Source organism: Adiantum capillus-veneris, chromosome 13 (genome assembly GCF_014529385.1).
Source record: "Adiantum capillus-veneris isolate H3 chromosome 13, ASM1452938v2, whole genome shotgun sequence".
Taxonomy (NCBI): Eukaryota; Viridiplantae; Streptophyta; class Polypodiopsida; order Polypodiales; family Pteridaceae; genus Adiantum; species Adiantum capillus-veneris.
The window spans coordinates 25,815,713-25,940,670 of NC_140943.1; the positions used below are offsets into that span (position 1 = coordinate 25,815,713).

At 39.8% G+C, this 124,958-nt stretch overlaps 1 protein-coding gene across 3 annotated transcripts; it reads right to left on the minus strand.

The window, feature by feature from the left end:
• Positions 1–34,072: 34,072 nt before the first annotated feature.
• Positions 34,073–116,322, minus strand: LOC147443723 (uncharacterized). 3 transcript variants are annotated; one of them, XM_086526531.1, is made up of 6 exons: positions 116,066–116,322; positions 114,765–115,593; positions 114,389–114,505; positions 114,162–114,297; positions 73,072–73,385; positions 34,073–34,665 (listed from the first exon to the last, which is right to left on the minus strand). In XM_086526531.1, exons 2-6 carry the CDS (start codon positions 115,485–115,487, stop codon positions 34,387–34,389), a joined length of 1,569 nt encoding a protein of 522 aa, XP_086382657.1. In that variant the 5' UTR covers positions 115,488–115,593; positions 116,066–116,322; the 3' UTR covers positions 34,073–34,386. The 3 variants fall into 3 exon arrangements, with proteins under 3 accessions (XP_086382657.1, XP_086382658.1, XP_086382656.1); XM_086526532.1 differs by lacking the exon at positions 116,066–116,322 and adding an exon at positions 115,945–116,058; XM_086526530.1 differs by lacking the exon at positions 116,066–116,322 and adding an exon at positions 115,730–115,909.
• Positions 116,323–124,958: the final 8,636 nt, after the last annotated feature.

A 124,958-nucleotide genomic window follows, 5' to 3' on the forward strand; every position in this document is an offset into this window, starting at 1 on the left:
TCTTGCCTTGTCCATGGTCACTTTGTGATGTGACTCCTTTTTTACTCTTACCTTTTCTATGCCCGCGCTTAATGCCATTTTCTTCCATGTTCAACTCATTTGAATTTGTTACCTCTACCACATGCACATTTGGGTCTTTGACAAAGGTGGAACTCCTTTTTCTCCTCATGGAGGTGGTCTTGCTCCATTTGGTCTTGGCAAAAACATTGATTACTGAGACGTAGTTCCTTCACTTGCATTCATCACTGGATAATTCAAGTTAGGCCTCCCTGGCTCCCCACGAGGCCAAGGAAAATTATACATCCCATGCCCAGAATCCACACAATTCCAACACTATAATACTGATGTGGGTCGTGGCTCTTGTTCCTCAGCTTCCTTTCTTTGTCCCTTTGGACCTACAGCTTGTGCAAGGTGAATTGGCAGGTTGCTCAAAAGTTTGTTGGACTTTTCAATTATCTTGATTGTTACCTCGGATGTTTGTTTAGTCATTGATGCTTGTGTTGTCTCCTTAGGTCTAGGACCTTCTACGGGAAGCTCTACCTAAATGCACTTCAATTTCTTGTACTTCAAGGAAACCCTAGTTTCAACGGCATCAAAGGTAGCAAGTGCACCTACCTCAACTTTCACCTTGAGTGTGGGAAAAAATCCCTCTATGAATCTATCCTTCTTTAGAAATTATACGCCATCCTTGGGGTTATCAATGTTCCTTACCCATAAAGGCCAAATACATAAAAACTTGTGCTTGTAGGTGTAGTAATCATCTAGGTCTTTTTGCTTGTGGGAAACAATGTCTTACCATAGTTTTTGAGTGTTTTGGGGTTTGAAAAAATAATCTTTAAGTGATCCAATACCTCCCCATATCTCTCTCTAGCTTCCTCAAACAGAGAGGAAAACCAAGTGCTAGCATCTTTCCTCATAACTACCTCAAACATTTCTAAGCATTCCTCATCTCCTATGACTCTTTTTATGTTGAAAGCCATTTTGAAATTTGCTAGAAATAACTTGGCATCCTCGCAAAAAGAGAGGATATCTTGACATTTGGCGTTGGGCCTCCATTGAAAAAAAATCAAAGTGACAACATGTTTCTTTCTTTTCTGTTCTTAAAAGATTTACACAACAATGTTTGCTAAATTGCAATCTATTTCTTCACAAAAAAAATGCACATCAAATGATCTATGATAGTCAACAAGAGACAAGATGATAGGGTTTGGTGATGCGAGAATTTCTCCTACTCTTTGAGCACCAAACATGAACACCATACGTTGTTAAAAATAGATCTTTCTGCTAATTGCAATGTTTATTCTATTGTGTGGAGTGAAATGGAAGGGAAAAACCTCTATTTTTGGGCCATTATCCATGGTCTATGCATGATCTGATGCTTAAAATAGAACAAAAATCTATACATCCAAACTAAGGTCGTACCTAATGAGGGGCAAAATAAAAGGATTTACTGAAGACTTATTTTGGCCAACCTGAGAGAGTCCAAAATTCTATGAATTACTCGTTGGAATTGTAATTTAGTGCTAACAATAATATGCACATTTTGCCTTGCAGTGGGAACAAATGGGTCATAGAAGTTTTAGTGATTCATGCAATCTACTTGATTATGCTAAAAGCTAAGCATTCACACAATATGCAACAACAATAGACACCAAGCCCTCCTTAGTGGGGGCACCAAAATTGAGGCGGTTTGGGACGGGCAAAAAGAAAGGCGACCTCTAAACACCCCTCAAGGCTCATGTGCTGCTCAATTGGGACTGGCACAACCACAAGCAAGAAAAAAAACAACAAACCCATAGACAAACAAGTGAAGGGGCACCACCTAGTTATGGATACGAACTAGGATGAAAGTGATATCTCCTTGTAACCAAGCACGCAGAGAGAGGGACAACCTTATACGTCAATCAAGTAGCACACACCCAACACAACCACAAGGGAGAGAAGAGAGAGAGAGAGAGAGAGAGAGAGAGAGAGAACAAATCAAGCTTGAACAAGTCGGGCTTGAACCTCACCAACTATCATAGAAGTAAAGACACAGAAAGAGCTTGGGGAAGAATAAGAGAGACATAAATACTGACTTTGTTGCCACTATGCACATTGTCTTAGGGTTGCAAGAGTCCTCTCATCGTACCACCCTCTTCCAATGGGTTCCTAGGCAATAACCAATACAAGCCCTCAACAAAAACACCAAGCAAAAAACAAAAACTTCAAGGATACAATTCACCTTAATGCAACCAACTTTCCAAGACCAATTTGATATGATTTGAAGCCCTTTGTACAAAATTGATCTCCAATCTAGAAATCTTATTGATGAAGAAGCGTAGGCTACAACCTTGATGGAGAGATAGAGTACACTCAAATCCTCTCATAACTTGCTTTGACCAACTATATGCACCAATGAGTATAGTCTGTAGAGCGTCTACAATGATCACAATCATTAGGAAAAGTTTGGACTAAAAAATGGGCCTTGTAAGAATTGTTGATGTGGCATAGCTTTCAAAAAGTGGGGATCGGTAATTTTTTTGCAAATAAGATCCAAAATTTTCGGAGGTTGGATATTTAGAATCTACTCTTCAAATGCTATCTATTGATATATAGCATGCATGTATTGGACATTGCCTTCATGTAGATCTAGAAAAAGGTAATTTTAGATTACCGTAATGGTAACAAAACCTGGCTGATTGAAAAAAAATGGCGTAACTTTCATAGAAGTCATCCAAACTTTTCGGACCTTGGCTCTTTAGAATCCATTTTTCAAGAACTTTCCAGTGATAGGTCATATCATGGGGTTCTAACCAATATTTAGAGGGGTCTACCGGGTTGCTTTCTTTTGTACAACTTTGATGATGTGGCACTCTTAAAAGGCCCAAAAATGAGTTCAAAATTTTTCTAATGCTCCTTACAACTAGGGTGGAAAATGGGTGTATCATGTGTGGAATGGTGTTCTTTTACAAAGAAGAGAGGGGGCTCTATTTATAGCTTTGCCCCCAATTAGCATTAAGCCTCATCAACTTTATTATGGAAAATCATGGATTATGATTTTTTTTATTTTCAAATGGGAGTGGGTATCTTTTATCCTTGAATCACATGGATGTGGGCTCAAGGGGAGAGCATTATTAATTGGAGGTGAAAGAGAGAGTGGTGTAAAGTGAATAACTTTGGTGGTACCTACTCAAAAATGACGGTATAGTGGGTGCATATTTATAAACGGTTAGTGGTTAATGTTCTCAATCACTAATGTATCATTTACAATGCCATTCAACCAAGGGTGAAATGAATGATAAGAATGATAGAGAAGAGGATTGAAGATGATAGTGTTGGAGAAGTCAAAGGCTCACTTATCTACGTCGATAGAAGAACGGTTGTAACATGACGAAATTGTCATTTTTGATGAAATCTCACTTGTAGAGGTCAATTTTGAGTTATTTTTATTGTTTTTTTGGGTTTTCAAAAGGATGAAGAGGAAATGGTGATATTCTTATATATGTGGAGAGATAGGGGAGTGCATAGGAGTGTAGAATTGGAGGATGAAAGCTATGAAGGTGAGCGCAAAGGGGCAATGATGAAGAGAGTAAGGAACGACATAGGAGTTGTAGGTTTGAGTGAGGGATGGAGAGGGAAGAGTGTGTGTGAGTGTGTACGCAAATGTGCAAGGGAGTGAGAAGGAACTTGGATGATTTTTTTTGTGGAAAAGTGGGTAGGATTGGGGTCAGCCAAAATTTTTATACTAAATCAGTATGAACTCCAAAAATCACGAAACGTTTTGAGCATATTGTGAAGATCATGAGACAACTTTTTCATTTCAGCAACTTTTCAAGATTTAGTGTGGAAGAAACCGCTAAAAATTCCACAAAAACATCTAGTTTCTCTCCCTACAAAGTCTTTGACATGGGTCCCATTTGCTAGAATTTTCTTATGTATCGAAGAGTGAGGCCCCTCATACATCATGGATTTATATAGGAAGCTGAGGTGGACTCGAACACTTGCATGGAGGAGGATTTTTCATGAACAAAAGATATACACATGATGGAAGAAATTGTCCACCTAGTCATAGGATATTATCTCATGGGCAAATAAAATATGCAAAAAGTCATACATATGAGAAAATAAAATTAGGAGAATCATGAGAAAGAGGTCCCTCAAATTGTGAGGCTTGGTAGGGAGTGCAATCAAAGAAGCTCCTCTCTCTCTCTCTCTCTCTCTCTCTCTCTCTCTCTCTCTCTCTCTCTCTCTCTCTCTCTCTCTCTCTCGCTCTCTCGTTTACGAGCAGCAGTTCTTAGGTTGTCCTCCCCTGGGTGAAGGGCGGCCCTGTGGGAGGGCGTCAGGCTCTAGCCCTGCCCTTCCCTACCCTAGGCAAAGCACGCCCCGTGTCTGCTGTCATCCTCAGCTCACGACCCCCGCATCCTGGCCAGCTCAGCTCTCTGTTGCATTGCCTTCCCGACCTCCTCAGCGTCGACTACCGTGGCCCTAGCCAAGCGGCCTACTGGTCATCCACATACCAAGCCCAGTCTCCCCTATTCGGCCCCAGCTCCCTTGTCCAAGCCAGCCTGCTCGTCGGCTCTGTCGACCCTCCAAGCTATTTCGTCTGTCGATAGCTATAACCAAAGGTTCTTATACTACAAGTTACAAAACCCTATAAATAGGGGTTCTCACACAGGCCACAACTCTCTCATCCCCAAGCCCACAGTAAACCTAATCTAAACAGGGGTTCTCACAAAGAACTTCGGTCTTTAGTGGACACTCAACAAGCATAAGTTTACCATCAGAAGCATGGCGGGCAAAGCAAACACTCCGAAGAGCATTACAAAAACACGATCGAGTTTTGTTACCATCTTAGCAGCCCCGAGCAAAGCCAATCGAATTGAACGTCTTCAAGCAGACCTCGATCGGGTCATGGAAGAGAATCGCGGCCTCAAAGCTCGCCTAAGCAAGCTTGAGGAATGATTTGATTCTATGTTCGATCTTGCCACCAACAAAGTGAAAGAAGTCGAAGCCAAGGTCATCAAAACCCACTCAACAACCCTTGCGAAGATGAAGACATGTGTGACAGTAGAGCTTGAAGAACAACGACTCCAAGAAGAAAATACCCCCAAGATCCACATTGGTGGGCTACATCAAGCATGGGAAATGACCAAGAACGACTTCTCGGAACGCACCAATTTCCTCAACAAAACTCTTAAACCGGTCAAGCTCGACTACAACGCAATCGATTGTATCACCTCGAGAGGCCTTGACAAGCCTATACCAAGTGGGCATGCCATCCTTGAACTTGGAAGTAAAGAAGGTCGGCTCAAGCTTCTCCAACAATCATGTCTTCTCAAAGACACCAAGTTTTGAATTGCAGAAGAACTCACTCCGCTACAACTCAAACGTAAAAGTGAAGTGCTCAAGAAGGTACATGAAGCCCGCAAACAAGGCAAATGGGCAGTCTACCGAGGTAAAGCTATCATAGAGGAGTTTCAAAATCCCAAACCAGCTCTCCCCACAGCTGACCACTCTTAGTTTTTTTTTTGTCTTCCCCCGTTTTCTCTTTCATCTTCCCAATGGACCCTCAGTCCTTAACTGATATGTATCAATGCAATTTGCTATAAACTATGACCTCCGTGGATGATAATTCAACCTATCTATCTCTTTATCTCTCTCTCCCTCTCTCTCTCTCTCTCTCTCTCTCTCTCTCTTACACACACACATAGAAATAACATAAAAGAGAAAATCAAAACAACAAAAGGATGAAAACATCAAGGGTTTGGTTGCCAAATGCAAAAGCCTTTCCATGTTCGGAAAGAATTTATTTAAAGCATATTCTTTCAACCTTGCCAACCTATCCTTGCAACCTATCTTCAACTCCTTCAAAGAATCCTGCGTAAACTTTGTGCCCAATCCTACTCAGGTCTCAAAGACTAGGTTGCAAAGAAGCTTTTTAAATCTTATCCTTGTAGTCTTTTGGTAGAGGTAATGCCACTGGTTTCACTTTCTTTGCCATAGACTTATACTTTGTCTCCACTCGTACTTCAACACCTTGAGCATTTTCAAGATGCTCAACTTTTCTTTTCAATATATATGTTAGTCTCATTTTTTAAAAGTCATTTGAGCTGCTTGGACCCCTTTATAACAGACACAAGCGAGGGAATTATAACGCAGAAAGCTAGAGAATGGAGGTCCAGTCACATGCCAAATGGGCTTAGAGCTCTCCACAACACATCAAGGAACACGTGGGGAAACAAAAGAAGACTACTACGAGCAGATCTGAAGAGCAAGAAGGAAGGAAGAAAGAGAGCAAGCACGTGGGGAATCCCAAGCTCTCAGTGCATGCTTCTCAAAAGAAAAGAGTTGCATCTTATTCTTCTTCTTTTTTGGACTGTGACACACATAGGGAGAAGAAGAGAAGGACAAACCCTCCACATGAAACACCCGTTGTAAAGGAGAGGCAAGTGCATCGTTCTCGATCAAAACAAGATGATGAAACCCCCGCTTCTCCTGCACCAATGTCTAAATGGTGAAACACTTGTTGTAAAGGAGAGGCAAATGCATTGTTCTTGATCAAAACAAGATGATGAAACCCCCGTTTCTCCTGCACCAATGTCTAAATGGTAGCCTTCTCATGTAAATTTTGATAGGATGAGCCAGTTTTGCATGAAAAAAGTAGAGTCCCATGAGATGTACAACCTCAATTGTGCTGGTCAAGATCCTAGGCTCCTCAGATGAAGAGGATTTTTTAGATGAAGAATGTCTAAAAATATTTACTAAGGTTCCAAATAAAGGCAACAAGGTGAAATGTAAGTTTGTGAAGAAGGAATTATGGAGAAAATTTTAGTATATGTTTACTTATATGTACCAAGAGCCTCCTGAGAACTGTGGCATGGAGGTCAAGAAGGCATTTTTCAAGGGTTTTCTCTATGAACATTTAAGGGGGTCTATGAAGTGGGCAAATTTACTGAGAGCATTGCTGCTAACATGGAGTTTGGCAAGTTGTAGCTAAAGAAACAAAGACGGGTAGTGTTCCACTCCACAAGTGCACCACAAAGCTTGTGGCGCATGACCATGGTTATGAATGTAGATGATGAGGATGCCAGTAGGGGATCTGTATTGCACAATGTGGCCAAGATTTCAAGGATTGTCAATTTGTCGCTATGTGAAATTCATGAACTTGGAATGACTGTGACACTCAGTCAAGCAAAGGCATTAGCGCCATGAAGCATGTAGAAAACGAGATGCCATGCAGGCAAATGTGCATCAAAATGAGGGGGTGATGTCAATTATACAGAGTGTGACGATGCAGATTTCTCAAGCCAAAAATGGATTGGGGGGTTTGCAATCATGTGCAGCAGATAATGATGATGTGGAAAGGGAGATGACATGGGTCTTCAAGCTTGAAATGATGCTTGAGACCTTGCAAGCTGAGGTGGGGGATGATGAATGCAGTGCGGAGTTACTTGAGATCATTACGGAGATTAAAATCTCCCCATAATGAAGGCTTGTGTGGATTTTGTAAACGCCATGCAATGTAGAAAATGCCTAGTTCATTTGTAGGTTCCACCCCCCAAATTGCCACCACCTACTGTAGAGATAGCAGGTGCCTGATAGCTGTAGTGCATGTGGCCTGCTCATGTACGACAAAGAGGCATTGGGGATATTCATACTCCCCTGCATACATGCTTACCATATATATTGCTTTGCCAACCTTGCTGGTAGAGAGAAAAAATGTTTGACTGCAAGTTGTGATCGTCTCCTCCCAGATAATATCAAGGAATTAATCTTTGTAGATAGGAGGGGAGATACATCTTTTGGATGCTTAAAGCTTGGTAGGCAAAAAATTTTGCTCCTTTACATATGGTATCTGAGAATGTGCATTGTTTACCATCTTCCTAGGTAACATATGGGTGGGCACCTAAGTGACCTAACAAAGAGGTAGTTATGTTTGTGGTAGAACTAATCTACTACCAGTGCAACTTCAAGCTTATGCAAGCTTGTAGGTATAAAATTGGTGATCATCTCAAAGGTGCCTACTTGTAACTGCATCTCCACAAGTACTAGCTTCCAAAGTGGGGCAGGCATCTAATAGTGTGACAAGAGACATAAGCAAATTTGTACTACCTATAAAGGTGGAACCTTTATTAGTTAGCTATCAAACAAGTACTCCTAGGTCTATTCTGCTTTCTTGCGGGTTCAAGTGTGCATATAAGGGTATCCACCACGTTAGCAAATAGCTACGGTAGCTACCAATTACCTATTTCTCAATGGGTGGCAATGTCCCACCCGATGAACTATGGTACCTCTTACACGTGGTAGCAATGCGTTTGTCTAGGTGGTACCCCATATAGGTGGTCAAGACTAGGTAGTAGGTAGGTAGGTATGTAGGTCTGAGCTATCTAGGTGGTTGTTGGAAAGGGGAGAATCAGTTGGGTAGTAGGTTTCTAGCTAAGCTGACTAGCCACCACAAGCTACTCAATACTAGCTAGTGACTAGCAAGTGTTGACTTGCTAGCTGGCTGGTGGGTAGTTAGTGACTTATGTGGTAACTATTCCGAAGATGGTAGCTATGGTAGGTGGTGGTCCACCCCACCCAAGTAGGGACTACCAAGTCACAAGTGTTGACATGCTAGTTGGCTCGGTAGTAGGTAGCTAGTGACTTATGTGGTAACTCCAAAGGTGGTATTTAAGGTAAGGTGTGGATACCACTTTATTGCCATGATTATATGTGTCTTAAATTCAATATAAAATCCTAGTGTTAACGTGTACATGGTAGCTACCACTTCAGGTAGCACATTTGTAGCTACCACAAAGGTGGTAGCTATCACTTCACTCTATTTTTACATGTCTTGTAAGACATAAGATGCACATCCTAGGGGGAAAAAAATGGTGGTTACCAAATGGATCTAGTTGGTAGAAATGATGTGCTACGTGCTATCACAGTAAATTGCAATGTGATGCTAGATACATTTGTTATGGAAGGTACCGATGTACTAGCTAAATTCATGCTACTATGATTTGAGCCAACTAGCACTATGATGTCACCCAATAGTATTGTGGTAGCTACCAGTTTGGGGATATCTACCTTTTTCTATGTAGTGGTATCTAGTATTGTGGGATTGGGTACCACTTTGTCCATCATTGTGGACAAAACATTATATTCATTCATGAATGGCTTGCCACAACCTAAATTGTTTAATTCTTGTGCAGAGTCTACTTCCAAGAGGAAAAGTGAGGCGCATGTCCTTTCAACAAAATCAGATGATAGTTTTGGTAACCCTCTCCTTAGGGACATTTGTATGGTTGTGTCAATAAATGTTTCCTAAGCTTCCAATCTATTGATCATATGTGCAAAAGGGGGATCTAAACACATAGGTGGTCTCCACATTAGGGCCAATATGGATAAAAAAAGGGTTGTGTAAGGATATAAAAAGGGGAAACCTAAAAAAGACCATGAAGATCTTACAAAAACTATTCAACATGGGTACTCATTGGATAGAGCTCATCAAGCGACACCCATGGACCATTTGAGCATTACATTTGGAGTTCATATGCAAAAGTTATGGCTAAAATAGTGCAAAATATTCCAAAATCAAGTGAAGGAGATCTTGACACGTGTACAAAAGTGCCATGCTTTTGGAATTGTGTCTCCTCCTTGACCCTTAGATCAAGAATAGAGAAACCCTAAACAACCCTTCTTTCATCCAAATTGGCCCTAATGAAAGAGATTAAAGTGGGGGCTACAACCAATGTTCTTTCCGATAAGGAAGAGACATATGTACATGATATAGAAGAACCATAATTAATTGATGATGATGTGCCACCCATTGCGCATGAAGTACTTGCAAAATTGCAACGTTTGAGTGAAGAAGCGGAGCTCTTTAAGAGCCACTATCCTAGAAATCCTTTGACATCTATACTAGTGAACCAAGAGAAATCTCCCCCAAAAAGCACTAATATTGCAGAGGCTTTTGCATCAGCAAGAAGTGCAAAAAAATGCAAACCAAAGTAGGTATAATGAGGTAGCTTTCAACAATGTTTGCAAGTGTATGGCTAGATGTTTTTGTTTAATTGGTTATTGCTCATGTAGGAGAAGCAAGGGAGACCATCATGAAAGGTTGGATGCAGTCAATGGGTTAGAGAGTGCTAAAGAGAAGGATTTTGTGGTTGTGGCTAGGGACACCAGTGCATCAAGTGCAACACCCTTCAAAAAAGGTGCTGCAAACACACGGGCAAAAAGTTGCCTGGTTTAGAATCTACCAAGTGTCCATGAGTGATGCTTTTTAGCCAAGCCTATTATGAGCCTTTTTTGTTGTACCACAATCCTTTTGTATCAGAGTACTATCATTTTTTGTACCATAATCCTTTTGTAATGTAATGATAGATTATTTGCATCAACCTGGAGTTCCTCTTTCATTGTCAAAGTGGCTAAGAATGTGTCTTGTGATGCTGTCCATGTGTCTTTTGATGCCTTGTTCATTGAGTTGAGATCCATGTTCTCTAGAACAATTTAAAATTTTGCAAGTTTCTAACTCTTCTATTTTTTTAGAGGAACATGAACACTTGGGGTACAACAGGTGGCTATGGGTAATGCCCCTAGGATTGAAAGGGGTTTTGAAGATTGTGTCTAATTTATGATGCACCTTTTTTGCCAACAAAGCATTGACAACAAAGGAGTTCCTTTTGGTGATATGATCATTGGCTATTTTCCTTGGTGTGCAAAGTGATGAGTATGTCTATCCGAGAGTTGTGCATCAAGAAAGTTGTGTTGGTTTGGGAGGTAATAATGGCACATGTGAGAAGTCTTGACAAGGGAGTAGGCTTGATATAGGATATCCATGATGCAGCAGGACAAGAAAACCCAGGCAAAGTGAATCCTAACATGAAGAGTGTTAGCGTGTCTAGGGTGGAAAAACATGTTACTACTGACAAGGCATCCAACTATGTGAAGCGAGAGAGCTCTCCACACTTCATCCTTGTTGATGATGCTAAACAAGATTCCCCTCTTGGTGAATTGAAGACTAGTAATGTTCAACCATAGTCTTCTCTTGGCCAAGATGTGTTGCCAAAGCCTCCAAGTGATGTGCATTAGCCAAAAGTGCAAAAAAATGTTAGTTTTGATGTGATCCGGTGGAAAGATGTTCTAATGCCATTCCCACTTAGCCGTATGGATCCTCCGTTGATGAGAGGTACACTGCCCTTAACCCATGTTACTCAAAAAGACCTGGTATTAGACATGAATGGGTTCTCTTGAGAAGATACCCCCATCCAAAGATGCCTCCAAGTGCTAAATATGCACCTTTTGCATCATCATGCTTGATGTATGTGACTTTGTTTGTGTATGCACTGCCATCCTTGAATTCTTTGTTTGTCTTTGGAAAGGGTTTATCTCTAAGAGTGTCAAAGTTCCTTTCATGGTCTACAAAAATCGTAAGAAATTGGAACACACGCTTCTTTCCATGCCTGTAGCTTATCCTAGCATAAGTTGATCCATCATCCATCACCTTTGTTTCCACGCGAGTAGCAATGATGTATGGTTGCCCAAGGAAACGAGGGTATGTAGACATCTCCTAGACAAAGAAGTTTTGGTCATCCTTTACATCCCCTATAGTCAATTTTACATTTGGACAAGCTCCATATAGCTCCATTGATGAGTTATTTGCTGCACGAATCATCCATCCATGATCTATCGGCCATTTTCCTTTTTGATATAGACCCTTAGACATGAGGTTTATCTCTGACCCATGATGTATCAATGCAATGTATGGTTCTTCTAAGTCTTCCATTGGGAGTAATAAAACTTGTGAGTTGTCTCTACTTCATCTTCATCATCCAAGATGGGAACCTATTTTACTCCTCTAGACTTGTAGCATCCAACAATGGTTCATTGCCTTGCTCACCATAAATCTGTACTCCTTGTGCATTCAAAGTTTCTCCTTCACCATGTACATGGATGGCTTCAATAAGAGACTGCTACTTTCTCTTGATATTGTCAATGATTCCTTTTTCGAACTCTCACTTTGCTATGCCAAGGACCTCAACCAAGGCAAATTTATCCAGTTTTGCATGACAAAAGTAGAGGCCCATGAGGTGTACAACCTCAGTTGTGTTGTTCAAGATCCTAGCCTCCTCAATGAAGAGGATTTTTGAGATGAAGACTGACTACAAGTATTTACTAAGGTTTCAAGAGAGGAACCAAGATGAAATGCAAGTTTGTGAAGAAGGAATTTTTGAGCAAATTTTACTCCATGTTTACTTCTGTGTACTAGGAGCCTCATGGGAACTATGGCGTGGAGGTCACGAAGGCATTTGCTAAGGGTTTTCTCTATGAACATTTGAGGGAGAGTGTGAATTGGGCAACTTTGCTGAGAGCATTGTTGCCAAAATGGAATCTAGCAAGCTGCAGCTGAAGAAACAAAGATGGGCACTCCACAAGTGCACTGTAGAGCTTGTGGCACATGACCATGGTTACAAATGTAGATGATGAGGATGCCAACAGGGGGTCTCACTTGAATAGTGCGACCAAAATTTTAAGGCTTGGCAATTTGTCTCTATGTAAACTTGATGATGTTGGAATGGTTGTGGCACTGAGTTAAGAAAAGGCATCAATGTAGTATCATGAAGCGTGTAAAAAACAAGAAGCCATGTAGGCAAATGTGCATTAAAGTGAGGGAGCAATGTCAATTATATAGAGAGTGACAATGCAGCTTTCTCAAGCCAAACATCAATTGGGGGAGCTGCAATCATCTATGGTAGACAGTGATGATGTGGAAAGGGAGAAGGCACGGGTCTTAAAGCTCGAAACGATGCTTGATACCTTGCAAGCTGAGGTGGGGGATGATGACTGTAGTGTGGAGTTACTTGAGATTATTAGGGAGATTACGATGAAGGAAGAAAATCTCCCCATAATGAAGGCTTGTGTCCATTTTGTAAACGCAATGCAATGCAGGAAAAGCCCACTTCATTTGCAGGTTCCACCCACTAAAGTGCCACCACCTACTACAGAGATACCTGATAGCTGCAGTTCACGTGGCCTACTCATGTACGACAAAGAGATGTTGGGGATATTCATACTCCCCTGCAGACATGCTTCCCACATATATTTTTTTTCAAACGTTGCTGGTAGAGAGGAAAAATGCTTGACTACAAGTTGTGGTCATCTCATCCTAGATAATGTCAAGGAATTAATCTTTATAGACTGCATGGGAGATACATCTTTTAAATGCTTAAAGTTTGGTAAGCAAAACGTTTTGCTCCTTTACATATGGTATTTGAGAATGTGCATTGTTATTACCATCTTCCTAGGTAACATATGGGTAGGCACCTAAGTGACCTAACAAAGAGGTGGTTGTGTTTGTGGTAGAACTAGTCTACTACCGGTACAACTCTAAGCCTATGCAAACTTGTAGGTATAAATGGTGATCATCTCAAAGGTGGCTACCTATAACTGCATTTCCACAAGTAATAGCTTCCAATGTGGGGCTTATTGATAGGCATATAATAGTGTGAAAAGAGACATAAGCATCTTTGTACTACCTATAAGGGTGGAACATTTATTAGGTAGCTTACAACACCAAGAGGTGGCTTCCTTCCCACCAGGATCTTTGTGATGTGTGGTAAAGCATGCACGTTGCTCCTCTTGTAATGTATAAGCTCTAGCTATAGCTGTCGCTGTAGCTGTTGGTTAAACAGAAGCAAACTCCTTCTGAGAAAAACCTCTTGTTTGACTACAAACACGCTTTGTGATTGGCTCAAAATGAAGCTTTAGCTGCTAGCCGACTAGAAAAAAATCCTTCTGTGCAAAACCTATGCAAGACCAAAAATACTCTTCTATGCTTGTCTCAAAAAGAAGCTTCTATTCAAAAGCTTTTGCAAGACTACCAACACTATCTTGTGGTTGGCTTCTGGGCATGAAGAGAGAGAGAGAGAGAGAGAGAGAGAGAGAGAGAGGATGAAATTTTGAAAGCGTTGGGGGGAACCATGAAACTGCCAAAGAATGTGTGCTTTTTTAAACTATAAATTTTCATGCTTTAAAACTTTAAAGTTTAATTTCTTTATATTTTTTCCCATGCTCTGATATGAAAGCTACCTTTCCACCACCAATGTCCGGGACATATGTATTTAGTCCACCTAACCATGCATACACCCATACACAAATATGAATCCACTAAAGACTTCAAGTCTTGCATGGTATCCACAAATGAAAACTCATCAAACACTCTTGCAATACTTTCATCATCTTCTAGCAAAACATTGTTTGTTAATTCTTTCTGTAAACTATTTACATGTTGTCGTTCACACAGAGAGAGAGAGAGAGAGAGAGAGAGAGAGAGAGAGAGAGAGAGAGAGAGAGAGAGAGAGAGAGAGAGAGAGAGAGAGAGAGAGAGAGAGAGAGAGAGAGAGAGAGAGAGGATGAAATTTTGAAAGCGTTGGGGGGAACCATGAAACTGCCAAAGAATGTGTGCTTTTTTAAACTATAAATTTTCATGCTTTAAAACTTTAAAGTTTAATTTCTTTATATTTTTTCCCATGCTCTGATATGAAAGCTACCTTTCCACCACCAATGTCTGGGACATATGTATTTAGTCCACCTAACCATGCATACACCCATACACAAATTTGAATCCACTAAAGACTTCAAGTCTTGCATGGTATCCACAAATGAAAACTCATCAAACACTCTTGCAATACTTTCATCATCTTCTAACAAAACATTGTTTGTTAATTCTTTCTGTAAACTATTTACATGTTGTCGTTCACCCTACTTCAAGTCCTCACACTTTGTAAAAGAGATAGATCCAAAGTCTGTTAATGCTACAAAACCTGTAGAAGACATCTCCTTTGCATATACATCATGCGATAGCATTTCCCTCCTTGTATAATTGAAATCCCCCTCTACAATGGTACATGGACAAAACCCCTCATATCCATCTAGTCCTTGAATTCTTTGTTTATCTTTGGAAAGAGTTGGCCTCTAAGAGTGTCACCGTTCCTTTCATGGTCCACACAAACCGTAAGGAATTGGACCACACACTTCTTCCCATCCCTACACATTATCCTAGCAAAAGCTAATCCATTATCCATCACCTTTTTTTGCATATGAGTAGCAGTGATGCAGGGCTGCTCAAGGAAACAAGGATATGTAGTCATCTCCTAGACGAATAAGTTTTGGTCATCCTTCACATCCCCTATGTTCACACCTACATTTGGAAAAGCTCCCTTGATGAGTTATTTGATGCACAAATCATCCATCCATGATCTATAGCAATCGGCCATTTGCCTTTTTTATATAGACCCTTAGACATGAGGTTAATCTCTGACCCATGATGGATCAATGCAGTGTATGGTTCTTCTAAGTCTCCATTGGGAGTAATAAAACTTGTGATTTGTCTCTAATTCATCTTCATCGTCCCAGAAGCGAACCTATTTTACTCCTATAGACTTGTAGCATCCAGCAATGGTTAATTGCCTTGCTCACCATAAATTTTTACTCCTTGTGCATTTGAAGTTTCTCCTTCATCATGTACATGGATGTATTCAATAAGAGACTGCCGCTTTCTCTTGATAATGTCAATGATTTCTTCATGAAGCTCTCGCTTGGCTATGCCAAGGATCTCACCTAAGGAAAAATTCAGGCTTACTACTCAAAATCCTCTCTTCTAAAACCTTTTTGGATTGGAGCTTGTAGGCTTTAACTTTCATTGATTCCTTCTTCTGTTCATCAGAAGCTTCTTGCATAAGCACTTCAGGGATAGGAATCTCTTGTGGAGAAGTTGATCTACGAGGCACTATGTTTTTCTACCTCAACTCCTCATGGCCCTCTTTGAGGGTCCTGTATCCCCATTCTCATGCGTGCATTTCTCTTCAGCAATGGCCTCATTGGCTTCACATTTTGGTGATTTACACATGCACTGACAAAGAATCTATGGGTCATCCCAGCCACTTTATATTCAAATACAATGTCTAAGGCTTATGTAAAAAGGTCTTTAGTCATTTTACCCTTCACAGAAGATTGTATTGCGCATGGCTATAATTCTCCAATATCATTAGATACTTCTTCTTGATCCTTGACTCCCTTTTTACTAATAGACTCTACCTTCAGCTTATAGGTGGTTGCCTCAACCATTCAGATGGCATGGCTAGTAGGCATGTCCTCAACTAGCTTCTTCATCCCTTCTTTGCCAAGATTTGTCCTCAAGGGCTTACTGGTTTCACTTAAGTGAATCCCATGCTCTGTAAAGAAAACAAGATCCTTCATCAAAGCACCTTCAAAGCTTTCACAATACCTCTTTGCATGGTCATAAGTGTCATACCATATGCATCTATGTATAAAGCCTTTTTTGTTTTGAGATATTTTCCCTGTAGATTGACCCGATAGTTGCACCTTTTCTTCTAGTCTTGTAAGCTTTAACCTTAGCTCTTGCATTCCTTAAAAAAATATCATCTAAGATGGTTTTGTTTCTCTTTGGAACTGTAATAACAATGTTTATTGAACTCTCACAAATGCTTGGGGATCAATAAGGGTTGACAATCATCTTATCTCTTCATTGTTACCACTTAGCTAGAAGTGACATTGCATCTTTGACCTCATTCCAATCAGTCTTCAAGACATGTTCAACATCCTTTCCCTCAAGTAGTAATTCCAACTTCACTTGAATCTCTTTCCTTGTAGTTGCAAAAAGAGTTCCATCTTCTTTGAATATAGGGTAGCTTTTCTAGTCCTTGAAAGTTGGCCATAGTGCTAGTTAAATTCCCTTTGAATTTTGATAGGCAAAAGTCCCTCTTTTGGCCAAACTGCCCACTCTAAAAAGGTTCTCTTTGTCACCCTTTCAAATTCCTCCATGAAATAATCTTCCTTCAAGGCTAATTTTAATGCTTTCCAATCTCCCTCATATTTGTTTCTAATTCCCCTTACATGCTCTCTGATATGAGGAACCATAGCTAGCTCAAAACTTTGTACCATCTCTCCTTTGGGCACTCGATGCAGCTCCATCTCCTTTAAATATCCACAAAGATACTTGGTTACATATTTACCATCAAATTGGTCCATTTTCTTCACCACCGTTGATTGAAGGGCTTTTGTTCATGAAATCTCCCTTGTTTCAGCAGCTTGCTTCTACTGCATAAACACAACAAAGGTTTCAAACATTTGCATTGTGACGGGATCAAACTACATCTCCTATTGCTCTTGTGTTGGGGTATAAAGCCCAATGTGGTCGCCTAGGTAAGTGGGCGGGCCGCCAGGTATGTACACATATTCTTTTGTAAAAACCTAATAAGAACTCACTATGCTCTACACATTACAGTAGAGCGAGTTCACCATATCGTCGTGCTCTTCTTCTCGCACTCTCTCTCGCGTCGCACTTCCACTCGTACTCCTTCAACTGGTATCAGAGCTCAGATCGAGGCTCGGGGCAGCACTGCAGGAGGCTAGAGTCACCAGCTCAGATTGGAGTGAAATTCGACAGGCAAAGACACGGCCCCAAATCTTGTGGGAAATCCCGTAGGGCTTGGTGTGCTCAAAATTTCATTATGAGGTCATCTCGGTCACCGTTCGGCTTTGACAAAGTTTTACGCAGGTCATTTTCGACTACGTGGTCTCAGCGGGTGCAGATCCGACTCTGCAAATTTGGGGTTTTCGGCCTACGACTGCAGGTGATGAGGATATCGAAACTCCCAGAGTGTTGATTTGTGGTTGTCTACACATCGAAGGACAGCTCACAGTTCTTGGAGGCGTGTCACATACGACATGGGCGCATCTACACACAGACTGTAGGCGACATCCACTAGTTCATCAGGTAGCTCGTGTTTGCTGCTTGATATTCCAGATTTCATCCTGAAATTGTAGGTACTTCTACATGGGATGTATTGTCAGAGATGATGTATGTCTGTTGAGGGTTTGTTGGCTGTGAGTCACGCAGCAAACAACCGCCGCAGCGGTTACAGCTTACAGTGGGAAATTTGTGGATGTATGACTTTGTGGGAAGTCTATGTACTGTCAGATTTACTGCAGCCTTTGTTGAGGGTCGAGTGAGATTTTATTGAGTTGGGTGATTCTCGAATGTTGAGATCCTTTCAGTGATACAGGGCTTGGAGCGATCCCTCGAGCACCCTTAGATAGGGAGGTAGGATGTATTGACTGTGAGTTAGACAGTTGGGATTGCATCTTTGCTTTACTGCCGTTGAGGCATTGTCGCAGTCTATGCTTACAGGACAATAACAGGACAGTCAGAGACAGTACAGGTGCAGGACAGGTTTACCTAGAGCTTATAGTGTTAGAGAGACAATGGTTTTTTGAGCTGTTTTTTGGTTTGTTTTTAGTACACCAGAGCCATTTTACAAAGGAGACTGCCAAAATTTCTGCAGAATCTCAAGCTTTCTTGGTTCATTTGACAGGTTGATATTGGTTCAGAGGTTAGTTTACAGGGGAAACTGTGCCGAAATTTTCCCAGGAAAGTAAACTACTGTGAAGCGTAGCTATGGCTGGATCACAGGACACTGCTCTTTACAATATCAAGAAGCTGGATGGAACCAATTTCCCATTGTGGAAGAAGCAGATTTGGCACGTGTTGGTACAAAAGAATCAGATAAAACCTATAAAGCTCAAGGGAATAAAACTAGAAGATATGGACGAAAATGAATGGAGCGAAATGGATGAATTGGCACTTTCTACCATTATGCTGACTTTGGCAGAAAGCGTTTACTTCAATGTAGCAGACGAGATGTCGGCTTATCAAGCATGGTTAAAGCTGAGTGATCTTTATGAGAAGCAGAGTGCAGCTTCACAGGTATACTGGCTTAAGAAGCTTGTTGACTTGAAGATGAAAGAAGGGACACCTATGTCTAATCATCTGAATGAATTCAACACAATCTATAGTCAGTTGTCAGCTCAAGGTGTCAAGTTTGATGAACCTGTTAGAGCTATGTTCCTGTTGATCACATTGCTGGAAAGTTGGGACACTTTTCGCACAGCTTTGAGTAATTCTGCACCTCCAGATGATTTGAACATAGCAGGTGTAGAAGAAAGTCTGCTTACTGAAGAAACCAATAGAAAGACAATGGACAAAGGCAAAGGAACAGCCTTAGTTGTCAGGGGAAGGACCAAAGAAAAGTACAAAGGTGGAAAGAGGAATCAGTCTCGTAGCAAGTCCCGCAGTGCTAAAGGCAAGAGTGACATAGAATGCTACCATTGTGGCAAGAAGGGTCACATGAAAAGAGATTGCAGAGAATGGAAAGCAGAAAAAGGAAAAGAGAAAGCTGAAGACCATGGTGAGAAGAACAAGTCCTCAGTGAAGATTCAAGAAATAAATGTGACAAACACTGTTGCAGAGGATGACAGTCTAGTGTCAGGAGACATCTACTTCTTGAAGAATACAATGGACTCAGCTCTTCTTACAGCATCTGATGGAAATGCACTGAGTGACTGGATTATAGACTCAGGGGCATCACTTCATGTGTCTCCAAACAAGGAGTGGTTTACCTCTTATGTGACCACTAAAGATCATGTTCGGCTAGGCAATGGGCAGACATGTGAGATCTTAGGTGTTGGAGATGTTCAATTGAGGTTTCAGAATGGCTCTTCTTTTATGCTGAAGAATGTGAGACATGTTCCCGCAATTACAAAGAGCTTGATCAGCACAGGTTTACTTGATGATGCTGGCTACGTCACCACTTTTGGACAGAACATGTGGAAGATATCCAAGGGTTCTATGACAGTAGCACATGGAGTAAAGTCTGGAGGACTTTACATGATTTATGTATCAAATGTCTCTAAAAATGTAATCAATGTAACCGAGTAGCCGAACATTTCTTTGTGGCATAGCCGGTTAGGACATATGTCCAAGAAGGGAATGGAAATCTTGTCTCGTTCTGGTTATTTGCCTAGCTTTTCATTTAATGATTTTGAATTCTGTGAACATTGTCTGTATGGTAAGCAAACACAGCAGCCACATAAGCATAGAAGCAGTAGAAGAGATACACAGTTGGCACTTGTTCATAGTGATTTGTGTGGACCTATGCCTAACCTATCTCTAGGGGGAGCTTCTTACTTGATGACATTTATAGATGATTACTCGAGGAAAGTATGGGTTTACTTTCTCAAGCACAAGGATGAAGCGTTTAGTGTTTTCAAAATGTTTGTGACACTTGTGGAGAATCAGAGTGGCAAGAAGCTTAAATGCTTACGCACTGACAATGGTGGAGAGTATGTTTCAAAGGCCTTTCAGGTCTTTTGTGAGTCAAAAGGTATAAAACGTGAACTTACTGCTCCTTACAATCCTCCTCAAAATGGTGTTGCTAAGAGGATGAATAGGACCATACAAGAGAAGGTCACAAGTATGTTGTCTAATGCACATCTGCCAAATGGGTTTTGGGATGAAGCTGTATCAACAGGTGTTCATCTTGTAAATAGATCTCCTACCAAGGTTTTCCAGAAGGATTCAGTGCCAGAGATGGTATGGTCAGGCAAAACGCCCTCATAGAAGCATCTCAGAGTCTTTGGCTGTGAGGCATATACTCACGTTCCAAAGGAATTTAGGAACAAACTTGAGCCAAAGAGTAGAAAGTGCATCTTTCTAGGCTATGGTAATTCTGGTGAGATGGGGTACAAACTTTGGGATCCCGAATCTAGAAAGGTTGTCCGCAGCAATGATGTTCACTTTAATGAATCCAAATATCATTCTAAACCAGAGAGGGTTGAGGAGATTAGAAGAGTTGTCTTCCAAGAAGATGGACCTGCACGTGCAAGACAAAATGTCAGGGCTCAAGAGGAGCAAGGACAGGATAGAGTGGAACCACAGGCTGTGGCTGAGCCTGAGCCACCTATTGTGCGTAGATATGGACGTGTCACGCGACCTCCTGATAGGTTTGTTCCATCTATGAACTATGTCATGTTGATTGATTGCAATGAGCCTTCATGTTACAAGGAAGCAGTGCAAATGAAGGACTCCGGGAATCGGCAATTGGCCATGCAGTCAGAGATGACAGCTTTGCATAAAAACAAGACATGGAAGCTAGTTAAATTACCACAGGGCAAAAAGGCTCTACCTTGTAAATGGGTTTACAGGTATAAGATCATCGCTCATGATAGTCAGCCAAAGTACAAAGCAAGGCTTGTTGCCAAGGGCTTTAAGCAAGAACAAGGCATTGAATTTGATGAAGTCTTCTCTCCGGTGGTCAAGATGACTACATTGAGATGCTTTCTTGCATTGGTTGCCATATTAGATTTGGTGTTGCACCAAATGGATGTCAAGACAGCGTTCTTGCATGGTGATTTACATGTGGAAATTTACATGCAGCAGCCAGAAGGGTTTGTTGACAAAGGCAAGGAAGATTGGGTATGCCAGTTGTTAAAGAGTCTTTATGGCTTAAAACAATCACCGAGGGCATGGTACCATAAATTCCATAAGTTTATGCTTTCTCAAGGCTACAAACGTAGTGAGTTCGATCACTGTCTATATACAAAGAAGGCTAAGGATGGTAGTTGGATGATCCTTATTTTGTATGTGGATATTGACATGTTGATTGCTGGCAAGCACTTGGAAGAAATTTCAGCTTTGAAGTCAAAGATGGCAAAATCGTTTGACATGAAAGACATGGGTGAGGCAAGTCATATACTTGGTATGCGCATTGAGAGAGACAGATCAAAGAAGTTGATTTGGTTATCTCAAACAGAGTATATTGACAAGGTTTTGCAACGTTTCAATATGGAGAAGGGAAAGGCACTGAGTGTTCCATTGCCACCATATGTGAAACTTAGCAAACAAGATTTTCTTGTGTCTGAGGAAGAACAGGCTGAAATGGATAAGATTCCATATGCGTCTGCAGTGGGTAGTTTGATGTATGCAATGATTGCTACTCGCCTAGACATTGCATTTGCAGTGGGAGTAGTAAGTCGATACATGTCAAACCCAGGCAAGAAACATTGGGAGGCAGTGAAAGGAATATTGAGATACCTGAAAGCTACAAAGAGTATGCGTATATGCTATGGGAGTCAGGAGCTAAGTGTAAAGGGTTTTACAGACTCAGATTATGCAGGTGACTTAGACAACCGAAGGTCTACGTCAGGGTATGTCTTTACATTGGCTGGTGGAGCAGTATCATGGCGTTCTAGATTACAAGATTGTGTTACTCAGTGTACTACAGAGGCTGAATATGTTGCAGCATCAGAGGCATGCAAAGAATCAATTTGGCTTAATCGACTACTAACAGATTTGGGAATCAAAGAAGAGATGCCTGTGTTATATTGTCATAGTCAAAGTGCTATACAATTGGCTCGCAATCCAGTTTATCACTCAAAGACAAAGCATGTGGATGTGAAGTATCATTTCATCAGGGAAATGCTCGAGGATAAGCAACTTCAGCTTGTCAAAGTTCACACCACAGAAAATCCTGCTGATCTACTTACAAAAGGACTTCCCTCAGAGAGCTTTGCGCATTTTCGCAAGCAGTTAGGTGTAGGGTAGTACATCACTTCTCTACATCTCTTGTATATTAGCTTGTATAGTAGCTTCTCTCACACTTAAAGTACCACATTGGACTTTAAGTGGAAGGTTGTTGGGGTATAAAGCCCAATGTGGTCGCCCAGGTAAGTGGGCGGGCCGCCAGGTATGTACACATATTCTTTTGTAAAAGCCTAATAAGAACTCACTATGCTCTACACATTACAATAGAGCGAGTTCACCATATTGTCGTGCTCTTCTTCTCGCACTCTCTCTCGCGTCGCACTTCCGCTCATACTCCTTCATCTTGTTGATCCATAGATTCAAAGATTTGTATTGAGACCTTCAATGTAGCTTTTGAGCCCTCACCCTAGCCTACTTTGTTTTGGGTTCACAAAAAATGTGTCAAGAAGCGTTGAGCCACCAATCCTCTGATTGTGAGGGTTCGGAGGAGGGTTCGAGCAAAATCAAGTGAGTCACAGAACCTTTGAACCCAAAGACATACTCAAAAAGATTAAACCTCCAGCCATGAAATTAACACTCTAGAAAAAACAAATACCAACTCAAAACTCTTGTGTATGTGATAATTTGGTGTAGCCTTGCTCTTAAATGCACTAATACGATGCTCTTTTGCCTTTATATAAACCCTAAATTCATGCGTCAATTATTTATCACAACCATTTCATGGGAGCTCGAAGAATTCATTAGACAAGCCCAAGTGATTATTTGAAAAGGGGAAACCCGTATTGGTGACCTCACAACCTTGAACATGCAATGAAACAGCACGGGATATCACTAGCACCCTGTCTTGGAACTGTAATATTCCTTTTGTTAGATATCTAAAAGAGATCATTCTTGGATCTTAAACTCAGCCTTATCTTGAGTAAGGATGGCGCCGTGTTTCATGTGGAATTTTGAGCCATTTTATGCTAATCTTGGGCTATTTTTTACCATTTTTAACCCTTTATAACCCAAAAATACCTTTTTGTCCGTTAAAAGTCCAAACAAGTTGGGAAAATTTCCTAAATTTGCGATAAACTCTTGTAATTGAACTTTCTAGACAAAATGAGTGTGCCACTTTGAAACACTTGAAATTTTTACATATTTAAAACAAATTAAGTGTGTTTTAATGTGATTCAACACACATCAAGACACATCTAGGGCCTCGCCTCCGCGGAAAGTCGCTCCCTATTGAAACAGTTCTAGACCTATATAGTAGGGTTTTGTTTGACAGATGTTGTTAGTCACATGGTGTCCAACATGGTTTAGGAACTCATAGAGTTTGGTTTACCAGTGTGTAGAGCAACAAGGTTTATTAAGGTCCCTCTCACTCATGTTGTTGAGTGCCAAAAATAATGGGATATCTAGTAATACTTATTAAGGTTACAAGTACTGCTGAACAACATTAATGAATGGTTGTTTATGCATATAGCGAGGCTATGTTTTTATCATGTTTCATTATTTGTACCTATATGTGATTTATTTTCAGATTCTATTATGGTTCAAACATTTAACAAGAAATTCAAATAAAGATGTTAATGAAATTATTTCTTTATTTAAAACATTTCATTATTTGTACCTACATGTGAGTTATTTTTCACATTCTATTATAGTTCAGATGTTTAGCAAGGATTTCAAATGATTGTAGTGAGAAGTATAAGTTAATTTCTTTTCATTGAACTATTTATGCTCCTCTTCCATGTGCGCTATGAGCATTGGTAACTATAGTTATGAAAATACAGGTTCAGATTAGTTCTTGTTAAATGTACAACACTAGGTGCTATGGGCCCTATTGTTTAGCAAACTTCAAATTTAGGAATCATGGGAAAAATTCACTAAAATGGGACGATTCTTCTTGTCTCTAGTTTTTAGGAGATGTGATCGCGGTCTAGGATGCACATTTTCTTCTCTCTAGCTCCTCTTGAATAAATGTGGTGTTTGGATGATGCACTTGCAAGCGTTATTTGTAGGCACTACTTTATATGCAGACATGAAACAACTCTCAGACATATATTAGAACTACCAGATGATGTACTATTGGATGATGCACTCGCAAGTGTTATTTGTAGCCACCACATTATATGTGGACATGCAACAACTGCCGGTCATATATTACATTTGAAGCTCAAAGTCTTGGTTGCATTTCATTCCCCTAGCTAATCCACTTCTTGTGAGCAACAAGAAAAGGAAGGAACTTGTTTTGATGAGGCTATGATTGAAAGAAGCAAACAAACCTTAAATTTTATGTCCGTGCTTCTCCCAAAACAAAGATTGTAACAAACATCGTCTTGACGGTGAAAATCTAAACTACAACTCCCTGCAAATGCATGAGTTTCAAGCTTTTGGCTATTCTACTTGTTTCAAACATGGAGGCTAGTGTGTTGGGTTGTGGGTTGAGGCTCTTTGCCAATGCTCAAGCCTCCAACTTGAGAAGGCTCTAAAGTCTAGATGAGAATTTCTTGTGTCAAACATGGAGGTTAGAGTGTTCTATTCTGAGTTGAGGCTCTTTGACGATGCATTAAACTTGAGGTGAGACACAAGGAACTAAAGTCCAGAGGAGAACTACTTGCGTCAAACATGAAAGATAGACAGTTGGGTTGTGGTTTGAGGCTCTTTGTCAATGCTCATGGCTCAAACTTGAGGGCGAGGCACAAGGCTCTAAAATGTAGAGGAGCACCACTTCTCTAATGTGACTCAACAAAATTGAAATCACTCTGAATTGTGGTGGTGCGATCGTGCTCCAAACATACAAGTCATGAAATGAATAATGTCAAAAGTAACAGGGAAGGTTGACCAAGCTCCCTTCAAGTTTCACTTTAATTTGAATTAGGAGCGGCTTCAAGCTGACAACCGTCAGGAGACCTGACGCCTGAAGACGAGCGTCTGACAAGTTCAAGCTACAAGGGGAGGAACGTGCCTCTGTGAAGGGGTTGTTGCAGGTGCTCACTTGAGATTGCGCAGGGTGTGAGCCCTGAGGCGGAGGTGAGGTCACGCAGGTTGTGAGCTTGCAAGAGCGGCAAGACACCAGCTCTTCACCTGATGCTCCTCCGGATCAGAAGCTCGATTCGACCTGATGCTACTTTCGAATCTTCAACCCGCTTCCAACTTCGTTGACAAGGGCGCCATCATCTCTTTACCTGATGGTGCTTCAAGATCATTAGCCTGCTTCCACGAGGAGTATTTCCGGTTTGCAAACACACCAGCTGAGATGAGCCGACTGAGATTAGTTGAGAAAGCCTCAGCCATGGCCTCAAGATGGATGTGTGAGGCTTGGGCTACCTCCTCCACACGTGCGCTCTCCTAGACCTTCCCCCTAACCTCCACGATCTGTACCTCCATTTTCAACGGACCTTGATCCAAACTTGCGCCAGTTGAAATCCGCCCTATCTCTTTATTACCACCACCACCAACTTCTCGTCTCTACCCTCTGGTCCAGCTGCAATCCACCCTATCTCTTCATTACCACCATCACCAGCTTGTAAAATGTAACTTGCTATCACTCATCCCATATAACCATCATCAGAACTCAGGCCTTGCTGTATTGCTAAACTCAAATTTTTTTGAAGTTTTGATAAAGGACTGGGCCTTGTGAGATGTCTTGTGTAGAAGCTCCTTTGAGTTGTGACAGCTTGGTCAAGTGCGTAGCATGTCTAGTCATGATCGCTAGGTCTAGTCTAGTGTGTAGCAGGTCATTTTACCTTGCACTAAGTGTTGCTAGCTATGCACCTTATGGGGATCACTACTGTCAAGTGCTTGATATCCTAGATTAACAACACATCTTCTCTCAACACCAATCAACTGAGTGCCATCACCAGAACACCATTTTAGTTCAGTGTCATGGTCTTCTAATAACGACAATAAAACCTTTGTGACACCAAGAATAGGTATTGGGTCAAGAAGGAACTAGAGAAGAGCACCTCCACATCCTCTCTACCCTTTGCTAATATGTTTTGAGCCAGCATCACTCTGTGAGGGTGGTTGCCAAGCTTATAATATCTTTTGGTATTGGTACCTATTAGCAAGCATGGAGGCTCAAACTTAAGTTTGAGCCTCCATGCTTGTTCAATCTCATTGTGTATGTAAATAAGGGGGAAGCATAGAGGCTTGTGGGATCTGTACATATTAGCAGGCATGGAGGCTCGAACATAAGTTCGAGCCTCCACGCTTGTGTATGCTCATTATGTATGTAAATGAGCGGAAAGCATGGATCATCCATGCGTGTTCATGCTCATTATATATGTAAATGAGGGGGATTTGTGCCTATTAGAAAGAATGGAGGCTCGAACTTAAGTTTGAGCCTCATGCTCATTATGTATGTAATGAGAGGGAAGCTTGCCGCATGCCCATCACATACTTGAATGAGGGAGAGGCTTTCTCTTAGGGCTTCAAATAATAAGTATCATCTGAAAATTTATAGTATTAAGCCTCAAAATTTATACATTTTGCAAGAAAATGCAGCTCCTTTGCAAACTTCTAAAATTTAAGAGCTTGCATTTTCTATAGTGTGGCCTCTAAAACATGAGAATGATATCTTCCAAAAGACCCCTTACTTGTGAGTAGTCAAACTTTAGCATGTCAAGTTTTGACTGAATTGGAGCTATTTTTCCATGTAATGAACAATATTAGCAAAATGATTCCAAAATGTACTAAAAGATTCTTTGTATACATATAAAGAGGATAAATCGTTACACTAACTAGAGGATCCTATTACACGGTTGGCTCTTGTATATTGCCAAAATACATCCAATTAGATGAACCATTTCAAAAAATGGGACTTGAATTTTTCCCATTATTCCTAAATTGGTCTTTAAAGGCAAATTTGGAGCAATATGCAGATTCATAAATTGATAACTTATGAAGTATTTTGTACCAAAGACGCAATATCTCCATGGAAGTTATTGAGGGTCTATCAAACACCATACAATGTCATGGCTCGGTATGGGTGCTTGTAGATAAGGTAACTAGCTTTAATAAAGTTTATTTTGTTCGTTATTTACGCTCTCAAGTTAACCAAATTGGCTGTTCATAATCTATATTGATTATATATATTATTCATCAATGTTGAGAATAATTATGACCCATGTTTACCAGTCATTTTTGGACGACTATCTCTAAAATTTTTGAAAGGAACAACTTAATATTAGTACTATCACTCATCCAGATACGGATAGGCAACTTGCATGTATTAATCTAGTGCTAGAGGATACGCTAAGACCACACGTTTGAAGTGTTGCTTATTTTGATGCAAAGCATGCTGCAACTAGGATTAGTACTTGCATGTTCATGTCAAGTTTTCAACTTTGATCACCAGTTATGGTGGGGCTGCCCACTCACTACAAGAGGCTATTCATATTAGCGACGCTCACACAGCGACGCTCAAAAAAAATAATCCCGGCGTCGCATGCCGACTGGGCTATAAAAAAAAGAGAGAGCGCCCAAAAACTCAGATCTCAGATCTGAGTTTTTTGGCGCCCTCAAGCAAGGAGCAGGTAACGCTCTCCCTCTCTCCCTCTCTCTCTCTCTCTCTCTTTCTTCTCCACACACACACACACACACACACACACACAGAGGAAACTATCCTAAAAGACGTTAAAGATTAGGTTAGATGTAGGCTTACGTTAAATTAGATTTAGGTTCTGAGTTTTTTGGCGCCCTCAAGCAAGGAGCAGGTAACGCTCTCCCTCTCTCCCTCTCTCTCTCTCTCTCTCTCTCTTCTCCACACACACACACACACACACACACACGCAGGAAACTATCCTAAAAGACGTTAAAGATTAAGTTAGATGTAGACTTACGTTAAATTAGATTTAGGTTTATTTAAGTTAAATTAGATTAGATTTAGGTTTATTTTTAATTAGATTTGCTCACATTACTAGATCTCTCAAAGACATTTTATATCCAATGTGATGCTTGTGGTAATTGCCCTGGAGCTATTTTGCTTCAAGAAGAGCATGCCATAGCATATGAGAGTCAAAGACTCAACTTCGAAAGTGAGTATTGGGCAAATACAAAAAAGAGCTACTAGCTATTCTATATGCCCTAAACACATGGAAACACTATCTCTTGGGGACTCCTTTCATCCTACGAATGGATCACAAAGCCTCGAGAACTTCATGACGCAAACCAAGCTCTCCGACAAACAAATGAGGTGGGAAAATTTTCTTTGCAATTTAAATTTCATATTACTCACATTGTTGGTAAGCACAATCAAGTGGTCGATGCACTTTCACAACGACCAAGGGTAAATGTGGTGTCCATAGCAACTCACAATGATCTATCTTTTATGATAGATGAGTATGCTACTGGCCAAGACTTTAAGTATGTAATTACAGCCTTTGCATTAGGGAAGAAAAAAGAAACATTCACCTTGAAGGATGGTTATCTTCCAAACGGCAATAGGCTATGTGTTACTCACCCATACAATTAGGAAGTCATGTATGAATCCTACTCTTCAAGGAGTAGAAATGTATTCCTGTTGGTCTACCATGAAAAGTAAACATACAAGAGTATGTTTCAAAATGCGTGGTATACCAAAAGTTGAAATTTGATCGAGCGAAGCAACTTGGATTGTTTCAGTCGTCGACAGGCCTAACAAGAAAACACACTCTATGCCTGTCAAAAAGACTATTAAGGCACATCAAATGGCAACCCTCTTCAAATCTCAAATTTTCAAACATCATGGCTTTCCAACACCCATAGTGTCGGACAAAGATCCTAAAATGACCAGTAATTTCTAGAAGGGTCTCTTTGAGAATCTATAAAGTAGATTAAATTTCTCTTTCGGCCTATCATCTACAAACGGATGACCAAAGTGAAATAACTAATTTAACAATTCTTGATATACTAAAAGCCTATGTCATGGAAGTAGATCAATGTTCTCAATGATATGTACATACTTCTATGGGAAAAGTACCCTTTGAGGTTAAAGAAGGAAGATCTAAAAGTCCCTTACTACTTAAAGTACATGGGAAGATCTTCGTTGCTGATGAATATACATGAGACCTACAAGAATCTTTTCCAAAGATTAAAGGGGTTATATCCATCTCACAGGAAAGGCAGAAAGGATTGCTGCTAATAATCACAAAAGAGACTTAGCTAGATGGATGCAAAGAACCTAGCTTAAGGATAATATGAACCTTGTCAATGCTTACAATGTTGCACTAGAGTAAGCATATGAAAATGCGTTTTAAATGAAAAATATTTTTATCTTATATGAGTAGTTCTCTTTTTATTGTGCACAAATTTAATAAGTATGCATGCTTAAAATCATGTTTATGATGACGATGTCTCCCAAACACCAAGTAGAACTTGTCACTCTACTTTGGAAGTATGATATGGACTAAAGATTAGATATGCTTGCGACAACTACGTCTCTCAAGCACCAAATGGATTAGTCATCCATCTTCGAATGATGTCGAGGGGTAAAAAGGGATCCTCTACCCACTAAGTAACATGGACTAATGACTAAGCTTTACCTTCTCTACCTCATAGTCGAGGACGACTATATTGATTTCAAAAGAGAGGTAATGTCATAAAATATAATATCTGACTTTACCAAATGATTTTCTCATATTAAACTGATCATTTAATGTGGGAGAAGAAACGGAAACAAGAGTTAGAATTGAGGCATGTGCTTCTAGACCTATCTCAACAGTGGACCAAAAAGAGAGATGGTTGCATCTCAATACGAGTCCAAAAGGAGATGGTCTACCAAAGAGCAATGTGCAATAAGTGCTTATAGACTTATCTCAACAGAGGACCAAGAGGAGAGATGGTTACATCTCAATACGGGTCCAAAAGGAGGTAGTCTATCAAAGAGCAACATGCAACTAATGGAACTTAAAAGACCTTAGGGTTAACTTCATTAAAGACCTCCAATGGTTAGTGTTCAAAGTCCTTTGACCTTAGGCAAGCTAGGGCTGAGCTTGAGGTAGGAACCCGACCTAAACTCACCTTTGACCTTAGGCAAGCTAGGGCTCAGCTTGAGCTTCTTATGCATGCGGAGTAAGGTGCTTGAGTCAAAAAGAGACCCTACAAACTTAATGAGGAAGCTGCTTGAGAAGCTTCCTATACATGGGGGGGGTAAGGTGCTTGAGTAAAAAAGAGACCCTACAAACTTAATATGGAAGTTGCTTGAGAAGCTTCCTATACATGGGGGGTAAGGTGCTTGAGTCAAAAAGAGACCCTTAAACTTAATGAGGAAGTTGCTTGAGAAGCTTCCTATGCATGAAAGTCCCAAAGTTAGGGAAATTTTTGACATAACCTTCCACTCACCCAAAGGGCACCCCTTTTCTAAAAAGGACACATGGGACACATGTTAAGACTCTCACTAAGCTTAACCACATGGTGTGCTTGAATGATATCGGTTGGGCTAAAGAGGGGTCCAATGAGCTTCTAGTTCCATCTAACAAATATCTAGATATTTTCAAGCTCTCTCTCTCTCTAAAGGGTAAGGAGGACACTTGTCAAAAGACTACCCATGTACTTGACTGCATGCTGCATGTGATTGGCTAAGGGGAGAAGGATCCAATGAGCTTGCAGCATGTGGAAAAGTTGCAACTTGCCCCAAGCAAGCAAGGGGGGTGCTGGGGAGATCTACACCACACACACACACTCATTTTGTGGATTCATTCTCACTTGGTGAAAGTTGAGGAACACCACCTCCTTCTCCAAGCTTGTGAGAAGTGAGAGCCTACATCAACACTCTTGGCTATGGAATGCAAATCCAACCAAGAGCCATGCTTCAATGCTTAAACTTGTCATCTTCTCCATCTCCATTACTATGCTATTATGTATGCTAGCAAGAAGAGTAATGATAAGTGAGGAACTATTTCTTTCTCCTATGGAATGTTTCTTCTTCCTCTTTCCTACCCTCATTGCCCGCTAGCTCTCTCCACCTTTGAAGGTGTTTGAGGCCTTGGGACCGAGGCTTGGGATAGTTAATGCTTCCTACAAGTTTATGTTATGCTTGTGATGCATGAAGCTTTCCATCTTCATTGCATCACGTAGGTCACAAGGAACACAAAGATTGTGTTGTACCAAGTCTGAGAACCTATAATACAAATGCCTATTGAAGGGGGTACCGGCTCCATATGAATCTGGTCCTCAACGATTGTCATGTTCTTTAAACTCTCTCTCTTGCAAAAGTATTGTTCATGCCAAGTTAACTAAGTACCATGTTTATGCTGCTACCATCAATTAAGTTCACCCGCTATGCTCACAAAGTAATCTCTCAAAAGTGCTTCACCCAATTTCCTAATTCCCCTACTCTCAAAGTTCATAGGCCATTTCCATTACATCTAGTGTGAGCAGTATCAACTGTGCTCCTTAGAAATAGTTAGGAGCCTCTGGTCTAGTTCTGCCCCCGTTGTCTTGATCTCTAGGAGGTCTATAACCTCAACCGGGTAGTTGCTAAGCCATGCCTTGATTTTCTTGGCTTTGTTAGGGTCAGACAACCCCTTTATGTTCCCAGACAGAGCTTTCATCTATTATTACGACGATCTTTGTGATTTTTGCTCTGGGTCTGCAGTGATGCCTGCATCATAGAGTTGTGCGTGCTCTTGTTGTCCTTTTGTACCTCCATGGAGGAGGGGCCTGTATCAAAGGTCCCTTTTTGTTTAGGGACCACATTTTCTTTGTTGTGAGGGATAGGAGAGGCCTTATTGAGGTCAATTATAGTCTCTCTGTCTGCCTTATTTACTTATGTCTCTAACCTAGACGACGACGACTCCTCACCCGAGTCATGATCGATTGAGTCAACAACTCCGAGTCTTCCCACTCAGGTAGAGAAGCCTGAATAGAAAAAACATTCGGAGCTATAAGCTTATTTCTCTCATTGGAATGTTTCTCAGCCTGAGGACTGTCCACCTTAGCTGGTTGGGGAGGGGTTGTCGATGGGCTTGTAGACCTTTGCTTGTTGTCTGTTTCTACTGGGCGGTTGGTTTCTAAGTTGGTTTGGGGTTCTTGATGGGATAGTCGCGGACGAAGTGCCCCTTAATGCCACAATGGAAGCAGGCATTTGGCAGATATTTGTATGAGAGTGGCAGAACGAAGTATTCTCCATTGTCCAACGGTCCATTGATGTATCCATCTCTATGAGAGCCTACATATGCCAAGCAGGGATGTAGTCGGCCCTAGGTCGGCCCCCTAGCACCTTTCTGAGTTGAGCCCCTATCACCCGAAGGTGATTATGGAAGTGCAAAGGGAGGTTAGGGAACTCCACCCAGAGGGGGAAGTTTGAAAGAGCATCATGGTCTGCGTTGTAGTCCTTGTGACACTTGAAGAGGGAAAGAGGAGAGGTTCGAAGCAATCATTGGCCAAAGCTAAGGACACAGAATGCCATCTCAGAATTTCTGAAACCAAATACACATTGAATTATTGGAAGGCCCCAGTGGTTCCTGATCCACCCTCTCAAAACGTGAACAGGAGAGCGGGGACCAACCAAAAGACCTATTAGAGCTCTGTTCTCTAGGTCTGCTTGAGTTTTACGAACCACAAGGAAACCACTTTAAAAAAGAACTTCGCTCTTCACTTGTACCTCCTGTGTGAGACATCTCAAACAGATAAATTTTCCCAAACTGAGATTTGAGAACCTAGCTATATGCTATTTCAGGTCACTTAAGGTTGCATTTTAGAACGACTTATCCCTGCTGTCATTTTTTGTAGTACTTATTTGGTATAAGATGCTCTGGATAGTTATCCAAGTATCATTTTCCATCATGTCACAAATTGAAATGCTCCACAAAGCCCACCCAACAAAAGGAAACTTGTTGCTCGATCATAGCATGCGATCAGCAAACTTGCAGATAATATTCCTGTAAGAAGGAATTTTGAATGTTTAGTTTTTTTCTGTCGCAGCAAGCCAGCTGCACTAACGTTAATGGTTTGAAGGCAGTAGCGCCGAGGTACCAATACCCATTGCTGCAGCTTCCACCTTGGGTTTCAAAATCAGTGCCAGCTAGAGTGCTATAATAATCAAGCCAAGGTTTTGACATTTTCCTATGCGAGAATCGAGCTCGTTTCTCTTGGTTTTTCACTAATAGGGCTCAACAACATGAGCTACCACACTTGGGGAAGAGCGCATGCCTGGATTGGTGCGGTCGGGGGCAGCGGAGTGCGGGCTCCAAGTTACCAACCTAGCTAGGCATGCTCTCCATAGCTCATGTGATGATGTCGTAGTCTCACAATGTGGGAATTACAATAATGTCATCTACATGAGCTACCGCTTGGGAGAGGGCATACCTAGATTGGTGCGGTTGGGAGCAGCGTAATGCCAGCTCGAGGTACTGCACCTAGCTAGGCATGCTCTCCACAGCTCATGTGATGATGTAGTAGTCCACAATATGTGGGAATTGTAGTGAGAATTTGTCTAAAACTACCTCCACGAATTGTTGGGCACCTTGTCTATTAGCAGTCATAACCTTAATCGTGGCAAGCATGCACACAATATTAAATCCCCAGCATGCATTCCTGGTCCAACCGTGGAGTTGCAGACATTTACTCCATATTTATCAAAGCCCAGGATTCACAAATTTGATTGAAGCTACTGCTTATATCATAAGATGATGTCATGAGATGGCGTCCGACAACAGCACAATTCAAAACCCACACTTAACTGGTAGCTGAAGTTTCATTGTCAACACATTTGCTAATGAAAAGCAGCTATGCACAATAGTAGCCTTAAATTGATTAGAGAACCGATTAAATAGAAGCGGGGCACCATGGACGAGTTAACTGGCCAACTTGCACGCCCATGCTCCACATTAATACAAAGCTCATTAATTTACAAATTGCACAGATTTGCGTTGCCATTGCCAATGAGCCTCAAAATGTATAGGAGAGCATGCTTCAAAATAGAAGAAACATCCAATGCAGAATTTACTCTAATACAGCACAAAGCGGGACGTAGAGAGGTACTAAAGCAGCGAGACAGAACCCTGGCTTTTGGGCATGCAACATTAATCCCGGTGCTGTGATCCTCATTGTAGTGCTGGCATAATGGTTGCGGCTGCTGCTGCTGCGGCGGCATCCATTGTCTCAACAACGCCATAGGAGGACAGGGGGTGAGCAGCAAGATGTGCATGGGGATGTGTATGCACATGATGATGGTGGTGGTGGTGCGCTGTAGGGCTGTCCACCATGACATATTGCATGTCTTCCGACGGTTTCCAGTGCCGCTTGCGCTGATTTATGAACCAATTGTTTATCTGCTTCTGGTCCAGACCTGTCGACTCTGCTAATGCTGCCTTCTCTGTCTCCTGCACCTCACCGCACACTTTACTTAGAAAACCATCTCCATGCTTTTCTCATCCTCAACCAAATTAGAACTAATTAAGAGGGTTTACTTCAAAATGTAATGCACAGAATCATCAAATACAAGAAACTGCACAAAGGTGTAAGATTGTTACCAAAAGTGTCCTTGTGATGGATGTATGTGCGCACAAAGACACACACACATCCTATTTGTGAAAGTCAAATTCACACTTTTCAGTACTCAATATGGCATCATAAGCACAAAAAATAAGCAACTCACAGAGGTCAAATTAAGTTCAACCATCTATAGATATTCTACCACATCACCTTTTGCAACCAGCATCAGAGAAGTTTTGGACAAATTCTCACAATAATTCTTACATTGTGACTTACCTCAACGTCATGAGCTTCTGTGAGCGAGGCACCGCATACCTAGCTAGGTACGATTGGGGGTAGGTGACCGCCGGTCCGGTGGGAGGGCCGGTGGTCCTCTGCCCCCAATCGTACCTAGCTAGGTATGCGGTGCCTCTCGAGCAGAGGCTCATGACGTTATGCATTGTATCAAAAACACTGAAAAAGAGAAAATTTCTAAATCGTCTTGTGGATCATCAGAAATGTGACACAGGCAACAAGATCCGGGAAATTCCGGTATCCCTGGACTTCATTTTTCCAATAATACATAATCAAGAACCCACCTGATTAAATTCCAGTACACAGATCTTACCGATTAATCATCGTCAGGTCAGCATTCTAGAAAGGATTTTCTAGTGCTCACAAGGCGGATAGGGCACCTAGATTTTTCCATACATAGATGTATGAAATATCATGACAGTGGTCTACCCAAAGACCCCTTTGTACACAAAAATCATGGACTGTGTGGAGGTGCTCCTGTAACCCTCCTAGTCACTCATGGATCAATATAATGTCATCAACATATAACATAGTGTACATGATGGATCGTTCCTTGATGCGCTATAAATCCAACCATCTAGTCCACATATAGTGCGAAGACTTGAAAAAGATAGTAGGTAGAGCCATGCTTCACACCAAGGGTGCTAGCAATGCTCTTTAACGTCCCTCCTAGACCACAAACTTTGCCAAGTACCAATTTGTATAGTGCATAAATTGTTGAAGTTTATGCATCTCAAGAGAATGCCCAATTTGGCGCCATTATTTATTATGGCTTTTAGGTATTTATTTTGCTTATTTGCCCCATTGTGCATCAAGTGATGGCAGAGGGGTTGGGGAACCGACCTAGACAAGAGTTGTAGGAAACATGAATAAAACTTTGTACAAATAGTAGTGGTTTCTTGTGTGTTTGCTCAAAGTGTTCTCTAGTTTTGCAGTTTTCAAGTTCAATAAGCATCTCTTGTGGTCGAACATAAATGTTCCTAGGGAGGTTGGACAAAGATGGTACAATCAAAGTGAGTCCATGCTAGGAAGGGCAAGAAGCAAGACATGGGTATCTATAGGTGCATGCCAAGGTGGTAAAGCATGTATGAAGGCCAAGGGCATACAAGTGGATCTAGGTGTGCATGATTGTTGGGGTTATTCAAGCCAAGATGCTCTGCTACAGAGCCTTTCAAAGATGGTTCTTCAAAGGGTTCAAAGTGCAAAATTAGATGTAAAGGAGGTGGCTTTCAAAGTGCTCTACATGCTTGTTCAAACCATAGTTACCCGGAACGCGGAACGGGAACGGCAACGGGATTCCCGCGGAACGGGGGAACGGCTAGGGGTACGGAACGGGAACGTCGCGGAACGGGAGGTATAAAAAACACCCAAATAGTGCAATTTTTAGCTCCTTGTGTTTAAATACAAGGAGTATTAGAGTGCTTTGACTCTAATACTCACAAAAAACTCGTTTTGAAGACCATTCAACCTTGCTATGAATAGATGATGAGAGAGAGAGAGAGAGAGAGAGAGAGAGAGAGAGATTTGAGAGAGTGGGAGAGAGCTTGAAGGCTTGAAGCCTTGAGCCTTGAGAGAGTGAGTCTTGAGAGGGAGAGATCTTGAGAGTGGGAGGGAGAGAGCTTGAGCCTTGAGGATTAGCTTGTGAAGAGAAAGGGGGAGGGGGGTGCATTTTATGAGTCCTTGAGGCCTTGCACGCTTTCAAAAGAAGCCCAAACATTTACTTCAATTTTTTCAATTTTTGCCAAATTTGTTTGTAACCGTTGGCCGTTCCAGGGGCTTCCAAAACGGTTCAGGGGCGTTTCGAAACGTTCCGGAACGGCCGTTCCGGTTTGCATTGGCAACCCGGAACGTCAGACATTCCGGGACGTTCCGGAACGTTCGGGAAGGGAACTGCCTCCCGGAACGGGGGCTAGGGGGCGTTCCCCGGTAACTATGGTTCAAACGGCCTATCAATCGGAGCTGTATAGCTCAAGTTATGGCAGTTTTAAGAAAAAGGCTCTTTAAAGATTCTTGCCGGATTTGATGGGTACAACGGCATGCTCAGAGCGTGGATGAGATGATAGATCTAAAGTGCTCAATTTATGGACTGTGTCGCTCTTTTCAAATCGAAAATCGGAGTCTAGATGGCTAAGATATGGGCAGTTGAAGTTTTGTCGAGGGCTAGTTCTACCCCATTTTGGTCGCCTCGAAAAGCATATAATTCATGGTTTTCCCAAGCTCAACAGGGAGAGATTATATGAAGCATGGGGAGCAAGCTAGAAGTGATAGAGCATCAATCAGGATCGTGAGCATGAAGCTATGGCCATTTTAAGTCTGTGGATGACAATGGTAGTGGATGATTAGATTTTTTTTGGCATTGTTGGGGCTCTTGATTCGAGGTCACATGGAAGTCGAAATGCTAAGCAAATGTTGGGAGTCAAAACCAGGAACACAAGTTTCTGGTCGGCTTTTACAAAGTATCAATCTGGCAATCGAGCAAGAAATGGGAAGCTTCCAAAGCGGTGCCAAAAAAAACGTGTTTGTAAGCAAAGGTGCGTGTTTTTTTTCAAACCACCAAGGGGTGCAAGGACCTAAAAGTGCCATGTGGAATGGAGATGAAACCCACATGTGGAAGGGCGAGCAAGTCTCAATGGAGAGAGAGGCACGAGCGTGTTAGTACGAGCGACGTTGCCACTTCATCATCAACGGGCTATGGTGGTGCGCTGCCAACACCACCGGTGACAGTTATAGGTTGGTTGGCGGTGCAATTAGGGCTTATTTCTGCGAGGGCCATACGGCTTCCGCTTTTGTTCAAGCAAAGAGGGACCCCTCCCCCATTAGCACTACACTAATGCTAGGGAGTGGGGAGACTTCCCACGAGTAGAGAAAGAGTGTGAAGGATCGGCCAAGGGCACTGCCTTGCAAAGATAGAATTCCCATGCATATAGTGCTAAAGTGATCTCAAACACATGTGCATCTACCATGCGTCCACATAGGTCTGACTTTTAGGATGCATCCATGTCCTCATCTGTACCTCTTACTTTGTGATAGTCCTCAAAGCATGTTGTGTACAAAGGCATACTTTTATAGTTCCTCACTCATCATCATACCATTTTCATTAAGGCATTGTTCGTATCTAGTTGATTGATTTGTAGTTGTGGTGGAAGAGGTGCCCATGGTGGTTGTGTGCGTATACTCTAAGCAAACCAATGGCTACTCTTGCACGATATGAGAGGAAGTTCTTTGTATGTCTCAATCATGGAATGCATCCATCCTTCTTGTAGGATCGTGGATCTGTGAGTGCAAGAGAGGGAAGGAGATAAGGGGGGAAGGGGATGAAGCAGACACAACAAAGTTTGGGTTAGTGGAGTAGGAAGTAAAAGTTCAAGTCAACCTTCACTTTCCCTCCCTATATTCATTATAGCGAAATCAAGCTAGGGGTGATTCCCATGGCCCCCTATCCTACACCCCAACAACCTCCCGCTTGAAGGTTAGGGTGGCCAATAATGACGTCAATATAGTTAGTCTATACAAAGTCAATGAAGCATCATTAGGCTTCATCTTACACCCATAAGCTCTTTGCAATGTGTAAACCGCTCCGAGGCTAGGTTCTTTGTGAGAGAATTTGTGGGGTTGTCGTCAGTGTGAACCTTGACAGGCTCAATGCGCTTGCCAGCCAATACATCTCGTATGACATGGTATTTGACCTCTATGTGTTTCGACCTTGAGTGAAACACCTGATTCTTTGCCAAAGCAATGTAACTCTGACTATCGCAATGCAATACTGGAACCTCGTGAATGCCCAAATATCCCACTTGACGAGCTACCCATATGGCTTCCTTGCTGGTGTCAAATGTAGCAACATACTCTGCTCAGTGGTAGATGAAGACGTACAGTTTCGGAGACACAATCTCCAAGAGATAGCCGCTCCAACACATAGCCAGATGTGGTCTTCTAGTATCCACATAACCATATAGTGTACATCTGTGTAACCCACAATAGATGCATCCCTGTTCCCGAAGCGTAAACACTTGCTAACTATACCCTTAAGGTATTTGAGAATTTTCTTCACTGCTTCCCAATGCTTCTTGCCAAGGTTTGACATGTACCTACTAACCACTCCCACTGCATGTGCAATGTCTAGTCTTGTGGCTACCATAGCGCACATCAAATGGCCAATTGCTGAAGAAAATGGTACTTTTGTCATTTCCTCTTTCTCAGTATCTGTCTTGGGAGAATCTTCCTTGTTAGATTTTAAGTATGCTTGCGTTGGGGTACTCAATGACTTTTCCCCCTTGCATACTAAAACGTTGCAAGACCTTGTGGATGCACTTTTCTTGATACAATTCAAGAATTCCACGTTGTCTGTCTCTCTTGATGCACATTTCCCAAGTATTTCATGGAGAACTAAGTGCTTAGCATTTCTTTCAAGTGATTCATCTCATCAATTTATTTCCCTACAATGAGCATATCATCTACATATGATTAAACAACCATCAATCAAATTTCTTGTGTATGATAGTTTTGACTCCTTATGTAACCTTGAGACTGCATGAATTTGTTGAATTTTTGGTACCACTGCCTTGAACCTTGCTTGAGACCATAGAGTGCCTTTTTAAGTGTACAAACCAATACTGTCCTCGTTGGATTTTGATTTTTACATACGAAACCCTTAGGTTGTTTCATGTAGACATCTTCATCTAAATCTCTATGAAAAAATATTGTTTTCACGTCCATTTGGACAAGTTCCATGTCCTAGATAGCAAACCAAACCAAGCATGGTGCGAAGTGACTACTGGAGATAAAATCTCGTCAAAATCCACACCTTTTTTCTCCTTAAAACCCTTGGCAACTAGACAAGCCTTGTACCTAGGCTTGAGATCTTTCTCTGTACACTTCTTCTTGTATACCCACTTGCAAGGTAAAACATGTCTTCCATGTGTTAGATCAACCAAATCCCATGTCTCATTAGTCATAATCAAATTATATTTTGATTGCATAGCCAGCTCCCACTTAACGCTATCATCCATCTATATAGCTTCTTTGTAGTACGTTGGATCTCCAATGTCAGTGACCAAAATGTAGTGTATACCCGATTGAAACCGCTCGGGCGTACGTGATACTCTCTCTGAGGGTCTCAATGCCTAACTGTTGGACTCTGCTCTCTCTGGAGAAATATTAGTATCTTACACTTGAAGATTAAGTGCATCACTACTAAACTGAGTTGGTTCGGAGGCTACATCCTCAAATCGACCGCGTCTGTACTTAATTTCTCTAATGGGCTTTTTGTGCATCTTTGATTCATTAACTTACGGGATTTTAGGTGCCAAAGATGATAGTGCATCTGTCCATTTGCACCATAGCCAATAAAAATGCATTTGTGTGACCTAGTATCTAACTTGCAATGAAGTTCTTTGGACACGAGCATATGCCTCATATCCAAACACACGTAAGTGCTCATAGCTTGGTGTTTTCCTAGTCCATAACTCCTCTAGAATCTTGAAATTCAAAGGAGAACTAGGTGACCTATTGATAATGTGCTTTGTTGTCAGAACAACTTCAACCCAAAACTCTAGAGTAAGCTTCACCATAGAAATCATAGAGATAACTCGCTTTTGAATCCTGCAATTTATTCTCTCAGCTATCCCATTCTAAGCAGGTGTGTACAAAGCAGTAAACTTCCTACGAATACCTCTTTGATTGCAAAAATCCTTGAACTCTATGTAGACATATTCTCCACCATTTTTCATGCGAAAAGCTTTGAGATTTTTCCATGATTGGTTCTCAACTATAGCGACGAATTTCTAGAATGTAGAAAAGACTTCTTTCTTACGCTTAAGGAGATACACCCACACCTTTCTGGTAGAATTATCTATGAATGTGAGAAAGTAGTTTGCCCCCCTAGAGTCTTATGTGGCATTGGACCACACAAATCACTGTGCACTAAGTCTAGGGTTTCGCCTAGTTTTTTGTTCAATGGTGAAGATGTCAACCTACTCTGGTTGCCGTATAGACAATGCTCACACAATGGAAAATCCGTGTAATCTAACACATGTAAGTAGCCAAAATCTTGAAGTGTTTTCAATCCCTTTTGGTTAATATGCCCTAGCCAGCTATGCCACAACTCATTAGACGACACTTCGGCAACATAGATAGTGTTCGTCGACACTCGATACAAACATAGAGTATATGGATCTGTTTTTACGACCTTTCATAATGACAAGGTTGTTCTTACGGATAAGCCAAGAACGATTACCAAATACTGTAGTAACCAAGGTCATCCAATTGCCCTATAGAAAGCAAACTCTTTGTAAGCTTGAGCACATGTCTGACATTTTGCAACAAAAAAGTAGTACCGTTATGCATCTGAAGCTTCACATCACCAATGTCAATAATGTCAAGCTCATAGAAATCACCAAGCTTGTCTATGCCCTGCATGGACGCGTAAGAGAAAAACCAATCTCTATGCGGTGTGACATGAAAACTTGCACCAGAATCGAAAATCCAATTTTGTGCATAACCCTTGTCCTATACAACCAATGCATCTGGAGTAAGATTTGAAGTGAAGATGAGAACATCTGAGGCATCTGTTGTCAACTTTACATGAATCTCTTTTGGCATAATGTTCATCACTAGAGGAGAAGCATCCTCTACTGCAGTGATAGGCATGGGAGACTCAACCATGTGGATCGCCTCAATCTTTACCGTACTTTTGTCTTTGTCAGACTTATCTTTTTGCATATTTTTCTCGTCTCTTAAGAAACTACGACAATACTTTTTGTAATGAACCATTTTATGACAATAATAACGCTCGACATTTTTGACAGTGCGCTCTCTACTAGAGTTCATAGTTCTGCTTGGACTACAAGGATTTTGCTCTCTATTTTTTCTTTTGTTCTTGTTATTGTCACAACTTCTTTGCTTCGTTGAATTGCCAACCAAATATACATCTCTCTGACTAGCACCTTCAAAAGATTTACGTCGAATCTCTTTAGTGAGCAACACATTTGTGACATCATTGAGAACTAACTTGCCATTCGGAGCTGAATTGCTAATGGCCGTGAAAAATATGTCCCATGAACTAGGTAGAGTGCATAACAAGAATATAGACTTGAGTTCGTCGTCAAACTCACTAAAGCCTTGAGATGTCAACTGATTGAACAAGGAGTTGAAACTCATATAGGTGTCCATAATTGTGCTACCTTCTTTCATGTTAATCTTCATACGCTTTTTCGTGAGAAAAACTTTGCTGGATGTACTTTTGCTCTCCCATGCTGAGCATAAGCTATCCCATAGATCCTCGACAATCATATTATCTATGATAGTTAAGAACACTGACTCGGCTAGATGTAGAGGTATCGTAGCCATGGCTTTCACATCCAAAAGCTCCCATTGAGCTTGCATATAGCCATCACCCCCTATACTCTCTTTTAGTGGTTCTGATAGACCTTTGTTAGTCAAAACATCCTTCATGCGCTCTTTCCACATGGTGAAGTTTCTGCCATCAAACTTGCAGATGAAATACTCCTTTTTTGAAGAAGAAGAAATAGCTAACGAGAGTTTGAGAGGTGTCAAACTATGGCGAGAAGTTGCAAAAATTTAGGTAGAGTAACCTTTGGATCGTGAGCAAAATCTCAACCGAAATAGGCTCAAAAGTGCCGACAATAAAACTTACAACTCACGAGAAAATCCGACAATCTCCTTTGTATCAGGAGTCAAAACTCAACAAAAAAAATGCATAGAATGTACCAATTGCACTAACTCGGCATCAAAAAGTGAACACTTTCATTGTCAATAGACTGTCATACACGTCGTCAAGCATAAATCCCATAAGATACATCTCCTATGGCAAGGATACGTAGTGAACTCCAGCCATCTGTATCACCAAAGGTGTCTCAAAATTTGAAAACACTCCATCTCAAAAAAACCTCATGCTATCGACCCTTGAGAGGCTATACAGACTCAAAGACACTAGCCACAATCTCAAAAAGGGATCTTTCTAAATCGAGTCTCGGAAACGGCCTGGTAAACTGCCAAGACTAGCAAAATATGGCTCCATAATAAACGTGCATAGGCAATATCCGCAACATACGTACATAGAATCTACAAGTGACTGTCCCTAAAGAGTTGGTCTAACAGTAAGGCTTTGGTCTCTCAACCTATGGGTTGTGGGTTCAAATCCCCCGTTGGGTCACACTCTAGAGGGACACCTTGTGCTCACTTGGTGTTCACGTTGCTAGGGCTCTTGCCCTTGGACACTCGAGTGCATCCTCCTCCTGGGGTGGGTCACCCAAGGAGGAGGTTCCTAGCTGGTTGCTACGAGTTCTCTCCGTTGTTCCCAGCATGTGGTGCATCAATTAGGTGGCCATGGTGATGCCTACGCGTGGCTCTTGCCCGATGGTACGCGGTCCTTGCCCAACCATGTAACATGGCTAATATTTGGAAGGGATAAGCACCTCCCCCTGTGGGCGCTATGGTGTGTCGAAAGAAAAATTATAACCACTGTGAAGACACCACCTGTATGGCCGCAGGCCTAGTCTGCGTCTCAACCGAAAAATGTCCGTCGATTGGGTCTCCATCAACAAATACACCACCTGTAATGTCGATGCTGACAAATCTGCCTCCAAGCAGTGTGCTCAGCAAAAGCATGTCTAAAGAGACCGCAAAAAAAGGTGGTCGATGTGGACTCGAAAGTCCCCTGTAAGATTGCGTGTCGATGTAGACTAGGAATGTCGGCGTCGATTTCTGCCGCTGAACAAAAATGTACTCGACGTGGATGTTGGGCATCATTCCTCTATGAAAAAGGTACCTTGCCTATGCATGCCATGAAAAAAACCACCGACAAGATCGATGCTGAAAAATGAAACCAATGTTGCCTTCCACCGCCGGATGGAAACACTCGCCCATGTTGTAGTCGCCCATGCACTAAGCCGATGCCGAGCCGTCGAATCGAGGCCGATGCTGTGCTGCCATCAAAGGATGTATGGCCGACACTGAGGGAAGCCGGAAATTATCACCTACGCTCAAAACAGCCGCTACGTGTCTGTGCGCTCTTAAGCTCGGTTCAAGCGCTACCATTAATTTGCTCCAACTCCTCTCGGCTTCCGATTTGCTCCAATGCAAAAAACCTCTTTGAGAGCTTCAACCTTTTGCTCTCGGCTCGCTGCCCACTTTCTCGTCAGTATCTAGATGGGAAGAGAGAATGATGAGGGGATGAGGGAATGTGTCCGTGTCCGAAGCATTTGAGTGTGTGATGTTGAGGCTTGTCCTGTGGGATCGAGAGCTTGCACACATAAAGTGTGTAAGCCACCTTCTAAAAAATAAAACCAATTTTTTTATAAAAGAAATGAAACATGTGCAGATTGGAGTGACGAGCAAGGGGTGTGTGGACGTGTGTGTGTGGGATTGCTTGCTACTCACACAGACCTATCCCCCTTGTGGATTATCCGATTCCCTCTCGGTAAGCCTTGGACGATTTTGCTTCAATGCTTCTTGCCTTCGGTTTTTGCTGCCGACTCTCTCCTCGATTGTGCAATGCTCGCCTTTGGTTTGTGCTACCGACCTTGGCTTGCTATGCATTCAAGGCTTGGATCTGATGCCTAAGCTTGTTTGCAAAACTTGATTGTCTGCTCTCTCAACTCTCTAGAGGTGCTTTGCTTTGCAATGCTTCAACTTGCTCTTGACAAAACATTGTTTGTTCTTGATTTGCTTTGTCTGCCCGATTTGAAGCTCACACACCCTGCTTTAGCTTTCGACTTGTTCTCCTCATGAACTACTACAAGCTCCACTACTCTTCAAGCCTACAAACTTGCTCGATTTGAAGCTATAATTACTTGAATTCCCTAGGACTCCCAATTAGCTTCGATTTGATCTGAGCTCTCTTCCAAAGCTCCTTCAAGGCCTTCGATATGGTTCCTATTGCAGATTCCAAGCTTCATTGCTTTCCTCTTGGACTTAAGGTTGCTGCACATGCGGTGCATAGCCGGGATCCACCCGTGCTCTGATACCAATTGTAGGATCGTGGATCCGTGAGCGCAAGAGAGGGAAGGCGAGAAGGGAGGAAGGGGATGAAGCAGACACAATAGAGTTTGGGTTAGTAGAGTAGGAAGTGAGAGTTCAAGTCAAATCCTCACTTTCTCTCCCTATATTCATTATAGAGAAATATAGTTAGGGGTGGTTCCCATGGCCACCTGGCATACATCCCAACACTCCGTGATTCTTATGAAGTGATTGATATTCCATGTCTCCCTAATGTAGTGCTTTCAAGTGTCCTAGATTCATACTTTATTTCTCTCATTGGATGAGAAGCAGATGTGTGAAGCCTCTTGATCATTCTAATTTCTCTAGAAGGGGTACATCATCCATTATCAATCCCATGATGTGTCTCACAATGAAACCTATGGATATCATGAGCCTCAATCTCCTACCATAACATGATTTTTGGATGGCTGAAAATCTCTACATGCCATGCGATTGAGGCTCATGTCTTTGAATAGTAGTTTGAGTCTAGTAGTTAGAAGCAATGCCTCCACGAATTGTGATGTTGCATCAAACTCCACTCTAACAATATCATGTAGTGTTGGAGGTCTTCTAGGGATATACGCAAACATGTAAAAATATGGGACCCCTCTAACTAAGCTCTCCAATGGGTGTCTAGGCCTAGTGTTCAATGTTGGTGAGACCACAATATCCAATATCCACCTCTCTGCTTGGGTCTCATTTGTGAGACCAAAGCGACTACCGCATCCTCATCTCCACCCTACCATATGCCTATATAGGCCACTTGGCCCGTTTTTAGGAAACCCCTTGACTACGCATCCTCCTTGGTTTTAACATTGCCAAGTGACATTAGTCTCCCTTGGAGAAGAATTATTTTCGTCCTCAAAAACGAAGGTGGGCTATTTCTTCTTAAGAAAACTAATTTCTAGCTTGACATATACATGGATAGGAAAGAATACATTCAAGTTCATGAGGTTAGATGGAAATCAGGAACATCTTAAAGGACTACATTATTTTCCCTTTGCAAATGCTTACTTAATCTGTCTACATGAAAAACCATATGAATACAAGAGTGTGAAAACCATAGTGAGTGATGTCTAGCCAACATAATTCCATCATGAATGTGCAAGTGCAAGTCATTAGAGCTATTGGGAACAAGAGATTGCCTACCTTGAAGCTCTCTTAGAAGAGTCTTGTGATCACATGAATGAGCTTCTTGATAGCTAGGCCATGTTTGTCTGTTACAAAAGAAAATCAACTTCTGTAGTGCATGCATCTTGCGCCTAGAGCCAATGATATAGATAGTGATCACTGCTCCAGTCACATACAACAGAGACAAGCAAGAACACCAGCCTCATTGCTATCAAGTCGAATCCATCTTGGTCATTATCAAGCAAATAACTAACCTATAGGTGGTAAGAATGTCCTTGTCCAATCTTGACAGAGCATCCTACATCGTAGCAAAAGCATATAAGCTGCTGTTGTGGAATTAAATCCACTACGGATGTATGCCTTCCATGCAACTCTTAAAGAATAGATTGATAAGCCTTTGGCCACAATGATGACTTCAATGGTTTCAACCATGACTTGTAAGTGCCTTGCACAAAATATAATTTGACCTTGGCATGATTAAAATGGAAACGTGTATCTCAAGAATTTATCCTGTAGTGCCTTGTAAGCGATCCAAACGCTGTGAGAAAAGCCCCCTTGCTTTGCATGTCATGATTCTTTTTTATTTAAAGGTTAAAAATGCATAAAATTTTTTTAAAAAAGTTTGAAATGCTCCAACCTTGTTACTCATGTTGTGCCAATTGTTGAAAAATCTAGAAGTTTGATAGTAAGGTCAAAGATTCCTACTAAACCCCCTTGGTTCAAAAGTCAAAGTTTTGTATGTGGCTCATAGTTATGACATGTGAAGTTTTTTTTTTTTTTTGTGAACCTAGCTCATAGCCATGGATGTTGATACACCTAGAATGTGTCTTAGGTACCTTGTACGCCCCTTGGTGTGGTTTATTCTTACATCCATTGGATGACCATGCAGTTAAACTATGAAAATTCACAAAGTCCATATGTTATCACTCAATCTTTTATAATAACATCCCATAAATGAAAACATGTTTAGCATTTGTACTCAGAGACTTCTAACTTTTCATAAGACAGCTGCATGCCATACATGAGAAATGAGCAATGGCCAAACTGTGATAGCCATACAACATGCAAACTTGATTTTCTATATATGCTAGCAAAATGCCAAACTTCAAAGGTTTTTAAACCTTGTAATCACTTATTGGTTCCTACAAAACTCAAGTTCCAAAGAAAACGCAGAAATTACAATGTACCTTGTATCCAAGGGAGCAAGAACCTTGTCATACATGGTAGTGCTTCTACAAGTTTCTCCCGAGCACATGCATTTGTGCCATTTTGAGTTGCATACAAAATAAATTAAACAAATGCGTGGCTGGTCATTAGCCTTCACCAACAAACTTATTGACATTAGCATTACTAATTGAAGTTAATCAACTAGATTCAGTGTGCCATATGCAAAAATAACCATGTGTGTGCTGAGAGGCTCCAAAAAATCATAAGAAACTCCTGTATACTAAATTGCATCACCAAAATTGTATATTCCTACCATGCTAGGGCAACTCAATTTTTGTTGAAGCTGAGCAGCTACCTCAATCTATGTCCAACCTCATTGTTTGCATAATAAAATAGATGTTTTATGGCGTTTATTTCTATGCTCTCTGGTTGCTCTGGAAGTTACCTTTTTAGGTCTTTTCAAAAGAGTACTACCACAACTCGCAAGCCTCATGAGGTGCCCTTTCATGTGGTCTTGTTATAGGTGTCCTCCCATTGCTCCCTTCACTTGAGATAGCCCTCTTCTAGCTATGACGTGACCATATCAAGTATATAGCATCTCTGACATCATCACATGCTCCAACTGTCCAAGCTAGGTCCACAACAATTCATTTAAATTCCAAACTTCAATATGTAGGTGTCAGCATGGGGAAGAAGGGGTATCAAGGTTCCCTCCAAATCATGAAGGATGCCACTCTTCCTCATAAAAGCAACTCGAGTCTAGTGCATGCTTAGGAGAAGGAGACACAGATTTGGGTTGAGCTCAGAGTGAGGTTAATAACCTCACTAACTCTCTTATTCTATTGATAATCAAAAAATAAGGTTAGATAAAGACGAGTAAGTAATGGGTGTTCAGGCAATTGACTTCGCCAAGGATTTCATATGCACGTGATCATGTGAAATTTCTAGTGATGACAATGTTTATTATCACATTCACATAATCACAACTAACATGATCACAAAAAAGGCGATAAGTGGTGATGTGGAAACCCAACAAAACCTCATCGAGGTATTTGTTTTTCTCGACGAGCCCACCAAGAAACTATAAGAATGCTAAACCGGGCGGCCCACCAAGAAATGAAAAAATCCAAGTAGGCTTACCAAATTGGACAATTTCTATAGATTAAGGGGAACTTGCGTGAATATTTAATGTGATTACGTATTTTGAAATGTGATCACTCAATGTTAAAGAAATCCTTGGGCTTTGCTTTCCCGAGCCAAACAAGCGACTTCTTGCGTTTATATAAATGCCACTCAAACCTCGTGGATGGCAAGGTAGCTTACTAAGCATTGGTATTTCCGTCCTTGTCAAGCTTGCCTTTGTCAATCTTGTCCTTAGGAAACTCATAAATTTACTATTGGCTTCAAATCGACGGCTTCCTTGGGAACTTTTGTTGAGCATACGTCGATAACTGAGTGTTGGCGGATGCACCAATGCTACTCGTCTTTGACTGCTCACAATCATAGATCATGAAGCTCCGAGACCATGTCAAAGTTGATGCAAAAGGGTAGAGAAATGGGGACAATACACGAGAGAGAGAGAGAGAGAGAGAGAGAGAGAGAGAGAGAGAGAGAGAGAGAGAGAGAGAGAGAGACTAAAAGAAGAAACTTCGCAATGAATTAGTGATTTAGAATGGACGCAAGGTGATGCTTATATACTCACCTTACAATATTCTGCCTATCCAGATTTTGACAAATAGCTAAAATAAATACCTAGAGTCAAAAAAAATATTGGGATCATATTGGGCTACTCACTTAAGATGCTACAACTTTAGTTATGGGAGCTTGGTGGAAGGAATCATGAGGCTTGCAGATTGAGCAATGAGGATGCATCCTTTTGTAGGATATGGGGACCTCTAAAGTATCCCTTAAGGAACCTATAGGTTTTGTAAAGATGGCAAAAAGTGTCTCAAATATAGATGTTTTTTGCGTGTTTGAGATTCAAAAATCTAGCCCCATTTCATACAACCTACCATTTGAAACAAAGTTCTGAATGTTATTCCTTGTGTTTCCATGTGGATGACTCATGCCCATCCAACAACAATTGTTCCTTGGCTCAAGCACCCTGTTCTGCGTTTCCTTGTTTCTATGGCACAAAGTTGTTTTGTCTAGTATAATGGCTAAGTAGAGGGTGTTGCATTGGTAGCATGTGTGGTAGCATAGTTGTAGATGCTACTTCAAGAGTTCTCCAAACATGTTCAATGATTGTTTTTCCTCTATTACAACAATCTTAAAAGTATTAAAATGATGCTCATGATAGGGGCAATGCAACCCATGAGGCATATTCAAAAACTAATATAATGCTGATCCTTTTTGCACGTAAAATATTCCTCTTTATATATACATATAATATAATTAGACAAACACTGAAAATAAGGATGAGAAGAGTTGCAAGTCAAAGCGACGTGGTGTTCTTGTAGGAACCTTGAATTCTAAAAATGTTAAAAGAAACATGCTAATTTGGTGAATGGAAATTTTATTGTCATCCTACAAATTTTTTGAATAAAGTGTAAGATTAGGACTGGAGAGATACTCCTTACATCATTTATCTACTGATCTATGTATACATCAAAGCTAATCTATGAAAACACATACTAGCACAAGTACTATTATCTAGTTTGCAAACTATTTTTATGTCTTACAATGAAAATACTTTCCCGATTTCAAATGCCTTGCATGAGAAGTAACAAAGCAAAGAACGGATTTACAAGTTTTAGGACTTACAAGGGCCTTGATTGTTGTCAAGTTTTAGGATTAGGATGCTTAATGTAGAATTTGTATCTCAAGTACACAAAATATGTACATTCAAGTTTTTATCCTTGAAACCATGTGATAAGATAAACGTTTTGAAGAACGATTTTTTTTTTTGCATGCACAAAATTCTAGAGCTGGAATGTATATGAATTGTTTGGATACCTATTTTTGTGTTTCATGTAGGAGCATAAACCTTTCTCATACATATTCTTTTATGCGACGATGCTATGGGCTGATCTGTTACCGCCGGTGGCGATGGGCTGAAAACTGAAAAACGCTGAAGGGCTGATGGCTGAGATTGCTAATGCTAGTGTATCTACTAGGATGCTGATGGATCGCGGCATGTAGAGGGGAAGTCATTGAGGCTTGTGACTAGCAATGGCTGGTGTTGAAACCACTGATTGAATGGGTTGAAAACGTTGGACTGATGCTTGAAACATGCTGAGGGGCTAATGGCTGGTGTTGAACTGCTGATTGAATGGGCTGAAAACATCGGACTGATGTTTGAAAAACGCTGAGGGGCTGATGCTGAAAACGCTAAGGTGTTGGTACCAATGTCAAGTGCAACGGAAGTGTGTAAGGGTTCAACTCAGATCTAGTACTTCGCACAAACACAAGGTTACTTTTATCTTCGCTTGAAAAGAGAAATTGAATTGAAGACACTGAAGAGGGGGGGGGGGGGGGGAGAGAGAGAGAGAGAGAGAGAGAGAGAGAGAGAGAGAGAGAGAGAGAGATGACACGGTATGTCTAGTCCCAACCACCCTCAAGGGCCTCCTTGCTCTATTGCCAGAGCAAGTACTTGCTTTATTACTTGCACAATGCTGTTACAATGATCCTAGATGATGAAAGTTGATGGGTACGTAACGTAGAGATACTTGGTACTGCGACAATGTTGAGGGGTACTTGCTGTGAATACTTGGTACTGATGGTGCTTGATGTAACTGTTGGGTACTGTGAGGCTAAGTGCTGAATGTTGAAAACCCTAGGGAACTTAGCTTGGATCTGGTCTTCTAATGTCAGTGATGCTGCAAATTGAAAAACGCTCAAGGGCTGATGGCTGAGATTGCTAACACCAGTGTATCTGTTGGGATGCTGATGGATATAGGCATGTAGAAGGGAAGTCATTGAGGCGTGTGACTAGCTGAAAACGGTAATGGCTGGTGCTGAAATCGCTGATTAAATGGGCTGAAAACACTGGCCTGATGCTTGAAAAAGGCTGAGGGGCTGATATTGAAAACGCTAAGGTATTGGTGTTGCTGGTTCTTGTACTGCGGTGGGTCTTGTAGTGTGGTGCTACGGATATTTCTGCTTCTTGTATTCATAGGAGAGACTCTCAATCACTTATATATCAATATAAGGCAGGGTGGAGCAAGGACTTATGACTCTCCAAGACCTTGGGAATAAAATGTTGAAAATGTCACTTATTACTAATTGACTTGAGGGACTGTTCACATGCCTAAATGCTTAATTAAATGATTGTATTGTGCAAGAGAGGGTTATGCTACTACGAATATGACCTGCCTGAACATGCACGTCTTGCTCGAGGCTCACAAAGTGCTAGGCTAGATCCTAAATTAAAATACGACCGATTCTAGCCTGTAGCAGAAGTGTGTCCACGTGGCACAACTACAGTGCGCATGCGACATGAAAGGGTCCCTAACATGGTATTTTTTTATGAAGAATCATATTAATGTATCCATTTTAGTTTATAGTTTGGTTTAGCAAGGGAAAAAACTACAAGTAAGAGTAATTGATTGTGGCTACTAAAAGGAATCAAAAGCATATTCCATTTTACTCCTTGTCAAATTGGCCTTAAGTTTTTGGCAATTACAAATCGCAAGATACATTGTTCACATGGTCCTTCTACATGCCATAGTTTTCAAAACAACTTTCCCACATTAACCAACATGAGACCATTTCCAACATGCATTCCAATGGTGGAACACCTACTTGAGATAAGATTTACCCATGGAGAGCTTTGTGCATTCTTATGTTTGCCACGAGGACTTGAGATTTTCTTTCAAACCATGTAAGAATATCATAACACGGCTAGATATTTATTTTAGTTATTTAGATTTTTGAGACTACTTGAATAAAGTATAAATATGTAGGTTTGCAAATATTAACCTATTCTTAAACAATTGACTCTAGATTATATTTTTGTAGTAAGTTTCAAGCTCTAGTAGAGTTCATGTAGCTTCCACCCTATATAAAAAGCACAAAGAGCTTTTCATAATTCTACAAGATTACCACAAGCGATCCATTACTTGCTGCAAGGCTGAATTTTTGTTGTGAGGCATGAATGGATGTCTGCTAAAAATTGTAGAAAAACAAGCTTTCTTGTCCAATTTTGATTATTTTTGTTCTAGCCAACTCATGCGAGCTTGATGTTGACGCCAATAATGTATGTCAATGTCAAGGAAAAAGGATGTATTCATCGCAACTGTCTTAACTTCTCTCATAGTACTGGTACCATGATAATAAAGCACTTCCTACTTATCAATAATTACAGTTCTTTGACATTATACATAATACACGCCCCAGCAGAGGCGAGGTTTGGAACCATGTCCAAGCCCGAATCCTCACCGAAGTTAGCAAGATCATTGATGTGGAGAATCTCGAGAGAGGTTATTACTAGATAGAGTTTGAGTCTCTAAAGATGGCAGCCAAAGTTATCTTGATGAGCCCACTTAGCATTCGGGTGGCTCAAGATTACTTCAGACAGTGGCCTCACGACTCGAACCGGACTTCAAATGTGCTTGAAGAAGAGGCAGTACTTGCTATCTTAGTTTGCTTCCTAGGCTTGACCTAGGAGTATCTCTCCTTCCTTTTCAAGATTGGTTTTATTATTGGAACGGTCTTTGTGACCCCGTGCACTTCAGCTCCAACTGTGGCGAAGGCTGCAAGACTATGCACTTTGCACGTTCTTGTTTGGAACACACACTTTCAAAGGTGATTTTGTTTCCTGGGGTAAGTGGTGGTTGGACTAGATAGAGTGTGGAGTACTCGATACTCCCAAACCAATGTTTTATTTGCAAATAGATGGGCCATCTAGGCGAGTCCTATCCACACAGGAGAGCTTGGCCAGATCCAAAGCTACATACCCCTTGGATGGGCCTCCATTCAAGTTTCAAGGTTCCTTCTATGAGGGCTTCGAAGACCCCCAATGATCCAGCGTCAGAAGCGATAGATAGCGAGAGTCAGAAGGGATGGGATCATTTCAGTGGCGGCCATCGATAGGGCTAGGCACGTCACTTGGGTGGCTATCCCACGGTTCCTCACCAAAGAGTAGTTTATCATGGGAAACCGCTTGAGACCCTTGCAAGAGGAGACTACCTTAGACCCCTCATCCTCCACTTCTTCTGCATAAGTCGAGCTTGATGCCACGAGTTTGCCTTTCATTGTCAAGCATCTGAGTAGATTCACATGGGTGACAAAGTTACTAATGAGCTCTTTAAGATTGTGAGTCCACGCCATACACACACGAGTGCTGTTCAGCTGAGTAGCCTGAAGGTTCTATTTCTAGGAAGCTCGAGGATACGCTTGCAATTGTTATTACTTTTACTGTGAGCTACTTTCTATAGAGCTACAATTAGAGCGTTGAGATGCATGCACATAGCAAGTGTGGGAAAAGATTTCATGTTTAGCCACTAAGGCAATTGTCAAGGGGCTAGAGCAACTGCTCCAGCCTCGAGTTGCAAAAGGCCCTCAAGGATGTTGACAAGGGTAGCTGCCTAGGGAAAGATAATTTGACTCCTAGCTTTTCCTCAAGAGTGCTAAGAGATTCTTGGTAGAGAGCTCTATAGTGCTACCATCACACTCTGCACACTAGGGAGATGCCTAAAAACATGTGCAAGAGATTGATCTATCTTATCTTCAAGGAGGGTGGCTCCTTGGGCGGTATTTGATAGTGGCAACCCATCACCATTCTCAATTGAGCCTACAAAATCTTAACAAGGCTCTGGGTTTGAGAATTCAATTGCTACTTGATCAAGAAGTATGGTATTGTTGACAACATCTCTACCTTTTAGGAGGGAACTTCTCGTACACGTCTACAAGGAGACGATCTAACGGTACTCCTCAATTTTGAGAAGACGTATGACAAAGCTGGCTTGCACTTCCTTGAAGACACTATGTGCTGGATGGGCTTTTCAGATGTATGGATTAGGGGAGTGGTAGCTGAGAGCTCTTTATAGAGCGTGCACAGGGTCAAGTCTTGTCCCCTTCTTGTTTCTTCTTTATGTTAAGGGAATAAGCAGGCTCTTGAATCTACAAGTGGTTGGTATGTGTGTGCTACAACTGCCTATTCGGGGAGAGGAGCTCCTAGACACTGATTTTGGTGATGACTCCGGGATATTTTTGGAGGGCCACGAGCCTAACTTGCATATAGATGTGATCGATAAATTGAAGTGTTCTATTGTGCATCAGAAGCACTATCACCTCGCAAAAGACAATGGATTTTTGGGTTGATAGTGCCTCCATACTCGATTTGTCATATGGAGAGGGCTTTAGGTGGATTCCTCCAGGGAAACCAGTACGCTACTTGGGCTGTCAAGTTGGGCTGGATTTTTTACGAGTACGGAATTTCCCCTCCTCCTTTCCATTGCGAGGAGACTGCTGCATCGGATCTCAACACGGCTTTCCCTTGTTGGCAAGGTTTTGGTGGCCAACAATTTGCTATTGGCCATCAAGTGGTACATTGCGTCTTGCTGGATTTTCTAGACCTCTTGCATCAGCTTGCTGGAGAAGTTGATCACAAACTTCTTCTGGTCAAGGCGAGACTCGTAGTTATCTCAGGCCAAGGTCTCCTAGAAGGTCGTCACTTTACCTTGCTCTCAAGGAGGGTTGGGGATCATCGACTTAGCACTGTAGAGTAGATCCCTTCTTGTGGTCAAAGGACTTCTTTCAGGGGAGGATCCTAGGAAGGAGCTATTGCTTCACTATATTTGAGTGTGGGTCTCATAGACGAGTGGCCCATGGAATCCCTTAGCACGTTGGATTTTCTCAACGATGCGCAGAGTAGGCGTGATCAGGGGATGGGAGGATTGCTTTGCTACAAGCCTGCTCTGGTCTCCAGCTCCGGAGTGACCTTAAGAAACATCAGCCCGCATGTAATGAGGAAGCCTATGGTCAACACATAGCGAGGCCACCTGGTTGGTAGCAAACCTCATGTTTCTTAGGGTCCCATGGCAGAGGTTCGAGCTCATATCTATGGAAACTAGTTGTAGTTCATATCTTTGAGACTACCCATGGCAGTCCCATTATCTATGGGACTATCCATGGCACAATTGGTTAACCTTTGCATTGTTTAGCTGATACCAACACTTTCTATAGCTAACTAGTACATTTAGGGTGTTGAAGTTTGGACCACACTCATAGACCGAGCACTTTGTTTTCAGACGGCTTCAAATCACAGGATGATTGTGATATAGGAGGGATGGTCTACACTCTAGCAAGCCATCGAGTTGGTCCCTCATGAGTGGAACAAACATAGAGAGTGGTTATGGGATCTCATCTGCAGCCTAAAACTATGGTTAATCTGGCGAGCCCGTTGCCTTTGCACCTTTAAGGCTTGCACCAATCCATCGACGGAGACTATCTATGACATTTGGTTTAGCTAATCCACACACGAGCTAGTTTGAGATACTCAAGCCCAGAGCTTTATAGCATCTGCAACCTAGTGCATGCAAAGGGGTCTCTATGAATGATCAACTTTGTTGTCTTCTAATCTGTAAAGGCCCTTGCTACATGGCAACAATGACATGGTTGTTGAGGGAGCTATTGTACATTGTTTTACAGGTGAGACCTCGCGCTTCTTGAAAAACTTGATTTGCGATGATTGACATGCTTCGCTGTCTCTGTTTAACCTTCATCTTACTCCTTGCTTTATGTATCTCCTCCCCAAATCTTTTTGTGTGGGCAATGCTTGCATCCCTTTTGGTTTGGTTACTTGTCCTTGGTGAGTTTGTGAAATTTTTGCTTACACCCACACCACATTTGTGTTTGACTCATTGATTGTTCACACCACTCATGGTCTCTTTCATCTATTTGGATGGACTTTCTCTTGTGGTGGATTATCTTTAATATGTGTGGTTGTCTCATCATCTTCACCTCTTTCTTCAATAGCTCTTCATCACTTGGCTATCTATTTCATTTTTCACCCTGGTGGTTGATGGCACAATGTTTTTTCTCTTTGACTTTCCTTCCCAAATATGATTAAGGAGCGAAGTGGACATCCTAACATTTGTAGGCATTTGTATTGATGGAGGGATATTTCATTGGCGGTTTGCTTTGTGCATGCCATGGGCTATGTCGAAAAGTCATTCGTGAGGATTAGAAAAGCAATAAGTGAATTATTAGTGAAGTTTTTATTCGTAAGGAACTAAATCCAAAAGGCTCTTTTTACACTAGCTTTTATTTTGACTCATGCTTCTCATGCCCAAACGGTCCTTTTTACACTAGCTTTTATTTTGACTTATGCTTCTCATGCCCAAAAAAAACTACATCCATCAAGAAGGAAATTTTATTCAATCAACCTCGACCCTTGCCGCACTTTTTGTTGGTGCCCTGTTGCATGATTGGTGGTGCTTTTTGGCATGCACATCTACATTAGCAAGAGGATGGGGCATGGGAGGGACTCTTTATATGACATCAAATTATTGATTGATTAAGAATTTGACAAACGGGTACATGCCATGTGTGCAAGAATGATGGGTGTGTCAGAGAGGTATAAAAGTGGTCAAAATGCACTTTTTTTCCAAACAAAACGCTATAGCTTTATGATTTTGGGCCTTTTAACAACTCCTACACATGATCTCAAATTTGATCGCAAGTTATAGATCTACGATTTACGCATACAAGATGTTCGATGGCCAAGAAGGGATACCTATTTCTAATCTTGATTGTCTCGGGGAAATATAAAGTGAAGAATATGGATTTGTGTCTTTGTCCATATTGAAAGAGCTACAACAATTGTAGATTTGGATAGAAGTGGTGAATATGAGCCGACACACAGGTCATCGCCATGCAAAAGTGGATTTCACAATATGAGAATATAAAGCAAGAGCGACAAAGCACACGAATCGAGTGGAGACGGGGAAGACAACCACCAATGCATTGTCGGTCGGGTCTTGAGAGCCTACCAAATTCATGAGCTTAAGATGGTTGCACATCCAATTGAAAAGAGCACAACAACGCAACGAACAAGTGAGTAAGAAGCAGCGGCACTACTCGCGGGGTTGCAGTCCCAAGGTATGTTTGCAATGTTCGACTCATGTATTTTTAGATGTTTGGACGGCCACTCATAATCGTTATTGATTGTAGTATAAATCATACACGACAACGTGGTATAAAGATTGACATTTTAGGGTGGAATGGATTGTGGAATCATGGCAAAATTCAAACAATCTAATCGACGACGGTCCTTTGATGCATATCACGTGGTGACAAAACTCACTTACTTCGACACGCTACAAGAAATCTTCAGGATAGACTATAGAGGATTTTTTGTGGATTTGTTTTGACGTACAATGGTTCAACATAAACATGGAGGGTTGCAACGCTACTATGTGCAAAGAAGAGTCAGGTTTCCTTGAGGTGGACTCAACCAAAAGGTGGACCGATCTTTCAGACACTTCTGTACTACTTGAGCATTGTGAACAAGTAAGTTTGTAAATATCATGTGGTGGCAAAACTCACTTACTTCGACACGCTGTAAGAAATCTTGAGGATAGACTATAGAGGAATTTTTGTGGATTTGTTTTGACGTACAATGGTTCAACATAAACATGGAGGGTCAGGTTTCCTTGAGGTGGACTCAACCAAAAGGTGGACCGATCTTTGAGACACTTCTGTACTACTTGAGCATTGTGAACAAGTAAGTCTGTAAATATTTAACATCCAACTTTAGAGAACTGGTGGTATGGAAGCACTCATGTAAGTTATGTGGCTCTTGCAGGTGGTATTCGATCCTACAAAGTCTCCACCAAACTGGTGGTATGTCATAGAGGTAGCCCCTCATAATGCATGGATGTATGAGGGCTACAATTTGCCAATCACCTCGGAATTTGTGGAGGAGATTGAAGAGGATGTTGATTTGGAAGCCGTTGAGGTGCTGCCAGGCGAGCTTGGTGCCGTTACTCTCTATGGATGTACGTGAAGGACCTACGAAATGAAACGGAGGACATTTGCCTAGACATAGAGCTCTATAAAGATATAGAGACTATTAGGGAGTTATGCAAGAATGAGAGAGAGACCTCTTAAGATCATAGACATTGTATCTAAGTAATTTTTCTCCCTTTTATAATCTATAGTGTATTCACGTGGATTTTTGCCCATTCTTGTCTCTATGCTAAACTTGTGAACTTTAAAATGTGAATCAAATTATAACTTATTTGGATTTCGATTCTTCATTCATAATTAAGATTTAATATTCATGTATTTAATGCAGGTATAGATGATGATCAATTTCGTGCTTCCTTGGACCTGAGCAGAGGAGGTGGTACGAGTGTCGCCAAGGCTCCCGCTCACACTCGCGTAGTTCCACTCTTTCAAAGTCTCCGTCTGTTTTGAAACAATCAACGCACTCTTAAGAGTTTGGTGTTGACTAGACAATCTACACACTCCTCTAGACACCGACGCTCTAGTAGTGGCGGCAGTTGATATGAAGGAGGCACTATTGATGCCTCTACACCGCCTCGTAGTCGTCGAGGCTCCTTACCTCCCCCATTCTTTGCCCGCCCCCACACTAGCCATGACCTCATCCTCTACTCCAATTTTTACACAACTATCGGCCTTTTCTCACTACGCATCAGTCACTACTCCTCCGAGACTCACCCCACTCGACACTCCTCGCTTCAAAACCCAGACTCCAATGGAGACACCTGCAACCCGTACCTCGATCGAAATGTCACTTGAGACCCCTGCGAAGACGCCTGCAAAGTTTATGCATCAAAGGCAAGAGGGCTTGCCATAGTCAGTCGACATCACCGGAAGCATCATCTTGGATGATGAGGGAAATAAGGTGATCTCGCATATACGTGACCTTTTCTCTTGGGTGTTTCAACACTACATACTAAACACCTCGATTGAAGTGCCAAATGAATTAAAAGACAGAGTCATCATCATGTTGCATGACAAGTTTCTCATGTAGAATCGGGATGAGCGCTTCAATGAAGACTTTATGAAGGTACGGATGCACGAGTACTGCAAGCTCAAACACTCTGACGTGCAAAAAGCAATAAAGCATACGTGGAACATGCCAGGATGGTTGGCTAAAGAAGATTGAAAGAATGCAAAGCGAGCAACGTACGAGAATCTTTACAAGTGGAAGCAACAAAAGGAGGAAGCCAAAGAACGAATAGAAGCAGGGAACACACACCACTTGGGGGACAGATGGGCGTCGTTTGAGACCAGCTTTATAAATTTTTTTGCATTGTCCTTTAGGTTTGGTATTTATAGATATTTTTACTTTTAAATTCTAGCATAACGTTTTGTTGTATATTTTGAACAATGATCGATGACTAGACGTAACACCACACCATATGAGCGCAAGTATGCAGATAGAAAGGACTTAAACGTCCTTATAGACATTCAGATTTCTCGCTCTGGTTTGGTTAGTATTTAACTTTACTCTCTTATATTTATTATATTTTAATGATAAGGTAAAAGTAGGATTGTTTTGTAATTAAATGTTTATACTTAGAGAAAGTCTCATTGTTTTTTTTTTTGGTGCAAAATCCGACGGATACGCCGCTAGGATGCGAAGAGACGTCAGATTAATCGATGTCAACCTAGCCATAGCCTAATAGCACTAGATTTTTTTTCTCATAGCATATATAACGAGATGACGTGTGTACGTCAATTTTGTAACTATTGGTCAACGATGTATTTTTTCAACAATTGTGTTGTAACTAGTACATTTTGGTCAAAGCCTAACTATCAAGTGATTTTGCCTATGATGTGTATAATTTTGTCAATGTATTTTTGTCAATTCATTTTCTCTGATATACTTTTGTCAGTTTTACATCTTCATTTTGGAAACTTTATGTTCAATATGGATGATGGTATTGCCTTGCCACAATTTTTGTATTCTCGGGCGTCGCTATATGTGTCACTATTTCTGGACCTACAACGTCTCTATATACGTCACTAAATTGAGAACTACAAAGTTGCTATATGCGTTTCTATATAGCGACGCATATAGCGACGTCCTCTTTGCGATGCATATAGTGATGCCAGGGAAAACAATATCCTCGTGTATTTTCGTCGCTACAATCGTCACAAGTGTGAAGAACCTCTTGTGGCCGCGCACTGAGCTCTTTTCATAGATATGCTACATGATATAGTTCTACCTGCTCGATTTTAAGTATTACTTTGGAAGAGAGATTTGAATGTAAAAGCTAAAAATTTGACTCCCTTAAACTACCAAAAAAAGAGGCTTTCTTAGACCCCATTCTCTTCTTCATGTTGCTTGAATCTGAATGAAACAATTTTCTTCTTACTTTGCAATGTCCGATTGTTACTCACTCTCCTTGGTGAGTTTATTAGTAAACACGGTGCAAAAGAGCCAATTGAACATCTCTTTCAACTTTTTGGATTGTACCATATCTCCACCTTGACGAGTATTTTTAAAATTGACCTCTTGGTCAATAATGGGACTCCTCTCTACCCTTAGTAATGAAAATCTCTAGTAATTGTAAAATTATATTGAATGTAGAGCTTCAGTAGCCTATCAAAAATGTATATGAAGGCATGTAATGTACAAAAATATACATAGGAAAGAGGTAGAATAAAAGAGGGAGTTTGAGCTCTTGTCTTTCAATGCACAATTTTGCTCATTAAGCATGGGACATCTCAAGATAGACGCTTTTCAATTCCCATCCTTATCGTCATTGAAAAAATACTCACCATGCTTTGCTATGTCCTCTTTCCATAAAATCCTTGAACCACCCTTTGTAGAGGTCTTATGTGGAATTCATTCCCTTGGCTTGTATAGTGTGATAGTGTGAAAAATAGACAAGGGTACTGCAAACAAGAACGCAGTTAATGGTTTTTAAAGTCCCAACCATGGTGTCATTATAAATAGAACATACTAAGACCCTGATCAATCTCAAACTTTCAGTTTGCACTGTACTACTTTCATCATGCATGGGGTTCTCTCAAAAATCTACAAAATCACTCCTTCTGTTTCTTTGTGCACTTGAATAGCACGCAATCACCATATTTCTTTCTCAAATTGCACATCAAAGGATAGGGTTGACGATAGATTGGATGCATCCTTTTGCCTTGTTTGCAAGCTCGAGCTTTATTCATTCGAGTGATGCTCTTAATCTATCAAGGCTTTGACATTTCACTATTTTCCAATCATCGAGTTTACGATCAAATGAATTGTTAGTACCAATCATTGCAAAACAAGTATGATAAAAAAAATATAGCATAGATGCTCAAGTAAATTCTCTCACCTGCTTGAGATATCTCATAGAATCCAAGTATAGCTTGTTGAATGTTTTTGAGATCCACAAATATATTGTTCTACATTGTATAAGGGAACCCCTTCTGTAAAGATCTTGAGTATATTTCCTTGGTGTTTTCCCATATCTTTTGCATGCATACAATGTAGATCAAAGCAACCATTGTTTTCTCAATGTGCATGTATGTTATGATACAAGAGAGAACATGTTTATTTGTGGTCTTTCTTGCAAGGATTACTTTACATAGAATCAAAAATAGGTTCTCCACAATGTCTTACTCATGTAGGAAAATATCTTGTAGGTCTTATTGTGATCTTGACTTCCTTGCAAAAATTTTGTACGTCACCTTCATTGATAAAATTTTTGGTAGCAACTTCTAATTATGAAAAGAAAATATTTAAGATGTCCTTATCCAAAAAAAAAGCAGCTAAAGGCATTGTTTGGCATTGAGCCAATTGGTACATATCTAATGAATAATGGCTTGAGTTTACAATTAGAGTTCACTAACTAGCATATGTTGTTTACTTTACTATGATCTATTAGAAGACCACTTTATCTTTATGGACAAAGTTGTGTAGTACTTATGAGAAAGAAATTGTCGCAAATAAGGTCTATCTTATGAAGGAACTCCATCATTTGAGGATTCAAAAAACAATTGTCGCTTCTTATTTCAATGAATTTAATTTCATTTTCAACAAGCTACAAGGTTTTGAAGTGGACCAAAAAGGCCATATGTCTTTAATGCTCATTACCTTCGTCATGGGACATATATGTAACTGCTTTGAGTAATTTTACTCCAGCTACTAGTTCCAAGTGAAATGGAATGGAAAAAATTTCACAACTAGTGTAATTTTGATGCTTGAATACTACCCAAGTCCCTCACCCAAATGCTCTTTCCCTATCTCTCTATGCTAGCCAACCTATGGCTATTGAAACAATTTGTATATATCAGATCCATATTTGTGTGGCATAATACTTTCTCATTGTGTTTGTAAGGATGGTATCACCTAAAACTTCCTCCACCATAGAAGTCAATTATAAATCTTCATCTAGCACAAAGATGAAACTTGTCAATTATTTCTCATAATGCATTATGATAAAATAAGTATATGTGGCATAATTCTATCATAGAGGTTGTATAGCGTCAAACACCGAGCACCTGAACATCAATTAATTGATATGAGTCATACCAATTCTTTTTGAGTGGTGACAAGTGCTATGTGATAATAATGTATATTACTTCTAGGTGAGTGGAGTCCCTGTTATTATTACTAGTCTGGTCGGCGGCCATCGACCACCTCTCTCTCACTCACTGTTGCGCGTTGTGCAGCCAGGACGGGCAAGGAACACCAACCGGGAGAATTTGCGCTCGCCACGTGTCAAGGGTGAGGTGGGGAGGGATGCCTCACCCTTTTTTATAGTATAGATTACAATAGCAAGCTAAATTGATGACACAAGAAATAGCTAATGGAAAAACTATGGGAACTCGATATTCCATGGGACCCCTCAACTTTAAACTAGTTTGACACTCTACCTATGTATCATTTAGAACCCTTCCAATCATATGGATGATGGGATTCTTGGAGGGTACTGGTTATCAAAGAATTAGGCTAGCATCAAATCTAGGTAAATAAATTTGACTCTTATGGAAGACCATTTTTATCAAGACAAAGTCCAATGGAAGAATGGGATTCCGAGAACTCAATTGGTTAAGCTTATTGCCTACAAAAGGTACGAGAGATGGAAAATATATTCTTTTGGTCAAAATATAAAAAGTTGATCTGGAGTCAAAAAATTCAAAACCTTCATGGCTACACAAGTATGTAGATGTTTTTTTTGGAATAACTCACCCCACCCATTCCCTTCAATTTTCAAATTTGATTACCACATAGATATTCTCCCAAGAAGTAAACTTGTAAACTATCCCCACTAGAGACCATTAAACTAAAGAAACGGTTACAACTACATTAGGTCATCATTGCACCCTCACTCTTATGCTATGGAGTAATTACTTACAAGGAAGTAAATTTTGAATTAGAATCAATCAAATAAGCTTAAAATGAATCTTAATGCAATCAACTTGAAGATGCAACAAAGACATTACACAAAGACACTACAAGAATATGACCTTGAAAGGACTTATCACCCATGAAAGGAAGACAATGTTGCGTATTCTCTCATTTGACTACCTGTCTTGAATCTTGTATCTATACCCAAAAATCTTAATTGTTGAAAGGATTAAGATAGCGACATTATCAATTCCAAACTATAGAAGAACTTGTTTTTGTTCAAGATGGAGAAATGAGAAATATACCATCAATGCAAAACTTCATATATGGTGACCATTATCTCTACTATAGAGATAGATTATGTGTACCAAAGGGTAATAATCTTTTCGAAATATCTTGATCAAAGGCCAAAGTCCCACTTAAGAGCACCTAGGGTATTCAAAGAACCTTAATGGTATGTGTAAAAGCTTTTACTGAATAATAGAAAAGAGAGATGTTCTATATTACACTTGTTAACAATTGCGATGCCAAAGGATCAACATAAAGAGAATAAAGGCCCTTGAAGGCTTTAACCACGATAAGTCTCAAACGAATTGAGAATATGTAATTATGGACTATGTCATTGGACTTTCCAAGGTCCAACCCAGATATAACTTATGATGATGGTTGACTTCTTCATCAAGGTTATGCATAATTTCTTTTCACACGTTGGATGCACACGAGTACAGAAGTACATATCAAAACCCCTCAAAATTGCACACACTGGAAATTATCGTACATATGATACATAAAAGCCACATATGATACATAAAATCCTATATACTACACCGCCATGTTTCAAACGTTATACAAATCTTACGGAGCTACTTGTGAAATTTATGAACTCACAGACGGCTCAAGGAGCCACAAGTGGCACGATTCAAGGAAACCAAGCTCGCACGACTCAAGGAGTCCAAGAGACGAGTGCTTCAAAAGATGTAGAAGTATCACCATTCCTGAGATTCACAAGAAAGAGCATGATCGCAACAAGGATGGGGTCGATACGTTCTTACACAAATGGAGTGATATTCATAGATTGAGACACATCTTACCTTTAAGAGATAGACTTGTTTCCACATCAATCTTTATATCCGAGGGGTGGATGACATTTCCAATAGATGTGCGTCCTCCGTCTTGGGCTACGTTTCAAGCTTCTTTCTCAAAGAGGAGTTGGACTCCAATGAAGAAGATAAGAATTGGTTAGCATGGGATGCATGCTGCATGTCTGGCCTCTCTCTCATACAATACCTTCTAAAGTATCCTGAAATCATATTAAAACTAAAAGGTCTAAATGAATTTTAAAAGATACGGGGTTTTGATAGGGGTCTTGACAAAGACTATCGTCTTCATGTCAAGACCCAACATCCAAAAACTTCAGAAGAAGCCATCAGTCATGTCCAAAGATATGATGATAACCAAGAGAGAAAAGGAAATGTTCCCTACTCTAAGAATAATTTTGTTAAGAGCAGTGTGGCTAAGAGCTGATGGCGAGGTAGATCTCCCACATGTTTCAAGAGGAATAAGAGACAATCTTCTCTCCACGTCCACAAGAGGCTAAGAAGCCTAAGCAATCACGAGATACTCCACGTGGATCTCTCAGCACTACTAATTTTGAGCGTTGAAAAAAACACAATTTGTGCTTTAGAAGTCTTTTGGACCAACATAACAAGAAATATTTTCCTCTTTTACAAGGCAAAAAAAAGGCCATCGACACGATGCAACAACTCACATTAGATTCATCTCCTAAATATTGTGCTCTAGAGGTTCTTCATATGGAAGAAAAGCACAAGTGTTGTGTGCCTGCTTCAATGTGGCAACCCACCTTTGGCCCCCCATGATTTGATTCGCAAGCATGGCACTATTAATGGACAACGTTTTCGTATTTTAATGGATGATGGTGCAACTCATAACTTCCTGAACTATAAGCTAGTCAAGAAATTAAAGCTTATTCAGATTCCCTGTTCTCACAAGTATGTGGTCGAACAGATGTCTAGAAATGATAAAGTATGGGAACGGTAGTTCAAGGGGTTGATCTTATTGTTCAAGATCATACGATGACCCTTGACTTTCAAGTTATGAACATGGACCGTGATGATGTAGTTTTAGGACGAGAGTGGCTGCATGGTTTAGGAAACACATTGCACACTAGTTATGAACACAACTCCTTATCCTTTATGGCCAATGGTAAACATGTACTTTTGCTTGGTGAGAAAAATATACCATATGCACCTCTTATGTGTATTGCCGAGCTTTCTATTTTGCAGAATAGCAGATTTAATAGATAAAGTATTTTTGTGTTATTGCTCGTCTCCAAGTCTTGTAAATTCTCAAGAGCAAAGTGCGGTGAATTCTAGTAATGGTATACAAAGTGCAATGAATTCTAATGATAAGCAAAATGTTAACAAATCTAACGAGCAAAGTGCTCAATTTTAATTCTATAGAGCAACGTGCAACTATTGTAAAACAGACATTACAAGAATTACAAGATTCTCCATCCCAGCATAACTCTAGTTTACTTTCTGCTTTTTCACAGTAAAAGCTGACTCACTTACTCACGAAGTATAGTGATGTATTCTCAAGTGATTTACCGCCTCAAGTGATCTTTGGGAATTTTGAATTTTTGGTTATGCCTTTTGGTTTGACCAATGCTCCAGCTACATTTATGACACTCATGGATAGTGTCTTACATCCCTATCTTGGAAAATTTTTTGTGGTTTTCCTTGATGACATTCTCATTTACAGTAAGATTGAAGATGAACACGTAGAACACTTACGATTAGTGTTCGAACATCTACGAGCTCATGTGCTGTATGCTAAGCAAAGCAAGTGAGATTTCTTTAAAACAGAGATACATTACCTCGATCTTGTGATCTCTTATTCTAGCATCAAAATGGACACTCACAAGGTCGCTGCCATTCTTCGATAGCCACATCCCAACACAGTTGAGGAGCTTCAAATATTTTTAGGCATGGCTAGATTTTATTGACAATATATCTGTGATTATGCCAAAATCGTTGTTCCTATGACAGATCAACTTAAAGCAAAAGATAAGACCTTTTCTTGGGAAGAAGCCCAAATACACAATTTTGAACAGCTCAAGGTAGCTATAGCCACTGCTCCCATCCTAGCAACTGTGAAATAAAGAGTGGATTTTTGGAGTCATTACGTGACAAGTGTGCACAAGATAAATCATATGGTAAAGTGGAGAGTGCAGTTTTAAAAAAGGATCCCTCACACTCACATGTCTCTGTAAAGCCAGATCAACATGTCTCTGCACGTGTAGATAAAAACTGCAACACACAAAGCTCCATCCCTACTCAGGAAGAGCTTAAGCGATGGAAGAATTTTTCCATTGATGATGGATACTTACTCCACAAGGGTAGAGTATGGGTACCAAAGGACTCAGACACTAGGCGCCAAATCTTACTAGACATCCAGGTAATCGTAAGACGTATGCCTTAGTTCGACGGTAATTTTATTGGCCGAGCTTACATCATGATGTTCAAAAGTACGTACTAACTGCCAATAGTGCCAAGTTATTAAGGCAGAGCGTCTCAAGGTAGGTGGCCTTTTACATCCTTTGAAGATTCCACAAGGTAAGTGGGAGAGTATCTCTGTGGATTTTGTAGTAGGACTACCTACTACAAATCGTGGCCATGATGCCATATGGGTAATTGTAGACTGTCTCATAAAGATGGGTTGATTCATTCCCACTAAGACTACGGTTAAGACATAGAAATTAGCACTGCTATTTGTAGAGCATATATATAAACTCTACGGTCTTCCAACTAGTATCATTAGTGACAGAGATCGCAAGTTTGACAATCACTTCTAGAGAGCTGTGTTTCAAAAGTTGGAAACTAAACTTAATCTAAGTACGGATGATCATCCAGAAGCAGATGGTCAAACCGAAAGAGTTAATCAAGTGCTAGAGGATATGCTACGAGCATACGTTAGCAAGAAGCAAACCAATTGGGAAGATTACTTACCTACATTGACATTTTCTTATAATAGTTCAAAGCATATGACTACAAGGTTTAGTCCATTTATGCTTTTATATAGATTTCAACTTAGATTTGGACAGAGAGAGCTGTTTTATTTTGCTGCAGTACATGCAACATTAGTTCCCAACCCTCTCTGCCCAAAAAAAAAATTCAGGTTTTGGTCATCGATTCACGTTATGGTATCACCCTCGATAGAGCCAATGAAATGACCATCGAAATTTAACTTTTTAATACCGGTGCTTGTTTCGTTGATTATTCCAACGTCTATTAATAGGCCTACTCCGACTCCCGCTACACCAATAGTCATACAGATGCTACGATACCGGCGTCTCTTCTGAGGCTTATTACAGTGCTTTTTAGTTTAAAAATTAGCGCTGTTTCGTCGGTACTTGCACCGTCTTCTGCACGACCTCTTGTAATGTCTAGTATATCATGGGGCTGATCAGTGCTATGTACTCGATCTCAAAGGTGTTTGATCTACAAGATTCCAAAAATCTTCAAAAGTAGGTTCAATATGGATGGGTGCTTTTAGATACAAGGTGGGATTGCCTAATGTTTGATCAAGCAGTAATAAACTTGCAATAGTGATGTTTGATGTTGATTGAGACGGGTAATGTATACTCATGTGGATATTATCTTCGTCCAATATTTGGACATTTTTTTTACTTTTTTATGCTTGATCCAAGGGGCACAGATGATGTCTACGGTTTTGGGCATGTCGTGTCTATGTGCCATCATGCCATGACATAGAAGATTCATTGAGTATAGGATACTTATGTTCTAATGATTATATTATCTTTTATTCCAAGCGAATATTATCTTCGTACCATTTTGACATGCTTTGAGTTGCTACAGAGAATGTTAAGCAATCTCAAGATCGATATAAGAAGTACGCACATGAGCATCATCGTCTTGCTACTTTCGAAGAAGGGGACAAGGTTTTCCTCAAGATTCCAAAGCATTCAAAAAGTCTGAAGACTGGAAAAGTTGGTAAATGCAAAAACAGCTAGGATAGAATGATAATGTCATTGACACAGGTATGTTAGTTTACCTTATCGAACCGCCAAGATTTCCCTCATGAGCCCGAAAAGATTTTGGATTCTCATGAGCTTCGCACGAGACATCATGTTAGACAAGAGGTGTTGGTAAAATGGCTAGATAGACTTGAAGAAGGTTCTAATGGGAGAATGTCTCCACACTTCAGAAACGTTTTCCTACGTTCGTTTTCGAGGACGAAAACGATTCTCCAAGGGGGGTTAATGTAAGGACATGGGTCCTACGGGCAAGGCCACCGGCATGGCCGGACAATGTGTAAGCTAGGGGGAGGCTATAAGATAACATAGTTGGGTGGAGACTAGCACATGCATTACCACCGCCCTTTCACACATAGATTTATCCTTCCATGAGCATGAATACTCATTGATGAACCTCATTGATCTTGAGAGGAATCTCCTCCTAAATAATTGATTAATGGATTAAAAGTATCTCTCGCTCCTTTGTTTGAGCTTGCAAGATTCTTCATGCAATCTTGTGACGATCTTTAGCACATTGGGTGATCCCTAATCATATGGGTCTTCCACACGATGACTAGCAATTTCTAATTTACACGCATGGATGCGCAAGGGAACATCGTCACGTGAATGCCCACAAAAAGTACATTTGCAAGTCCATTTTCCTTTTGGGGGTGCCTTCACTTGATGCACATATTCCCACTACATACTTGGTTCGACCAATCTATAAAGAATCAGGCATGGAAGTTAGAGCTATGGAAGTTAGAGCTTTGAGTGTCTTGGACCTCGCGAGGAAGAGTCAAGTTGTATCAATGGTGGGCTCATGAGAAAGATGTGTGACAAGGAGGCTTCGTGGCAGTGGGCAAGAAGGAGAACAAGAGAGAGGTGTGATGATGTGCTCAGATGGAGCACCGCAAACAATTTTGCGCCCAAATTTTTGGCCGGCTAACTAGACGTACATAACCTATTCTATATGTTTTTGTACTAATACCCATCCGACCATACGGATGTAGATCCATATGCGTCTGGAAAAAATTATTGTTGTGCAACTCATCATAATCAAGCTAATCTTTATTGTACCTAATCTTGCAAGACTTTTTGTTAAGGAGATTTCAAATTCTTGGGATGACCTAAGCGAATTGAGAGCAATCAAGAAGTGAAGCTCACCTCCAAAGCGACGAAGCAAAGTTGAGTTTGTCATGCCTACCTTCCTCAAATGGATGGACAAATAGAAACAATGAAGTCATTGAAGATATCCTCGAAGCTTATTATAGTAGGAAACCAAAGTTATGGATTGAAATTTTCTTTCAATACACGCAAAGAGGAGTTGTCTATCATTGCGAAAGTGTAAAACTTATTTATAAGCACTATCAATGTATTCTTCACGAGGAAAAATTCTAATTATTTTCAAATTTCTCCTAACTAGTGAATAAGATGAAAGAAGACATGATAAACAAAAATTAAGCTTTATCAAAACATTTATAGCAAATGATATTTTGATTCATTATGATGAAAGCATTTAACTAATAAGTTTTTCTTATCAAGAGTTTTTCTAAATGAGACATGAGGCAATGTTCATTACTTTTGTGCTATGTCAGTCAAAGAATCGAGTGTCCTCGATGTAAAAAGGAAGGATTCAATTATTCAATGAAGATTGGAGGCAATAAAAAGAGATGTAACTAACAAAGACTCTTTCTTCCTGTAGAGGGCACTCACTTATAAAAAACTACCGACAAACTAGATCGCAATACGTGATGCTTACTATTCTTCTTGCACTGATGTCACTTGTACATCTACCCCTATGTGCACGTGGACAAGCTGTACCTAGTTCTAGGGCTTAGGTAGGCCTAGGAAGTGTTATTACACCTTTGCGGGTCTCTACACAAGACGTGCATGTCCAGGCACTTAGAGTAGTTGCATACCCTCTAATTGCACAACCCATGATCACTAGCATTAGTACCCAATATCAAGCATGAGCATTGTTGACCACATGAATCCCCTTTTTGCAGACTACATATGAACCACCTCTTACAAATAATAAAGCGACTTTTCACATACCAAAACGTGGGGATTTTCAGCCAAGCTGCTCTATGCAGTCTTTCTCACCTATATATGAAGCCCATGGGACGCTAGAAGGCGCAGCAGATAGACAGGAAGCAGTAGCTCTCAACAAGACCATCCTCTCCAGCGTTTTCTCAACAAGAGAACATTTTTAGGTAGTGTTTTTAGCCTTGATCATCAACGTTTTTCAACGAGCAACGTTTCTGCTATGACCTGGCATAACGCCACAGAACCCCGCCTGATCCGACCTTTCCATTGTCTCGCAGTTGGTCGTTCCATCGTGGCAAAAATGATGGAACCTGATTTCAGCCAGCAAATCCATCAACGCTTTTCAGTTTTCAGCCATCATCATCATTCCCAACGACAGTCCAGCTCATTAGCTTCGCCGCATAATCCCGATCTCATCAACATCCCTAGCGTTTTCAAATTTCAGCAGATTCAGCCTTTAGTCTCGACATCGTCATCATCATCGATATGATCATCATCGTCGACATCGTCGTCGTCGTCGTCGTCGTCGTCGTCAAGCAACACAACATCTAGAACCATTGTACCAAACTTTGTGCAATCTAAAGAAAATACCTCTCTAGCAATAGAGAGGGCTCCTTTGGGAGGGGTTTGGGACTCCCTCTGGGGTCGTCTCTTCTCTCTCTCTAGCACTCTCAAAACTATTCATTCACAGTTTCCACTCACCTTGCTTTGGTCATTGCACACTCTCATAAAGCAAAAGAAGGCTCTCCCTTCCTCAAGTAAAAGGAACCTTGAGCACTCACCGATCACTCATCCTGAGCTTGCACCATCATTCACTTCCGCTGCACATTACAACTAAGGAGACAGATCTTCATTCTCTTTGGCAAGGAAAATTGTTCAACTTCTCTACGAGAATCTACACAATATGCCAGGTCAGTTCCACTTCAAAAACATCATTTAAGGGACACTCTCAAACACTCAGATTGGCTCTAGAAAAGTACTATGGGCCATGGAGAGCTTTCTCATGAACGCCTTGTCTATGAGAAGATTCATGGACACACCTTCATAAAAGTATGCAAGTTGGTATAGAAGATTCAATATCTTTTCCCAAGTTTCTTGATAGCCCATGCGTCACAAACCATAGGTGATGCTATGACCTCTATTTATTCACATTCTTGTTAAAGAGCATAGTGGTGATTGCCTTGAGATTAAACTAATAATGAATGTACATTCTCGACACGGTAATTTTGAGCCACTTGAAAAGACTCAACTAACATGATAGGACAAAATGGTACTTGACTTCTTGACGGTAACATGATAGGATGAAATGGTACTTGGCTTCTTGATGGGCGAGAGTGATCAAACATACTTTTTGAAGATTATACATCAAGCGCAAATAGAGAATTAAATAAAGAATAAGAAGGACTAATTGTTTATTTGACTAGTCTCTTTCTAGTCGAGATACTATATTCATCCTATCAAGTGGTAAATAAGTTGGGCGATATTCTTTGTAATGATACAAATTATGTCATCGTCAAGTTTTTTGCATCACCTAATTCGTTGTTTTCATTAGGGACTGTAAAGCGTATATCCATCATTGGGTCATTGAGTTGCGCTAAAAATCCCCAGAATTAGAAGGTAACCTTTGAACTAGAGTTAAAAACCAAGATGGACAGAATATTGTCTTTATTGTTGTCAATGTAATAGATGTATCACTTGACGGAGAATGCTTGTAGATTTTTGTAATTGGATTTGAGGATTTAAATACACAAGACAAATCATCATTGAAGACTTGATGGACGGTCATTTGTAGCCCTCAACTCACTTCACAAAGTTACATAGAACACAGAGTAGCATCGTGAGGCTTTGGAGATAGGAACTTCAAGAGTAAGTATGGTACTATGCAAGATTGAACTATTGTTCTCTTCTTGTTCATTAATGCATGCTTTGGCCTATTGGTTTGGCGCTTAGATGTAATGAAAATGTGCATGTATATCACATAATAAGTAGCCATTGTTGTGATTTGGTTTGAGTTAAAAAGCTGAAGATACGCTGTTAAGAGTAAGCATGGTACGATGCAAGATTGAACTATTGTTCTCTTCTTGTTCATGAATGCATGCTTTGCCCTATAGGTTAGGACCTTACATGCAATGAGAATGTGCATGTATATCACACAATAAGTCGTCAAAAAATAGTCTAAAACAAGAAAGTCTTAGTACGCTCATTGGATGTCACTAAAGTGATCGTACAGCCTTCCTATGTAGTTAACATGCAATGAGGTTTGAACGATTAGGTTTAAGAAAGAAACCGACTAGCATGGAAATTAGGAGCATAAGAGAGAAATCTTACAGATGGATAAGGCCATTTATAATGTTGGCTCCACCAGTCCAGCAGTTTTTGGCGGGCATCCTTTGGTAGCTTACCTTTCTTCTTCTTCTTCAAAAACTCCTGCTTGAGGCTGCAAATGAAGCCACTGTACTTGCGCAGCAGCTGCTCTTTCAGCTTCTGATCTTCGGCGAGAGGGTCGATCATCTCCTCATGGAAATCGACCTCGCCGCAGCTGGCATCACCCTCCTCTTCCACTTCTTCTTCGGCTGATGAGCTCCCATTATTATTCTGATGATGCTGCCCATGGTTGCCAGTCCCGTCCCCTTTCTCATCACCTGCAGAGTGCAGGTCGTCACATTTAGAACAAAGATAACTTTAGAAAGAAGGCAATCCCGCTATATTTGGAGGCTACTACCTGCTTAACTGAAAGCCAGGAGCTTAACAAAATTAGGGCAACATGAAACAGTACGCACCCCTAGAAAGAAGGCGAGCTAGGTTTAGCAGCTGGGGTGCAGGGCTACCTCAAAATTAGAGACAGCTTCTACATGCGACACAAGAAGGAAGTAGGCTTATGCAAACTTAGCAGAAAAACAACAGACGTACCACTTTTCAATGGCTCCGGTAACGTGTCAAAACCTTTCTGGCTTTCCATCACAGGAGTGGAGTACGGGTGATGGATTCACCAGCCTTTAGTATTATGTGCCAATCTCTCTATCCCATGCAGGCAGGGCCGAGGCCCATGTCCCATGCATATTATCCCATCCCTTGCTCGACTTCTTCTAGACGTCTGACGCTGTGTTTTTCCTCACCAATACCACAAGCTCCACCCCTTGCCGAGCTTCTAGACCTCTGACGCTCTCTCTCCTTTAACACTCCTTTTCCCACCTTCACAACTTCCAAAGCGCTCCTCTCTCTCTCTCTCTCTCTCTCTCTCAGACACACACAATTTCATCATTCTACGTTTTCCAATGCAAACATGGTCTAACATGGCCTCCATAAAGGTGAAAGCAACAAGAGTGTATTGTACAAATTAAAAAATGCAGAAAGATGCTACAATGAATCTACGAATAATGCAAGGCCCAAGAGATGAGCTCTCACTTATCTTCACAACTGTTTTCCAAAACTCTACATACTGTGGTGTACACGAGATTGATCCAGGCATGAGTCTCCCTAGTTCTCATGCTAACAGCTCCTTATATTATGTATGAAGGTGGTGTTACATATGGGTTCACAATATGGAATGTCCAGCCGGGCTCACACCCTACACACCACACCTCCCACAGGGAGAAAAATGTGCACATTGTTTTTATGGCTTTTTTGGACGTCTCGACATAAGCAAAGCATGAGGTCGCTATCCCTATGCTAATGGCTATGCGATGAATGACTAACTAAGGGCTATGCTATGACCACATGAGCGTGATCTTTTTGTGAGCTGGGGCATCCCATCCAAAAGGGGTTTGGTGTGATTATGGCATTTCTTAAATAAGAACTCTACTACAATATTAAAAAAGTTAAAACTTCAAGCAGATGGAATCCACATTTCAACTATAAAAGCGAACGTATCAAGTACTTCTACACCCCGGTTGAGGTAACTCTTAAATAGACTACCTACGGGTGATCTCGGGATACAAACTACATAACTCGACTACAACAAGGTTGAGTACCTTCAGCTAAGCAACAATTACATAGACATCTTGGTGATTGGTGTAGAGAAAGCTAGAGCAAGGCATGAAAAGGTTCTTCTACAGGACCCACGGAGGCTAGGTAGAGAAAGAGGATGCATTCAACCTGGGTAGAGCTTGAATGGAGCTGAATCCTCATGGGCCTCCACTTTGAACCTCCTGAGCAAGGGTCTATCCATGGCACGTCACAGAGTGGAAATGAGCAATCAAAAACAACTTTGCGTGGGAGCTGGCACTAGATATGGCGGATGATAGTAGTACATATGATTGCTAGAAATTTAGGAATCACAAGGGGATTGTCAGCCTTGTCGTGCAAGAGTCTACGATAGTCTCGAACATGATCTTGTGGGCATGGTATGATAAATTTCCTTAAGATGTGGAGAAGATGACATGGAACTAGACATCTCTTTCTAGACAGAGTTGCAGCTCTCATGCAAGGCTATATTGTGCGCAATTAAATGCCCGAAGAAAAAACCTTTCAAGCTAGATTGATATTCTCTATTTGTTGGGATTAAGCAGAGCGAAAACAATAGTAGTGACTTCTTGGAGCTTGAAGTGGAACACAACATAGGAGGAAGCCAAACAACGAGCTTGTCTTGATAGATTGCTGCGTTAAGGGTACAAGGATTCAAGGGTGAACATCGATGGCTAGAGTGCAGAAATAAGGGATATAAAGGACTCATATGGAGGTGTTGAAAGAAGCTCTAGCCATGTTAATGATTGCATCAAGGGGCTGTGAGATGGTGCATCACAATAGTGTTGAACAAGCACGCACGAGATAGGGGAGAGAGAGAGACGACACCACAATTGCAAACCCCAAAGTGTGAAGATTACTCACACAGATGATGTATATATAGAGGGGACCCAAGCGCTATATATAGAGCTCGTGCTATATATAGAGCTCAACATGTTGAACAAGCACGCACGAGATAGAGGAGAGAGAGAGAGACGACTCCACAATTGCAAACCCCAAAGTGTGTAGATTACTCACACAGATGACGTATATATAGAGGGGACCCAAGTGCTATATATGGAGCTCGTGCTATATATAGAGCTCAACACCCCCACTCAAATAAGGGTCCCTAGCTATGGATGAAAAAAACCCTTCGGGGACTCAAGGGAAAAACCCACAGCTCTATATACACCCACCGTTATATTAAAAATATCATTGAATTTACAAAGAATGCTTATGAGGAGCTACATCACTCCTACCAAGTACAGCAATGGCCTTAAAAGGCTCAAGAGAGAGATATCTTTGTGTAGACTGCCGACATCTGCTCACCAAAAATGTCGTCATAAACTTCTTTATTCTGCCATAATCTCTTCACCAAAAAATGTTTTGATAAACTTTAACTTTTGGTGATACCTGCAAATATCATAAACTCAAGAAATACAATCGAGAAAATCTTAGCAATGTTAATGAAAATAATCACAGTCAAAATATCATAAGAGACGATTTGCAATGCTACCCTTTTGATAACATAACAATGGATAGTACATAAATACATGACATGAAATGATGTCCATACAATATTCAAGAAAATGGCCATAACAATAATGACATGACCATGAGATGGCACATATGCATGTATAACAAAACAGGAGTATATGTGTGCACATATGTATATATAACTAGATGATCCCCATACGATATTCAAGACAATGGCCACAACAATGATGACATGATGATTGATAATGTCCACGACGATATTCATAACAATGACCATAGTAATGATGACATGAGGATGACGATATCCGAGATGACATTCAAGACAATGGCCATAACAATGATGGCGTGACGATCAGATAGCACATATGTATGTATAACAAAATAAGAATGTATGTGTGCACATAAATAAATGACAAAAGATGATGTCCAAGAAGATATTCATAACAATCACCATAGTAATGATGGCATGCCGATGATGATGTTTGAGACGATATTCATAACAATGGACACAACAATGATGGCATGACGATGACGATGTTCGAGATGATATTCAGAAGTGATTTCCATGAAAATAAGTTTTCAAGTGGCAAGATGACGCATTCAACTCTATAGAATGATCATCAAGGCACAAAAGCGAGTAAATTACTCCATCAAGAATTTTAGTAATAATTCATTGTAAATTATATGAATTTCTTTATGAGTGATAGAGCATCAAACTCTCCAATATTGGTCATGTCACTACATGAGCATCATAAATTGAAGTTAAAATATTCAACACAATGTCTAGTAGACCATCATACAAAGCACTAATGCTCAAATCCTTGTCCAGCATCATAAATTGAAGTTAAAATATTCAACACATCATCTAGCAATTCATGATATGAAGCACTAATATTAAAATCCATGGGCATTCCATGGGATCAAAGTCAGTTGGTATAAAATTCGTCTCTGTTGAATGAATTCAGTAATTAAATATGACACGAAGTCTACTTAAAAACATAAGCCTCACGTACGTCAAAAGAGCTGTAAGAACATAACCCGGCCCAACAATTTTGTCCACATGATTTTTAAGGGCCTATTTAGTCAATCTAATTCTACAATGTCAATGAAAGATATGATGAAAGAAAATCTATGGTTTACAAATTCATAAAGTCTAGCTAGAAACATAAGCCTCACATATGACACAAGAGCTTTAAGAACGTAACCCCCACAATTTTCTGTCTACATGATTTTCAAGGGCCTGTTCAATCAAATCTCAGTCTATAATCTCAATCAAAATATAATGAAAGAAACTATATGATTTGCAAATTGCAACCTCTTCTTACAAACTGATCGCAGAGCCTACAAACAGCACCAAGACCAACTTACTCATGAATAAACCAAATATGACATTCCTCATCACCATTGAAGTCAAAGCCATGGAAGCTAGAGGTTACTCTCGTGAGAGTAGAGACCAACTTACTCAATAAACCATGGGATGACATCACCTAAACAAACACTAACATCGTGCAAACATGCTCTTTGATTATCCATATACACAATACTACCACCATAGAGCATGCATCACATCACTCAAAGACCACATTGATCAATGTCCTAGATGCCTATGGGTCTCTAATCTTATATTGATCTTAGTCCCCATCCTAGTCCCCATCAAGACCTTAGACATAAACTATCCGCAATGATGTCTTCAGCCATCACATCGAGGCTGCGACCTAATGAGTTTTTACTTTTTACTTTTTTGGGCTAGAGCCGGCAAGCCAACAAGGAACTGCCTTTGCTTTGCATGCACGCAAACGAGTCAAAGACAAGTTATCTTGCGGACTTGTCAACAAGGGGAAAAGCGCCTCCATGCCGTATCGTGGCATGTCAATGGGGAATGGAAGCAGGTTTCCCCCTCGGGGGAGTAAAAAGTCTTTTCATGCCATGTTAGTCAGTCCATGTTCCCTTGTTAGTCACGCCACCCGAGGGTAATGTCAGGAAATCACCAAACGAATTCAATGATGCATTTAAGGATCAAGGCTGAGAGAGAGGGACAGACCCTTGTAACTCACAGACCGTGTTGAATCCTGTCCAGGTACTCCAAGATTTTCGCCTGGTAGAAAAAGGCCCCCGTCCAGCGGATGTCCGGTAGGACTGCCATACCCAAAGTGGGCGTCAGCCCTGTAGTTAAAATCCAACGCCTCCAAAGCGACCTAATGAGTCAAGGACCTTACATAAAATAGTGTATACTTGAGAGTGTCTGCATGTAAATACTGTAGCACAAATTGAAACTCATAAAACGAAGCAAATTTCTAGGACCCTGTATATAAGACACAACTCTACAATCCATACCTCAGTAAGGTCTTTCGTGGTTTTTGTTGTTCTGGTGCCTGCAGGCCCTTGAGGTGCACCTCCAAGGTTCAAATGAATTGCACCCATCAATGTTCTATAACACCTATTTGTCAAGGGAACGATATGGTTCTACGTCAATATGAATGCCTTGCTTGCACATACGCACAAGCATATCCATAAAACTCCACTCAATCATCCACACTAGTTACAATAATGTGATGTTTCTTTTAATAAAGCATGCAAGTTAAAACATATCATGATAAAAATAGCATTCCTCGCCCTATTGTTGATTGGGGCCGGTGGACGTAGCCCTTTGGAGGCACTTGTTAAGCCGGGACTTGGAGATCTTAGAGAAGGTCATAGCCATCGTGAGGCACTGCCAAAGCTGTGACTGGTTGACAGTAAAAATTTCCTAGTTAACAGTGCGCTTTCTTGAGAGAGTTTGCATGGCAGCAAACAGTACGCAACAAGCCAATCGTGGCAGTCATGGGCAGTAGCCATAAGACGTTAAATAAAGTACGGTGTTGGCTCCTTGCTGCTAAAAACTCAACGCGATGCCAACAAAAACTGACTTCGTCAACATGGGAGGTGGAAGAGAAACTTCGTCAGCATGGAAGCAGGCCCTCGGTAGTATATAACGACAGGGAGAGGTCGATTGTGTATGAAGGAAATGATGGCTTGATAGCTTGAACTATAAACCAACCTTCATGAGGAGCCGCGGGGTCTGCATATTAGTGCTAGCGCAGATTAAAACAGAAGCCTGTCTCTCAACAAAAGGCTGCGATGCCTGCATATTAGTGCTATTCTGTGCTGACCCAATGCTCCCCATCATTAAAATAGCACCACAGCTAAAAAGCACTAGCCTTGACGTAGAGAGAGCTCAAACATGCCGCCTCTCTCAGGCAGACCAATCAAGCCCGAAGTAGCTCAACTTAAGTAACAAAATTAGGCTCTGAAGGCAAAATACGAACTTGCCTGGTGTGTGTTTAATCTTCCTCTCTCAGGCAGACCAATCAAGCCCAAAGTAGCTTAGCTTAAGTAACAAAATTAGGCTCTAAAGGCCAAATACGAACTTGCCTGGTGTGTGTTTAATCTGCGATCGGCTTGTGTTTAATCTGCGCTAGCTTGTAGTTTTATAATTACCAAAATATACTGAGAGCCCTAAATCTAGCTAGAAAGCGTTCTATTTTTAACATGCAAACTAATAATAGCGCTGTATAGCGTGGTTGCAGACCCATCGTGTTACCAATTGTAGCAATATAGCTGCGCTTGAATCAGCTGCCATCAACGCTAAGCATTGCTGCTATTGTAAGAACGCCACCTCTTCTTGCTGTTGCACACTATCAGAGTATGCCCGAGCGGCGGTAGAGGCCGGCTTCTGCTCGCTAGTGCTATCAGTTCTCAGGGACGCACTGTTTTTGCTTTTACCGCCATGCTGCATATGAGACATAGATGTGCTTCCCATGCAGAGTTTATCGGCTCACTGATTAACGTATCAAGTGTCTGTCAGCTCGACAAGCCGTAGCGCTCTTGCATGGGATATTTAGCTGAGATTGCAAGCCATAGCACAACGCTCAGTAGTTCTTGGTTTCGCTTTTCCTAAAGCCTGCTCACAATAGAGCCCTAAAAATCGATCGTTCATCTCTGTAGGACTCGCACAACAACGCTAATGTTAGTACGAACAATAAATGATACCAACAAATTAAATAAATAATAACTTATCTTCCTTGTGATGACGAACTTCAAGATTGTCGTGCGTGCCATGCAACCACCGCTCTGATACCATGTTGAACAAGCATGCACGAGATAGAGGAGAGAGAGACGACACCACAATTGCAAACCCCAAAGTGTGTAGATTACTCACACAGATGATGTATATATAGAGGGGACCCAAGTTCTATATATGAAGCTCGTGCTATATATAGAGCTCAACAAATAGTAGAGTGAGAAGTAAGGCTACACGTGCTACGTTGCTTTCTAAACAGTGATACTACCCTATGTCAAACAAGAACACCATTGCAAGGCAAGGATTTAGGGCAAGAAATTTGAAAGTAAAGTCCACATCAATTAGAGCCCCCAATCCTAATGCACTTGTGTGGCCACTCTTATTGGATGAGGAGGTGAAGTTGATCCCTTCCTGTCGAGTCTCTTCTCAATCGCAAAATCTATAAAAGATGTCCATTTTTTTCTCTGAGAGGGGGAAGATGTGGTGTGTGGCCAAATAGACTGTAGTGTGAACGTCCTTGTAACAACCTTTAGAATACTATAAAGAGGTGTCCTCAAAGAGAGAAGACACTCAGTTTAGACTGAATCTCGTGCACACCACAATATGAAAAATTCCATAAGTAAATTGACTTATATTTAAACGGTTTTACACTGAATTATTTTTAAGTTTAGTTGGTTCTATCACCTTCAATTTTATATTTCTAGGTACATCTCAAAATTTGTAGGTGGGATCACAGTAAACCTAGGGTTTCTTTGCAAGCACTATTGCTATCAATGATCGTCATCAACACAAGCTAGCACTCATTCCTATGTTTCAAGAAATTACTCATTTTCATGAATGTTTAAGAGACCTACTAAAGATATTGATTTTATTTGTGTATTTTTGTGTAGTTGCTAGGCACTTAAATGACAATATAGACAAAGTCCTACATGTACTAGGCTATACACTTGCATCATTGGCTGCCCATAAAGGGAAATATGATCTACCATCGCCTCACACTATTTTTTATAAAATAAATGTTAGTGAAATACTAAGTTGTTGGATAATTCAATTTCTCAAGTATTATAAAGGCAATCACAAGGCTACCAAAACAAAATCCATTCACCTTACACTTAGCTTTATGCATGTGCAAAACTAACTTTTTGACTCATTTAGACCACCATACATTCCAACAGGCTCACAATGATAGCTCAAACAAATCTCCACTGGTCTCATGAACTAATTGGGCTTTAAGTTGGGATTAGAACATGTTGCACTTGGCTAAATATTAATTCCATCTATTCTCGCTTAAGTTGAGGCTAGTTTGAGTTGTAGACTCTATCAAACTACACATAGCATGAGAAAAAGTTGATTCCTCACATTGTCACTTCTGGAAAATATAAAAAGTATTCTAAGCTATTTAGGGACCATGCTTGAATTTAAGTTGCACATAAAAATTTCTCCACATACATATCCTATAGTTCATGAACAATATCCGATTTCTCTTCATTGGGAAGACACTCTAAGGAAGGACTCTTTGAAGAAAACATCAAATACATTACCATAGTTCAAGAGAAACCTAAGTTCATAGGGCATGTACATATCATTTTTTTATCCAATGATTGGACATGAGTCGTGCACTCCAAGTGAAACTTGATACATTTCTAACAACTATACTTGATACATTACTTCATTACTTCAATATATTCTTACCTCCTTTTATCACAAATATATTTTGACGATGTTTTTTGCCTCGATTAGGAATCCATAGCTTTCAAATTTGAACTTAAAGTGTGAGTTTTCAAAATTATGTTACATTTCTCAATATCACAAGTAGCAAGTATTTGGGAGTTTGGCATCAATGACCTAAGATTTTACCTCACTTCAAGAGGTCATGTGAATATTGAACCCACGTTATTAACATTATAGACATGCATCAATGTCTCCATCTATAATGATAGATATCGACACTCATAATAAGGGTCATATGTGTATACATGCACTAATATCGACACATACCGACAGAAATTTTGGTGACTTGAATGATTTTCAAGACATTTGTTTTTCTTTGTCAATTGCTAAAGCTTTGTCTCTCACCCTATTCTTAAGTTCGATATTGCATCTCATGGCTCTTTCTTTCACATTTCAATATAAGTACTGCTCCATGTACCCAGACACGCACAGGGACGTGCGCACACACAAACACACACACACACACACACACACAAACACACACACATTTTCATGTACAAAATCACATTAATACATTTAAATGCCCCTTAACACATGCATGCCCACATTCATGATCAACTATAGCTAGATGATCAATAATGAAAACTAGCATGTTTACACCCATTAGCAAACAAAGATATATAGAAAGAGATGGAGTGATAGAGGTTTGAACTATCTATTGAAGGAGTACAAGCGGAAGTGCGACACGAAAAAGAGTGCGAGAAGAAGAGCACGACGATATGGTGAACTCGCTCTACTGTAATGTGTAGAGCATAGTGAGTTCTTATTTGGTTTTAACAAAAGAATATGTGTACATACCTGGCGGCCCGCCCACTTACCTGTGCGACCACATTGGGCTTTATACCCCAACAACCTCCCACTTAAAATCTAATGTGGTACTTTAAATGTGAGAGAAGCTACTATACAAGCTAATATACAAGAGATATAGAGAAGTGATGTACTACCCTACACCTAATTGCTTGCGAAAATGCGCAAAGCTCTCTGAGGGAAGTCCTTTTGTAAGTAGATCAGCAGGATTTTCTGTGGTGTGAACTTTCACAAGCTGATTTTGCTTATCCTCGAGCATTTCCCTGATGAAATGATACTTCACATCCACATGCTTTGTCTTTGAGTGATAAAATGGATTGCGAGCCAATTGTATAGCACTCTGACTATCACAATATAACACAGGCATCTCTTCTTTGATTCCCAAATCTGCTACTAGTCGATTAAGCCAAATTGATTCTTTGCATGCCTTTGATGCTGCAACATATTCAGCCTCTGTAGTACACTGAGTAACACAATCTTGTAATCTAGAATGCCATGATACTGCTCCACCAGCCAATGTAAAGACATACCCTCGAGTAGACTTTCGGTTGTCTAAGTCACCTGCATAATCTGAGTCTGTAAAACCCTTTACACTTAGCTCTCGACTCCCATCGCATATACGCATACTCTTTGTAGCTTTCAAGTATCTCAATATTCCTTTCACTCCCTCCCAATGTTTCTTGATGGGTTTGACATGTATCGACTTACTACTCCCACTGCAAATGCAATGTCTGGGCGAGTAGCAATCATTGCATGCATCAAACTACCCACTGCAGACGCATATGGAATCTTATCCATTTTAGCGTGTTCTTCCTCAGACACAGGACAATCTTGTTTGCTAACTTTCACATATGGTGGCAATGGAACACTCAATGCCTTTCCCTTCTCCATATTGAAACGTTGCAAAACCTTGTCAATATACTCTGTTTGAGATAACCAAATCAACTTCTTTGATCTGTCTCTCTCCATGCGCATACCAAGTATATGACTTGCCTCACCCATGTCTTTCATGTCAAACGATTTTGCCATCTTTGACTTCAAAGCTGAAATTTCTTCCAAGTGCTTGCCAGCAATCAACATGTCAATATCCACATACAAAATAAGGATCATCCAACTACCATCCTTAGCCTTCTTTGTATATAGACAGTGATCGAACTCACTACGTTTGTAGCCTTGAGAAAGCATAAACTTATGGAATTTATGGTACCATGCCCTCGGTGATTGTTTTAAGCCATAAAGACTCTTTAACAACTGGCATACCCAATCTTCCTTGCCTTTGTCAACAAACCCTTTTGGCTGCTGCATGTAAATTTCCACATGTAAATCACCATGCAAGAACGCTGTCTTGACATCCATTTGGTGCAACACCAAATCTAATATGGCAACCAATGCAAGAAAGCATCTCAATGTAGTCATCTTGACCACCGGAGAGAAGACTTCATCAAATTCAATGCCTTGTTCTTGCTTAAAGCCCTTGGCAACAAGCCTTGCTTTGTACTTTGGCTGACTATCATGAGCGATGATCTTATACCTGTAAACCCATTTACAAGGTAGAGCCTTTTTGCCCTGTGGTAATTTAACTAGCTTCCATGTCTTGTTTTTATGCAGAGCTGTCATCTCTGACTGCATGGCCAATTGCCGATTCCCGGAGTCCTTCATTTGCACTGCTTCCTTGTAACATGAAGGCTCATTGCAATCAGTCAACATGACATAGTTCATAGATGGAACAAACCTATCAGGAGGTCGCGTGACACGTCCATATCTACGCACAATAGGTGGCTCAGGCTCAGCCACAACCTGTGGTTCCACTCTATCCTGTCCTTGCTCCTCTTGAGCCCTGACATTTTGTCTTGCTCGTGCAGGTCCATCTTCTTGGAAGACAACTCTTCTAATCTCCTCAACCCTCTCTGGTTTAGAATGATATTTGGATTCATTAAAGTGAACATCATTGCTGCGGACAACCTTTCTGGATTCGGGATCCCAAAGTTTGTACCCCATCTCACCAGAATTACCATAGCCTAGAAAGATGCACTTTCTACTCTTTGGCTCAAGTTTGTTCCTAAATTCCTTTGGAACGTGAGTATATGCCTCACAACCAAAGACTCTGAGATGCTTCTATGAGGGCGTTTCGCCTGACTATACCATCTCTGGCACTGAATCCTTCTGCAAAACCTTGCTAGGAGATCTATTTATAAGATGAACAGCTGTTGATACAGATTCAGCCCAAAACCAATTTGGCAGCTGTGCATTAGACAACATACTTCTGACCTTCTCTTATATGGTCCTATTCATCCTCTCAACAACACCATTTTGAGGGGGATTGTAAGGAGCAGTAAGTTCACGTGTTATACCTATTGACTCACAAAATTCCGGAAAGGCCTTTGAAACGTACTCTCCACCATTGTCAGTGCGTAAGCATTGAAGCTTCTTGCCACTCTGATTCTCCACAAGTGTCACAAACGTTTTGAAAACACTAAACGCTTCATCCTTGTGCTTGAGAAAGTAAACCCATACTTTCCTCAAGTAATCATCTATAAATGTCATAAAGTAAGAAGCTCCCCCTAGAGATAGGTTAGGCATAGGTCCACACAAATCACTATAAACAAGTGCCAACTGTGTATCTCTTCTATTGCTTCTATGCTTATGTGGCTGCTGTGTTTGCTTACCATACAGACAATGCTCACAGAATTCAAAATCATTAAATGAAAAGCCAAGCAAATAACCAGAACGAGACAAGATTTCCATTCCCTTCTTGGACATATTTCCTAACCGGGTATGCCACAAAGAAACATTCAATTGCTCGATCACATTGATTATATTTTTAGAGATATTTGATACATAAATCATGTAAAGTCCTCCAAACTTTACTCCATGTGCTACTGTCATAGAACCCTTGGATATCTTCCACATGTTCTGTCCAAAAGTGGTGACGTAGCCATCATCATCAAGTACACCTGTGCTGATCAAGCTCTTTGTAATTGTGGGAACATGTCTCACATTCTTCAACGTGAAAGAAGAGCCATTCTGAAACTTCAATTGAACATCTCCAACACCTAAGATCTCACATGTCTGCCCATTGCCTAGCCGAACATGATCTTTAGTGGTCACATAAGAAGTAAACCACTCCTTATTTGGAGACACATGAAGTGATGCCCCTGAGTCTATAATCCAATCACTCAGTGCATTTCCGTCAGATGCTATAAGAAGAGCTGAGTCCATTGTATTCTTCAAGAAGTAGATGTCTCCTGACACTAGACTGTCATCCTCTACAACAGTATTTGTCACATTTATTTCTTGTATCTTCACTGAGGACTTGTTCTTCTCACCATGGTATTCAGCTTTCTCTTTGCCTTTTTCTGCTTTCCATTCTCTGCAATCTCTTTTCATGTGACCCTTCTTGCCACAATGGTAGCATTCTATGTCACTCTTGCCTTTAGCACTGCAGGACTTGCTACGAGACTGATTCCTCTTTCCACCTTTGTACTTTTCTTTGGTCATTCCCCTGATAACTAAGGCTGGTCCTTTGCCTTTGTCCAATGTATTTCTGTTGGTTTCTTCAGTAAGCAGACTGCCTTCTACACTTGCTATGGTCAAACCATCTGGAGGTGCAGAATTACTCAAAGCTGTGCGAAAAGTGTCCCAACTTTCCGACAATGTGATCAACAGGAACATAGCTCTAACAGATTCATCAAACTTGACACCTTGAGCTGAGAACTGACTGTAGATGGTGTTGAATTCATTCAGATGATTGGACATAGGTGTCCCTTCTTTCATCTTCAAGTCAACAAGCTTCTTAAGCCAGTATACCTATGAAGCCGCACTCTGCTTCTCATAAAGATCACTCAGCTTTGTCCATGCTTCATAAGCCGACATCTCGTCTGCTACATTGAAGTAAATGCTTTCTGCCAAAGTCAGCACAATGGTAGAAAGTGTCTATTCATCCATTTCACTCCATTAATCTTCGTCCATATCTTTTGGTTTTATCCCTTTAAGATTTATAGGTTTTATCTGCTTCTTTTGTACCAACACGTGCCAAATCTGCTTCTTCGACAATGGGAAATTGGTTCCGTCCAACTTCTTGATATTGTAAAGAGCAATGTCCTGTGATCTAGCCATAGGTACGCTTCACAGTAGTTTACTTTCCTGGGAAAAATTCGACAGAGTTTCCCCTGTAAACTGACCTGTCAACCAATATCAACCTGTCAAATGAACCAAGAAAGCTTCAAATTCTACAGAAATTTTGACAGAGTTTCCTTTGTAAAATGTCTCTGGTGTACTCAAAAAACCATCGTCTCTCTAACACTGTAAGCTGTGGGTAAATCTGTCTTGCACCTTTACTGTCTCTCACTGTCCTGTCACCGTCCTGTAGACATAGACTGCGACAATGCCTCAACGGCAGTAATGCAAAGATGCAATCCCAACTGTCTAACTCAAAGTCAATACATCCTAGCTGCCTATCTAAGGGTGCTCGAGGGATCGCTCCAAGAAATGTATCACCGAAAGGATCTCAACATTCGAGAATCCCCCAACTCAATAAAACCTCACTCGACCCTCAACAAAGGCTGCATTAAATCTGACAATACATAGACTTCCCACAAAGTCATACATCCACAAATTTCCCACTGTATGCTGTAACCACTGCGGCGGTTTTTTGCTGCGTGACTCATAGCCAACAAACCGTCAACAGACATACATCATCTCTGACAATACATCCCATGTGGAAGTACCTGCAATGTCAGGATGAAATCTCAAATATCAAGCAGCAAACACAAGCTACCTGATGAACTAGTGAATGTCGCCTACAGTCTGTGTGTAGATGCACCCGTGTCGTATGTGACACGGCTCCAAGAACTGTGAGCCGTCCTTCTATGTGTAGACAACCACAAATCAACACTCTGGGAGTGCCGATATCCTCAGCACCTGCAATCGTAGGCCGAAAACCCAAATTTGCAGAGTCGGATCTGCACCCGCCAAGACCACGTAGTCGAAAATGGCCTATGCAGAGCTTTGTCGAAGCCGAACGGTGGCCGAGATTACCTCAGAATGAAATTCTAAGAACACCAAGCCCTTCAGGGTCTCCCATAGGATTTTGGGCCGTGTCTTCCCCTGTCGAATCTCACTCCAATCTGAGCACGTGACTCTGGCTACCTGCAAATGCTGCCCCGAGCCTCGATTTGAGCTTTGATACCAGTTGAAGGAGTACGAGCGGAAGTGCGACACAAGAGAGAGTGCGAGAAGAAGAGCACGACGATATGGTGAACTCTCTCTACTGTAATGTGTAGAGCATAGTGAGTTCTTATTTGGTTTTAACAAAAGAATATGTGTACATACCTGGCGGCCCGCCCACTTACCTAGGCGACCACATTGGACTTTATACCCCAACATCTATTAGGTGTGGATAGATATATATGGAAAGAGAGAACAAGTAAAGGGGAGAAAGAGAGAGAGAGAGAGAGAGAGAGAGAGAGAGAGAGAGAATAAATAATATATTAATAGGACACAGACAGACATAGATGATAGATTGTAGATAGTGCAAATAGTAAGGTTAATAAGTGTACATAGTGTACATTGTTTTGTACAAAAAAAATAAGGTACATAAAAATACATAATATAGCCAAAAAGATATAATGTAAAAAGATTTTTAGGATATTTACAACTCGACGTTGCATTCCAAACTCGTATCTATTATTCTTTTCATATTATATGATAAATAGGCATACTAATATATACTAGTACTTAATGTACTAGTTGCTACTTCATGCACTCGTTAGTACATATGCATGCATATATGCATGTATAATTACATGTATGTGGCAAGGCATAAGTAGATATCTATATCTATCTGTAATCAATCCTTAACAAATTTTTGTACTTGTTGTAATTAGCCATATTATACAACATTTTTTGTCATTTTTTTGTATCGTATTTATCATACCTATCTACCTTGTTATAGCAAACATCTTCAAAGACTAACACATTAAATTTAGAGAGTATCTAAACCATTGAGAACCTACAGTTAGACAAAACAATCCACTTCTCAAAATTGTCAATATACTAGTAAATAAACACCACAATAACACAATCATCATATAACATAACATGGATTGAAAACGAAAGAAACAATAAATGAATGACGAGCTCAACATAGAGCAATAAGAATACAAATGTTTGGTAATGTCTAATGACAAGACTCAGAAAAACAAAACAAGCAACAATGAGCAATGTGCCGTGAGCATCTAGCACAATTTCAAAAAGTCTCGGTGTCATGAAAAAGAAGTAACACATGATCTATCCTCAAAAATTGCCATCAAATGCCTCAAACCACTCTGCTAGAGAGGGCAAGTCCTCATCTATAAGAATGTTTCCCTCGAAATCGTTCTCTGGCTTTGCCATCATTGGCACCTATCACGGATTGTTCTCCTCTCAAACAAGAATAAGAGAGAGATCCTATTTGCCCATTTTTGAGAACTATGGACAAGAAGCTTCCCTCTACTCTCTAGTCGTGAGATCTCGGGATGCGCTCCTCGCTCACATAGAGGACTACTATAATCTTGTGCTCAAGACCTTGTAACAAAACAAGCCACACTCTTGATATCCCTATGTAGCAATCAAATAATCTCCTCTTGCTCGTCTCTCACAAACTACTCTATCTACTTTGTATTTAATTCGCGCACCATCTTCACTTTAGTCAGATTAAAAAAAAAAAATGCATTTTAAAAGTAGCTTGGAAGTTCAACTCTTTAAGGTTTGAAGACGGTTCTTAAGTAAATGTACTTAGGACTCCCCAATGAGTGGTATGCTCGAACAAGCTTCATGCTCGCTCGACAATACACCATGTCATGTGCGTAGTGTACTTGAGCCACGTGGACAAGCTACTGCTACAATCTAGCGCTAGTCTTACTTAGCTTAGGATCTAGCGTGGCATTTTGTGAGCCTTTGGAAGGACCTGCATCATCACGTAGTCCATCGTTGCATACCCTGCATATGAACAGTCACTTAAGTCATTTATTGATAAGCGACTTTGACATGACATTTATTAAAGTAGGTAGGGCAAATGGCTAAAAGACCTATATAAGAGTCACTTGGTCTTCAATTTAAGACCAACAAAATCCAGTACTGTAACACAAGTACTGTTACAGTACTACAGTATAAGTACCTACATCACGAAAGGATAACCAATGTTTTCAACCTTAGCATCATATCTTCCATCGCTAGCACCGTGTCGCCATTAATACCCTCAACATTTCAGCAGCAACATTTTCAATCTCAACATCAGATCTACCCCTAGAAATTTGCCTCAATTTCAGTCAGCATTTTTCATTAATTTCAACCAATATATTTGCCAACATTTTTCATCAATTGCAACCAACGTTCTGCATTATTTCAACATTACTCCATATTCAACATTTAGCCATTGTACCAACATTGTGCAAGTAAACTAAACCAAGTACTTGCTCTGGCAATAGAGCATGGGGACCCTTGAGGGTGGTCGAGATGTGAAACGTGGTCTCTCTCTCTCTCTCTCTCTCTCTCTCTCTCTCTCTCTCTCTCTCTCTTCATTGTGTTCAGTTCACTTTCTCTTCTCAAGTGAAGTAAAGTAACCTTGTGTTTGTGCAAAGTACTAGATCTGAGGAAAATCCTCAAACCCTTGCACTGCACGTTTGACATTGGTATAAGAACTCTAGACGTGCTTTGGCTTCACGAACTAGAGGAAATAACCTAAAGAACCCAAGAAGAACCAAGATTCCAAAGAACCTCTCTTTTTTCTTTCTCAAAGACGCATCCCGACCAAGTCCCAAACTTATTAGCCACTCCCAACCTTAGTCCACGGCACATATGGTACACTCCCTTGCTCATCGCTATGTCTTTGAGCGAAGATCGACATCGGATACATGAAAATCGAGATCTTGAGAACCAAGATCTGTTTGCCTCATATGTGGATATAGGAGTTGGTGCAAGGATCCCTAACCCTCTTCTGCATTTGCATTTGCATTCGCATGTAGCGTGCATCCACTTCCATTGACATGGAACCATTCGAAATACCTCCAAGCACCCTTACTTTCATCTTCACATGCAATGTTTTCACCAAAGCACTATTTGAATGGTAGTACTTGGTCGCAAGGCAAAGTCGACATCAAGGCGGATATTCTGTGACAATAGTACGAATACCCAGTGACTCGGTCGATTGGTGCTAACATCGCATCAGTACCTACATCAACAATATCGAGAAGTTTGGGGGAGTTTTCATCGGCTTATGCATTCACAAGCATTAAAGGAATTCAACATCAGAACTACAAAAGCATTCAAAAGAACAAGTTCGAAAGCTGTGTATCCTTTAATAGGGGGGATTTCACATAGGCATTGCACTCAAGCCACATGGACAACCCACTACTACAGTCTAGCATCAGCCTTACTTAGCTTAGGATCTAGCCTAGCATTTTTTGAGCCTCTATATGGACGTGCATGATCACACAGGTCATAGTTGCATACCCTGTTAAGTCACGTAATCATAAAGGCCTATGAACAATCACTTAAGTCATTCATTAATAGGTGACTTTGACATGAGATTTATTAGAGTTAGGTAGAGCAAATGACTAAAAGACCTATATAAGAGTCACTTGGCCTTCAGCTTAAGCACAACATACTCCAAAACAAGTACCACAGTACAAGCACCCGCAGCACAAGGATCACGAGCGTTTTCAACCTCAGCATCAACTCTTCCATCGCCAACACCTCATCGCCATCAGTAACCTCAACATTTCAGCACCAGCATTTTCAGCCTTAGCAACAGATCTGCCCCTAGAGATTTGCCTCAGTCTCAGCCAGCGTCTTTCATCAGTTTCAACCAATGCTTTGCATCAGTTTTACCAATGTTTTACATCAATTTTATCCAATGTTTTGCATCATTTCAGCCAACATTTAGCATCACTTCAGAATCAGCATGCAATAATGCATATTCTGTATTTAGCCATTCTTTTGACATTCTGCAAGTATCTAAAGCAAGCGCTTGCTCTACCAACAAAGCAAGGGGGCACTTGAGGGTGGTTGAGACCCAACATGCGGTGTCGTCTCTTTCCTCTTTCTCTGTCTCTATCTCTTTCATTGTGCTTAGCTCAGTTTCTCTTTTCATGTGAAATAAAGTAGCCTTGTGTTTGTGTAAAAAACTAGATCTGAGCAAAATTCCTAAATCCTTCTGTTGCACCTGACACACGAGCTTTTCGAGTTGGGTAGTGTTGAGATGATTGCAAATCTTTGTATGAATGAGCGAATAAGTGATCCATTTACGTGCGCATTGAAATTAATTAGATAACTTCAAAGAAATGTTGTGTTATCATTCCTTATTGATATGAAATTTAAATAATTAATCACGATAGATCATGGCACTAGCATTTTATCTATGAGAATAGGTATATTGCAATATATGTGAGATTCAAAAGACCTGGCCTTTCATAAATCTGTCTCCATGTGAGACAAAGCTTCATTGCCTTAGGCATCAAAGCCACTACTCTTACAAAGGATGGTTGTCAACATTTGATTGATAAACTCGTCCTTAAAGTTCAAAGGAGGTCTCTCATTGAGCAAAGCTAGTGTCATGTAGAGAGAATAGAGTGATGCGGTCATCCCATGGGAAGACTCATGAAATTCAATTTTATTTCTACAATAGACAAGAAATAATTGTAGTTAACAAGATTGAGTTAGGATCATACTAGTAACTTTACAGAGAATGAGTTTCAACACAATGCCATACAATATATATGTACTGATCTTCACTCAATAAAGTAGAGACCACAACATGGTCTCTCTCTCCTAAAGGAGATGATAGACCAAACGAAGGGTAGATCCATCCACGGCTGTAAATTTAGTGCCGAGGTCAAACCCTCCACCTCTCCCCAAAAAGTCTCATCCACAACTCACTGCTATATGTGCTTGGTGGCCTCTTTCTGTATATGTTGCATATATATCCACCTCACATCCATGGCTGTGTGGATGAGTGAATCCCTCTGTGAAAGGGATCACTGTGTACCAGATACATGTATGCAAACCTAGTCTTTGATGGACGCACTATGTCAAGTGAGCTGTGACTCATAAATATAGTCAATGCATGGTGTTTCTTGTGAAAGAATGTCACTATCTTGGTGGCATCTGACAATATAATAGGCACTATATATGGCAAACTCTCCACGTCTTCCATCAACAATTCAAGAAAGTGTGAAGTATACATATATGGACTCCAAAAAATTGTGTGAAACTCGCCTACACCATGCCACCCATAGCCTTACAATTTGAGCCATTGTCTATCACAATCTTTAATAACATCTCAAATGTGCCGGTAGATAAAGTCATTTACAATAGGAGCCCCTCTCTTTCCTGGTGGATGCATGCAAAAATTACATCCCAAGAAAAGAAGGCACGAGGATGTTAATGATGTGTCATCTCTAATTGTCACTCCAACCATCCAAAATAATGGTGCATCCAAATTGCTACCGCCTTGCCTTCACTGACACAAATGCTTTATCAAGCATTGCCATCTAATTATCAAGAGCTATAGTGTGCATCTTGTTATACTTCAATCCAAACTAAGAATATGTCTACCCAAACTGCGGTATGGCTCTCCCCATCTGCTTCCACTCAAAACAAAGAGAGAGACATCGCACTCAATCGAAGTGTGAGCAATCTCCATCATAGCCACCTTTTGGTGCTCCTTCACCCACGATAAAGAGGCCACTTGAGAAATCAAGGTTGAGTGCCAAAACATGCGTGTCATTTAAATCCTCCTCCTCTAAGTCATGGAGTTTACACATTCTCTCTAGGTGGTTCTCTGTTGCCATTTTACTCTCTCTACAGATTCACTTTTTTGCAAAGTCTTAAAAAAGCCTACACCACTTATTGAGAGACTCTAAGGCCCCAAAATATCGTTGCAAAAAAAGTCAACATGTCTGTCTATAGGTAAATTTTGTTTAAAACAAAAATACAATTCAAAAACTTCCATATACATACAGATCCGTGAAATTTGTTTTGTACGATACAAAATGTTTCATACATTTATATAAAGAAACCTTGGCAAATAGTAGGTATATTTGTTAGTACAATGCAAAAGTACGAGACTAGTCAGAGAGAGAGAGAGAGAGAGAGAGAGAGAGAACATGAAGCACAATGGAAACGTCTACGTCCTTGGTGTTGGGATACCTCATCTATACACACCTACCCATCTTCACCTCAACAACGTCAACCTCCACCGGGTTCAAATTTTCCATCTGATCATGTTTGATTGCATCACATCCAATCTCTGAGCTTACTGTTGTAACTTCCTCATGGATGAAAGCATGAATTGGTGGTACCACTCAACACCTTTTTGTGGTAGCCCTTACAAAAAGTGGAGATTCTACTTTTAAAAAGCTAAGAAAGTATGTTTGGTCCCCTTTGAATAAGGAGGCCATTTCCACCATGCTTATTACTTGCTTAATCGTGTTTGAGGTTGTCGTAGATGAGCACACCATTTTGGTCAAATCTAATGCTTTGTGAACATATGTATTTGTCTTTCACATTATGGTCTTATGCTATTTCTAACTCGCATGTTGCCAATTATCATAGGTATTACCTTCGCTATTAATCAAGGGTTTAATAATTTGGAACACTTGTACTCAGAGAAGGGCAACAACTTAAAGATAAGCAATCCTTTATGCACAAAACTTACATTATTTTGTTTGTAAGTTTTCTCCATGTTTTTCGTGGAATCTTATCAAACTTACTATGGAAGCCCTCTTTGATGAATGCCTTGGTTGGGTGGGGCTTGTTGACTTGGCCGCCTTCCTTTGGTCCTCTAGTAAAGAAAGAATAGCTTCCTTGCAACAAGTGATTTACAATCTATTATTCAGTCTCCCATGGAAATAATAGCTTAGCTTACACCTATTTCCATTGTGGTTTGTTGGATCATTATTTGAAGGGAAGCCCTACTCTGATGTCACCTTGAGATCCACTCAAAGATGATCCCCTTCTATCCTAGAAAAAATAAAAAAGTTCCTAAAGAGAGGATTTTTGGGATCTATGACAACCATACTCAGTTCAATGATATTTTGTGTATGCAAGGTGGATAGGTACAATAAATATGGTACAACAAAAAAGATAAAAAGAGTTGTATAGCATGGGAAATAACTACCACTACAAATATGCATGAAGTACTAATTACAAAGACATACATGTCTACTTAGGCAATGTTGAATACATGTAAGTATGCATGGTTGAAAACATGTAAGTATGCATGCATATACATCGACTTGCATGCACAAATATTCATATATACATCATACATATGTCTACAATGCAATGTACATGCATACAAGCATGCATGTATGTGTATTGATAAATATATATAAGTAACAACCAGTACACTAAGTACTAATACCAATATGCATATTTATCATATGATATGGAAAGAATGATAAATATGAGTTTGGAATGCAACCTTGTTCATATGGAGTAGCTATAAACCCAATCTTTCAATCATCCATAGCATAAGAAAAAGCCAGATGTACCTCAAATGATGGAATCAAGTCATCAACATACAATAGGGCATTGCAAGAAGCCTCCATGAACAAAAATGTTGGTATGCATCCGATCATTTAGAACTAGGGCAAGAAAAATAGTCAATCGAAACCCTCTAAACGCTAACCCTCTCAAGAACAAAAACACATTGAATACGGTTGTGATAAGAACATTGGAAGTGAGGCAGACACTCAATCATCTACAATTCTCCAATGGCACAAAGGTATCTTTTTTGCATGCATACCTAGTGATTGTAAACATACCATCAATATATTGGTGGTCTCATGTCAATGCCACTTAGGAAGGTTGCATTTGAAGTGTTAAGACACGTAGTGGGCTATATCCTATTACGGTATGTACTTTTATACAAGGACTTAAAGGCTAGAATCTACAAGTTTAGCTCTTTGGATTGAATAGCTAGAGGATGTTGAAATTATTCATGATATCTTAACAACTGATTAGTTTCAAGAATTTTCCCATGTTCATTTCTTCAAGGAGGGTTTGAGGTTGTTACTATTGGCAAAAATGGAACTATCCATGTTCTAGCTTGTGTGTTGAGATAATCACTTTTGTTCGATTCCGCCATCATAAACATAGAGGAAGGCACACTTTGAAAGTAAAGATAGTATAAAAAAGCAAGGTCTCTATTCAAGGGTCTTTCGATATGCTAGTGAATCCATAGTAACAAAAAAACCCATTTTGTCCACTCAAAAAAAAAAAGGAAACTTGACACGCTTGCAATGTTTCTATATAAACACAAACAAGGTTTTATTAAAAATCCTAGGTCTAGTTCTCTAGTATAAGAATAAGTCGTGTTACCAAGAACTAGTTTTTCATTTTGATTTTGTGTGTGAGGGTTACAACATATCTATACACATGTAAGGCTAACAAAGACCCATGATATGTTACCACTCCTTCCATTGCACATCACCACTTGTTACCTATGGCTTGCTATTGACATGTATGATGCAAATTTGAGCATAATTTATAATCAATTCCCTTGATTACAAATATATACGTAGCTAATGACAATTGTTCAACTGTGGGTATATATATCTTGAAGCCATATAAAATCAAATTGTTTATTCTTGGTATCTTTGAAATGACACAAAACAAAATGCGTCAAATATATATATATATATATATATATATATATATATATATATATATATATATAAAAGTCTCTTGTTCCCTGAAAAAGACCTCATCAACAATGTCTCTGTTAAATTATGTTCTTATCAGATGCAAAGTTTATGCACGTATTTTGTTAGGTCCTAAGAAAGAAAGCATTTTTTAACTAAAGTACTTATAACTTATGAAGTGGTTGTATTTGAAGTACAACTCATTTGAGCTAGCTAAGTGAGGAAAAGACAAAATGAGTAAAAATAATTGTGATAGAACAAGTATTTACAAACTCAAGCACTAAAGACATAATTTATGAGACCAATAGTAAAAGACTATTAATGGCGCGCAAGAAAAAATACAAATGATCTTTTCTATTAAAATATAGTCAATGAAAAAATGCTTTTATGCCTTTTATGTAAGAAAAAAAAAGTAGTTTTGATATTTTTCAAGCTACAGTTCAAGATGGAAGGTTTGATGCATCTTATCTAAGGACGCATCTTGTTTTAATCTGCTCGTGAAGAAGATAATACCAAATGTTCAAATATAAAGTGCAAATTTGACTTCTACAATGTTGGTGTGGATAGCAAGCTGTACATATATCCAAACTAAAATTCTATTAAGAGTACTAGAGCCTCTACATTATTATAATATGAGATGGTTGATTTTTTGACAATTGCAATGTTTCACATCATGATGATATAAGAAACGTTTTTTCCACTATCATATACGAACTTTTCCTATTATAAGAGTTTATAGTTTCAAGTTTTCAAAGCTTTAACATAAGTTATAAATACTTACATCCAATTGAAGGTCAACTCCACACACCTCTTTTTCTTTTATTTTTAAAAATGATTTTGTTTTCAAATTCATTCAAGGATGTGTTACTTTAATTTCTCCACTAATTGCATAGGAAAATGAAGAAAGATATCTACTTATCAAAGAACATTACAACTATTCATTGAATCTAAAGATATCTTCATAAAATGACACAATTCAATCCCATTGTGTTTACTTGTTGTAAAGACAATCACTATGACGTTATATCTTATCTTAGAAAAAGGTGACTGTATCTCATTGGAGTATTTGTAAAATAAGATTAGATAGAATATTGTCAAGTTACTGTATTTCCTTTTGCATTTGGTTGGAATTAGCTCAAAAATGTTAATTGCTCATCACAAAAGTAGACATAATTCTTGAAGAAATCATATTTGTAAGGATTAGAGGTGCTAGTCCTATAATTAAGACTAAAAATTCATACTTAAGATCAAATTGAGACTCGAGAGATGAGAACATTGATGTTTGATTGATTGAATGAATGCTTTAAAATTGAGAACAGTAGGCTCCTTATAAAGGCGACGAAGAGTCACAGTTGAAAAGATACATCCCATCGTGAAGAGACATGACTTTAGACATAAAGACACATCCTTTCGACGAAGAGCTGCAAACGTTGGGTGAAGGGGTGTGACGAGACGTCGAAAGAGTGTGACTTTTGGCGAAGAGACGCGTCTCTAGAGAGGAGAGTCTTGACCATCCAAACGTAGGGATCCTCCTTGGCATGTCACTTCTAAGTTCTCGTATCTGCAACTAGTATTAGACATAATACTGTAACATAGTCACAATCGTGAGATTCCCTCCCATTGAAAATGAGAGCCTCCATTAAAGAAATGACTTCTCATGTTGATAGAATTTTGGAAAAGCATTGAATCTTTGAAAATCTTCAGTCTTTGAGTTATGTGGAACCTTGTCTTGAAATTTTACTTCTTGCAAGGCCTTTTCGCTTTGATTGCTAAATCCCATGTCATTCAATTGTTCAAAGACTTTTTAGAGGAATGTGGCTTAATCAGGTTTACTGCAAGAAGAGATTGATCTTCAAAATCATTCACGAGTAAAATTTCTAGTTTAAAATCTTTCAATAGCGCTGAAATATTTGGTGAAGAGGAAATCTTCTCAAGGTATCCTTCGAAAGGAGTAACTTCCATGTTATTTAACACCGGAGAGAATTTTGAATTGAGAATGCAATCATCTTCCAATTATGAATCCCAAAATTCTTCAAAATTTTCTTGAGGAATTTCCATTTCATGACTTGCAATTGGCATATCAAAGAATCAAAGAAAGCATAATGGTCTTCAGACTTAGAATCAGCAACTATGTCTTTATCTTCATTTGGTAGCGAAGTATCACTTGGCAAAAATTCTTGCTTGAAATAATATTTATCTTCATCAATTGATTCAAGATAAGTTAATAAATTCAAAAAATCATCAATAATAATTTTTGCATTTGCATCAAAAATCATATTTATTTCATAATGCATCGTCTCATGTTGTTTGATTTGTACAACGAGGCTCAAATCACTGGTTCCGCATGGTAAAGGCCATGTGAAATCAATTCACATCCATATTTGAACAGAGTGAAAGTATGTCCTCAAAAGCTAATAGTCGGATTATATTGGAATAACCAATGCTGACCAAGAATCATGTCGTAGTAAGATAACGACATGACCTAGAAATCTAATTGATTTGCATTATTTTGAATATCAAGTTGCAACTATCGAATTGTTTCATCACAAGTGAAAATTGATCCATTTGCTAATTCCACATCATATAGTGAGGTGTCTTTTGAGTTGGCAATCCAAGTTATTAAACCAATTAAGTGCTGACAAAATTGTTAGAACATCTATTGTCGGAAGAAACTACCTAGTGCCTCCTAAATCAAGCTCACCACAATAGATGCCTATCCTTGAATTGAAAATTCAAGAAACAAGAAAAGCTAAAGCAAAGGGTCTAACCTACAAGCTCCAATCTGATATAGAGGCAAGCAACAAACCTTAAAAAAGTTTTAGGACAGGATTTTGAATAGTAATGTTGAATTTACCTCAAGTGAGGTCCTTAACAAAGTGAAGGAGTTTCATGAATAAATCATTGACATTATCAAGGGAAAGCAACAGTCCCTTATTGAGGATATCCATGTACAAAGTGAAGGAGGGACTTTAAATGCACAAGGAGCGCAAGTCTATGGTGAGCAAGGTGATGAAACCATTATTGGATGCTACAAGTCTAGAGGAGAAGTAAAACAGGTTCTCTTCTTAGATAACAAAGATGAAGCTGAGACAACTCACAAGAGTTATTACTCAGAGTCATTGAGCAAGAGCAACTACTTAGACCCTAGTAAAAGTGGGAGACTTAGAAGAGTCATACATTGCATTGATAGATTATGAGCCATAGATTATCCTCATGTCAGCGTTTATATCAAAATGAAAAATGACCAATTGATATTAATAACGGATGGATGATTTGTGCAGCAAATAATACACTAGGGAACCTATATGAAGCTTGTCCAAATGTAAGGTTGACTATAGGGGATGTGAATGATGTTTACAACTTCATTGTACATTAGATCTATGCATATTTTCTTATCCTTGGGCAATCATATTACTACTCACATGGAAACAAAGTCGATGGATGATGGATTAGCATATGCTAGGATAAGAAGCAAGGATGGAAAGCGTGTGATTGAATTCCTTATTGTTTGTGTGGACCATACAAGAAACTTTGGCACTCTTAAGAGAGAAACCCTATTGCTACTCACATGGAAACAAAGTAGATAGATGATGGATCATCATATGCTAGGATAAGGAGCAACGATGGAAAGTGTGCAGTTCAATTCCTTATTGTTTGTGTGGACCATAAAAGAAACTTTGGCACTCTTAAGAGAGAAACCCTTGCCAAAGACAAATAATTCAAGGACTACAAGGATATGATGGGCTTTTGATGTGTCGATCAAAGGATGCGATGTAAGTGATATAGATGTGGCTTTGGTCTCGAGGGGTGATCGCAAGTATGTGACAAATCATACCAATGATCACGATGAGATCTTGCCAAGGTTGGAAGAAATGAACCTTACCTTGTGTTGACAAAAGTAGGTGTTCGATGTGAATGAATTATGGTGGGACATATGGTAGAAGACCTTTTTCGGCAAATATTGATGTGATTCAAAGAATAAAAGAGACATGTATTAATGTGATCGAGGTTCAAAAGTACTTAGGTGTATGTGTATTTTATGCTATCTAGATTCTACGTTATACGCATGTAGGAAAAAAATTTACGAACTCTTGAGAACGAACAAAAATTTCAATGAGAAACAAATTCCTACACATGCCATGAGAAACTTAAAGAAGTTTTTTCTTATATCTCCAAATTTCAGGAAAGTAAACTATGAATGTGAAATACATATACTTGTGACAGGCGATACTAGCCCCACAAAAATTGGATGGGCAATTGGGCAAGATGATGACGATGGCAAGCAATATGTGGTGAGAATTGGAGAACAAAACTACCAAGTGCTGATCAACGCAATTATCCATAGTTCAAAAGGGAATTATAACAACATTGGAATATGATAAAGAGTATTTGATAGCAAAAAATGTAACGGTGGATTCTCATTGCCTACATCTTCTTGGAATGATAACGAGTTGGTCAACTCCTAACATTGTTATGTTAAGATGGATTGCCTACATAGAGTCTTTGAATCCAAAATTTAAGCATATTGCGGGTAAGGTCATCCAATTGTAGATATTATTTTTAGAGAAAGGTCTAAAAACAAAGAAGGAATTTAGAGCAAGGTCTAAAAAAAAAAGAAGGAATCCTTGTCGAGTGTGATGGTGTAGACACGAGGTTTAATAGTAGCTCTCATGCCAAGGGTGATCATGATTTCCTCTCAAATGTACTTAAGTAATTTAGAAAGGAACTATATCAAGGTCAAATGTTGATCATTGGATGCTATCTATGCACTTTGACAAGGCAAGAAGAGTGGACTAATCAAGAGTTCAAAAGAATATGCAAACAATCATTCCGATACTTTTTGAAAGCTGGGTACTTGTGAAAGAATCCAAAACAAATAAATGAGATGCTATTGTGAGTTCTGAATGATAAAGATAATCAAAGGAGCTTATTAAAAAGTTTAACGCGTCTTTATGTTGGACACAGATCCACCTTTCCTAAAATGAAATATGTATTGGTAGAAAGGTATGTATAAAGATGTACCTCACTTTATGGAGTCTTGTGAAACCTATCAAATGTATTCAATTGTGAATCAGTGTGATGGATTTCACCCTACTTACTCATTGTTCAAGCACTATAAATGGTAGTAGATCTAGCTACAATGCCATTGGGCTTATGGAAAATGAGATACATAATGCTTGCACGAGGACTAGATTGAAGGTCGTGCTCTAAGAAAAAAAAGCACGGAAGAAATATGTAAGTTCCTCGTGGAAGATGTGATTAGCCATTATGGTTGTGTTGGGAAAATAATAGCAGACAAGGGTGAGTTGGATGCCAACAAAGTTAGGGAAATTTTCTCTAGTTTGGGCATTAAACTTGCGAAAAACCATGTACATATCTTACAAGGAAGGCGAGGCCTTGGACGTAGCACTTATATGACTTGGCACTTATGTGTGTTTTATCACACTAAAATATACCGAATTTGCTTTAGAAATGTAAAAATTTCAAGTGTTTTGAAGTGGCATGTTGGTTTTGCATAGAAACTTTAATGCGAGCGATCTCGACCAAAAATAACAAGTTTCAAACATGGCCATAAAAGATGTGTCCAAAGTGATTTTCAAGTGGAAATGAGTTTCAACATAAATTTTGAGTCCAACAAGATTTTCCAACAACTTTAAGGATTCTTCCCAAGTCGTTTGGGCAATTTATAAGGAAAAAAGTATATGTTTGGGCTAAAAATGGCCATCAAATGATAAAAAATAGCTCAAAATCCACATCGATGATGGTAATATCCTTGCTCAATCTGAGATGAGTTTATAGAGCTGAAAATGAACTCATTTGGACATCTAATAGTGGAGATACTGTAGATCCCATGCTATTTCCATTGAATGTTTGAGACTGTGAGGTCTCCAAATAAGGTTTCAACCCTTCAAATAATCACTTAGTCTTCTCTAATGATGTTCCGAACCTTCCATGAAATGGTCACAACGAAGAGTTGAAGCATAAACTTAGGGTTTTTATTAGGACAAAAGAGTATCGTATCTCTACAAATGGGAGTAAGGCTATACCAAATCTTCACGCACACAAGATTTTTGAGTTGATCTTGGTTCTTTTTTAAAGTGAAAATTTTATGGTTGGAGTTTTCTCATTTTATGTGTCTTTTGCTTCAAATCGTTTGCAATTCACTTGATTTTGCTTCGGATCCTCATAGTCAAGAGTCCCAATGCTTTCCTAGACACACTATGCACTTCTTAACAAAGTATGAAATGATGTAAAATCCCATGAATATATTTAAGTGTCAAATTTTACTTACCAAAGTTTTGAGCCAATACCCAAAAGTTAACTAAAATTTAATTTTCAAAACACGCATGCGAAAGACATGAAAATCGTCCACTAAAAGTAGTAGAGCTCACTTTAGTATTCGTACAAGCTATCCATATCATCTTAAACTAGCTTTCTGGGGTTCAAAAAAACATACATATTTTTATCAATGCTACGTACTATATACCAAGAAAAAGTATCACATATAGTAAATATATTGCATATATTATAGCTAATAGGAGGTGTATTCTTTATATAAATTTCATTATTTTGAGTTGTTAAGATTGAGTAAAACACACCTAGGTAATTATTGCGAAAAGGCTAAGCCTAATAGCTAAAACAAAAATCGATGTTGAAAGCTTTAACATTAGGTTGGTAACCTAACATGACATAAAAGTATATTTTCAAAGTCTTGAGAAAAAGTTGCAATCTCATAAGAGAAGTACTCATATTCAAAAATACTTTCTTGAGTTTTATGCTCAAAGCATAGTACCTATGGAAAAATAAATAACCCTAAAAATCCATCAGGCTTTGATATATGTAACACTCCAAAGTCAAAGAACTACTACATTGTGGACAAACCAACAATTTGTTTTGATGGATTACATACTGAGAAGACTAAAGATTTTTCTACACCATAGCAGCCATAATACACCCTTTATTTAGAATAACGGACGTTCCGTATTGAAACATACAACACATCTCATGGCCTTTTCTATTCTAACGTTTTTTTACTCAAAACGTATTCTATTCTAATGTCCTTTGCTAGTTGATCAAGTGTGATTTAGAGCTTTATGATGCTTGTTTATGTATGCTATTATTAAACATTAAAGAGTCATTGAGGAGGTGTATGACTTGCTTCATTTTTTCAATATTAAAGAATCATATCTAAAAAGTTGACGTATTTTATTTTTTATTTTGAAAACTACGTCTAGTACGGGTATTCCATATCGTGGTTGCTATGCTCTAGACCAAATGATAATTTTTTTCCCCACAAACTTCAATGGCGTGATAATCAAGCCATTTGGTTGTTTTAGCCTCACAATTTTGTTATTAGGACATCAAATAAGGTATAATGAAATCATTTTTTATTGCATGCTAGCATATAATTGAATTTTATAAACACGTGCTCATTATTCCCACTAATTACTTATTTCTTAGGTTCTTTTGGACCTTTAGAATCATTGATTACCATGGACCGTTCCAAGAACATTAGGAAGATCCCATCGATAATGGGACACTTTAAAGGCAATTTCCCACAACTCTTCTAGCTACTACAAATGTACTATCAATGATTGAAAACCAATTGCTGATTTTCGAGCACGCAATAGAAAGTAAAAAATTCTTGAGTTAATTTTGTCTAGATTCAATACAAGTTCAAGAAGGAAGAGACCAAGGTATGAGTAATTAGTTACCCTCAATGAAAGAGAGAGATCAAGCATAATAATCAATTATTGTATGTTAAAACGTGATTAAGAAAATAACAATTGGTACTCCAATCGTATATAAACATTGGTGTGGAAAATTCTGGTTTAAAAATGGCAACTAATAAGAGCTTAAAATTATTAAGGAAGATGATCATCCTTTCCAAGTGCACGCCAAGGTGAAAGTTTAAAAAAACCCGCTCAACTTAGTGAGATAAGATAAAGATTAATGGATCCAAATTTATGACAAAAGGAAGTTACTAGCTTGGAAAAAAGGTATGTTGATGGATAGAAGACAAAGAATACCAAGCCGATAAATGTGAAGACGCCGAGTGGTTGTAAAGACACTAAAGATCTAATGGAGGACAATTTCCTTAAATAGAACATTCAGTTGTTTATCAATAGTAGGGATTATTTGTTTATGTATTTATAGCACTAAGATTCTAGATAGTTGTATGTCACTACCAAATCTAAAAGATCTAGGGTAGCAATCAATAGTCAAAAGGACTTACATTAATGAGCTGATATAGCCAAGATAAGAGTTTCCAAGGGAAAACAATAATCAAAATCATAAAGAGCTCTAAAGGCTAAACTAAAATAAGGAGATGTTCTACCTGGTGCTATTTTCACATCATGAGTCACACACTATTTACAAGCATCAACTTCTTTTAGTGGGAGGCGGTGTAACTTCCTCTATAATGGTGGGACCATGATGTACTAAAAGTGAGTAGAGATATAGTACATAGAGAATGTAGTGATAAGTACTAGATCTTGGGGGTATAGTCCAACCACAAGGACGTATATCTTGCGACACAGTACATCTGATTATCCTTAGTTAGTGCTCGATCGAGTGTGAGCCACCACTTTGTATCTATATTCGACTCTCATGATTGGGTGGACAAATCATTCTTGGCTCTTATGTAAATGAGCTCAAGATAAGAGACTACGATGCCTACATTTCAACTTCCTTAAATTCGCATTGCTTTCGTCATTCAAATTATGTTCAATAGTATATTTTCAAGACAATAGTGAAACCAAGTCCTTGAATTTATTACTTTCAACTAGTGTATTTTTTTTAGCTAAAAATGTATGTTAGATTACTAGAACAAAGTGGACACAAATTTTGATTGATGTATGTCATTAAAACTATCTTGAATATATACAAGTAAAAGTGGGTGTATAAGATCTCTACTTATTTGCATTGTGACTTCTTTGTAGCTGGTATGAGATAATATTAGAATAGCTCTCTAGAAGTCTAATAGATAATTCTCATCCTCCACTAGAGATAATAGGGGAAAATAACTCTTATGTTTATCTCTAGTAAAAATCGGCTCAATTGTTGTTTCTGTGAGCTATCTTTTGAAAAAAGTAATGTAGGGATTGACTCTTTAATCTCTCCCAATGTATACAGTGCAAACACATTTCTCCGCAATATCTACGTTGAATTACGCCAATCTAGTTGACAGTATGTCATCTATAAATCTTTGTAGTCTCTTGGATCATTCCTACCTCATTTAGTCAACAATGGAATCTACTCTCTCTCTAGGGATTTTGATCTCGAGAGACTATACGAGACTATACTAGAGACTCAAGAACTAGCTATAATTAAACTAGCATTTTAAAAGTGGAAAGCACCAATGCTCTAGCTTTATGAGATCAAATTGGCATGCTATAACTAATAATCTTGGATAAATCGTAGGTTTTATATATTAAATAAGAATTTGATCTTGTAAGGAATATTTACAATATTGATCCTAAATAGCACATCATATAATATGGGACTCCTCAAAATACATAGACTAATTAAAAGTAAAACTCTATTGTTTCCAATCATATTTCTTTGTCAAATACTATCAAAGCAATTTTTATATCATTGTATTTTTAATTGATTGCTTACTTTCCAAGATAAAGTATAAAAATTGTATACTAGTACAAATATTTGCTTTGTATTAGGTATGATAATTTGCTTCTGTAATCATTTCTTAGAAAGAATTCATTTCAATAATTATAAAATATTCCTAATAATTTTATTTTTCCAACTTTACATAGAGAAAAGGTGTGAATGTTATCATGGTTGAGTGCATCTAGTGGCATCTGTATACAACATGATTAAGACAAAGTTCTAGTTTAACTACATTGTTTTGATTATTAGAGATAAGAAAAGAACAATCTCTTAAGATATGTACGCTAATTAAGGATCAAGAAATATGTTTTTGTTTCAATCACTCATTTTGTAAGGTTATTGAGGAGGTAGTTCAAGAATATCATCCAAGTGCATGGTTGAGAAAGGCTCATGGTGTGTATATTATTCTCTCTAGAAACTAATACATCACCCTTGCTTCCCATATCCAAATTACATTGGCAACTTCACAATGACACTAAAGACCCATTTGAGCCCATGAAGTTGTCAATCAACATGGTTGAGAAGGAGATTTACAATAGGTCACTTGATTGAGTTTGTCTCAAGTGTGAGTGGAAATTTCCAAAGATTATTCTTGGTTAACGCAATCCCAACGTCATCATGAGAACAAAATAATAGTTTGTAATGATATAAATTGTCTTAGTTTCTCCAACATGACAATATGCGACAATAACGTAACTTAAGTACATAATGGACCACAATATAGTAGATTTCTTTTACAATAAAAAAATAAACTCCAACGAAGAAAAAAAGTTAATTAGATCGAAGAAAGAGTAAAACTACTTATGATTATAAAAAAAAATCAATAGCTAGTGGCATTTATTCTCCACATGCTATCGGTAATTAGTAGCTCCATATTAGGCATAGCTTAGTACCTCGCTTTGTTCGAAACATATTGAAAGATATTGGCCACCACATTAGAATAGAATCAAAATTTATCAAACATTTTTGTTCTTTTTTATAAGGAATAAAAAATAAAATTGATCAAGATGATAAGAAGAAACCAAGCAACCATATTGATCCAATATGTACCAATTTATAGAACTCGTTCACTTTTATATGTATCAATCTATAGAATTGAGAATAAGAAAAATGGAAACCATAGTAAAATACTCCACACAAGTACCCATCAACAACCCTCTATAGGGACATTGCAATGTACAATAATCCTCTCCCAACGAGTAAAAGAATTCTTATATATTTTGATCAAGAAAGAATATATTTGATCATAGCTTCCCAATGGCTTCATTAAATTAAAAAACCTTTTCATCAACATGAAAACAAGAAAGATGCTCAAAAGGGGAAAACAAAATATGACTTAATTTATATGAAGATATAGATAAGAGGAAATATACAACTTATAAGAAAATTATTTCTATGAACTAAGATAGATGGTAAATATAAACGGTTAGTCTACTAATTAGATTTGAGTTGCATTATATATACATAGTTATAGAAAATTAAAACATGGAATGGGAAAAGGCAACAAGAACGAAATGGAATTTCTTGCTACAAATACATCCATCTTAAATGGAGAATGAGGATTTTCAAGGAGAAGTTGGAATAGGAAAGGGGAATTGTAATAGGACTAAATTTTGAAGTTCTTAAAGTCGAAAAAAATGTAGTACGTCATATCTTTCGTTTAGCACGATTTGAAAAATTGTTGAATAGTCTATTAGATAGAGCTTATATGAATGAGTTTTAAGATATTAAGAGAGAAAATATACTCTCTTCTTTTTAAATAATACACCAAAGACATATTTTGATAAAGATTAATGAACAACAGGTAGTCTGTTTATGAACAATATAATAAAAACGTAGTTAATATTGAGGTTTTTATTAATATCAATGTTTTATATTTATGTGTTTTAGCTTAAAATGCATGGATAGGCTTAAAATAAGTTGAAAAAGTAGTAGGGACCCAAAAATAGGATTTTTGAGAGTCGCGACCTGCGTTTTCAGCCAAAGAAAAACGTTTTTCGCAATTCTGTACACGTGGCCTTGTAGACCAGACTGTTCTCGTCGTTTTGAGTACCTAGAAGTCTATGTTCTAAGTTTATTTGACCAAGTTATGACAGAAACAAATTGACAGCAACAACAGGGTAACTTACAAGCAGCAACAGGTTGACTTACAAACAGATATACACAGGTAATATCAATTTTGTTTCATCCAATCAAGAAGTGATTATACTCTTTTATGATGGTACAAAATGATGTTTTGAATTTGATTACCATGTTGATTTGGTTGTACGAGTGTGTTCTTTTGGCTATTTTGTAGACGATGCAAAATGTCATGATATTGGGATTGTGATTGTGTTGCGATTTCGATTATAATCGTTGCTGCCATGAAGAGATTGAGTGAGAGTGTGATTGAGATTGAGATTGTGCACAACATTGAGATTGAGAGTAAGAGTGAGTGTGATTGAGATAGCTCGGGGATGGTCGAGAGGTTATGAAACGAGCTATGCTCTTCTTGTAATGATTATTTTGTATCCATATAGACTCTTTATTTCCATCTGTTTACTCTACGTACTCTGTATATTCTTTGTTCATTATCAATGTATTTCGCTCTACTATGTCGCGTCACAAGAATGGAGACCTAAAAATGGTAATTCTCTATAACTATGATTACATGACACGTATAAGGAAAAATATACATAGTACTAAAGAGCATCCGTTTAATTTAATTATTGGTGAAACTTTATAGAATTGTAAAATTCAAAAGAATGATTTCTCATCCAAAAAACATTCTAATCGAGAAAAAGTGTTGTCTACTAGCTATCGTGAGATTTTTTGGATCAAAAATAGGTTTTTGCCTATGGTCCATGTCCAAAAAACATAACTTTGGCGACAACACACTATCATAATAGAGACGAGTTGCATAATGTTTTTGCAAGGAAGTGGAATGAACCAATTGCACCACTGTTGAAGAGTCTCCTTGTGATGGGAGTCTCATTGTGATAGGACTCCAATACAAGGTTCTTATACTACACCATGGCTACATTCCCACTATAGGTCTTACTTGCAAATCTATCTATAGTACAACCTACAATCCTTGGATTGATGCTAGATCACAATGAAACTTTATGACTCCTCGTGACAATCCCCATACTACACCATAACATTTTTTACCACTATCTATTTTATGTAGAATTTTGTACTCGCTTATCCAACCCACCTTTCAGTCACAACTTCACTACGCATAAGTATTTGTTGCGGTTGAATGATTTGGATATTGGGAATCAAACTCATACTCCAAGGATCGATTTTTGAAATCTTCAAATTACTTATTTTGAGTGTATTTGAAGCTTTGGATAAACTGTCCACTCAAATATTACAGCTACTTTAAAAAGACACTTTGATCAATGAGACTTGGTTTTGTCAACATGTAAATGCACACGAATGTTTCCCTGGTCCAAAGTCACAACTGGACTACATACGTAGTACAAGCCTTAGCAAGGACACTTTGATCAAGAGAATAAAATGCTATAACAAAGGTAAAGAGAAAATGATATGCAAATAAAAGAGAATAATATGCAAACAAAACTAAAAATAATACAAATGTAAAATCACAAACATGCACACATTACATATATGTGCGTTCTACCACCTATTTATTCAAAGACGCAAAGACTTTTGACTTTACAATTTTGTGAGGCTTTTCATTTTCTAAAGTCAACCTTCACTTATACATGGAAGATGCTTTTAAAGAAATTTTGTTTTTCCTAACTTGGGGAGACCTAGTCCAAAGCTCATAATGTAAGGTTTGAAAACATAAGCTACTTATTGAGAGCTTATTTCGATATAGACATGCCTCCTAATTGAATATAAGTATTTCATACTCCCCACATCATTTTTTTCAATTTTGAAATACAGTATACTACCTTTACAACCATCTCATACTCCTCAAGAAATCTTGTAATTACCAAGACAACTACATAAGTACTATTGTCAATAGCCAAGAGTTGATAATGGGAGGGTAGACTTCAAATGTGATGAAAAACGATTTTTAGAGAAGGGTGACCACTCGCATTGTAGAGTCTTGATCAAACATATTTCCAAGCTTTAAACATATCTCATTGGTAGTTTTCAAAGTCTGTATAACATGACAATTTTTTGTGAGTTTCCAATCAACGTATAATTGACGAACCTTGTCATCGTGAAGTCGAGTCCACCTATTGTTTCTGGACCATAAAGGTCTCATCTACAAGACGTCAAGAATATCCCAAGCCTTTGAGTAATAGCCACAACGACATTACCAATTCTTAATGAGCATATTGAAACTACAACCACATTACCAATTTATAATGAGCATAGTTGTCCCCAAGAAGTTTTTGGATGGCGTTTGAACATTGAGGAAGTTATCTCAAGGTCTAGGTTATAGAGGAAGATCTTTTGAGATGAAGGAAAGCTTAAAAGTGTCCATCAAATTGATCATTGAAAATAAATCTCTTCTGCTATGGTTATCTCTACGCTCCCGTATGTGATCGTGCTAGTCAACCCCACATCCATTGTCAAGCTTAAACTCCTCTTTTCCTTTGTACGTTTCTGGCACAATCATGTCAAAGTAGACAATGCAGAAGCATAGAGAAAGAACATGAGAGAACTTAGATGATTGTTACAATGGGGGTTGTGAGTCCTTATACATTGCCTAATTGAATATCTTAATCCCATTCTCGTGTAAAATATTTGGAGATAGAGATGTATTGCTATACCACAAATCTCCATTTAGTTTATCGAAAGCTAACTTGGATATAAGAGTGTCCTAACACCAATTTTTCTTAAAACATGTTAGATACATATTAAGGGCTCAATTAGAAAGAGATTCTGTAACAGATTTTAATTTATTTCTTGTAAGCTTATTTGGATGTAGGAATGCTTCTACTCCATAGCTATCCTTTAAATATGATAAAATATAAATGCTCTTTTGTAAAGCTTCTCTTATTCCATTTCAACTCATGTTCACTTCTCAAAACAAGACAAGTGCGGTTTCAACTTTTCAAGCCTCATTAGGAATGCTCCTTCTCCATAGCTATCCCTTAAATATGATAAAATCTAAATGCGAAAACATTTGTCCTTTATAAAGCTTCTCTTATTCCATTTTAACTCATCTTCACTTCTCAAAACAAGGCAAGTGCGGTTTCAACTTTTCAAGCCTCGTTAGGTGACTAGAGCTCTTTTTATACTATAGATTTTGATCAAAGACCTTTCTTTTGATCAAAAGGGCTTTTACTTGGAATACAAGAAAATTAACATATTTAAAAGTACATGATGTTCAGGCATATAATACAATATATAAAATTAGATCCTTATACATAGTACATCGAATATTTGCATACTATAAGAATTGCGAATAATGTATGGTGTCATTTGGACATAAAGCTATAATTTAACACTAGGTTTGTGTTTGAGCCACTTAAGTGGCTTGGCACCTCAATCTATAAAATTGCCCGAAACTGTCTATTTTTCAAGAACCCTTGATCATAGGATATTATTGAGATCCTATGGCATAGAGAAAAACTATAGTATACCATTTATCCAAAAAAAGTATTAAAAAATAATAATAAATTTCTAAGAATAGTATGGAGCCACATTCTAAATTTGGCAACATACATGTTTTTGAGACCTAAAACAATTCAATAGTGTTTCTTCTTAAAATAGTATATGCATAGATTCTCATTATATACATATCCATGTATTTTTAAAAAAAAATTCAATATGCTTTGAAGGTTTTTTTTGGGGTTTACATTGGATATCAAAATTTGCTCAATTGTACCTAGAAGATGGCTCTTAAAAAATAACAAATCTACATAAAATTATTATTTCTATTTTTTTCCACTCCTTACAAACTTTGAGAACAAATCCGTGAGGTTTCTTTGTAGTCTTTGAGAATAAGAATTTACAAAAAAGTAGCCTATAGCCACAACAGTGGCTCATGTTCACACAGCCCTTGTGTTAATACGTTGCTTACACAACAAGAGCCAGTTAAGAAAACTTGAGCAAACCATGAAATCTTGATATGCAGCTTGAGATGAATCTCTCATGATTCATAACCCCTTTTATCAAGGTAGAACATAGTTTTAATCAAAGGATTCTTGAATTGAAACTAATAGTTTTCAATCAACCTCAAGTTTAGAGAAAACTCGCAAATTTCACTATATCTAGCTAGGAAACATTTTCAACTCTATTCATACAAGAGTTGAAATGCAGATAAGCCTTAAAACTTTGTGCAATCAAGACTCTTTACTTTCCTAATCCTCTAGCTCCACTAAAATCAAAGAGAATTGAAGATTTTTTCTTTGAATATATATATAATAACCTTTGACTTTTAGATTAATTGGCATTATTACTAGTTGCAACCAATGCCTTTGACATTTCAATGCTCCTTGCTAAATAACCTCTCAAGAAAGCACAAAATCTCTTCGAAAGGAATCTAATATAGAGATACATATCCTTCTTAAATCACCTCTCAAGAAAGCACAAAATCTCTTCAAAAGAAATCTATTGTAGAGATACATAGATTGCTTGGGATAGATGGACCTAAACACAGATAAGGATATTTACAGGTCAATCCTCCCCAAAATGTTTCATTTTTTGGCTTCACATTGTTGAGAACAAACTATGATACTACTACCTTAAATATGTTCGGCAATGTGCTTTACTGAAATGGACGATGGATTTATCAAAGAATCACTTTCCTATAGTCTAAATAGGCTCAATAAAAAGTGGTTATAGATAGAGAAATTTCCAATTCAATACCGGTATGTTTGAAATTGTTGATAAGCTCAACATTTTCTACTTTAAAAAATATATATAATGAAAGACACTCCACTTTCGAGCACATATATATATATATATATATATATATATATATATATATATATATCTCAAAGAATGGAATTTCAACCCACATTCCATGCCCTTTCGTGTGGGTGTATAGTCATAAGGAATAGGTGATGTTGCCTTTCACTCGTATTCAAGATTTCCTACATGGAGATTCCATTGCCTTTGCTTATCCTTGTACATGTGGGTGTATAGTCATAAGGAATAGGTGATGCTGCCTTTCATTGGAATTCAAGGTTTCCTGCATGGAAATTCCATTGCCTTTGCCTATCCTAGAAGGATTTAATCATGCGAGTATTGAAGATCACATATTGAATTAGGTGTTTTGTTTGGACTAGTTAGCTTTTGCCAAGAGTAGGAAATCAATTCGATTGAGAGGTATCCTAGAAAACAAGTTGTGGTAAATCTCCAAAGATGAAGAGCTGATCCAAAGCTCATTTAAAGAAAACATGGGGATTCTAAATAATAGCAATGGTGCCTCACACACACTTCATTCATACACCAAGTTCTCTCGAGCTTTACATTTGTCAAGGTGGTTTCAAGGGGGCTTGAACCCCTAGGCTTGAGAACAATATAATCAAGCCCCTCATCTACTTAGCTATAGCCCAATGATAAGAAGAGCATTCTTGAGAATACTTATCTCTTAGTCTAGGACCACATGGCAAGGTTGAAAAGCTTTCACCTAATGATAGAAAAGCCCTTCTAGAGAATACTTATCTCTTAGTCTAGGACGACATGGCAAGGTTGAAAAGCTTTCTTGAAAGGATGAGAAAGGAACCTTGGGGACCAAACCATAGGCATTGAAGAAAGGCAAGCTGAGGTAAGCTACAAAGCTCAAGGCATATCAGGGTACTGCGATTCAAAGAAGAGCTGATTGGGTCAAATTAACTATGGTACTACCGGGGTTTTTTTTTTTTTATAACTAAATCACATTTGAACGGGGGAGTATTATCGATGATGGGGCTACAATATATACATGCACGCAGAGGGAGGAGTCTCTACATCCGTAGAAGTTAAAAGGGAGTTATAATACACAAAGACCTTAAAATGAAAACAGGTGCGTGGGCGGTGTCACCACGTTAAGCTTTGTGAGCTGGTGCATGCACGCCCCACCAAGAAATGACAAAGTGGCTACAGTGAGTGATCCTGCTTGCCGAGTGTAAAGCTTATAATGTAGAGCTCTTGGTCGAGTAGGGGGAGGAGCCTACCTGATTGCGAAAGGCGCAAGGTTCCTTTGCTTAGCGCGTTCAACTGCAGCTCTATCTTGCGGAAGAAGGCCATGGCCTCCTTGTAGGGTTGCATCAGCTCGTCATGGTACTTCTGCAGCACGTTGCAATACGTCTCCTGCAGCAGCACCATGATTCCATCTCTATATATAGAAGGGCAAACAGAAAAAAAAAACGACACCCACACATACACACGCGCGCGCTCGTACCATAAAATGATCCAGCTCAGGGTCCGCCCCCATGGCCGCTGGTGAAGCAGCTGTGAAGGTCTGGTACTTCTTGCTAACCTCCTCTAAACTTGTCACCACCTCTGCCGGGGCTCCAACCTGGTGCAGCACGCATACACACACTCACCCATGTCATTACCACGCTCTCACCATCCATCTATTTCAGCATAGCTTTAAAGCTCAAGTGCCCACAACGATGCCCTCATCACAACAACAACAGAAGCACCATGCAATGAGCCAACAAGTACTGAACGCATATTTAAGTAACACGGACTACTTTTTTGCAGTAGCACATGCCTGTAATCAAATAAATTCTCTTTTTTTGTCCTTTGCTAATTGAGAAAGTCAGATATGTAACCTTGTGGCAATTCACATATGCCATTACGAGACGTGGATATGCTGGATGAGATACAATTTTCGCTTTAACCGGGTCCGTGTAGTCTGCGGAAGAGTGCGAGTGCGAGTGCGTGTTTTCCATGTCCATCGAGACGGTCCCCGCAGCCGCTCTGCTCTGCTGCGTCGTAGAGTTTGCACCCGGGCTCACAAGCAAACTAGGACCGGTCGTTGCAATCACATAATTGCAATCTCTTCCACCCACAAATTGGGAACTCTGCACAACCTTGCTTGCCCCAATATCAGGCTTCTCTTCCTCTGTAGGAATGACGGTACTTGGTTCAAGATGATCAAGACCAGAGATGATTGGAGGGTGAGCTTCAGCATGGTGGGACTGGTTGAAAGCATGTGTTGCTTGGATGAGGGCAGACTGGAGGTAAGGTTCGACAATTGCGGCATTGTAAAATGTGAAGGAGGAAGGCGGAGGGGAGGCGGTAGACAGTGAATTAGAGTGCAAAATATTAAGCTGATGTCTGTGATCATTGTTGTGCTGATGGTGATGATGAGATTCATGGCTAGTTTGGTGATTTTGTGCATGTTGAGAATGATGCGGTCGATTCTGATCGGCGTCGGCCGCTTGATCTGTGGTCATGAGTGCCATCATGGACCCTACCTGGTTCTCCCCATAATTCACCACGTTACATAAGCTTGAATGCATAGCTGCCCTCATGTGACTGTCATAGTCCATCTCCTCGGGGGCCTGATCTCTTTAATAGGTCCCAACCTAAGATCTATCCTTACAGCTTTAATCCATGCTTTGAGTCAAATCCTGCATACTGCACATCCACTATAACCTACCCACACACAAAGAAACAAAACACACAGTTAGAGTAAGCTTGAGAAAGTGAGAACGGTTCCTAGGGTTTAGCAAGACATGCGGTGGCCCAAAGTAGAGGGTGATATCAAATCATGCAAGGGAAAGAAAAGTACTGTATTGCTCAATTTGGAGTGTACACGGTAAAGCATGGGGCTCTTCCACTACAAGACCGAAGGGACTAAGAAGAGGAAAGCAGAGAGTTAAGAAGAGGAGGGAAATGGAGGTCACAGTAAAATAAAGCAAGTGAAACAAGCAGAGAAGAGTAGGGAAGAGGTGCAAGGGAAAGCATGGGCTGGCGAAAGATAAGGGAAAGCTGAGGAGGGCTTACGTCGTTGCTTTGGGTGCTCCTTTTGGCAAATATAGAGCACGCTGTGATTTTCCCTTTATAATAACGCAAGCGCGCGAGAGATCTGTGAGAGAGAGAGAGAGAGAGAGAGAGGGAGGCTTACAGAAGCTGTTTTTGCTGGAGGTATAGGGCCGCATCATTCCTGTTTGTGTGTGTGTGTGTGAGAGAGAGAGAGAGGGGAGGCGAGAGGGAGAGATGCGCTCCAGCACGTATGTGTGAGTGAAACTAGTACGAGGCGGTTGCTGAGCAGTGAGATCACATTGCTGCTGCTGATGAAGCGGCTCTTTGCAGCAGCTGCTGCTGCGCCGGTTCATAAAAGTAAGATAGTCTTCTGCGCGTTCTTGTTATGTCTTTAGAGCAGTGCACCCGTAATGTTCCCCTCTCACTCAGCTTTGCCCAAAAAGCACCCCCGGATAACTAGCCAGTAATAAATGAATACGTGCGTAGAGAGAGAATATAATGTTAGATCGCAATGTCGGACACAGCGGGTCGCAACAGTTGAGTGATTCTCATTCAAACACTATGCGAGGTTTTGCTGTGTATAAGAGAGAGATAATGGAAAGCTTCCAAAAGAGAGAGAGAGAGGATTGAAAAGGTTGAAAGGGAAATAGAGGGGCGGGCAGATATTAGAAAAATGATAGTGCCAACACACACACACATAATATTCTGAGATCCTACAGGAGTCGATAAAATAAAGGTCAGGACTAACTAAGCTTATCGATTGCACCTAAATAAATAAATTAACGTGCTTCATCTATCCTCATGGCTCAAAGGGCAAGAATTTCAGCTATAGTGGCGCGAAAGCTACCGAGAGAGAAAGAGAGAGAGGGGCGACAGAGACAGACAGAGAGAGATTGATAAACCTGGAGGCCGGAGGAGACGGAGAGAGAGAGAGAGAGACTCGAGAGGACGGAGGAAGGCGAAGAGCCACCTGCAGGTGTACACATGAGACCTGTGACTCTGTGAGTGTGCTCTGTGTCTTTGATTCGCGAAAGAGAGACAGAAGACGTCCAGTCCGAACTCCAGAGTTCAGATTTCAGAGAACAGTGCCGCACTCCCTTTCTGGCATCGCCTTGTGTCCACGTTGGCACAACAGAGGAAGAGGCTACAGCGGCCAGCCACGAGCGCTCAGAACCCCTCCTGCGATGAGTTTGATGATTCGCACGCGAGCGTCTAGACTCTAGAGAGAGAGGGAGAAACGTGCGACCGTCTAGAGAGATAAGCAGAAAGAGAGAGAGGACTCAGACTCAGGACATAATCTCTCACCGCTCCAAGGACGGTAGAGAGAGAGAGAGGGAGAGGTGTGCGCGCACATTCGGGGGCGAAATGTGGCTTTACTAGCCTATGTTTGACCCCTAGAAAATGCAAAGAGAAATCTACGGCCGCGGCTCTCTGCCCGATCACTTCTTTTCCCTCATTAAAATATCCTCGCTGCAGTTATTAATCGACATGAAAGGCCCTCGGGATCGGCCCACTTGGGCGGCCAGTGTGAAGCAGCATTCACAATGTCACATGGGCCAAAATGGCAAAACCTTAGGAACATTCTTCAAGTTGTTTCCATAAAACGCTCTCTGGTTGTCTCCCATAAAACGCAAAGCCCTACTCCTTGAGAGAGAGAGAGAGAGAGAGAGAGAGAGAGAGAGAGAAAGAAAAAGATGAAGAGAATTTTAGCTTCATACGAAGACATTACACGAGACCTCAAAAATCTATCCCTCTAGTTCTGAACTCAACACCTATTAGTCAACATGAAAAGGAGGGAGAGAGAGAGAGAGAGAGAGAGACGCACAAAGGGCACAAAGGACTCGAGAAAAGGAATGAAGGGGGGGGGGGGGGGGGGGGGGATTGCCCTAAGCATCAATCTACCAAGAAGATTTTGTCGATTAAACCCACAATCCGCAAACGCGATTTGTGGGTGAGCAATAAGAAGGTGTCGCACTAAATCGTACGTCCCTCCTCTCGTTAATAGAGGTGCACAATGTAAGGTAAACCTTGCTCAAGACTTCGATCAAACAAAGCTTACGGCCGGGGAGTTGTGTGTGTGCGTGTGCGCCGAAGCGGGGGGGAGGGGGGGGCGCTAGGATACCATGAATTGTTGGGGGTAGAAACAATCTTTTGTATTGAGGACGAAAAGTGAAGACGGCTCTTACATGCCCCCCACATGTAGGAGGCGATTGGCCTAAGCATCAAACTACCAAGAATATTTCGTGGCTTAAACCCACATTCCGCAAATGCGATCAATGTAAGGTAAACCTTGCTCAAGATGTTGATCAAACAAAGTTTATAGATGGGAAGTTTTACGTGTGTGTGTGTGTGTGCGCGTGCGCGTGCACGCGTGCGTGGGGCATTAAGAAATTTTGGAGGTCATTTGGAGGGCCGTATTGAAGAGAGAGAAAAGAAGACGCAGCCAATGAAAAGCAACCTTACGTAACGTAGAAATACATGGAAAGCAACAAAAAAATGAAAGAAAACATTTTAAAATATTGAGGTTTGTCTGATTTTCGTGAGGTAACTTCCTGCTTTCACAAAGTAGGGCCCACTGCTAGTAGCCATCAAGTTCATGACACCTGACTACTGATTGATAGCTAGCTCTCTCCCTTCATTAAAAGATATCCATTATCTTTATGAAAGGCTTTCAAACCTCATTCTCCCTCCATTTTACCTATGGCTTCGTCTTCTACCCGCCCAAGAAGTTCTAGAGGTTTCTCTACACTGTCCCCAACCAGCCTCACCATTAGTGTGCCAAGAAGACCATGTAGTAGCATAAGCACTATCTCAATCTCAAACTCTCTCACTACATATAATAGGTGACAAGAGCAGAGGATAAGCAAAGGTTCTGGGGTTCTTATGCAGCTAAGAAGGAGAAAAAGCTCAAAAGGAACAAACATATTTCGTTTTACATGGAAAGCAAGAGTTATGGATTTCAAAGTCGAGGTCGGTAAGAAGACTGTGAAAGAAGTCTTTGTTCAACATGTTTTCACTCACTCCGATGTGATTGCTAATGGCAGCGATGTCTCCATGGTGCATAATCCACGGTGCAACTGTAAGTTAATTATTTAGCACTCCTCGATAAATGTTATCTTAATTTCAAACGAGAATCTGTTTTTTTTCTTCTTCTTTTATCACAGTTATATAATTAGGTTATACAGATGTTTGTATTTATCTCTATTCTATTACATTCACAAATGTTTATCCTTCGTCATATGAGGAATGGGAGCCATTGGAGTGCATTATAGGTCTCATCTCTGTGACCCATGCTCATATTGGAGTCTTGCAATATGCTGGCAAAACTAGCAAAAGCCTGGCAGCCGAGGGTATTTTCTTCTATGACCATTTCTACCAACTCAATCAAAGGAATCAGAGAGGAGTGTTGGTGAAGGTTCCACTACCAACCAACTGGAACTCTGTGGATTGGCCCGTTCCCGACACAACAATGAGTAAGGCATTGAGGAGCAAACTCTATAGGGATGTTCAGAGGTCTCTCAGAAACTCTGTACCCACTAAATTGGTGAAATTTGCAATTTTTTGTCCTATTGGTCTCTTTGTTGAGTTATTTCATACCTGCAAAGTACATGTTGCTAAAACAATGTTGCTCTGCAAATCATTTGATTCCCTCTTGTGTGATAAGCTTCTTGATCGAGGGTGGTATGTGAAAGAAACAAATGGCATATGTTACGAGATTGCTCTTGACACTTTCATTGTCAAGTATATGCTTGCGACACAGACATTAATAATCTCCTTTTGGTACAAGCGTTCTCACATTGTTGAAGGTTGCTATGTGCCTATGGATCAAGAGGCAGCAAGTTTGGCAAACAATGCTATCATAGACGTGGAAGTGGTGGACATAGACCTAAATCTTATGACAGTAATTACAATAAGGCAGCAATGCAATATTTTGCAACTTCGACATGACATAGTGGAGGAGACTGCCGCGTTGACTCTGTAAACTTTTCTTTCTTGCTGAACGAATGAAGAGTAATGCAACGAAGGGAGAAGCATTTTTTCTGTGGAGATCTCTATGGCCGTATTCAAATTGTACCTATGTAATCATCCCTGAATGGCTTCAACGAAATGTAACATTTTTTACTAGTTTAATCTTAATATCAAGTGTTTTCTCAAGTCTCTCTCTCTCTCTCTCTCTCTCTCTCTCTCTCTCTCTCTCTTCGAGTATTCGAAACACATAGACAGTATCAATTTAAGGTATAATCAATGAATTACTAAGTACATTTGTAAGTACAAATTCTGATGTCATTAGGAAATTTCAGAGGTCATTTGGAGGGCCATATGAAGAGAGAGAAAAATAGAGCGCGTCCAATGAGCACGAAGGCTACGTTACGTAGGAAAGTACGTGGAAAGAATCAAAAAATAGGAAAATAGCATAAAACTTTCACGAATCTTGGATTGTGGCATCGTAATTTCCTTCCTTTTACCGATCTGTTAGGTGCTTGCCAGTGGTCCCACTTCTGATATTCTCTTATGGTCATTAACGTACTAGAGGGTGACCATTAGGTCCGCACAAGATATTGGAATTCTAAAACACTTTCCCTCCATTAGAATGCTTTCAAAGTGAATCTCCCTCCTCTAAAGCTTTTCTCTGAGAGCTATGGCTTCCACGTCTTCTCGCCCAAGAAGCTCCAGGTGTTTACTGTCTCTCACACCAACAACCAACAACTGCACTTTGCCTAGAAGGCCAAGTAGTAGCATATCCTCAATTACAATATCAACTTCAATAAGTGCAAAGAACCAATGGGTTGGACAAAGGATAAACAAAGGTTCATGGGTCCTCATGCAACCAAGAAGACCCAAGAGGTCTAGTGGTATCAACGTTTACCGCTCAGCATGGAAGGCCAGAGTGTTGGATTTCAAAGTTTAAATCGGCAAAAGATCTGTAAAGGAAGTTCTTGTTCAGCATGTGTTTACCCATCCATACGTGATAGCAAACGGTGGAAATGTATCAGATATACATCAACCACGTTGCAATTGTACTCTTGACATCTGAACTTCATTTGATCTGTAAGTACTCTTGATATCTGAACTTACTGATACTCTCATTATGACTTTTCTTATATATTTTGCAATGTTTCTCCCTCTTCTTATGAGCAATGTCTCCATTCTTCACAGCTCAATTACATTAGATTTGTCATTTTTACTTATTGATACTCTTAGTTTAACTCTTTTTATATATATTGCAGATGTTTATCCCTCTTCTTATGAGCAATGGGAGCCTGTGGAGTGCATAATAGGCCTCTTCCTTGTTGTTCATTCCCACATTGGTTCTCTACAGTATTCAGGGAGGAGCAGCAAAAGCCTGGCTGATGAAGGAATATTTTTTTATGACTACTTCTACCAACTCAGCTCAGGGAATAATAATGGCATGTTGGTGAAAGTGCCTCTACCAACCGATTGGAACACTGTGGACTGGCCAGTTCCCGAGGAAACAATGGTGGAGGCAATGCGAAGTAAGCTCTACAAGGATATACAGAAGTCTCTACGTAGCTCTATTCCCACCAAACTGGTTAGAATTGCAAACTTTTGTCCTGCTGCACTCTTCATAGAGTTGTTTCATAGCTACAACATCCGTGTTACGAGAACTATGTTCATGTGCAAGTCATTTCAACAGTCATCCTGTGACAAACTTCTTGACAGAGGATGGTATGTAAAGGAAGAGATTGGCTTACGGTGCGAGGTCGCGCTTGATACTCTAGTTGTCAAGTACATGATTGCAAGCTAATCATTGCTACTCTCGTTTTGGTATATGCGATCACAAATGCTCAATGGTAAGTACATTCCTATGGACCAGGTTTGGAAGATAATCCTGTTGTGGATGTGGAAGTGATTGATAAAGAGCATGGCCTACTGTTGGTGGTTACAATAAGGGAGCTATGCAGTCTTCAGCAGTTGCAGCATGACATAATTGAAGAGTCAATGGACAGGGACCTATCAGATTTTTCCTTTTTCCTAGCTGGCCGTAAGGTGATGCGGCGAAGGGAAAAAGATATTTTGTGCAAAGAGTTGGATGGTCGGGTTGAAGTAGTGTCAATGTAACAGATATTCTTGTGAACCCAAGTGTATACAAATGACTTTCAATACATTAAGTTTTTTGAGCTCATTTGTCAATTGTGCCCTGTGAATAAGTGTGCTTGAAGTACATTTCTTTACCATGTCAAATCTCTCTCTCTCTCTCTCTCTCTCTCTCTCTCTCTCTCAATGTTAAACAAGACAAAGACATGATAGAAGAGTCATCTTAATTCATTAGAAAGTACAAACTCGTCCGTGAACAATGGACTGAGATACAATTTCTGTAAGTATGGAATCAGAATGTCTTCAAGGTAAAAATCGAAGGAATGCCCCTCGAAAGAAGGTGGTGAGATAGTTGTTCCCGGCGGATTTAGTTCTCCCTTTTCAGGAGTATCATCAATCAGTAGTGTATTAGTTGCATCAAAGGGTGCACCGATTTGGCTAAACGGTTTGTACAAAAGAGGTAAGTGTGGTTTTTTAGGGTGGTAGTGGCCCTCGACGGTAACGCATTTTCTTTGATCATGCATACAAAAAGGCAAAATCTGACGTGTGAGCGCCGCATACACTACAAACTATTGTAACTAGTGGCGATAAGTTTTGCCTTTGCATTGAAGACCATATGGCAACTCTGAAGCGCGAAAGAAGAAACTGAATAAATTCCTTGGTTCCTGGACGAACCACGACTCAACAAGTTCCCATCCGAAACGTTTGCAAATCCTCAAAGGGTTCTGTGTCACCGAGAGGCACGCACATCAGCAGTAATCCATTGAGGTCCAAGATAATCAAGCTCTGTAAAAGTTGACAAGTACATATAAGTAGTTAGAAGCTGAACATATTTTGCCATACTTGAATAGACATTACCGGAACAACTGTATCTACAGGTAGCAAGGGTCCATACTGGGTCTCTGTAGTGTTGATGTCGTTGTTGCTCTCCTCTGCTTTAGCTTCATCATTCACATCTTCATCAGGGGTCTCCCCGATGGCTCTTTCTGCCTCATTCAAGGTTTCCTCCAAGGTCTTTTCCTCTGCCTCGGTTGATCGGCTTGCCTCATACATCCTTGCCTCATCCATCCTTGCCTGATCTATATCAGTTTGCTCATCCCTAGGCCTGCTTTCCTCATCCATATCCTTTTGCTCATCTATAGGCCTGCTTTCCTCATCTTGGGTTTCATCCATAGGCTCTTTTGGATCCTCCACTGGCTGACTTGGCTCTTTCATTGTCTCCTCTGGTTGTACACTAGCACCTTCCATATGCTCATTTGACCTTTCCTCATCCTCAGCTCTTTCATCTTCTGCTGATATGACCCCCTCGGCCCGTTGTGATTCCACTGTATCGGATGCAGGGGTTTGTCGTGGTGGCACGTCATGTATTGTCATATCAATAGTGCGGTCATCCAAGCCGCTATCTTCAGGCTCTCTGGGGCTAGACATAGTAAGAAGGTGTTGTATTAAACTTACCCGGTATCTTTGAAAATAATCATATGTGTAGTTTTTTAAAGCACTCTACAAAATTGAAAGACCACATGGTGAGAATTCTTCTATAAACTAAACCAAAACTGGCTGAATGCATTGCCAAATGGTTACCTTAGTCATGAAAGGTTTTAATGCAAAGTAGCTTTGCAGGACATATTCTGCATGGAGAAGATATCTCCAGCCGCAAGAATTTCCATCGGTTTGATTTGGGACAGGTACATCTTTGATTGGGGCCTTGTATGGTTCATACCTTCCACATAGCTTGCCATAGGCAAGCAACAACCTCTTTATACAACTGCACAAAGCAGTATCAAGATGTTAGCTTGAGGCTTCAAATTTACATGGATATGTATAAGAAACACTTTCTGATACATAACACTTACATCCTAATTTCAGGGTGGGTTCCTTTTATTGAATTGAACACCCACACTGCTGGTTGGTCAACATCAAGGCATTTGAGACTCTAGTGATGGTTGTTCTCATATGGAAAGATGATGACAGTAACTTCCAGCATAGCACAGTGGAGAAACCAACTCTCAAAGGTCCCAGATGGACTGCTCTTCTGTCTAATAATCACTGACATTTGTGGATCAAGAAGAAACACCTCTGTGTGGGTGTGCAGTGGGAGTTGACTTTTGATCAAGCTGCAGAGAGTATACCTCAGTTAGGAAACCTATTATCTGAGTTTTCAAAGCTAGCAAGATAGTAACACTTACTTAAGACAAGCATAGATAATTGTGTCTGAAATCTGAGCATCTGCATTCTGCAATAAATTAATGTCCACTTTTTCCAGAGCTAGCTTTCTGGCTCCATCTACAAATGGTATCTCTGCAAGCAAACCATCCTTCATTGAAAGTAGAGTTTCTTGATTGCTTGCCTCTATGGAAAGGGTCACATTGCATTCTTTTTGCCTCTGGGACTCCACTGCTACTTTTTCTTTCTCCTTAAGCTCTGCTTCCCTTATGTCCTCCGTTTGGCGAGCAATAGTCTGTGCCCTTGCCCTTGTATTCACATCATGTGTGACATCTACAACTGTGAGTTGTGGCACTAGCTCAGGGGGGTATAAAAATTTTTTCCTCATTTTCTTATCCCTGCAAACATTGGGGACCAGTAGTTTGTCATACCTTCACCTTATTCTTTTCAGTGTCTCACTATCTTTGTCTATTATAGTAACCCTGTGGGCATGGGCTGCAACAATGGTGATGTCACTGAAGTACTCCAGTAGGAAGTCCTCTGTTGCTTCTTGTAGAGCCATCAATGCCACCACCTTCCACCTTTTGGTGCCCCAGGTAGCTTCTTCACATATGGACCTCACCATCCTCTGAAAGGGCAGCTTTGGTATGCATAAATCTACACATTTCTGTGCCTTTCTGATTTCTCTGAAAAGTCCCATGTAGGTTTGTAACTTCTTCACCCTTGGACCTTTCAGAATTTTATTGGGTTTTCCAGGTCTCTTCTTTGGGGTTGCAGATCTCCTACTTGCCTTAGCTGCTAATCCTGGTCCCTTG

Bases quoted from the DNA above. Each gene is read 5' to 3' on its own strand.
- LOC147443723 (XM_086526531.1), bottom strand. From the start codon at position 115,487: ATGGACTATGACAGTCACATGAGGGCAGCTATGCATTCAAGCTTATGT. The intron at 114,298-114,388 runs GTACGAGCGCGC...GTGCTGCTGCAG, and splicing joins CTGAGCTGGATCATTTTATG to GAGACGTATTGCAACGTGCT. The intron at 34,666-73,071 runs GTAAGATTTCTC...GGTGAGGTGCAG, and splicing joins ATAAATGGCCTTATCCATCT to GAGACAGAGAAGGCAGCATT.